Source organism: Cryptomeria japonica, chromosome 10, assembly GCF_030272615.1.
Source record: "Cryptomeria japonica chromosome 10, Sugi_1.0, whole genome shotgun sequence".
Taxonomy (NCBI): Eukaryota; Viridiplantae; Streptophyta; class Pinopsida; order Cupressales; family Cupressaceae; genus Cryptomeria; species Cryptomeria japonica.
The window spans coordinates 159,546,587-159,690,765 of record NC_081414.1 but is presented as its reverse complement, the minus strand read 5'-3'; positions in this window follow the sequence as shown (position 1 = coordinate 159,690,765).

Genomic DNA, 144,179 nt, shown 5'->3' with positions numbered 1-144,179 from the left:
ATAATTAGTCATAGGAGATGATTGGACAGGAGGAACACTACAAGGAGGAATGGAATGATTGAATGAAGTGCCCCCTTGCATCATGTTCATTTGTGGAGATGTAATAGGGACACTCATTGAAGGAATGAATGAAGAAGTCGGATTAAATGAAGGAAGAGGGTTGATTGAAGAGGGAGGATTGCCCCCATGACTAGTGATCACAGGGGGAACATCTTGTATAGAAGCAGTCATTATGTTTGATGTAAAGGTAGGTATGCTAGCAATAGAAGTTGTCAAAGGAATAGAATGATTAACTTGTGTAGGAGGTTGTGTATAACCTAAAGTTTCAGCACAACTCTTCATAGGCATCACATTTGAATTCACAATGTGTGAAATACCATGCAAAATATCAATTCCATTCTTATCACTTTGAAGCATATGTTTTAGACCCTCAATTAAAGGAAGAGCTTGACTATCGGGATACTCATGAGACATCCATTGGTGAAAATCATCAAATTGATTATCCAATTTTGAAAGTTGTTCTACAGAAACCTCATGGAGAGCTTCATCATTAGGAGGATTAAAGGAATTACCCATGTCCTCGTTAAAAAGGCTATTCAAATTAGGTTCCATCTCCTCGGTAATCAAACCTCGGAAAGACTTAATTCTACGGCTTCGTCTAATGGGAATAGTGTAGGTAGGGCTTATTGTTGTAAAACTCATGCACTAGAGAAGGGGAGAAGATTTTGAATTTAGAGGTAGCAATTTTCAGTAGAATCAGCCAATCTTCTAGATTTAAGCTATTAAATGCAATCACGACAGTCTCCCAAAATTTCAGAAAAAATGTCAGGGACCGTGGCGCTCAGAGTGCACACGGTCCTGACAACTTTTTTCGAAATTTGTAGGGATGAAAGGTATGATGATTTTAGAGCTAATCTGAAAAAATTGAGTGATTTTACGATTTGTAGATAGGCCAAATTAAAGTTGCAATCTCAAAATTTAACCCTACCCAGATTGTCGAAAAAATGCAAAATTTGAATTTTGAAAAAGAGAGGGAAACTGAGATTTTGAATTTTATGATTTTAGAGGGAATACCAAAAGCAATGCAAGTTTTAAAATTCAAAAGTTGACTCAATTTCACGCAAAATTCAATTTTGAAAGCGGAAATCAAAGTTGTTGTAATTAAGCACTTAATTTCAAAAGTCACAAATTGCAAGAATTTGAATGAAGCACTGAAATTTCGAATGAATGCAAACACACTTTTCAGATTTAGGACAGTAAGAACACAATTTTGACAAAAAATTTCAATTTCGATTATTTTTGAATGATTAGGAGCCTTAAACCAAGCAATCACAAGACCAACTTTGACTGTAATTTTGAAAGTGTTATAATTGATAAAATCAGCCAAAATTCTGGATTTTAGCAGGAAAATACAGTAAGATCTCGCTCCCGAAATTTCAAAAAAAATGTCGGGGACGATGGCGCTCGGAGTGCACACGGTCCTCGCAACTTTTTTCCAAATTTTCAGGGATGAAAGATATTGTGATTTTATTGCGGAATCCAAAGTTACAGCTGATTTGGAGATGTTTTGATCAGTGAAATTGTCGGACAAAGGTTGAATCAAGAGGGTTTCAAAAATTAGGGTTTTGACACTTAACCACTTAATTTTCAAAATTAAAGCACAAATATGAATTGATAATTTGTAATAGAAGGGCAAATCTGAAACAAGCATTAACAATTAAATATTTCACAAGTTCAATTTTCAAAAAGAAAATTTAGGGTTTTTATGCAATCAACCTCTAAAATTTGCAAAAGATCAAACATGGAAATGTAATCAAGGAATCCAATTTTCAGATCTAACCATGAATAATCAGAAAGGATGTTCACGTCAGGCTCACCAAAATGTAAAGCGAAAAATCGCAATCGAACCCTAGTTGCTCTCCCCTCTTCCAACTCCGAGGAGAGAGAAGGGAGGTTACTAGGGTTGATGGTTTTCACTTAGGGGAGAGACTTTACATTCAATAGAGGGGTTGAAACCCACAAGATCCAATCCCACACAATGCAAGATTAGATGCTAAATGTGTTTCAAGGGTTAAGAAAGCAAGGCTACCCTCTTTTGTAAAGAATGTTGATAGAGGAATTAAGCTAGGAATGCATAGAAAGTGACAAAGATTCGCTTATAAACTGAGTTAGGGATATAGGATGAAGCTGCGGACTTGGAATTAGCAGTAAAATGTCGATACGGCGCTGTCCTGCAAATTTGAGCAAAAGTTGTCAGGACGATGGCGCCCGGCGCCACGGTCCTCCGAAAAATCTGCGAAACGAAGGGGGATCTGTTCGTCTCTGCACAAGGATTCCAGATCTTCAATTTCAGCCGCGTACCTGCAACCTACACACAGAAAAGCGAAGACGATTGGGGGGTTAGGGATTAGGGGTTTGCCTTTAGGTCAAACCCCGGTTTTGGAATTAACCAAGAAATGAGAAATTGTTGTAATTGTAAATGTATGTAATGTAAAACAAGTACTAATACCTTGTTCTAAGGATGTTTGTATCCTTATGTGCAAAGGTATAGATGTTGTTGTTTGTTGTATGTAGTATGTTGTATGTAGCATGTAGTAAGTGATCTCCTCTTCAATGGTTGAATCCTTGTCTTGAATGCAACACTTAGCCTTGAATGGAGACTTAGAAGGAATGCTTGAATGCTTGAATGCTTGAATGTTTGAATCTTGCTTTCGCCTTTTTTCCATCTACCCAAATGAGAGAGGAAAATGTAGTTTATATACTTGCCAATTAGGGTTGATAGACTAATTTTCCCGACCTTAGGCCGACCAAGAAAGTTAATTTCCAAATTGCAAACAAAAAGACCCGAGACCCCATAGGAGACCGGGCCCAAAATAGGCCCAGGGACTAGGGCACTAGGCACCATGGTCCTGGGGGACCAGGGCGCTGGTCCTGAAGGACCAGGTCGCTGGGCGCTCTGGTCCCACCTCCCGGGACAGCAGGGTGCAAGGAGGTTCAGGCCAGGGTGCTTGAAAAATGCAGTTTTTAGTGTCGTGAGCAAGTTTCGGGGCCTCCATTCAGGTTGCGTGTTGCGTCGCCATCATGAAGACCAAAATGTAGTCGAAATTGCAAGTGTCACAATTTTAGGACGCTACAGGGACAAATGCCCACTTCTCCTAGAACACATGGTAAACCACAGCAGTTACTCCAGCAACCACTAATCATGCCTGCATATGCCTTAACGCCTTTCATCCTTGGAAAGAGTCAAGAGGAAGAGACACAAGATGAGGACCTAGCGGAATGGATCTATAAAGATCGCATCACCACTGATAAACTGCAAGTTACACTTCCTACGAAACAGTATGGCAAAGGCCTCCTCATTATGCAAAGAATGGGATATGATGGTCAAAGTGCTTTGGGATACTGCAAACAAGGACGACATGAACCTCTGCTACCAGAATTCAAGCCCAAAGGTAATACAGGCCTAGGCTTTGAAAAAGAGATCCTTCCTAAACTCAGATTCAAAGGAAAACCCAGCAAACCATTTTGCCCACCTACTGCAAAGAGGACACCTTTCATAATCAAAGCACCATCAAGCACTATCCCCACTGCCCCATTGAGGCTCACAAACCCACCGCAACCGTCATCAATGTCATTCATCCCACCAAATGAACCAGTAATCCCATTAGCAACACCATTTGTAGCAACAACTGTATCAGAACCCGCAGCAGCATCTATGGCACCAGCCGTTCCAACAGAAGCCACTAAGTCAACACTGCCAATACTTCCAGTAACAAATCCTTTAATCCCCATCATAGTTCTTGCAACACCAATTACTACAAAGATACATAAACCAATCACACCTGCCGTGTTTAACTCCAAAGACATCCTAGTATGGTATAGCAATTGAATGCTGGAAAGTGATTCAGAGACCGACTCACATGAGTGGGAATATGATTCTGTACAGCTTAACACTTCAGATGAGGAAGACACATCACCACCTCCACCACGCAAAGACATCCCTATTTACGGAGAAGCACAGATAAAGACCACTTGGGTACCTGAGCTGGAAACATCTTCCACAGACCCTACGTCTCATCCTACGTCTGATTCTGACAAGGAGAGTACCATCAACAACCTTCACCATAATGTCTTAACCCTCACTGATACATCTAACGCACTTAACCTAATCGATGAAGTAATGCCCATTATCCACCCTAAACTCATCGAATGGAACCAATCAAATCCTCCATGTCTTGACCTCTTCCAAAACGATGAGGCTATCATTGACTTTTTGGAATTACGGGATAATCTACCAAGCGGGGATCACAAAGCTAGATTCGCCATTGCACTTAATAGCGCGGCATACTTCGGGGTGGATGCCAAACCCTTTAGCTGCAAAAACATAACAATAAAACATGGATCTTCCAGTGAAAACCACACTGTGGCACTGTTTGATCCGACAAAAGTAAAAAGAAAGAGCGTATCCAATGGTGAAAACCTCTCTGAGGTGCCTGACGATGAAGGGTTTGACATTCTCCCTGCTAGTACACAACAGGAATGATCAACGATTCTCATTGAGGAGACCAAAGAATACAATGTGGGGACTCCTAAAAATCCTCATATCATACATCTGGCATCTCTTCTCACTCCAGAGGAACAGCCTAAATTTATAGAGTTCTTCCAGCAGCATCAGATCAACTTTGCATGGTCATATGCAGACATGCCTGGGCTTGATCCTGATTTAGTTATGCATCATCTCATAGCAGCAGAAGGAGCCAAACCTGTCAAGCAAAAGCTTCGTAAGATGCATCCTCAAATTGCAGTGCTAGTCAAAACAGAACTCAAGAAACTCCTGGATGTTGGTTTCAGTAGACCAATTGATTATGCAGAATGGATCTCCAATATTGTGCCAGTTGGCAAACCAAAAGGGGGCATCCATATTTGTACTAACTTCAGAGATCTAAATAAGGCATGTCCTAAGGGTGATTTTCCCCTACCAAATATTGACATCATAGTGGATTTGACAGCAGGACATGCCATGCTTTCACTCATGGATGGCTTTTCAGGATACAATCAAATAAAGATCGCACCAGAAGATCAACATAAGACAGCCTTCACATGTCCATGGGGCACATACTACTGGAATGTAATGCCTTTGGGTCTAAAGAATGCAAGAGCGACCTATCAAAGAGCAATGACCACCATCTTCCATGACATGATGCATACTATGATGGAAGATTATGTGGATGACTTACTAGCAAAATCACTCACCAGAGAAGGACATCTCCACATCTTAGATAAAATCTTTGATAGACTGGAACAATACCATGTTCGACTCAACCCAAAGAAATGTGTCTTCGGAGTGACCTCCGGGAAGCTTCTAGGATACATTGTCTCAAGCAAAGGCATTGAGGTCAATCCAGCAAAGGTTAAAGCAATCATGGACATGCCACCTCCAAGGAATATCAGTCAGCTAAGAACACTACAAGGACGGCTTCAATCCATCCGCAGATTCATTGCACAATTGGCTGATAAGTGTCACCCATTCACATACCTGCTACACAAGAACATCCGCTTTTAGTGGGATGCCCGATGCCAACAAGCATTTCAGGTGCTTAAAGACTATCTCATGAATCCACCATTGCTGATGCCACCAGATCCAAGTAGACCGTTGTTACTTTATATCTCAGTGACAAGTACAGCATTGGGTGTACCACTGGCACAACATAATACAAAAGGAAAAGAGTGTGTTGTATACTACATCTCTCGCACACTGGTTGGCTATGAACTCAATTACACACATATTGAGCGAGCTTGCCTAGCAGTGATCTTAGCAGCCACTAAACTGCGGCACTATCTGTTGACGCACAAGGTACAACTCATCGCAAAGATTGATCCACTCAAGTACTTACTCAGCAAAGTAGCATTGACAGGTCACTTGGCCAAATGGGTAATGATTCTAAGTGAATTTGACATTGAGTATGTAGATTATAAAGCTATCAAAGGTCAAGTTATTGCAGATCAGTTGGCCGATGCACCACTCATAGGCGATCATCCTCTCATTTCCAATTTTCCAGATGAAGAGATATTCATGATCACAAAAGCACAGCCATGGAAACTATATTTTGATGGTTCATACACTAGGCATGGCTCGGGGGCAGGCATTCTGTTTATCACACCTCAAGGTGACAACATCCCGAAGTCTTACAGGCTCACATTTCCATGCACCAACAACATAGCAGAGTATGAGGCCTTGATCACAGAACTCAGGCTAGCTGTACAATGGAAATTACAAGAACTACAAGTATATGGTGACTCCCAACTGGTCATTCGACAAGCAACAGATGAGTATCAGACCAAAGATGATAAACTCATGCCATACAAGCAAATGGTGGACACTCTAAAGACATCATTTACTACTATCACTTTTGAGCAGATACCAAGAGATCAGAATTGAGCTGCTGACGCTATGGCTACCATCGCATCTCTACTAGATCTTCCACAGAATTCAACACGCTACGAGTTCTTGGTAGAACAGCTTTGGATCCTTGCTTATGATATCCCCAAATCCGAAATGATATGTCACCTTGTTGGTTCCGAATCCCCATGGTACGGTGAGTTCTACACCTATCTCCACGATCACACCCTTCCTCCCAACCAATTGAATAACCAACGTAAAACCTTCATTCACCAAACTGCCCGATATACCATTATTGCCGAAACCCTATACCGATGCGGTCTTGATGGTACTCTCCTTCGATGTCTGCAACAGGATGAGATAACAAAGGTTTTGGAAGAGGTACATGAAGGAATTTATGGGACTCACTCAAGTGGTCCATCACTAGCCAAGAAGATCATGCGAGCAGGATACTATTGGCCATCTATGGAAAAGGATTCCTACTACTTTGTCAGGAAATGCAAGAAATATCAAATTCACGGTGACCTGATACATGCACCAACACAGGAACTACAACCAATCACAACACCATAGCCTTTTTCTCAATGGAGCCTTGACCTTGTGGGTAAGATTCATCCATCTTCATCCAACGGCCATAAATTTATAATTACCGCCACCGAATATTTCACAAAGTGGATCGAAGCTATTCCACTTACCCAAGTCACTGGCAAGCAGATCGCCTCATTCATTCTCAACTACATCATCTACCGGTATGGTGTACCCATGTCCATCATCACAGATAACGGTCTTCCTTTCAAAAATCAGGATGTCCGTGAACTTTGTGAGAAATTTCATATCCAACATCGCTTTTCCACCCCCTATTACCCACAAGGCAATGGTCAGGCCGAAGCATCCAATAAAAACATATTGAGGATCCTAAAGAAGACAGTCAATGATGTTGGCCATGATTGGCATGTTCAATTAAATCCAGCACTATGGGCATATCGAACTAGCATTCGAACCCCTACAGGTGCAACTCCTTATTCATTGGTCTATGGTGCAGAAGCTATCTTACCTATTGAGGTTGAGATACCATCACTACAGGTTTCCTTGCATAATCTCATCAATGATGAAGCCTATAGAGTATCTCGTCTTCAGGACTTAGAGCTACTTGATGAGAAGCGACAAGCTGCATACAATCACCTCAAAGCCTATCAGCAGCGCATGAGTAGAAGCTACAATCACCGAGTTAGATCTCATACATTTGAGATAGGTGATCTTGTTCTTCGAGAGAATCCTCACAACCAACCAAACAGAGAACATCAAGGCAAGTTTGAATCAAATTGGCTCTGCCCATATGTTGTCACTACTGTATTCGGGTCCAGGGCATATCAGTTGGCTACATCAGAAGGAGAACCGCTCGCAGATCCAATCAATAGCATGCACCTCAAACGATTTTATACTTAAGGTGTATAGAGCATCAGGCTCCCCTGCATATCAGAAAATCCCAAAAACATTCAGAAAATGTCCTGAAGAAAATACAAAACATTCAAAAAGTAAAGAAAAATCATACATCCAAACGGTGAACAACCACTCCGGTGGCACCTTGGGTAAGTGCGATGGTGAAAACCTGGCAAACAGGCGCCACTCGTAAAGGCAATGGCTCCAGTATCTTTCAGGCTCGTTGCGATCCCATTCATACATACACACATCCATCCATCTAACCATGGCTTGTTATTTGATCTGTAATCCAAGAAAAGTACTTCATGCATCTGGCATCCCGCTTTTTCATAAATCATGTCCAACTTGGGGGCAATGCCCTTACAATCTAGATGATGGAAGTGGATTCTACATTACTGGTGATTCATTGGCAAAAACATTCAAAAATGTCTCACAAAATCCAAAAACATTCAAAAAAAAATGTCTCACAAAATCCAAAAACATTCAAAAAAAAAATGTCTCACAAAATCCAAAAACATTCAAAATTGTTTCATGAAATCCAAAAACATCGAAAAACCATCAAAAATCACACAAAAACATGGCAACACCTTGTACATACTCATCCATACCGATACAAAACAAATATTGACATAATACTCACACGATGACCACTTATCAAATCAACCAAAACAATCAACATCAACAATCCAAAATTGTCTTCAACAAGGATGCATCCTTCCTTATCAAAACAAAGACAAAGTGACGTTTTCTTTGACAAGAAAATTATGTTAAGCTATCAAATGCTTGGTTGATTTGTGAGTACAATCATTTGTTTATCTATATCGGAATCCTTCAGCATTGTTTTGTATCGTTTGCGCATTATTTCCGATGAAGTTCTGGGGCATGTACTAATGGTGTCTACGTGGGAAGTTCACTAAGCTACGTGATCTTATGCAAAATGCAGTCATAGATCACTACGGCTTGCTGACTATAGCGTATACCTCAACCATATGGACATGAACCATTACCAAGGATCCATATTCTTTATTCTTTATGTATATACTGTTTGTTTGCAGGTACAATGCTCATTCTTTGGTTCCTCCTCATCCAATTTGGATAAAGGTTTTATTTCTTAGTACGGTATGCACTTGTCTCAGGATCTGATCAGCCTAAGATCAAGGAGGACGATCCAAGTCATGCATGAACGAAGATGATCCTTGTCTGTTCTGCAAGCAATACTCTGGTCGACTTGACCCTTATATCAAGTCGTTTGTATTAACTTGCTATATTAAAATCCATGAAAGAAATACTCAGGTCATCTTGAATCATTGTGTCAAGATGCTTGTATTCTCTTCCAACATTTTAAAGCTCAATGATGAAAATAGAGCACTATGGATCATCATTTTGCCTCATCTATTTATATCTTGCATTCCGTTGCATATCACCCATCCATTCATTCATTCATATGTAGGATTTACATGCAACAATGACCAATAAAAGCTGGTCTTGGATACAATCACGACCAAGTACTCTGATACATCATCAATGCATCACGCAAAGTCTTACAAACCTTGCATTCCTCATGATCATATCATCTTCACATTTAGTTGCATCTTGCATTACATATTTAGTTGCATCTTGCATTAAACATTTAGTTATATCTTGCATTAAACATTCATGTCATTTTTAACTATAGTTCATTTTCTTGACATTTAGTTTTCATCAAAATATTTGCATCATTGCATTAATCATAAATAATTAGATTCATTCATAGGATCAAATTGCCTTTGATTGTTTTAAATCATTTACTAAGCATTCATATAGTGTTGATTATCCATCATCATTTCATTATCCTTTATCATTTATCATTGCATACATTCAAACATTGCACTCATTCATCTAGTTATTAAAGTATTTTATTATGCTCATTTTAGGATTCATTTCACATCGCATTCATTATCCTCTTTTTAATTGCATTAAGGTGCAGTTATTAAAAATATTAGTTATAGTATCATCACACTCTCATATTTAAGTATTTAGACTCATCAAATTCATTTGTTTCAAAACATTGGTTCATACCATTTCATATATCCATTTTACATACGCATTCATTTAGGCATTATCATATAAGCATTTGTACTTTACATTTTGTTTATCCATCTTACATTCATCTACACACATCTAGATACATATCCATACATAAAATCATTCATCTAACCATTGCATTAACATCATCACATAAATCATCTCATCATTATATTACAAAATAGGAAACACCAAAAATCCTGTTCATAAATCATAAACATATATCATAATCATGGCATTACATACATAAAGCATTGCATCAAAAATCAAGTACATCATACATATATGAACCTGCATTCATATGTCAGTATCCCACATCATAAATCATCATAAAAACATGCATATAGGAAACATCTCATCAAATGCATACATGTACACACATCCATCTAAGCAATAAATCATCATCATGCATAAACATCCATACATAATCAAATGCATATCATCACAATATGGGATCTCCTCATATATATCATCTCATATATCAGAGTACAAAGAAGTCTACAAAATCAGCTACCAAGAGCCATCCAAGATATAGTCCATGAATAAACAATGATACAATATATGTATGCAAAAATGCTCTCTCAAATGCCACTCTGGCCCGATGCTGTCCCACCACCTCTACCTACTCCACCACTGGTGCCTGCACCACCTGATCCATCTCTCCGTGGAGGCCTCATCGAACCCCCACTCCCTTCTGCATCCCCTGATCTCTCCTACTGTAGAGGACCCATCACACCCCCACTGCTCTGCATCCTCTGTGATCGCTCAGATCTGGCCTGTCGCATCTATGAATAGCTGAGAGCTCATTGGCTAACTGGTACAACCTGCTCATATAAGCCCCACTAGTACTCTATCTCTGCCTGCGCTCGTCGCATCTCCCTCATCACCTCCCCTATAGGACCCTGTGCTCCTACTCCAATCCAAACCCTCTCCTGCAGCTCGGCCAATCTCTCCACTGCAGTATCTCTCTCCCGCAGCACCATCGTCAACTCTGACTCTCGTGTAAATAGCTGCACATCCCTAGCTGCTACCTCCTCCTCTAACCTCTCTATCCGGGTCTGCAAGTAAACTATCATATGATCCCGCAGATCTCCAGTAGCTCCCTCTCCCGTGTCCATCGCTGCCTCACCTGTATCACCCTCTCCAGTAGGTCCCTCCCCTGCACCACCCTCTCCAGTAATCTCCTCTCCTCTATCCATCGGGATCTCTCTCTCCATCCCCCTCCCACTCAGCTACACTCCTCCCTGCATCAAAGGTCCCTGTGATATTTGCAGAGGTAGTCCACCTCTCCCTCTCCGTTGCCTCGGCATCCCCAACCCACCTCCTCCTCCTCCACCTCCTCCTCTGCCACCTCCATCTCCTCCTCCTCCTCCATCTCCTCCTCCTCCTCCTCCTCCTCCTTGACCTCCTCCTCTCCGTCCTCGTCCCCGTCCCCTCTCATCCTCAAACGCTGGGATAGGCTCAGCTAGGTCCGATGTACGTAGGATTGGGTGCGCCGCTTGATACTGTGTGTACTCTGCTGTCACCCTTGCATCAACGACCCTCGGTCGTAGATCCCATAGCCTCGCTTGCAGTGTTCGAAACTCTGCCAGTGCCTGATCATACGGTAGCACTGGCCCCCATGCATACCGCTCCCGAATAACCCGTGCATACTCTCCAGATCCACTAGGCAATCCCTGCTGCCGTCCGAACTGCCTCATCACTCGTCTCGGCACCTGTCTCTCCACATGATATGAAGTCCTCCCAATGAGGAATCGGGTCATGAACACATACGGTAGTGCCTCTACATCATCATCCCATGGCTCACACTCCAAGTATGGCCACCATATCACTGCATCTAAGTCATCCAATGCCCACCGCCACCACTCTAACTTCCCCAAGTGGGGCTGACTCATCATGCCACTGTACATAAACATGTATGGCTGGTCCATGGCTCAGAATCTGAGACTCACTGGTCGAGTCACTGGTAGGTGCTCCCATGCCCAAACATGTAGCAGCGTCATGCCCACTGCTAGAGAACCCCTCCCTTGGTACACTACCTCGTGGAGCTCCTGATATATGTGCGCCAGCATGCACGGCCCCCATGCAAATCGAGTCCCCTCGGTCATCATCATCTCTATCACCTGTCCCCATCCCACTGCCAATCCATGTGACCGCCTGTCTGGACACAGAAGTCCTCCCACAATCCCTGACAACACTGTTGGAAGGGGCTCATATAGTGCCGCTATATCCTCCCATGCGATCGACCCATCATCAATGACCACATCCTCATCAAAAATCCTCTGACATGACAGAGTCCCCCAAGATCTATCATATGTAACCAGCTCCCCTCGAATCGGAATCCACAGGATGCGCCACACGTCCTCCAAAGTCACAATCATCTCCCCCTGTGCCAAATGAAAAGTGCACGTCTCGCTGTGCCACCGCTCTGCTAGTGCTGTAATCAAACCGTGATTCATACGAATCACGGGCATGTGCATCACCTCGTACAAACCAGTCGCAGCAATGCAGTCTATCTCAGTTTGAGTCAATTGGTCCCACAACCCCTGTGTCGCAGGATGACACTCGCGTAACTGCAACACGCATAGCTCCTCCTGCACATCGACATTCATCAATCACCATCAGTTGTTTTGTTTTCAAACTTTCTTAAATTTAAACGTAGACTATCATCAGATACTTTGATCAAGTATCTTCGGGTCTCAACAGGTAAGCAATCATGGCCACCTAGACTTCAACAGGCATTTATCCTAACAAATGACCTAAGTCTCATCAGGCTGCTATGGTTCAAAACAACTCCCACTTCACCTCGCCATTCATCAATCATTGGCATCAGGAGATTTGTTTTGTCCAACACTGGGGCATCTTTTTATCCTAAGGCAAAAGCATTATTTTACCCACAAAAGCACTAGTTTTACACAATAGCGCTACTACACTCACAAAAGCGCTCAAAAAGCTATACAAAAGCGCTACAACTCCAAATGCACTAAAACAGTTATACAATAACGCTCTTTAACATCAATAGCACTCAATTCACCCCACAATAGCGCTACTTAGTCAATAGCGCTAAAACTTGCATACAGTAGCGCTAATTAAACACAAAAGCGCTCAAACAAGAGCATAATAGTGCTATTGCGGCACAATAGCGCTAGTTTATGGAGCAAAAGCGCCAAAACCAAAGTTCCAGTGCTCTTGCTCTGACCTGACTTGGACTCAGCTAAAAACCTATCAAAAATGCATGAAAATTAAGTTTTCGAATTTGCGTACCGCTGGTCTGTAATCCTCTGGGCGTTGGAACCGTCGGACTCGCTCAAATCTGTGCTCGGTGATCGGAATCGACATCGTAGCTACTTCTTGCTCCTCCAAATGTCACTATCAGAGTTCTCATTTTCAACTGGTCACGGTCACAAATAATCCTATTTTCACCCCTTTCACCCCATTTATACCCCTAGCCGTCACCATAACTTTGCCCTGCTCATCGCCGTGGTCCCTGTGAACTTCCCGAGCCCCCCATTTCTCCATGTTTCCCCCAATTTCTTCTATTTTTCACCAGTATACCTAACTTCTTCTCTTCTACCACCCTGCCAATTTTCACTCTTTTTCGAGAGATCGCCCGATTTTTCAAAAAAATTTGGCCCATCTCTCGAGGGGGCATACCACCCATTAAATTTACATTTTATGGGGCATTTCTTCACACCAGTTTTTCGTTCTTTGAAACGATGCGATAAACCGCACCGTCTCAAAGAGGGGCAAATGTAGTCACACAAATCTATCCATTTTAATTAAATGAATATTTTGTATTTATTTGATTAAAAATCTACTAGCCATCAGTTAATTAAATTAATATTTAATTAATCCCCAAACATTCTTCTATTAATTAAATAAATTATTCAATTTATTGTAATTAATTCATTAAATCAAATTCCAATCAATTAAATAAATAAAATCAATTTATTTAATTAAAATCCTCTTTTCCTCTTTTAAATAAAACATTTATTTAAATCATTATCCCCCCACTTGCATTTTCTTACAAATGTAACTTGCACACATTTATTGAAATAAATGAATTTTTATTTTTACTAAAATCCTATTTTCCCTCACCCACCAAATCCACTTGCAAAAATCTAATCCCCTTCTAGATTCTTCTAACCCCTTCCTAATTAGCCTAATCCATCCCCTAATTATTGTCACATTCCTAAGCAAAATGGAGTCACTTCTCAAACCTCAAAAGTCTTGGATAACCATTAAAGGTTTTCAACCTTCAACCACTTAAATCTTCAAAGTCTTTGATAGCCATTAAAGGCTTCCAACTTTCAACCACTTAATTCCACAAAGTCTCCAATAACCATTAATGGTTAACCCAAACCCTCCTACATGGTTAAAACATTTGTTTTGACTCAACCTCTACCCAACCCAAGGGTCTCATCAAGCCTTTAATGCTTTGACCATGATTATTTCTTAATCATTTGCACAAAGGTTTATCCTTGGATTAACTCTTAATCTAGTGGGTAATCTTAACTTAGACTTGACCCTTACCTTCTAGATAACCATGAGGTCTTCTCAGGCATTCAATGCCTCCAACCCCTTTCTTTCAACCCAACCCTATGTTGACACTTGTCACCATTTCATTGGTACAAATTGTGCACATGGATCCCCAACTTTCAAGCTTGACCCTTGATTAAACCCTTCAATCCTGACCATCCATTGCTCCATTTTTCCTATAAATAGAGCCCATTCCTTCATAATCCAAATCCTAAAAACTTGTATGCATTTAGGCTATAGACATTTTTAAAGAGCATTTAGCATAGCATAACTAAAATCTTGTCTTTTTGGTAAAATCAATCATTTTAGCATCACTAGCATAGTATTTGGCTTTTCATTTCATATTTGAAGCTTAATATTAAAATCTCAATCCTCCATAAGCATCCATAGTGCAAAAAGCTGCTGAGAGCTACACTATTTTGGAACTTGGAGAGGAGAGGAACAAGGGAGAAGGAGCTAAGGCCATGCTAAGAGGCAGTTGGAGATGCCTCATAATTTTTGTTTCGTTTATTAGATACATTAGCATGCTTTTAGTATCTCTCTTGGTATGCCTTCATAGATTAGTTTTTGATTGACTAACACTAACGGTTTTTGTGTCTTTGGTGTTGTTTATCATTTGCTAACCTTGTGCCATTTAGGAGGGCATCATTTGGTGAACCCGACGTGAATCGAACACGCAAGGGTTTTTGTGTCTTTGGTGTTATTTTATCATTTGCTAACCTTGTGCCATTTAGGAGGGCATCAAGAGGTAAAAAAGCAGTGTTTCTTACTTGCAAAATTGTTTTGTTTTGCATTCTGTTTCTACTTTTTGGTTTTTTGGCACTAATTCTCTGTGCAGCACCTTGGCATTATGCATGACAAAGACAACAAATGAAACTACAAACGCATTTTATGCAGGTTCGCTAGTCAAAGATCAAACATATCAAACTTCTAACTTGGTGGTTTTGCAGGTTGCCTTGTACTCCAACTAAACTCTTGTGTTTGAATTTCATAATTAGGCACCTAGTATGATTGCTAAATAGGATGGAATGAACGTGTGTTTGCTTTGATTGTTGAGTTTGACATTGGAGTAGGAGAGTATGCTCTCATCCTTCTTAGGGTGATCAGAAATCCAGCTCTTCGATACCATTCTCTTGTTTCAGATTGTTTGTCACCTTTAGAGGGCCTGCCTTCTCGACCATTTGCTTTCTTTTGCAAGCAAGTGATAATCATGAGAAGGGAACGACCCAAAGTGAGTACGGCTAGAATACCTTGGCATTCTAACTCACTATAAACAAATACCTAATGGGTGAAAGCTTTGAAGGAAGGGTTATGTGGGAATTAAAGTTACTTGGGAAGTGATGACCCTTGGACTCTTTCTCATATCAAAATCTAAGTAGGGCCTCAAGGTCTAAATCATGCTTGCGCGACTACATTTGTTTGGTATCTTGGTAGGCTTAATGTCTCAATCACGCTTGCATGACACCAAGGAGTAACACTTAACAGAAATCCTTACTAAACACCTTGTATTTAGAGGCCAAAAATCCTTCTAGTTGCTTGAGAAGGACAAGTTCGGATACTTGGAAGAGATACTAAGTTCGCCATGGAGAGATTTCCATGGGGACTGATGCTTGGCTACCCTAAGAAGTGAGTGCCATGGAGGGGAGCCTGTGGGGTCAAGCATCTATGTATTCTCCTTGAATCTAATAACGAGTCTACCTCTCAAGTACCTACTACCCTTGCCATCCATAAGAAATGTGTGAATGAGCATGATTGCCTTAAGTCTAAGTTAAAATATCTTGTCTTCTTTGCTTGTCAAAAGTTGAGTTGTGTCTCATTTCAAAAACAAGACAAATTGACTCAAAACAAGGTTAAACACAAGAACATTTCATCCAACAAAGTTCAAAACATCTTCAAACATGGTTGTCAAACATTTTTCAAAATATTGTCTCAACATTCATGTCACTTAGATTTAGGTTCACCCTAGGTTTTCATTTTGCAAGTTCATTGTCAAGTACCAAGGTTAGATTTCACCTAGGTCATACTCCTTTGCATATCAATAAGGGTCATCCATTTGCATGTGTCCTCTTGCATTAGAGTAATACCATTTCATAATTCAAACTTAGGTTGACATTATCATACATTTGCATTTGCATACCCTAGGTCTCTTCATTAAGCTTAGGTCATTATCATATCATATTAGGGTCATTTGCATAGTAATTGTCCCTTTGCATATAGTGTCAAAGCTAGGTTTTGTCATGCTTGAGTAATGCAAATGTTTGATAAACCCTATGTTATTGTTAGGAAGTCTAGACCTTATCAAACTTTTGTCTTTTTGTCATCAATGTCATTTGGTCAAACCTAGCTTAGTATCCAAGCATATAGGGGAGACATTGTCATTTTGTCCTTTTATCCTTTGAGGTCTAGACATCATTTTGATTTCCTAAGGGTCTCTTTTTAGATTTGCATTCCAAAACGTTTGTCAAAATCTTGGAAAACAACCAAAAACATAGGTTGCATTCTTGCCATAGATTGCATTTTCATCTATTTTGCATATCATACATCATCCTTTTAAAATCAAAAAATTCCAAAAAATATTGCATTTGCATGGTGACATGACTATTGAAACAAGGTTCCAAGCACCAATGATGCAACAAAGTTTGACGTATCAATCGACGATGCAATCAAATTTTAATCCAAGGCAATCACAATTCTATCCAACCCAACAAAAAAGCAACATTGGTCAAACCTATCATGATGAAACAAGTCTCCAAATACAAAAATTAGAGGAGAAACTAGCTCAAGAAAATGAGATTTTGGAACAAAGAGTGAAAAACATTGAGAAGAATAGATCACAAATGTCCAAAATGTTTCGAAAATTTCTAGGTCGAAATCCAAAGATTGAGCCAATTGATGTAAGATCTCTTCTTGAACGATCAGACATACCAGCTCTCCTCTCCCAAATAGAGATGATGAAACAATTTCAAGAAAAGAGACAACATCAATTTCAACATTACGTGCCTCCACAACAAGAACAAGAAGGTGTTTACTATCAATAAGATTTTTCAACCAATACAACCAGTGCTTCAACCAATACAACCAGTGCTTCAACCAATTGTGCAACATATACAACCAATACAACCAATGGTCCAATTTCAACAATATGTCCGACCAACTATACAATGTCAACAAATAGTTCAACCAATGGTGGAATATCAACAAGTTCAATCAACATATCAATGTCAACAACCACAACCAAACATTCAAAAACAAAGGTTGCAGCACACACCAACCCAAGTTTCAAACATGTCAGAACAATTGAACCAAGTCCAATATCAAAACATGACATCAAACCAAAAACAAGTTCAAATTCCAGATACAACTATGTCAAAACCCCGAAAGAAAGGTGGCTTTATTGCAAGGATCTTAAGGAACCTACCAAGTGAGTTCTTTGAGGAAGATCAAGATAATACAATTATGTCTAGCAATGCCTCATCTCCCCACAAACAAATTGACTCTCCAGTGGCATCTATCCCTACACCTTTAGAAGTTTCACAAGAACCTTCCATATTGTCCTCATCAAACAATACACCCAAGGATGAAATTATCCAAGGGCTATCCATAATTAATTGCCAAAATAATCCAATTCATGATGCACATCCTTGTCATGTTTTAGAAATACAAGACCCAATGCCACCATGCACTTTATTGCCATTACCTGTTTTAGAGGACCCCATTTGAAGTCCCTCTTCCTCATGTTCAAGCATTGATTCCTTGCCAGAATCCATCACAAGTGTTCAAAGTGCATTTCCTTCATGCCAAAACATTAATCCCTTTCCCAAATCCTCCATGCATATCCAAAGTCCAACCCCATGTCAAGAGGATAATTTAGAGCACGAAGAAATGAGTCCTTAAGAAAATCAAGATCAAGATCTGGAAACCTTATCATCCCATCCAATTGTTGACCAGGACTCCATGTTCCCAGACACTCGCAATGATTCCCCTATTCTTGTCCATCCTATCCAAAGTCCTATTGACACTCCATTCCCCAAGCAAGATCAAGATATCCCAGTCCATCCAATCTCAAACGATCCCCTTCCATTTCATGAAAAAAATTTCCTTTCAAATCCCATTGGCATTCCACTTCCTAAGAAAGATCAAGATATCCCTTCCATCCTTTCTGATGATCCCATTAAAAGTCAAGAGAAAAGCACCTTTAAAGAGAATTCCAATGATCTTCCTCCTTGTCAAGATCAAACTATTCCTTTAAATCCTCTACGAGATCCTTTTGTTCCTCCATCTCCTTGTCTTAATGCTCCATATACACTCCAAGATCGCATTTCTTTTGATGATCCCATTATTTCTCCCATTTCATCTCTTGAAGAGCCTGTCATTGAACCATGTCCACTACACAATCCTAGTCCCCCTCATGATCCTAATCCCCCTCATGATTCTAACATGTCAGTGCAAGATGTTCATGAACCCTCGACATGCATAATGGGTTCTTCCACTTTGGTGCAATCTGATCCACTTCAAGATCTCATTATTTCTCTCATATCATATCCACCTCATATTGGAATTGCATCTTCTTCCCAAAGAAAAGAGTCTCCTACAAGTCAAAATATTCATAAAGGCAAAGGAGTGGGTCTCCATAAGCAAGAATCCCTTCATGTTAAAGAAAATATTAAGGTTCATGGCCTCAGTGAAATTCCTCAAGATGTGGGTACCCCTACTAAATCCAACATCCCTTCACAATCCAAACATATCCCTTCCCCATCATCCCTTCCATCCATCTTAGGTCCTTATATCCCTTCGTCCTCTATGCAAGGTCAACAAAGGCACACATCCTTGAGTAAATTTCATCAATCCAAAAGAAGTCCATTTCATTCATATCCATCCATGCATTCCTTTCCCCCTCCAAGCAATTTGGATGCCAAGTATAAAAGTCATAAGTCTAAAAATCCACATGTATTCAAGGATCAGCATGTCCAATATAATTGACATGTCAAAGCAAAGAAAAATATGATCCAAAAAGAAACGGAAAAATCCAAAAGGTCACAAAGGCCCATTGCTTAAAAACAAAAGTCAAAATATATATGGGTTCCTAAATCCCTTGTGCAAGCAATGCACTCCAAGGAACCACAAAAGCATGAAAAATCAAAAACCATGTGGATCCCTAAGCAGCTTCTTGAAGCACAAAAAGAAAAATCCAACTTGGCATCCAAAGTTGCTATTCCTCCATCCAACCCTCTCAAATTTGTTCCTCCGTCACCTTCTTCATCTATTTTGGGCCCTTATGTCCCAAAATCCCAAGCTATTCCTTCGTCAAAATCTCAATATCCAAAATACATCTTTCTTCCATCAGTCCATCACCCCTCAAGGTGTGTGCCAATGTCAATCTTGCCAACATTTCCATCCACTCAAGCCCAATTCTTCCAATACCCTATCCATTATCCAATGCATATTTTCCATCCTTCGATCCCTTTGGTCCAATCCTTTGCATAATTCCTTGCCTTAGTTTCATCTTATTTTCCATGTCCTTACCCTACCAACGTCTTTGGGCATACTTTTAAAAGTCATGGTCCATTTTTTTTCAAGGCTACTATCCAAACAAAAAGATGTTTGAGTCCTTCTCCCATCCCCTATCATGTGTCCATCTTCTCTTGAAAAAGTCAAAAAAAGTGAAAAAAAATAAAATAAAAAATTGTCCACTGGTGAAAACCTGGCAAACAGGCGCCTTGGGCAAGTACCGTGATGAAAACCTGGCAAACAGGCATCATGCATAATCTATGAACTTCTTGCACACCACACTTGGGGGCAAGTTTCCTCCTTCATATCCTATTGCCCTTCATTATCCTATCATACCATGTCATTACCCTTCATATCCTATCATCACTCATGTCCAGTTTCCCTTTCCACCTTTGATCTTGACAAGGCTGAGGATCATCATGAGCATCATGCATCTTGTTTGTAGCTTTTAGTCCATCATAGCTTTTGGTATTTATCCATTTGCTTATTATAACCTTTCATCCATATTCCCTGGCTTATTGCAACTTTCTGCCACTATCCCTTAGCCTACCCCGACCTTCAGTCCATGTCCCTTATCCATTCTTGGTCTTGCTTATCCTATCCATATCTTATCACTATCCATACACTCTTTCTGTCCCTTGATCTTGATCTGACATAAGGACGCAAAATTTAAACATGGCTCAAAAACCTCTTGACATGTCCCTCATGCCATGTTCTTGCTTTACATTGTCATATCCAGTCTATTGTCCCATCACGCAATAGCCCTTGAAAATTGCATCCATATTGTCTCCATAATAAAAGGCCTTTGTCTTCCCTCTATCCACCAACATTTCAGAAAGCCTATTTATTCACCTGTCATATTCCTTGCCTTGCTAGACACTGGGGGCAAAATCATAAAAATTGAAAAATGTCCTGAAAAATCATAAAAATTGAAAAATGTCCTAAAAAATCATAAAAATTGAAAAATGTCCTGAAAAATCATAAAAATTGAAAAATGTCCTAAAATAATAAAAAAAATTGAAAAATGTCCTGAAATAATCAAAAAATTTGAAAAATGTCCTAAAATAATCCAAAAAAATTGAATAATGTCCTGAAAAAATCATAAAAAATTGAAAAATGTCTTGAAAAAATCCCCTAAAAATCACATAATGTCCTGAAAAAAAAAAACTCCCTAAAAAGTCAAATAAAGTCCTGAAAAAAATGAACACAAGAAAAAAAAATTTGTAAACACTCGAAAAGCAAAACAAAAAAATATCCCCTTTGTGCATAAGACAGATCACTGAGCATCCCTCCAACGACACACAATCACACACTGCGCTTTACTACAAATCACGCATTCACAGATGAACTTTTTCAGTCAAACCAGACATTCAAACTGATCACAATTGTCATATCAATTGAACGTCAGCATCAATATCATTTGTCTTTGTCACTACTATCATGGGTCTTATCCAGGGTGTGGTATACTCGAAACCAGACTGTGTCCTGTCTTAGATGGGGTACTGCATTCCCTGCAATTAGATAGCATGATCGTCCTATCAACACTTTCAACTTTTGACAATGAAGATCATGATGTTTGTTTGACTTGTTGAAATTAGCGAGTCTTATCATTTATTGATTTATCTTCGATCATGTTCCTATGTTGCACGATGATGTCACTGAGTGATTTAGAGTGACTGGGATGGTTCATGGTCCCTTTCTTTTTTGTTGTGATTGCTGTTTGTGGAATGTTTGTTGCAAATTGGGGCAACTATATCATTGGGTGTCTGTGATAATTGCGTTCGCTCTGTGAATGTCGCACATACCTCGACCCTTGATGTATGCACCCTAGGATGCTTCACTCATTCCTTGTGTGCGATGTGTCTGTCTTTTGCAAAAAGGGGTTGCATTTCAGCTCTGGCCTTCAATGCCATGATGCTACGCATCCATTTTGCTATATTAAATAAAGGTTCTCACCTACAAAGTGCATTAGTGAAAGCAAGTTTTTCTTCACCTCTAACTGTCCTCTGTCTCATTTCTTCTTACTAACATTTATTCTATCAGTTTGGGCAGTCAGTTCAGTCTAGTTCTCTGATCTCCACACAAAAACACACATGTTGCATCCTGCATCCATTTGATTAGTACATTTGCATTACATCAAGCATCATGTCAAGCATTTTATCCATTTCATATTATAAATGCATCAAAAAACACATCAAAATGTATCCATGCATGTTCCACAATAAACAGTGCATACGTCATCCATACATGGAAAATAACATAAGTCATAACACGTTGCACCCCATCATATCGATGCATATCATATCATATATCAAAATAATATCGAAGTACAAAATTGGACTGTCTGTCCTCAGTATGGCCCGCAGGCTGACTACAAAATATCAAACTACATTTGTCTCTGTCATAAGGAGCACGTGCCTCTGTCATTGGGTGCTCCCTCTGTCCTCCTCATCCCTGCCATGTCTCAAGGATGATGTCCCTCCTGGTCCTGGCTGTGGTGGTCTCATAGGTCCACTCACTCCCATGCTGCTCATTGACCTTCGAGAGCGTGCCCTGCTCTTTGTCCTCGATTGTGCCCGATATGATGCTGCTCTCTGCTCTGGTGGAACTACACTCTCATATAGTGTCCTCCAATGGCATATCTTCTCTCCGATCTCTACCAACATCTATGTCATCTCCCATGCATTGGTGTCTCTAATCGACCCAATATACTCAATGACTCTCTGTTCTTCTCGTTGTGCCTGAGCTATTGTTGTATCTCGAGCCGCTGTAAGTTTGGCTATCTTCGCTTTGAACTGATCCTACTCTGTCCTCAAGATAGCATTCTGTCTCTCTAATGTCACAATGTGATCATGCTGACTCGCTATGGTAGCCCTGCACATCTCCATCTCCTCTATGCTAGTTGTCTCTGACTCTATGGGTATATCCTGCAATGATTCCTGATTGGCTGAGTCTGGCTCATAATCATCATCCCCCTCATCATCATCTTTGTCCTTGTCATCCCCCTCATCCTCATCACCACCCTCATCCTCCTCATCCTCATCATTTCCCTCCTCCTCTCCAGCAAGTGGGAAGTCCTCCCATCTCCTAGGTACTGGAATATCTGGATCTGTCAATGGCATTGGCCGTCGTCGTGCAAACCATCGCTCATACTCCTCTGTCATCCCGAAATCCACCACATCTGATCTCCAATCCCACTGTCTTTGCTGTAGTTGTGTAAATTCAGTATATGCTATGTGTGGTTGAATCATCCTCCCCCACTGACTCGTCTCTCTGTGAGATCGGGCAAAGTGTGCAGTCCCTCTAGGTACATCCTGCCTCTCTCCAAACTGTCATCTGACTCTCTCCGGTAGGTACATCTCAATCACTCTCTGGTGATTCACTGGTCATCCAATCAGGTATCTCTCCTGTCTGCAATACAGTAACTCATCACTATCATCTGACCATCTAAGACAATCAGGATATGGCCTCCATGTGAACTCTCTCAATATGTCTAGCTCATGTCGCCAATACAATATGTATCCGAAAGGACCCTGTCTCAGTGCTCCTCCATAGTAGTATACATATGGTCAGTATGGTAATACCTATCTCTCTACAATTGGTCGACATATGGCTATGTGCTCAAATGCCCATACCTGTAACAGTGTAACTCCATAGCTCAAAGTCTGAACTCCCTAATATGCTATCTGATGCAACTGAAAATACAACATAGCCAATACACATGGTCCCCATGCATACACTGTCCCCTCTGTCGCCATCCGCTCTAGCACTCTTCCCCATCCAATAGGGAATCCATGTCCTCATCTGTCCCCTGCTAATAGGCATGCTATAACCACGGCTATCACCACATATCGCCGATCTCCCTCTCTATGATATCAAAATCATCTGTGTCACACTCAAATAATCTACACAAAGCATCTCTCCCTGTCACTGGGTCATACACTATCATCTCCCCATGAATCGAAATGCGGAGGATACACCATACATCCTCTAGTGTCACAGTCGCCCCTCCAGTTGCCAGATGGAATGAGGAGGTCTCCAAATGCCATCGCTCTGCCAATGCGGTAAGCAGTCCTGTGTTTGCCCTAATCTCAGGCATGAATGTGATATAGTATATCTCAAGTCCTGCTAATGTATCTTTGTCCGTACTCCTGAGTCTATGTTGTAACATGAAGCAGTTTGGACGGTTCTCTCGCGTGATCAATGGATACTGTCGACTCTACATCACAATTGGGGCACATTTTGTCAGTTTTAGGGTTTGCTCCTACGGGCTGCATTTCCTTGTTTCATGTCCAAATCAGGGTGTTTCTAATCTATCTTGACCTATCCTATTCTTATCCCCCTTTTCGGGATCGTTCGCATGCTATTTTTGATCAAATTGGGGATCTCAGTGCACAATTGCGCCTGTGTGATATGTCCTGCGCTTGTGTAGCAACAACTTGCACCTATGTACCCTACACAAGCGCAGGATGAGCTCACACAAGCGCAGAAGTAAGTTTCTGCATTCCCTGTGGGCCCTGCAATGTCTCGAAAGCATGTCAAATTCATAAAATTGACAATATGGGTTTTTGAGACACATACCGTTGCTCCCATGTCATCTGGTCATCTGTACGTGCGTACACATTCCCCGAGGTGATCTGCCATGGGAATGTTTGCCATCTCTCTGCAAGTGTCCTTTTCTAGAGCAACAAATTCTCCTCTTTGGCTAGTGCAAATGAGCAATTTTCACTCTCTTTGTCTCATATATAGATCTTTGTCAGTGCATAGATGGACGTGCACTCTCCCCATCTTATGCTGGTCGCGGTCTTTTGCACCATCATTTGCTTGTCCGTCATGCATCCGATCTCCAATTGTCAGTCTGTTTGATCCTATCATCTTCTGTCATTCTTATCGATCAATTGGCCTCTTTTATGGATGTTTCCGGCCAATTCCTCGAGGGGGCATCCATATGTCCTTGTCAGTGTCTGGAGCATTTTCATTATTGTTCTTTGAAACAACGCTTAAAATCGCATTGTCTCAAAGAGGGGCAAAATGTAGACGTCTAAAAATGGTCAACGCTTGCAGAGTCATACTTTAACATTTGTGCATTGCCTTATCTTAGGGTTTTTGCATCGCATTAACATTTCTCCTATGTCACGCACTTGGTTTTTATCATTTGTGAGCATCGAGTCCTTCTTTTGCATTCTTCATTCGTCTCGCTTTCGAATTTGGTCTTGTCAATAACACATCTTCAGTCATGATTTTGGTCGATCTTATCTTGTCGCATCAATGTGCGTATTCATTTGTCATCATTTTGGACATCGTCAATCCTAATTAGGGTTTTGTCCTCTTATCAATCTTATCATCATGCGATCGATTTGTCATCAATCGTTGTCGTTTTCAAATCTTATCATCAGGCGATCGATTTGTCATCGATCGTGGTCATCTTCAATCTTGTCGTTTTGCAATCTATTTTGTCATCGATCGTTGTCATTTTCAATTTTGTCATTTTGCGATCGATTTGTCATCGATCGTCGTCTTTCTCAATCAATCATGTCAATTTGGATCAATTAGTCATTGTTCCTCGTCAATTGGTGCATTTATCAATCAAATCATTTGTCAGCATTGGTATTTTATCAAGTCAGAATCATGATCAAATCAAATCGACATCAATTATCTTTTGTCAAGACCTAATTGTCATTCTTGCATTTCTAATTCATCTTCTAGGGTTTCATGATTTAATCATTTAACCTTGTTTGTCATTTCTCCCTCTAGGTTAAATAGTTGATTTATCCTAAGTCTTCGTGTCGCAATTAAATGTTTATTTAATTGGCTAACTAATTCCTCCCTCTTTGTGAATTGATTAATAAATGAAAAATTGTTAATTAATTCACTTAATTCCTAATTTCCCCATTTTCTATTTTTCCTAATTCCTTAATTCCTAATTTTCATCAATTTCTAATTCCTAATTTCCTAATTTCTAATTCATCTATTTTCTCCTATTTTTCTCCTAATTTCATGGGAATGACATTCCAAGTTGTCATAATTTGTCATAATTGACAATCAATCAATTTTGACATAGAAATTTGTCATAATTTTGTCAAATTTGTCAATCAATCAATCTTGCATAGAAAGTGCAAATTTGTCATAATTTGTCATGTTTGTCATTTTTGATTTGAAATTGCCATTCGAATCAAATTCATGCTAATCTTGTCTTTTCTCCAATTTGTCTATAAATTGGATGAATTTCTTCAATCCCAACTAATCACTTTTTCGAATCGATCCCCGATTCAATCACACTTCGAGTATTCTTGCACTATCATCTTGTCTACTTGTTTTCATATCATGCTTATGCACTAGTAGGTGAGATCCACAAACAAAGCTATTTGAAGGAGAAAGAAGGACAATGGAGCCACATGAAGGAGACATTCAAGTTTGCAATGGTTTGCGTTTGAATTGATGTCTTGTTTTCATGTCTTTATTGTATGTAATTAGGATTGTTATCACTGCAATTGAGTTTTCGTGATTGAACTAGACTAATGTTAACATTGCTTTGATGATTTCCAGATTCTTAGCTACACTATGATTTGCTTCCTTGCTTCTCCTTGTAACAGGTTTTTTAGCTTGCAGAGATCATTTGGGCTCCTGCGGTGTTGTATTTTCTCAACTCCAACACAACAAAGAGAAACCATTTAACAATGTACCCATAAAATGAAATGATAAATAATGAAGGGGTTTTGAATAATTATGATCAATAATCATTGTTTTTTGCATTCTCTATAATTGTATTGGCATGATAAATTTAACAGCGCACCCATAAAATGAAATCATAAATAATGAAAGGATTTCGAATAAATATGAACAATAATCAACTTTTTTTGCATTCTCTCTAATTATTTTGGCATTATCAACAGAGAGAAACCATTTAACAGCACACCCATAAAAGGAAATGATAAATAATGAAGGGGTTTCAAATATTTATGAGAAATAATCATTTTTTTTGCATTCTCTATAATTATATTGCCATTATAAACAGAGAGGCACAATTTAATAGCACACCCATAAAATGAAATCATAAATAATGAAAGGGTTTCGAATAAATATGAACAATAATCAACTTTTTTTGCATTCTTTGTAATTATTTTGGCATTATCAAGAGAGAGAAACCATTTAAAGTGCACCCATAAAAGAAAATGATAAATAATGAAGGGTTGTCGAAAAAAAGGAAGAGAATCTTTTTTTTGCCACTTTGTGATGATTATGACATTATTAAACTGTAATAGAGCATTGAATGAAACCCTAACCCGCATACAAAGAAATCATCAATAGACAAAGCATAATGCAATTACAAAGGAGGTAAACCACTATTGGACATCCAAAAAGCATGCTGGAAGAGTTGCGACGGTTACGTCAAGCCGAAGCAAGCCGTTGTAGAGCTGAAGCAGTCACAGAGCGTCGACGACAAAGAAAGAAAGCACAACGGGAGAAAGGAAAATATGTGAAATTCCACATTAACCCTTATCTTTTAGGGCAACGTAGTTAGCAGTAACTAGTGCCACGTGGGACCATTTTTGGTCCGCAAGAAGGTGGAAATGGGTGGTCAATGATTTATTCGACCACCCATTTAAAACATTATTATATGCGAACTTGGTTTTTAAAAATTCATAACTTGCTATAAAAAGGTTTTTTTAGTCTTAAAAATGTGATAATTATATTGTGTATTAGGCATTTAAATAAGAGGTATTGGTCTTTTAGTGTGCGGGTATTGGCGCAAAAGAGGTCAAGTATCGATCATCACTTCAAAATGGCCACTTTTTGACCTTTCGACGCATAACGACCTGTAGAGATCGGATCATTACTACCCAAAACCCAGATCAATAGCTTTAAGAAGTTAAGTCGCATACGAAGATGCCCATAAAATAAAATTTGAAATCCGATGTACCGTTTAAGATCTGTAGGTGCACAAAGTTAGCTATGACAGCTACTAGTGCTCTTCTCCTAATAGACAGAACAATCAATTTGATAGTGTCTTTGGTGGTAACTTCGTCTCTTTGACAACGTGTTTTAGGGGTTAGTGCTCATTGTGATGTCACCTGTCAAGAAATTTGAGCATTACAAATTGAAGTGGGAAACGGGTTGTCTAAAACTTGACGCCTAGATCGTAAATTTCCAAGAGATGCAAACATGAGTAAATGTCTAGTACTATTGAAGTGGGAAACAGGCTGTCTAAAACGTGACCTATCATAAATTTCCAAGAGATGCAGACATGAGTAAATGTCTAGTACTTTCACAGCATGTTTCAAGCGTTAGTACTCATTGTCAATTTTGGAAGGCTTTGAGTACTACTGTATGGATTAAAAACTCGTGACTCATAGGGATGTAAATTGCTAGGTGATTAAAAATAATTGATTGCGTGTTCCAGGGGTTTGATAGAAACTTTGTCTCATATCACAGCATGTCTCCATTGTTAGTACCCATTGTCAGGATTGCTTTTGACCATGAGTATTGTGAACTCATAATAATCCCACAGGCTCACGCGCATCCACTCTCACGCAAAGTACCTATGAAACCCTGGAAAACAATGCGTGTTCCGGGGGTTTGATGACTTTGTCTCATTTTACAGCGTGTTTCAGGGGTAGTAGTCATTGTCAATATTGATTGACTGTGATTACTACAATTGATGTACTAAGGTACTTGCACGTTGTCTAAAACGTGGTTCAGCGAAATTGTTGTATGATCTAGACTAAGACGCAACAGGGCATTGGCTATGCGGAAATGGCTACGTAACCACCAGATTATACCGGCTCCCTTTCCAGAAATCATCTACGCAACACCAAAACTTGCTTGACAAGACAATTTTCTTTATTTAATAATTAATTTAAAAACTACAAAGTTGTTTGCTCTTGCCGACATCAGACACAATCGTGAGCTAAAATCTGCCTTGACCGACAACTCCACGTCCACCAAGCATCAGATCTGTTTAGAAGATGCGTGTATCTTGTTCAAAAAAGATAACCATTTTAAGAAAAAACTTAAGAAAGCCATCAAAATACATAACCACCAGTCTAATCTTAATAGAAATGAGGGGTGGAACCTAAGTCTTTGTTAGCTTCCTTTGTTAAATAACCTTAATGCCCATAACCGTCTCCGCTCCTAGCCTGCTCTCTCTTCCTTGTCTATCCCCCCTTCTTCCTGCTTCCTCCTCCTTTCTCTTTTATTTGCACCTCGTCCCTTCCCTCCCCTTCCCGCCCCCCGTGCTCCCCTATGCCCTTGCTTGCTGGGCACTTTCCCCCTACGTCTTAGGACTTTTCCTTTTCTTTCTGGTTTCCTTTCTTTGTTTTTTTTAACTGTGCTTCAGTGTATTTGTCTTGTGTATATTTCTCGTGTTATTTGCATGTTGTGACAACAACCCTTGTTATTGATCTTGGTATTTTTATGTTTTTGTTCTTTCTTTTGGTGTCATGTGTGTATTAATTCGCACTCACACACAAATACATTTCATTATTATTATTATTATTATTTTTATTTTTTAATATTTATACACATGCATTTATTTATATATATGTGTATGTATATAAATACATATATAGATACAAATATATGTATATACATACACATACATACATGCATGCATGTATGCATGCATACGTATATATGTATGAATATGTATATATACACAATAAATACGTACATATTCTCTCTCTCTCTCTCTCCATATATATATATATATATAGACACACGTGTATATCATTATTAAAGTGTTCATTTAGTTTTTCTTAATTTCTTTAATGTTGTTTTTATTTTAATTTTAAATTTTGGTTTTTTTGTTTCTTAGCTTAGATTTTTGAGTCATGGTGGTTTTATTTCTCTTCTTGTTTCTTGTTTTCTTTGTGTTGTCTCTTTGCTTGTTCTTCTCCTATAGCCTTTTTCTTTTTATTTTTTCCTATTCTTATTTTTTGGATCTTCTTAAGTCTTTTTTAGTCTTGTCATTCCTTGCTCCTTGATTTGTGTGAACCCTTCTCACCTCCCCTCTCCTTTGGCCTTTTTATTTAGCCTTAGTCTGCAATCTATTATTTATTTCTCTCAACTATGCATCTCACCCTCATGATGGTTCATGGAGTGTGACCCGAAATGTTGATGCAAAAGTTCTTACACAATATTAACATGGACTGTGGAAATATAATAATTTGAATTACAATACAATTATATTTAAATTTTTAAATTAATCATCAAATGAAGAAAACTGTCTTGTCAGGTTCCTTTTGGTTCCTGCATAGACAGGTCCCCTTTTCCATCCACATCCCATGTCCATGCTATGGTGGGTATCGTCCTTATCTGTAGCTTATTTGTCACAAGCGGTCAGAATGGTGGGTAAAACAAATTGATAGACTAACATCGCTCAATGGTATGAGATGTCTGTCTATACAGGGATTGATTCACATTTGAGAAGACAATTATTTTGTATTTATTAATTAAATAAAAAATCACAATATAATTATATTATGATTTTTAATTTGATTAATATATGTGAAATAATTTTTTTAATTAAAAAAATGCATATATTAATCAAAAAGAAAAAATACAATTTAGAGAGTATGCCTCTTCATGATAGGAATCTTGAAGGCAAAAAATAAATATTTAGAATAGTTGCAACTAGGTGTTGCAAAGCGGAGCAAAACAATAAAACATAATAAACATAAACTATGCAACTATAGAATGAGAATTGCAAAAAGATCATTTTCCTCCAAGGGTAGCAAGAACAAGCTCCTCCATAATAATGTTCACTGATGAGAGAAGAAATCCATTGTGATCTTTGGCAATAGCTATCAGTTGGGATTGAATTCGAGTTAATTGATTCTTGAGTTATTTGGATCTCACCCTACAAAATGCAATTGTGTTGCAAGAAAGTTGATAACAAAGATGAGAAAAATAAAGTGAATTTGACAACATAAGGATACTCAAAATGTGGTTGAAAATCATTGAGAAAGGACCTCAATTTATACAGAAAAAGTCTCAAAAATGATGTGAGAAAACCAAGGCAAATGGAAGAGGCAACTTGATAAAAAAAAAGGCATGATTAAGGGACAAATTATGACAATTGCTATGCCAAATTCATGACAATTTGCTATGCCAAGATATGACAAATTGAGGAGAAAATTAGGAGAGAAAAAGGTGGGAGAAATTAATAATTTCTCTTGCAAAAGGAATTTATCCAATTAAAGAAATAATATTTAATTGTGACACAAGAAATGGGGTAAATGAGTAAAATCCATTTAACCTAAGGAGGATGTTAGAAGGATTAAATGATAAAAGAATCACAAAACTCTAGGATAGAGAGAAGAGATGAATTAGGTCACAATAATGCCATTATGCAATTAATGCGCTAAATAAATAATGATGATCATGATCAAGGAGATATTTGATGAGGACTCGTCCTTGATTTAATTGATAATGACAAAGATCGATGGAAAATTGATCAAATATGACAAAAGAAGCTTGATTTGATAATGATAATTGATAAAGGATAGATGGCAAATCAATCAAGATTGACAAGGATTGATGATTGATTGAGATCGATGATAAATCGATCAAGATTGACAAGAATTGATTTGATTGATAGTTGACAAGGATCGATGATGAATCAATCAAGATTGATAGAAATTGATCCAAATTGATTGATAATTGATTTGATATTGCAAATGAAAAGGTTTTAGGACAAAACCCTAATTGACACTGATTAGAGTTAAAATGATGTCCAATTGATATGATAAGTCAATCATGATCACTAATTTGAGAATCAAAATTGATATTGACAAGGCCTAACTCAAATTTGAGAAAATGGAATTGAATAGGAAAATAATACAGAAGAATGACACAATGTCAACAAATGATAAAGATCAAATGCGAGACATACAGTAAGTGTTACTAAGTGTGAAACACCCTAAAAGAAGGTAATACAAACATGTTAAAGTATGACACACATGTTAAAGTATGACATTGCAAGCGTTGACCATTTTTAGATGCCTACAATTTCTATCTCAATTCTTGTCACATGGCCCGGTAACTCCAACTTGTGAACATGACCCCACTATCAATGAAAAGTTATGAAAATCAATTGAAAGATATTATCAATGTATAGTAAGTGACTAAATTTTGTTATATGATGAATTCTATAATTTATTTTATGTATATTAATATGTATATTCTTTTTAGTTGGAACTCTAGAAAAGTTTAGAGAGGAGGTCAAGTCAGTGGGTTCCAAAGGAATCATTACTGTATGCATATCCCTCCACTTGACATTCAAAGGTGACTCATGATCTATTTCCCTTTCAAGGGGAGTGACTACATTATGGTATTGATGCAGAAGCATCCCTGGTTCTTGGGAATCTTGCATCAACGCAAAACATTTTCATTTCAATTTGTTTTCTATTTTGCGGTTTCAACGTTTCTTTCTACATTTCACTACATTTTCTCACTGGAGCTTGTGGAGATAAATTTTGTTTGTAGACATGTTCATCTACCTTATACTAAGACCACAGGACATTTGGATCTTTTTCCGACAAGTTATTGCTTCCAAAATGTAAGATAGTTTTTTGACTTAAACACATGAGCCACTTGGACCTATTTGTTAATGGAGAATTTTGCAGATCATTTCTATAACTTGCGGAGCCTAATTTACATTTTTACATAATAATCACCAATATTTTTCACGGCTTGTTTTGAGCATTCTTTTTGGTTACCAAGGAATTTTCGGTGGCTTATTAGAGGTGCTTCCAATTATTTTGATATCAAAAGTTCTCTCGGCCACCTTTGCTATTTTGTTAGTCTCTATTATATACAGAGAGAAGAGAAGATATTTTATTAGTCTTTGTTATAGATAGAAGAAAAGAGAACAGAAAAAGACGCTAATGGTTTAGACTATACTACTTACAACCCAAATTTTGTTTACCCTCCCACTAAGGACTTATCAACCTCATTTAGCTGATGCATGATTTCTAAAAGAGTCACCCTATCTTAACAGTAATAGGCGAAATCATAGGAGTAACTAGACTACCAAAAACCCTTATAATTGTATGATCCTTAAAGTAGAACCATGATCCCTAGTTATGAGTGATACCTAACTTAGGCTTAAGGTCTTTAGGTCTGAGAAACTCCTTAGCCATTGGGCTTAGACCCCACCTAAATTTCTTTTGCAAAAGACTCAAAAACTTTCTTATGAAGACATTTTTAAAATCCAAAGAGTTTGACTGATTCATATGTGAGTCCCTAATATAGGTCCATTTCTTAACTGGAAGCTGCTCTTTGAATTAGCCATGGTTACAATTTGCAAACTAGGATACCATACCTTAAGACCTTTGTATAGAAATATATGCATCGGGAGAAAATAATACCTGAATATTATTGATTTGCCCATTTTGTAATCACACTGGCCATTATGCAAACCTTGAGCTACCATAGATGCATGGTCAAAAGGCCTATTGATATCCCTGCTTTGGATATTCATACAAACCATCAACATCTAGTTTGAAAGATTTCTTTGCATCTGCAACACAGACTTGACATAAAGCATAGTATGTGTCCAAAAAGTAGTTGACAAATAAGTCTATGTTGTAAGAGGAAATCTTCTTCGATGTCAGGTTTCTATCATCCCCCTTTATGTGTGGAGGCCTAAATGATGCCAACTTTCTTCTATACAAGAGATCATTCTTCTTATACTCCATATCTAGCTCTTGTGGATAAATAACCCAATTTGTGTTAGGGTTGAGCATGAACACTTCGTTGATGACATCTATGGAGATCTTTGTCATTCTGCCACCTTAATTGGACATAATCTCCCTAATATTAGGCTTGTAATTTACATCGATTGCAGCAACCAATTCAATATTCACATAGACATTTGGCACCACAAGTCTTACCAAATTGTAATTTCTTATATTAGACACTGGAACTCTCTCATTCTTATTCTACCCTTTCCTCCAAAGGTTGAAACTTAAGGGTGGAATCAATGCATATGTGATTCCAGCAGAGTGATCAATAATGAATTCGTTTGGTCAAGACTCGGTCTTAGATCTCTTCTATGTCTCTGATGATCCAAGGAGTTATGAAATTATTTCATCAAAGAATTTTATCTTCCCCAAATTAGAACTCTTTCATTTCTAGGGTTAGGGTTGCATGGATAGATAGAAATGAGAAGCTCTTATAATTTGGCTCAAGTTAAACCCTACTGCACTCAGACAACAATGAGAAATTTGGAACTATGTAGAGAAGGTGAAAAGCTAATAAGAATGCAATGAAAGTGCAAACAATAATTGCTTCTCAGAAACCCTAACTATGATAGAGAAGAAGCACAAAAGAATTTACAAAATATGCAAAGCACTGTAACTATGAATTAGAACAAGATCGGTGTTAATATAGCTAAAAAATTTAGATCATAATGAGCAAATGGATTCATTAACTAGGGGCACGTATGTAGGTGTCATGGCGAGATATAACTGTTGTAATTTGTATTTGAACGTTGGTGCCCCAATAGAAAATTCCCAATCAATCGACGATGAATCAGAAGCAGGAATGTAGGAGATTTTATATTTTTAATTTCACCATTATCCCTTAAGTCTCTACAACATTGTGGATTTATCTTGGTCGTTCATCTTTTCCCAATCATGCAATTGTGCAACAATCTTAACCCTCGATCTCCCATGAGAGTATCTCCATTTATCATACTTAAAAAAATGGGGGCATAGGTCCCACATTCTTATTGCATGGACTAGTTGTCTATATGTCCTTGTCTTATTGGTCAAACCATTTACCATTAGCCCTCATGGATCCCACATGCCACGTCTACAGTGGTGTTGCGAAATTGGACTCTTGATGCATCTTTGACTAGTTGTGCAATCACGCAATCACTTTTGGTCATTGATCTTTGTCAAGATATTCACTTGGTAAGTTGTAGAGGTTGTAGCCATATCGAGCCCACCTTTCTGCCATGTCAGCCTATCCTCCATGTGATATGTTGATTGGCCCACATATGTGCACAACGAGATTGAGTAGGTCCCACCTACCATGTAAGTCATGGGGTTGTGTGGTTAAGACAAACTATCCCATTGTTCTAGAATCACACAACTGCATGCAAATACTAGTCATAGATCTAATCGAAGATAAAGGATAGTTAAACAATAAAGAAAAAGGGGTGAACCAGATGGCTAACACAAGTGGATAGTCCTTAGGACAACATAATGGGCCTCAAAAGATGATTTAAAACATTGGAAACTGGTTGCCAGGGGTCACCGTTGAAATAGATCAAAAAAAGAACACAACATGGGTAGGACTTAGGGTTTAGGGTTTTAGGCTTAAGCCTTTTAAACCTTATGGCCGAAATTTTTTCAAAAAAGCATCCCAACACCTCACTACCTATTACTAGATCCCTCTCTCCTCGCTCACTACCTATCACTAGATCCCTCTTTTCTCCCTCACTACCTATCACTAGATCCCTCTCTCCTCCCTCTCTCCCTCACATATTGAAAGATTGTTGTTAAGTGAGAAGACAGATATATACCAGTATGAAGTAAAGACACATGAGGTAATAGTTGAGATAAAAAAATTTGATAGTACCATGTTGTTATATTGGAAGCGATTCCATGCTCCGACATTGATCGAGTGACCACTAGTAATGGGGGACACTCTTTCAAATGCTATGAAAAAATTCCAACAATGACTAGATAACTCAGGTTAATGTTTTCAGGATTACCATTTACCCGACACTTAAAACCAGAGCCGTTAGACTGAAGTTTTGTCTCATGGTCGAGGATAATTCGTACTTTTAGGTGAATTATGTAGCAATTAGTCTATATTTTAATGCTTATCTTGGAGGAGATCGGATGTGTAGTAGACTTACATATCAAAATGGTAGTATTCTCATGTTTCATGTTTAAGTTTAAATTTAAATTTGCAGGTGTATTGTATTGGTGCAAAATTCCAATAAATGAAATTCTGGACCAATGCTTTAACACATTTTCAACATCGAGTTTGGTGTTCACTTCCAATCTATATAAGAATTGTTAGTTCCGGTTAAGGTAGTATATTACTACATTCATTCAATTCTAACTTTTAATTAATTCAATCAATCATTATAAAGAATTAAAAAAAATTGGACAAAAACTCTATAATCTATCTCTTATTTTTATTTTAAATGATTTAAAAATTCTATTTTCTTATATTCTGATTGGTGATAGTAAGTAAAATTTTTTTATTATTTTTTAAATTACAAACTTTATGCATTAATAAATACTGATGTTGACTACAAATTTTATACACTTAATTAAACAACACAACTATACAACTCTACAGTGACATCATAAACTGTAAGCCTTTCCTGCAAGGCGGACCAAGTACCTTAATCATTATAGCCACGTGGCCATAAGCCATATGGAGGCAAAGTTTGTAAGGAGTACTTAAAATGACAGTAATTTGTAGCCCATTTACCTTGCGTCAAGAATTCTGACACACTTTTCCCAAAAAAACCTAAAATAACATAGAAGGAGAAAAATATTATTAATCTAAAAATAGGTTTGTCTTATTTTTGTGTTTTTTTGTCTGTTTGGATGCTCATAAGCTGAGCATTAAATTTTCTTTTTATTAGTTTTACTTTCATAGTCCTCTTTCGATAGATTAAATAAATAATATAGTGCTATGTAGCTAATAATAATACTTAAATCATTAATATTATTACTCACTAAAATTATATCATTTTTACTTTATATTGTAAAACTCACTTTTTGCAACGTGGCTTCATAATTTGACAATAAGTTATCTACTTGCTCTAACTTAAATTTAAAATAAGTTTAATTAATAATAGGTTTTTTAGATTTCTTATGATTTTTTAAAGATTTTGGATGAAAAATTTATATCATGAGAGGTCTCTATTATTTATGGTTTATTAAGTTCACTATTTAAACATTTAGATATCTTATACATAAGATAAGTTTTAATAATATTATAATATAATTATTAAAATTAGTTAATTTTAATAGTGATAATGATGAAACTTTATATTAAATAATGAATATATAAAAATGTTGAATACTGAAAAAATAAAAAATATCATAAGATTTTTCTAATATAAATATCAAATTTTGAAATTTGGCTTGGGAATGCTTTAGGATTTAGCTTGGAAATGACAAGCCTAGAAATTCAACAGAAAAATGTGTTTATGAGTATTTTTTGATTTTCCAAACTTCGCACTGGTGGCTGATGACTTTTTTTTTAGCCAAAATTGATAAAACAAAAAAAGTTTTTTAAAGGCATTCTCAACTTTCCAACAATATAAGCTTTGTCTTATTTTGACTTTAATAAATAATAATTATTTATTTTCTAATTGAATTCTAACTAAAGTCCTGATTGATAGGTTGATTGAAAAACACCCATAACTTTCCAATGGTATCACATTTTTTGAATCCAAAATATGCGTCACATTCTATGCTTCGTCTACTATAGGAAAAGAAAATTTTTAAAAATGAATTTCATAAAGCTTAGACCAAGTTAAGGTGATCAGACATAGGATTTTTTGAATTTTTGAAAAATTGTAAAAAATTCATAATTAATTATTTACTTTATAAACAATTACAAAAAAATATGTGTCACATCTGGATATGAGTCTACTACTTATATTATAAATATTGTTAACAAAATATTATGATTTGATTATGATTAGGGTGGTCAGACATACACCTACTTCTTATCTTTTTCCTTGAAATTTTAGTACCACAACATTGAAATTTTAAATTTTTATCAAATAGTTTTTTTATTTTCAAAAAACAAATAGTAGCTTAGAAACTACATTCAATTTTCTATAGATTCTCTTCTTACAAATTTTTAAAATAATGTTAATAATTTATTCAAATTTTCATATCAAGTTGCATAACTCTGATTTTCTGAAATGTCATTGTCACTTAAGGGCCCATTTTGGCCCACCATGATCTTACACATACCCTATCATCATCCATACCATCTAGATAGAACTAGTCTAAATCGCTTAACATATTTGCCCTCTTAGACTATTATACTTGTGATCATGTCTCTCTAATCCAAACTTTGTTTTCTTACTATATGTTAATTGTTTTTACAAAGACTCAATTTTTTTTTCTTTGTGAGACTTATTGAAATAGCTTATTTAATTGAAAATATTTATATTAACACAATTGAGATTACTTTTCTCTCTTATTTAAACTTCTTTTTTTATGACATGCAATAGTATAATCCTCCTCTTTTCATCATGATTAGTACCAACTCTATGAGCATTAAATTTACATTGATTACTAAAGACTCCAATTTTAAATTTTGTAGTCTTTACTAAGTTTAGTTTCTTCTAATCTCACTTTTTTTTCTTTTCCGTAAAGAAATTTTTGTGGTCTTGGCTTTCTTCTTCTACTCTCACTTTCTATACTTTAGACAAAATAATTTATTAAAAATCTCATTAAAATTAGATAACATCATTTAAATACTATTACTTTACCCATGTCATGAGTCCATCATGTTATTCCTACATTTCTCTATTTTATTATAGGTAGAAAATCTTTCTTATAATCCTCTTTTAGAAGACCATGATACCTAAAATGAGACCTATTCTCCTTGTGGAAGTAAGACTTTTGTGATCAAAGAAAGATTGATACGGAAATTAGTATAATGAACCAAGATTTGACACTAGAAACAAAAAATATCTCCATTCGAATTTCTAAGAGATGTATTTAAACTGAAAGTGTCTTTACCATTTCGTGAATCTGAGTATTACAAATCGACATCTTGACTTAGTGTCACCATGACTTAATGTCAAGCTACATGTTCTGGGGGTTTGATGGTAACTGCTTCTCATGTTAATGTCAAGCTGGGTGTTCTGGGGGTTTAATGATCAGTAATTTGACAATCAAAATTGATATTGACAAGGCCGAACTCAAATTTGAGAAAATGGAATTTAATAGGAAAATAATATAGAAGAATGACACAATGTCAACAAATGATAAAGATCAAATGCGAGACATAGAGGAAGTGTTAGTAAGTATGAAATATCCTAAAAGAAGGTAATGCAGACACATTATAGTATGACACTGCAAGAGTCAACCATTTTTAGATGCCTACAATTTCTATCTCAATTCTTGTCACATGGCCCCATAACTCCAACTTGTGAACATGCCCCCACTATCGATGAAGAGTTACAAAAATCAATTGAGAGATATTATCAACATGTAGTAAGTGACTAAATTTTGTTATATGATGAATTCTATAATTTATTTTATGTATATTAATGTGTATTTTTTTTTTGTTGGAACTCTAGAAAAGTTTAGAGAGGAGGTCAAGTCAGTGGGTTCCAAAGGAACCATTACTGTATGCATCTCCCTCCACTTGACATTCAAAGGTGACTCATGATATCTTTCCCTTTAAAGGGGAGTGACTACATTATAGTATTGATGCAGAAGCATCCTTGGTTCTTGGGAATCTTGCATCAACCAAAAACATTTTCATTTAAGTTTGTTTTCTATTTTGCAGTTTCAATGTTTCTTTCTACATTTCACTGCATTTGCTCATCGGATCTTGTGGAGATATATTTTGTTTGTGGACATGTTCATCTACCTTATACTAAGACCGTGGGACATTTGGTTCTTTTTTCAACAAGTTATTTCTTCCATAATGTAAGATAGTTTTCTGACTTAAACACAGGAGCCACTTGGACCTATCTGTTAATGGAGAATTTTGCAGATCATTTCTATAGCTTGCAAAGCCTAATTTACATTTTTACATAATAATCACCAATATTTTTCATGGCTTGTTTTGAGCATTATTTTTCGTTACCAAAAATTTTTTGGTAGCTTATTAGAGGTACTTCCAATTAGTCTGATATCAAAAGTTCTCTCGACCACCTTTTCTATTTTGTTAGTCTCTATTATAGACAGAGAGAAGAGAAGATATTTTGTTAGTCTTTGTTATAGACAGAATAAAAGAGAACAAAAAAAGACATTAATGGTTGGGACTGTACTACGTACAACCCAAATTTTGCTGACCCTCCCACTAAGGATTTAACAACCTCATTTAGCTGATGCATGATTTCTAAAAGAGTCACCCTCTCTTAACAGTAATAGGCAAAACCATAGGAGTAACTAGATTGCCAAAAACCCTTATAATTGTGTGATCCTTAAAGTAGAACAATGATCCCTAGTTATGAGTGATACCTAACTCAGGCTTAAGGTCTTTAGGTCTGAGAAAATCCTTAGCCATTAGGCTTAGACCCCACCTAACATTCTTTTGCAAAAGACTCAAAAACTTTCTTACAAAGACATTTTTAAAATCCAAAGAATTTGACTCATTCATATGTGAGTCCCAAATATAGGTCCATTTTTGAACTGGAAGCTGCTCTCTGTTAGCCATGGTTACAATTTGCAAACTAGGATACCATACCTTAAGACCTTTGTATAGAAATATATGCATCAAGAGAAAATAATCCCTGAATATTGTTGATTTGTCCATTTTGTAATCACATTGGCCGTTATGCAAACCTTGAGCTACCACATATGCATAGTCAAAAGGCCTATTGATATCCCTACTTGGATATTCATACAAACCATCAACATCTAGTTTGAAAGAAATTTCTTTGCATCTGCAACATGGACTTGACATAAAGCATAGTATGTGTCCAAAAAGTAGTTAACAAATAAGTCTATGTTGTAAGAGGTAGTCTTCTTTGATGTTATCTTTCTATCATCCCCCTTTATTTGTGGAGGCCTACATGATGCCAACTTTCTTCTCAAGAAATCATTCTTCTTATACTCCATATGTAGCTCTTGTGGATCAATAGCCCAATTTGTGTTATGGTTGAGCATGAACACTTCATTGATGACATCTTTGGAGATCTTTGTTATTCTACCAGGTCTTAATTGGACATAATCTCCCTAGGATTAGGCTTGTAATTTACAGCGATTGCAACAACCAATTCAGTATTCACATAGACATTTGGCACCACAAGTCTTGCCAAATTGCAATTCCTTATATTGGACACTGGAACTCTCTCCTTCTTATTCTACCCTTTCCTACAAAGGTTGAAACTTAAGGGTGGAATCAATGTATCTCTAATTCCAGCAGAGTGATCAATAATAAATTCATTTGGTCAAGACTTGGGCTTAGATCTCTTCTATGTCTCTGATGACCCAGGGATTTATGAAATTATTTCATCAAAGAATTTTCTCTTCCCCAAATTAGAGTTCTGTCATTTCTAGGGTTAGGGTTTCATGGATAGACAGAAATGAGAAGCTCTTATAATTTGGCTCAAGTTAAATCTTATTGCACTCAGACAACAATGAGCAATCTGGAACTATGTAGAGAAGGTGAAAAGCTAATAAGAATGCAATGAAAGTGCAAACAACAATCGCTTCTTAGAAACCCTAATAATGATAGTGAAGAAACACACAATAATTTACAAAATATGAAGAACATTGTAACTATGAATTAGAACAAGATCGATGTTAATATAGCTAAAAAATTTAGATCATAATGGGCAAAATGGATTCATTAACTAGGGTCACGTATGTAGGTGTCATGGTGGAAGATAACTATTGTAATTTGTGTTTGAATGTTGGGGCCCCAATAGAAAATTCTTGATCAGTCGACGATGAATCAGAAGCACGCACGAAAGAGATTTTATATTTTTAATTTCACCATTAGCCCTTAAGTCTCTACAGCATTGTGGATTTATCTTGGTCGTTCACCTTTTTCCAATCACGCAATCGCACAACAACCTTAACCCTCGATCTCCCATGAGAGTATCTCCCTTTATCATAGTTAAAAAAATGGGGGCATAGGTGCCACATTCTTATTGCATGGACTAGTTGTCTATATGTCCTTGTCTTATTGGTCAGACCATTTACTATTAGCCCTCATGGATCCTGCATGCCATGTCTACATCGGTGTTGTGGAATTGGACTCTTGATGCACCTTTGACTAGTTGTGCAATCGTGCAATCACTTCTTGTCATTGATCTTTGTCAAGATATTCACTTGGTAAGCTATAGAGGTTGTAGCCATATCGATCCCACCTTTCTTCCATGTCAACATATCCTCCATGTGATACGTTGATTGGCCCACATATGTGCACAACATGCTTGAGTGGGTCCCACCTACCATGTAAGTGATGGGGTTGTGTGGTTAACACAAACTATCCCATTGCTCTAGAATCACAAAACTGCATGCAAATACTAGTCATAGATCTAATCAAAGATAAAGGATAGTTAAACAATAAAGGAAAAGGGGCAAACTAGATGGCTAACACAAGGGACTAGTCATTAGGACAACATAATAGGCCTCAAAAGATAATTTAAAACACTGGAAACCAGCTGTCAGGGGTCACCGTTGAAATAAATAAAAAAGAGAACACAACATGGGTAGGACTTATGGTTTAGGGTTTTAGGCTTAAGCCTTTTAAAACACAAAAGATGAACCCTAAACCTTATGGCAGATTTTTTTTCAAAAAAGCATCCCAACACCTCACTACCTATTACTAGATCCCTCTCTCCTCCCTCACTACCTATCACTAGATCCCTCTCTACCCCCTCTCTCCGTCATATATTGAAAGCTTGTTGTTAAGTGAAAAGATAGATATACACCAGTATGAAGAAAAGACACATGAGGTAATGGTTGAGGTAACAAATTTTGATAATACCATGTTGTTATATTGGAAGCGATTCCACGCTCTGACATTGATCGAGCGGCTGAGTTGGTTATGGGGGACACTCTTTCAAATGCTATGAAAAATTTCCAACAATGACTAGATAACTCTGGTTAATGTTTTTCAGAATTACCATTTACCCAACACTCAAAACCAGAGCTGTTAGACTGAAGTTTCATCTCATGGTCAAGGATAATTCGTACTTTTAGATGAATTATGTAACAATTAGTCTATATTTTAATGCTTATCTTGAAGGAGATCATATGTATAGTAGACTCACATATCAAAATGGTATTATTCTCGTGTTTCGTGTTTATGTTTAAATTTAAATTTGCATGTGTATTGTATTGGTGCAAAATTCCAGTAAATGAAATTCTAGACCAATGCTTTAACACACTTTCAACATCGAGTTTAGTGTTCACTTCCAATCTATATAAGAATTGTTAGTTCTAGTTAAGGTAGGATATTACTGCATTCATTCAATTATAACTTTTAATTAATTCAATCAATCATTATAAAGAATTAAAAAAGTTTGGACAAAAACTCTATAATCTATCTCTTATTTTATTTAAAATGATTTAAAATTCTATTTTCTTATATTCTGATTGGTGATAGTAAGTAGAATTTTATTTATTTTTTAAAATTACAAACTTTATGCATTAATAAATACTAATGCTGGCTGCAAATTTTATACACTTAATCAAATAACACAACTGTACAACTGTACAGTGACATCATAAACCGTAAGCCTTTCTTGCAAGGTGGACCAAGAACCTTATGTTAGGTCCCAGAGACAACTGAGAGGGGGGGGGGGGTGGGGGAGGAATCAGTTGTCAACCAATTTCAAACCAAAAAACAACTTAACCAACTTAATGCTTAATACCGGTAAACCAGTTAAGTATGCCGATAGACAGTGTTAACTATTAATAGTTATACCAGTAAAGACTAATGCATGAAACATAAACACAAAGTTATCCACAACACATGACACCAATATTTGTACGTGGAAACCCTGTAAGGGAAAAACCACGGTGGGAAAACTTACCCACAATCAGATGATACTACTGCAGATAGTAAGTGTACATAAATGGGGCCTGCACATGCAAAAAGGCCAATAGCCTAGAGCTCACTGCTCAATCACAAAATGGGAGTCACACTGACTACAGTTGAATGATTAAATCCAATAAGAATGTACTGCACAAAATAGCATCTTCATATGCTGGATTCAACACCAGTGTAATGTTGATATGCTTTCACAAAAACCTAACTTCACCTTCAAATGATGTCTTCATGTATAGCTCTGCTTAATCTCGCATATACCTTCACACAATTTTTTTTTTGCATTCCACATTCGATCTTACAAATAAGATCTTACATTTATACCATAACCTAAGACCAATTTTAGTAGGTTGGCTCTACAAGATATTACAATAAAAATATTTTACAAACAATATAATATTCGATACAATAACTGATTGAACATGTCAGCTTAATGCATTTAGAACAATAATTAATCATTTCCTTAGCGTGCCATGCTGATCTGGAAAAGATAAACCTGTCGGTGTAACCCTAGGTAACCCTTGACCTATTTGCAGGTAAAAGAAAATATGCAAATATGAATAAACCAATTAACAAAACTCCAGGACAAGATGTCCAAACAATGTCTTCAACATTATCAAGTGTCTTCCACATAATTCTGAGTGCCGGTGAACCATATACCAGTAATTGTGCAATAGTTACTTGCTTGCTGGTGAATGTTGTTGGATCTCCAAAGTGCTAGTGTTTTAGTAGGTGTTGACATCAATGACAAAACCATACCAAAATACCAACAATCTCCCCCTTTGGCATTGATGGCAACACAAGATGGAAAAACCATCAAAGTGCCAAAACAGAAATGCCAAATACCAATAACCAACAATCTCTAAAAAGGTCATAACCAGAATACAGAGAGTAATAGTCTCTCCCAAATAACAATCTCTCCCCTTGGGAGCAACATGCGTTATCCAAAGTTTCCATACCAATCTCTCCAAAAGATAATATGTTTTTCCATAGATATCTCTCCCCCTTTGACATCAAATGCCAAAGTTACAATAATACCAAGTTCATATACAAAATACCAACTGAAGAGGGGAAAACAGATTAGAAGCTAAAATGATCAAAACATAACAAAATAAACCTGCAAAATGCTAAAATAGCATGAAAAGACCATTTTACCTTGCTATTTTACCTTCTCCTTCAGATTGAGCTTGATGAAGTGAAGGTGCCCCTTGATAATGCTCCACTTGATGTGCTCCTTTGATTGCTGGATGTGGATGGCTCTCCAATGATGTGCACAACATGAAATTGATTTCATGAGGATGATAAGGATGAAAATGATGAAGCTATCAAGATGATTTCTTGGGCTCAAAAGGGCAGCATAAGCTTACTGGATTTTGAGATATTCAAATGAAGGGATGGAGCCCTTTTATTTATAGGAAGAGGAGAGAAAAATGGATGGCTAAGATGGATTTGAGATGAAGGGCTAAGATTTACTTGTGAGCTCACACAAGCTCCAAGAGAGGGTGTGGAGACCAAGAAATATGCCTTAAAGGCATTTCGTATCTCCACATTCCACATGGTGCATTGGATGAATTAAAAAATTCTCCCAAAAAGGATATTATGGGGATTGGAGGAATAAAAAAGAATTAAAAATTCCTTGAGAGAGGAGATACCTAGAGGAATGTGAGATTTCGAAAATCTTACATTCACCTAGGAAAAGATTATTTAAAAGCAAGGAGTTGACTTTGTGGCTAATCATGACGATTAGCCATTAATGATTCATTAGGAGGGGGATTGGAGGAAATGTTAGGTGGGATTAAGATTAGACTAGGAGAGAGAATGAGTGGAGGAAATAAAAAATTAGAAGAATAATGTTAAGTGAGTTTAGGGAGTTTCAAGAAGAATTTATTATGTTAATGATGAATTAAGCAGATGATTTGTAGGAATCATGTAGGTTAACTAATTAATTGAAATTAATTAGCTAAGAGGAAGATTTGTGAGGATTTGACTTTTTAGAAGAATAAAGAAAGGGATTGATTTATTAAATAAATCAATCACGTGCTATAGTGACAATATTAATTATATTTAATTAATATTGAGGAGAATTTGAATTAACATAATTAATTAATTAATTATGTGAGGCATTAAAAATAATTAAAATAATTATTTTTAAGTGTCTACACCAACTACTCCCCCTGAGAAGTAGCTTCCTCATCAAAGATCGGAGTAAAAGTTTTGTCTTTTAATTCTGCCGGTTGATGACAATCATCAACTATCTAAGTCTCTATCGGTGGTGGTATGACTCCAAGCTAATCTCTGAGATATTCAAAAGTCTCTTTAGGCAAAGGTTTTGTGAAAATATCTGCAAGCTATTCTTTAGTGTTCACATAAACCAGTTTTATCTCCTTTTCTTCAACTTTTTCCCTTAGAAAATTCAGTTTGATAGAAACATGTTTTATTTTAGAATGTAGTACTAGATTCTTAGATATATCAATTGTTGTAGTGTTATCACAATATATGGTAATAGGTTCCTTGCATTTTACCTTTATGTCTTTCAATATTTGCTTAAGCCATAGTACCTGTGTACACTTAGTTGCTACAGCAACATATTCTGATTTTGCTGTTGATAAAGATGTACAACTCTGTTTCTTACTCAACCAAGAAACTAATCTCTTTCCAAGAAAGAATGCTCCGTCGGTGGTGCTTTTTCTATCATCCACATCTCCTGCCCAATTTGCATATGTGTATGCACATAATTCAAAGTTTTCATCTCTAGGATACCATAATCCAAGATTTATAGTGCCTTGTAAGTACCAGAAAATCCTTTTTACTGCTGATTCATGATTTTCTCTAGGATTACTTTGAAATCTTGAAATAATACATACTGCATTCATAATATTAGGTCTGGTTTGTGTTAAATATAGTAAACCTCCTATCGTAGATTTGTATCTAGTTGGATTAACAGGTGTAGATTCATCCCTTTGAGATAATTTGTCATTTGTAGTCATAGGTGTGCTTACCGGTTTAGAGTTCTCCATCCCAAATTTATTTAGTAACTCTTTTAAGTATTTGGATTGACTCAAGAATATACCTTTGTTAGTTTGTGCAATCTGCAATCCTAAAAAGAATTTTATTTCTCCAATCATAGACATTTCAAATTCTTGCTGCATTTTAGTAGAAAATTCCTTACATAAACCATTTTCTCCTCCAAAGATTATATCATCAACAAATACTTCTATAATCAAGATGTCATCATTAGTTATTTTGTAATATAAATTGATGTCTGCATTTCCTTTAGTAAAACCAATCTTTAAAAGATACTTATCCAATCTTGCATACCAATCTCTTGGGGCTTGTTTCAGTTCATACAGAGCTTTCCTTAACCTGCAAACCATATCATTGTCATCTATCAAAGAAAATCCATCAAGTTGTTCAATTTATACTTCCTCTTCAAGATCTCCATTCAAAAATGCACATTTAATATCCATTTGATAAACTTTGTAGTTCTTGTGTGCTGCAAAAGCCAAGAATAATCTGACTGCCTCAATTCTAGCTACCAGTGCAAAGGTTTCATTGTAATCAACTCCTTCTTTTTGAGAATATCCCTTACATACTAGTCTCACTTTATTTCTGACAACCTTACCATCTTCATTAAGTTTATTTCTGAATACCCATCTGGTTCCAATTACATTTTTATCTTTAGGCCAGGGAACTAATGTCCAAGTGTTATTTTTCTCAATTTGTTCTAATTCTTCTTCCATTGCTTTAATCCAAAATTTATCTTCACATGCCTCATTAACAAATGATGGTTCTATTTGAGAAATAAGACATACCTCTTCATTTGCCAATCTTCCTCTTGTCATAACTCCTTTAAATTTATTTCCAATTATCTGATCTTCAGAATGATTCAATCTTACATACTGGGGTGTCTTTGTTTGTTGTTGTTCTTCAATTATTGTGGAATCCTTAGATGGTACCGGGGTAACTGGATCTTCATTTTGTACCGGTGGATTTGGTGTAGGTTCATTTGTCACAATTTCTGTTGCCGATTCAGAGTCTATATACCTTGAAGTTCCTCTGAATTGTTCATCAATTTTTACATTTGTACTCTCAACGATTTTCTGCAATCTCTTGTTAAAACATCTATATTCCTTGCTCTTAGATGAATAACCAAGAAATATTCCTTTATCACTTCTAGGATAAAATTTGCCAATATACTTATCTCTTCTAATATAACATTTACTTCCAAAAATTTTGAAATATTTAAGAGTAGGATTATTACCAAACCATAGTTCATGAGGGGTCTTATCAGTTTCACCTTTGATGTGAACTTTGTTGAATGTATAGACCGTTGTGCTGACTGCTTCTCTCTAGTACACGTGGTAAATTTGCTTCTGATAACATACTTCTTACTACATCCAAGATAGTTTTGTTTTTCCTTTCAACAACTCCATTCTGTTGTGGTGTCCGAGGTGCTGATAGCTATCTTCTAATTCTATTCACTTCATAGAATGTATTAAAGTCCTTATATGTGAATTCTCCTCCTTGATCTAATCTTCAACATTTGATTTTCTTACCGGTTTCATTTTCAACCATTGCTTTGAATAGTTTGAATTTCCCAAGTGCTTCTGATTTTTCTCTGAGAAAAGTAACTCAACACATTCTGGAATAGTCATCAATGATTAGCATGAAATATCTATCACCTTGTAAGCTTTTAGTTCTAGCTGGACCACATAAGTCAATGTGAATCAAATCAAGAGTATTATTGGATTTTTCTGGAATACTTTTGAAAGTAGCTCTAACTTGTTTTCCAAATTGACATTCCTTACATATTGTATTCTGAGGTTTGACAATTTTAGGTAGATCTCTAATTGCCTTAGAAGTACTGATCTTTACCATGCAATCAAAGTTTACATGACAGAGTCTCTTATGCCATAACCAACTTTCATCTATATGTGCAATCAAGCATGTTTTTTCACTGTTATTCAAATGAAATATATTACCTCTAGTTTGATTACCGATTGCAATTTCCAAACCAGTTCTATTCATGATATTGCATTTTCCATTTTTAAATTGTAACTAAAATCCTTTCTCAACTAATTGACTAACACTTAAAAGATTATGCTTCAATCCTTCAACATAGTAGATATTGTAAGTGTCATGCTTACCATCAAGAGATATTGTACCCTTACCTTTGATTAAACAGGCTTTGTCATCACCAAATCTTACTAAACCTCCATTATATTCTTGAAACTTCAAGAATTTATCTTTGTCTCCTGTCATATGATGTGAGCATCCTGAGTCAATGATCCATTCATCCTTTACTTCAACTTTAACTGCTAGGGCTTGTTCTACCGGTTGAATAATAGGTGTTGGTTGATCTTCTATTATAGCAACAAAAACCCATCCATTGTCTGCTGGATCCTCATCAGAATCATCAGTCACGCCTTCATCAGCAATGTAACAAGATTTGTCTTTGTTCTTCTTGAATCTGTATCTCTGATATTCAAGATTAGGCTTTTATGTCCTTCTAGCTTCTTCTCTTAGTCTAGCATGTCTATTAGGGCATCTCGAAGCCATATGACCAATTTTATTGCAATTAAAACATTTAAAGGGTGCTTTACCTTCATACTTACTTCCAATTGGACGTTTAGGCATTTTCCTTGCAAATAGTGCTTCAAGTTCTTGAAGTTCTTCATTTTCTTTCCTACTTTCTTCAAGTTCTCTTGCATAAAAGGCTTTCCAATCAGATTTGTCAAATGATGGAGCAGATGATGTTGATGCTTTAAAGGCTAAATTTGTCTTTATAGTAGCAACAGGACCAAATTCTTCAATTTCAAAAACTGAAAGTTTCCCAATCAATGTATCCCTAGTTATTGATGTATTAGGCATTGTTCTTAACTCATTTATAGCAGTAACCTTCATTATATATGCCGATGGCAATCCTCTTAAGATTTTTGAAACAATTTCATCCTCACTTAAGGTTCCTCCACAACATTTAATACCCAAAACAATTTCATTTACTCTTTCGATAAAAGCAGAAATCGTTTCATCTTCTTCCATTTTTAGATGTTCATACCTGACCTAGAAGCTTTCAATTTTTGCAATTTTGACTATGGAATCTCCTTCATTCAGTGTTTCCAAATGATCCCAAATAGCTTTAGTAGTAGACCTATCTGATAATCCCATGATTTGTTGATCTGATAATGCGCTCAAAAGTGCTTCTCTTGCTTTGCAATCATTTTCCTCATCTTTAGCCAAGGTAGTTGGATTGGGCTGACCAGGTACAACAGCGGTGCAACCTTTCTTTGTAACTTCCCAGACGTCTTTGCCAATGCAATTTAGATGTGTCTCCATTTTGATCTTCCATATGCCATAGTTGGTTCCATCAAGTTTAGGACCGTCCTTCCTGAAATAATTAGTAGACATTGGATCTCCTAAGTTGTTAAACTTCTGTAAAAGAGGACTAGGCTCTGATACCAATTGTTAGGTCCCGGAGACAACTAAGAGGGGGGGGGGTTGTGAATCAGTTGTCAACTAATTTCAAACAAAAAAACAACTTAACCAACTTAATGCTTAATACTGGTAAACTAGTTAAGTATGCCGGTAGACAGTGTTAACAGTTAATAGCTATACCGGTAAAGACTAATGCATGAAACATAAACACAAAGTTATCCACAACACATGACACCAATATTTGTATGTGGAAACCCTGTAAGGGGAAAAACCATGGTGGGAAACCTTACCCACAATCAGATGATACTACTATAGATAGTAAGTGTACATAAATTTGGTCTACACATGCAGAAAGGCCAACAGCCTAGAGCTCACTGCTCAATCACAAAATGGGAGTCACACTGACTACAGTTGGATGGTTAAATCCAATAAGAATGTACTACACAAAATAGCATCTTCATATGTTGGATTCAGTACCGGTGTAATGCTGATATGATTTCACAAAAACCTAACTTCACTTTCAAATGATGTCTTCGTGTATAGCTCTACTTAATCTCGCATATACCTTCACACAATTCTTTTTTGCATTCCACATTCGATCTTACAAATAAGATCTTACATTTATACCATAACCTAAGACCAATTTTAGTAGGTCGGCTCTACAAGATATTACAATAAAAACATCTTACAAACAATATAATATCCGATGCAATAACTGATTGAACATGTCGGCTTAATGCATTTACAACAATAATTAATCATTTCCTTAGCATGCCAGGCTGATCTGAAAAAGATAAACCTGTCGATAAAAGCAAATATGCGAATATGGATATGCTAATGAAGAAAACTCCAGGACAAGATGTCCAAACAATGTCTTTGACATTACCAAGTGTCTTCCACATAATTCTGAGTGTCAGTGGTCATTATATCCTGTCGGTGAACCATATACTAGTAACTGTGCAATAGTTGCTTGCCGATGAATGTTGCTAGATCTCCAAAGTGCTAGTGTTTTAGTAGGTGTTGACATCAATGACAAAACCATACCAAAATACCAACACCTTAATCATTATAGCCACACGGCCATAAGCCATATGGAGGGAACGTTTGTAAGGACTACCTGAAATGATGGTAATTTGTAGCCCTTTTATCTTGCGTCAAGAATTCTAACACACTTTTCCCAAAAAAACCTAGAATAACATTGAAGGAGAAAAATATAGTTGTATGCGGGAAAAACGGGTCGATAGAACTCAAAATGTGGAAAATGGAGCTGTATGGAGCCTTACTCACACACCCACAGGACTTCTTGGTGCAAGCTACGGAGTCATGAAGTATGGCTCAGCTTCCTAAGGATGGTTCCATGGTTCTCTATCTTGCACGGTCCCTCAAACCAATGTTTTTGCTCTCAGATCACTAAGCAAAATGGTTTAGGGATGGCAAATGCAAGAACGAGGGATGTTTTTTGTTGATTTAATATGAGATGCATCCTAAGCTATGCATGATTCTATAAATGCAATAAACTAGCTATAAGATGACAAGGTTAGTAGCAACACTATCCTAACATGATATACTAGTTAATGATTTAAGCTAATGACAATAGAAATACTCTAAAATTGCATATTAGATTGATTCCTAGTTAAAAGAGAGGCTAAATGATGATCATAAATGGTATATGAAAGCTTGAATGGATTTGAGCATAAGTATGATACTAAAAACTTGGATGATATGAAAATGGAGGGATGAGAGCTCTATTTATAGCAAAAACAGGGCAATGGATGGTCAAGATTGAAAGAGGCAATCAAGGGTTGAGTTTGAAAGTTGGGAATCCATGTTTGCAATTGGCACCAATGAAATAGTGACAATTGTCAACATAAGATTGGGTTGAAAGGAGAGGTAGGAAGCATTAAATTCTTGAGAAGACCTTATGGTTACCCTAGGGGTTAAGGGTTAAGGTTAAGTTAAGATTATCCATTGGATAAAGCTTTTACCCAAAGGATAAACTCTTGTGCAAAGGTTTAAGGATAACCATGGTCAAAGTAATAAATGCTTGATGAGACCCTTGGGTTACATGGAGGTTGAGTTTATGGAAATTCTTTAAACATGTAAGAAGGTTGAGTTAACCATTAATGGTTATGAAGACTTTGGGGATAAATTTGTAAGAGTCCTTCCAAATTTGGGAGCTTGTTGAATGGATAAAGGCTTTAATGCCTTTTGAAGACTTTACTCCAAATTTGAGAAGTGACCTTCTCAAATTTAGGGGAAAGAGATAATGGATGGGTTTGGGTTAATTAATTAGGATTAGATGGATTCTAGAAGAAATTTAGGAAGAGGGTTAGGATGCAAGTGGGAGATGTAGGATTTTGCAAGTGGATGGAGAGATAATAGGATTTAATTGAAATAAAGTTGATTTAATTCAATTTGGTTGCAATTGAATAAATTAGATTTACTGAATTTAGGGTAAACTTATTTAATTAAATTTGAATTTAATTAAAAGTGGATAGAAGGGATTTAATTGAATAAAATGATTTATTCATTAAATGGTATAGTGAATTTAATTGAGTAATTTACTTAATTAAATAGAGGAATGCGGGTAATTTAATTAAATTGGATTTAATTAAATAGAGAAATGAACATAAAATATTTATTTAGGAATATGGTCATTTTTATATGTCTACATTTTGCCCCTCTTTGAAGTGACATGTGTGCACATGTTATTTCAAAGAAAATGATGTGTTATCGTGATTTACGATCAAATAAAAATTTTATGTCGCTTTTATGATTTTCAAGTCGTGCCCTAGATTTGATTTGATGTGTGATACCCCAGATTCGATATTTGATGGTGATGCCCCCTCGAGAGATGAATCAATATTTTGAAAATTTTGATTTGATTTGGTGATTCGTGTTTGGTGTGTATGATTTTGTCTATGTGAAATGTTTAAATTGATTCATCTCCCGATAATTTACACGTTTTAGGGTATAAGGGAGACCGCGAGCAAATTACATGCCCATTTCCCTAACCCTAATTTCATTTTTCTCCTATAAAAGGGGAAAAGTGCTTTGATTTGATTCATTTGTGCATTGTTGACTTTTGAGAAAGAGATTTTGGAGAGAAGTCAAAATGCCCATTTCGTATTCCAGGCATCGTTTTGAGCACGTTCGGAGGTACCAGAGACCTGCCGCATATGGACCACCAGTAAGTCAACCTTTTTGACCCTTTCTTGATTTTTTATTTTGTCATTTTGGTCAGGTTTTTGGAATTTTTCACGCGGGGTTCACGGTTTAGCGCATAGGGGTCTTATTTTAGCGCATACAAAAACTATTGTAGCGCATTAGGTTTTGAATTTTGGGTGCGTCCAAATTTTTAGGGTAGCGCATCTGTTTTCTAGATTAGCACCTGAAGTGTTTAGGTTAGTGCATGGCATTGGATTAGCGCATGAGTGGCACAGGGTAGCACAGAGAGTGAAAAGGTTAGCGCATCAATTTAACCTAGTGCATAGGCTTCTTAGAGGTTCGCATGTGCAGGGGGAAGTAGTGCATAGATTAGATCTAGCACACTAGGTTAAATAAGTAGCGTAGGCATAGGATAAATTAGCGCATGCAAAAAATAGTTTAGCACGTAGATGGAGTTTAGTGTGTAGGCAAGCTGTTTTAGCACATTGAGAAAAATTTTGTGAGATAGGGTGATTTTTTGTGAATGAGAAAAAGTGATAGGTTAAGGCCATTTTTGCCAGGATGGGTGTAATTTGTGTGTTGTTGTGTCCGCGGTCATGGTGTTTGCTAGTTTGTCCAATATAACTTGTTTTGATTTGCGATATTTCAAGTTATGTATTAGATATTGATGTGTTTTTTTTAATCAAAGCATGATTTGTTTTTGCACTTTGTTTCAAGTTCAATGTGTGAAACCTGATTTGTGTTACAAGCTGATATGGGTTGGAAACTTGATTTGTTTTACAAGTTGATATGGGTGGCAAACTTGAGTTGTATTACAAGTTAATGTGATGTGGAGACTTGAGTTGTTTTACAAGTCTTGATATGGTTTTTGATAGCTTGAGTTGTTCTACAAGCTGACATGAAATGATAGGATGTTGAACTTGATGTAGATGAGCAAATTGTTTCATGTTTTTTATGTGATTTTGATTTTGATATCTTTGTTTTGATTTGGGAACTGATATTGGACTTGTTTTGCTGGTTGATAGGAGCGATTGGGCGTGGTTCAGTCATGCGAGTGATTTCCTAGGCCTTGGACTTTGATACCACGGTTGGCACAGGCCAACCTTGACATTATTGAGAGATGCGGTCTTACTTCCTTGTTGGATATGCCTCGGTTCACTATGAACCGGGGTTTACTTACAACGCTCACAGAGAGGTGGCACAGCGACACGAACACCTTCCACTTTGCCACGGGTGAGATGACAGTCACACCAGAGGACTGTTACAGAATTCTGTGCATACCAGTAGTAGGTTCACTACTACCTTATGAGCAGTCAGAGGAGGGAGGTACAGAGGCACTTCACTGCATATTCTAGGATGAGACAGTTTGTGGATATGAGATCCCTTGGCAGGAGTTCCTGGACTTGGATTATGCACCTCTTCCATCAGTACTGGCAGGGTTTATAGGTGGCTTTCTATGTCCCGACTATAGGTGAAAGGGACTATCTATGGGATGGGGGCTGGTTTTAGAGGATATGGTGACACAAGGTCGTAGGTTCACGTGGGGATCGGCTATGCTAGCCCATCTGTATATTGATTTGCACGAGGTGGTATACCTAGGTTACGACAGTTTGTCAGCTGGCGTGATGCTTCTACAGGTATGGTGCTGGGAGCACATTCTAGCAGCTAGGCCATTAGTAGACAAAGATAGGTTCGTTGGGCATGCCTATGCCTATGGTTACAGGGGTCTAGTTGTCCAGCGAAAGCTAGGCAAACTGGAGCATTGGAGGAGAGTGCTGGATGACATTGATATGGTCACTTGATGATCGTATACAAGGTGCGAGGTATGGGTGGAGGACGGGCTGGAGATACCCTATGTTTTCATGATGCGATACCTGATCGGGAGGACCCCATTCGTGATCGAGAGATTCATGGTCACCAGAGTTTTGTGACAGTTTGGTCGACATCAGGGTATACCTCAGGGGGCCTACTTGTATGCGCGTCGGAGGTAGGATGTACCAAATTGGGGTCCGACTATTGACAGTGCGATAGCTGTAGAGGAGTTTGTCAACTTAGTGGGCTAGATATGGGATTATGCCCCAGAGATTTTGGATGCAGGCATGACAGATGAGTTCACCAGATTGTTTGCCGTTTGGGCAGTGGCGAGGATATCAGATCTAGAGGAGATGCGGCCTTCATTTGATGATGATGATGACGATGGAGGTGGAGATGATGAGGATGATGGAGATGGTGGAGGAGGACGATGAGGGAGAGGAGATCGGGGGAGGAGAGGAGATGGAGGGAGGAGAGGAGATAGAGGTTTGGAGAGAGTAGTTAGACGGGTGGTGATAGATAGAGGGAGAGGCGGGTTGACCCTTGGAGCAGGTGGAGAGGGGATAGTGAGAGAGGTTTTAGCTGCAGTGGGGGGGACTGACGATGCTACACGGCTAGTTCAGAGGAGGAGGATGGATGTGCTACCGCCTCCTGCACCGAGGACAGGTAGAGGGAGAGGGGATATCCCTGCATAAGTACCCCTACGGGTCTAGATCCCTACTCATGTGGAGAATGCATAGGTTAGGACCCTATAGATGACGGTATAGCAGCTGCAGGAACAACTATTGACACATCAGCGGTAGATTGCGCAGTTGACCATTGAGCGAGACATGGAGATAGAACAGCGGGGTTGAGTAGAGGAGCTTGCAGTGAGTGTGCAGAGAGCAGCAGCGAGTGGTCTGATGAGAGACACCCTGAGAGAGATTTCTTGGAGAGCTTAGGAGGCAGAGTACTACCGTCATCACTATGAGGCTACGATACCTAGGGATCGCCGAGTACAGAGCTTCACACAGTCGAGATCCAGTCGATCTCGAGAGACTAGGTCGTGGTTAGAGAGTCGAGGTGTAACAGGGCCATCGAGACATGATCCCCCTAGAGATCCAGGAGTGGGGACTTTTGGAGCTAGACCATCTCCATCAGGGGATAGTCATACTTGAGAGACGTTGTCTCTGTTGTATCTTTGATCATTGTATTTGTTTGTATTGGGCATAGATACGATATATTTTGTACATTTTGATCATTTTTGAGATATATATATAAATATGGCATCATTTTCTTTGATCATGTGGTGTGTTATATGGATGCATGTGCTATGCATTCTTTCTTTACTTTATGATGATGCAATGCTTAAATATATGATATAATGTATGATGCAGGATGTATGCTTTGATATGTTGTGAGATGTATCTTGAAAATGAGATGTATGATAATGATATGCTGTGAGATGTATCTTTGAAAATGAGATGTATGATAATGATATGCTATGAGATGTATCTTGAAAATGAGATGTATGATAATAATATGCTGTGAGATGTATCTTGAAAATGAGATGTATGATAATGATACGCAAAGATTTTTAAAATGATATGCAACTATTTTTTAAAATGATATGCAAAGATTTATAAAATGATATGCAACTATTTTTTTGGAGCATCCTCATTTTGCATTTGCCATCCTAATATAACCATATGTTATTTGCTTTCGAGATAAGTGTCATCATTGAGCATTGATTTGATTTTTGGGATATGTTGAAAATTTATACAAGCATAATGGTATAATTGAACCATAATGACCTGAGAAAAATTTACATGATATTTGATTTCGCAAGATAGCACAAGCGTCAAGGTATAATTGAACCAGGACGTCCTAAGTGCGGATTGCATATAAACAGACAAGATTAAACCATTCGTATACACAAAGCGGATTCATGTCTTCAGTGATATGCTTTGAATCACGTCTCGAGACAAGTATTTACACAGTACAAAGGATCGCTTCCCAGACAGAAGACTAAGAAAATATTGGAGTTGCCTCATGATCTCTAGCTTTGAAGCTTTTAGTGAGAAAATGCAGAGAATCCAATAATTTAAAAAGTTCAGAATGCAAAAATAGTCAAGATTTTATGCTATAATGCAACATTTATTACTTCAGATAATCATCCATCTTTGGTATTTCTTGTGATGCTTAGTTGTTGCTTTTGCAATGAAGTTTAGCTTTGTTCATTGGATGCTTTGGTTTTGAGTTTTTGCCAATAGTTTTGATGTCTTGAATGTGTTGCAAATTTTGACAATTTATTGCCCCTAGCTGAGTTTGCCTCTTGACGTGAATATGTATAGCGATTTCCAAACCATGGTGGAAGGTGGTAAAAAGGATATATGGATGGACCAGGATAGTGACTACACTAAGTATATCCTGAATGGATATTTGCTAAGTGTCGATCAATGGCCGATAGTGTTTTATGGTGAAGAGAAGAATGTGGATATAGATAGAGGAGCCATCCTCTCACAATAGTGCCTGTTACCAGGTTTTCACCAGTTGCTTTTATTGTACCTTGTTATTTGCTTTTTTTTTTTTTTTTTTGCTTTTTCCATGCATGAGACTACTCAAGTGTAGTATTTATTCAGATGAATGTTTTTAGTTGGTTCTTCGAGCACATCTCCTTCTGAAGTTGTCAGCTAATAGGCACCTAATCCATAGACTGATATGATGACATAGGGACCCCACCAATTAGGTTCAAACTTTCCTTTCTTTTCTTGATCTTGCTGATTTCTTGGATTTTCTTTGAGGACTAGATCACCAACTTTGAAGTTGCGAGCGATGACCTTGTGATTGTAGCTCCTGCACATGCATTGTTGATATGCTTTGAGATGATTGTAAGCATGCTGACATCTTTCATCTAATAGTTCTAATTCTTGCAATCGGTTGACCCGATATTCTTCATGTGGGATTAAGCCTTTGAGAGACACTCTGAGAGATGGAAATTCTACCTCTAGTGGTAAAATAGCTTTAGATCCATAGACCAATGAGAAAGGTGTTGCTCCTGTAGGTGTATGGATGCTGGTTCTGTATGCCCAAAGTGCTGGATTGAGTTGGATATGCCAATCTTTGCCTACATCATTTACTGTTTTCTTGAGAATCTTCAGTATTGTTTTGTTGGATGCTTCTGCTTGACCATTTCCTTGTGGGTAGTATGGTGTAGAGAACCAATGTTGTATTTTGAATTGTTCACATAGTTCTTAGACATCTTGGTTTTTGAATGGGTGTCCATTATCGGTGATGATAGAACTTGGAATACCGTATTTGCAGATCAGATAGTTCAGGATAAAGACGCAATTTGTTTTCCAATTACTGTGGTCATGGGGACTGCTTCTATCCACTTTGTAAAGTATTCTATTGCAGTTATAATGAACTTGTGTCCATTTGAAGATGAAGGATGAATTTTGCCGACCAAATCTAGTCCCCACTGACAAAAGGGCCTGGATGTTGTAAATGGTTGCAGTTCCTATGCTGGTGCATGTATCAGATTGCCATGGATCTGGCATTTTGGACATTTCTTGGCGAAGTGGTAAGAATCTTTCTCCATTGTAGGCCAGTAGTATCCCATCCTTAGAAGCTTTTTAGCAAGAGTAGTCCCACTTGAATGTGTTCCACAAATACCTTTGTGAAGCTCGTGTAAAGCGGAATTAGAATCATTACGATCAAGGAAACGAAGAAGAGTACCATCTAGACCTCGATGATACAAAGTATCAGCGGTAAGGGTATAATGGGCAGCTTGCCGGATAAAATTACGTTTCTGGTTATGGGATTGGTCAATGGGTAAGATGTTGTTCTTGAGATAATCATATATCGGTCCATACAAAGGGGAATCCAAACCAGTTAGGGCATAGACAACATGGGATTCAGAGTGGTCATAGGCTGGGGAGAACAGTTGCTCTACTAGGAACTCGTAACAACTCTGTTGCTCTAGAATTTGTAGTAATGAAGTGATAGTAGCCATGGCATCGGCTGCTTTGTTGTTCAACCTTGGTATCTGCTCAAAGGTGATGTGTACAAAATATTGTTTAAAGTCATCCACCATTCATTTGTAGGGTAGTAGCTTGTCATCCTTTGTTTGATAGTTGTTATTGATCTGATTGACGATTAGTTGTGAATCTCCGTAGACCTTTAACTCCGTGATTTTCCATTCTACGGCAATTTTGATGCCTATAACCAATGCCTCATATTCAGCCACATTATTCATGCATGGGAACATAAGCCTATATGATCTTGGTATAGTGTGTCCTTCTGGAGTGATGAAAAGAATACCAACACCTAAACCGTGTTGGGTGTAGGATCCATCGAAGTATAGAGTCCATTGTTTGGTAGAAAGAGTAAGAACATCCCTATCTGGAAATTCAATCTCCATAGTTTGTTTTCCTGGTAGCGGTGCTTCAGCTAGTTGATCTGCAATTGCTTGTCCTTTGATGGCTCATCTTTCTGTGTATTGGATGTCAAATTCACTGAGAATCATGACCCATTTAGCCAATCATCCAGTAAGAGCTGCCTTGCTGAGTAGATATTTGAGAGGATCAATTTTTGCCACTAGCTTAATTGTGTGTGCTAGCATATAATGTTGGAATTTTTGAGAAGCGAAGACTGCTGTTAGACAAGCCTTCTCAATGAATGTATAGTTGAGTTCATAGCCATTCAAAGTCCTGCTAATGTAGTATATAGCTCATTATTTTCCTTGTTGATCTTCTTGTACCAATAGTGCCCCCAGTGATATATCTATTGTTGAAATGTATAAAATGAGTGGCTTTCTTGCTATTGGTGGTACTAGAAATGGTGGATTCATCAGGTACTGTTTGATTTGATAAAAAGATTTTGCACACTTGGTCTCCCATCTGAATGGTATATTTTTATGTAGCAAATGATTGAATGGTAGACTTTTATCTGCTAGTTGAGTGATGAATTGCCTAATTGATTGGAGTCATCCTTGTAGAGATCTAAGTTGACTGATTTTCTTTGGTGGTGGCATCTCCATAATGGCTTGTACCTTTGCTGGATCTACTTCAATACCCTTAGCTGAGATGATGTAGCCTAGTAACTTGCCTAATGTAACCCCAAAGACACACTTATTAGGGTTGAGCCTGACTTGGAATTTCTCCAATCAATCAAAGATCTTTGTTAGGATGCTGAGATGTTCTGCTCTAGTGAAGGATTTAGCTAGTAAATCATCCATGTAATCTTCCATAAATGTGTTCATCATTTCATGAAAGATTTTTGTCATTGCTCTTTGATAAGTAGCCCCTACATTCTTTAAGCCAAAAGGCATAACATTCCAATAGTACGTTCCCCAAGGATAGGTGAACGCGGTTTTATCTTGATCTTCCGGGGCTATTTTGATTTGATTATAGCCTGAGAAACTGTCCGTTAGTGAGAGCATTGCATGGCCCGCTATGAGGTCTACAATTATGTCGATACTGGGCAGAGGAAAGTCGTCTTTTGGACAGGCTTTGTTGACATCTCAAAAATCAGTGCAGATTTTGATACTACCGTCTGGTTTTGATACTGGTACTATATGGGAAATCCATTCCGCATAGTCAATGGGTTGGATGAATCTGACATCTAATAATTTATTTAGTTCAGCTTTGACCATGAGTGCCACCTGTGGATTCATCTTTCGTAGCTTTTGTTTGACTGGTTTAACTCCTGGAGAGATGGACAAGTGATGCATGATTAAGTGTGGATCAACTCTGAGCATATTGGCATATGACCAAGCAAAGTTAATTTGTTGTTCTTTAAAGAAAATGATAAATGATGATCTTTCCTCCTCTGTCAGAGATTCTGCAAGGTGTATGTTTTTTACTGCTTCTGTGGTACCAATCTTGATTGATTGAGTGGGCTCAATCAATATGGGTGATCGCTCATGAAAGTGCTTAGGAAGAGTGTCAAGTCTCCCATATTTAGGTGCCTTAAAAAGGTTTTCACCCTCAGATGCGTCCTTTATTTTTACTTTTTTGTGATCTAGAGCTACCATTGACTGGTTTTCAGCATCAAATCTTTTATTTGGCTCTTTTTTGTGACTAAGAGACTTGGCACTCCCAAGATTGTAGACGTCGTTACTTTGTTTACCGGTAGAGTCTGCTTCCAGGTTAATGATACATAGATAGTGGATAATAGACTCATCATCTAGAAAAATTGGTATATCATGTATTTCGGGTTCATCTTAGTTAATGAGGTCAAGAAAGACAAGTGGTAAGGAATCATTCGGTGGATCAAGTCCTGCTACTGTAAGTGTCAAGACAGAGGTTTCATCGTGATTGTTCTTGATTTTTTTAAAGAAGTCTAGGATTTCATCGAGGTCTTCGATGGTATTATCTTCCATATAGACTTGTTCATAATGCTTCTGTTCGCTTTCCTTGGTGTCATAGATGTTCTGTGGTCCAAATTCAAGAGGTCTATCTTCTGCATTATGCTCTTCTTGAGAAAGGGGTATGGTGCCAGTGTTATTAGGGATATCTATAGTAGCATTTGAGCAGGTACCCCATTCATATTCATTGGAATCAGTCTCTAAGGCATCATCCCAGATTCTATCAATGCTATGAGTCAGTATGTTGTACGGTGAAAACAAATCTTTGATGATGGATACCATTTTGATAGTTTTCGTTGATTCGGTGTCAGATCCTGCTTCTACTTTTTGTATTTGTTCATAGACTGTGCCTCCTCGGGGAGAAATAATGGTATCCTGAGATGATTTTATTTGTTCTTGAAATAGTGGAGTTTGAATATGAGCTACTGCTGTAGATATGTCCTTCTTGTGGCTTAGAAGCTTTTCCTGATGTAACTTCTGTTCTTGACGTTCCCGTGCCTTGCGGATTGTTTCTGCTGACTCAAATAGTGATTCCTGCCAGGATTCTTCTTTGTACTTCTTCTTTACTTTCCATTGAGGTTTTGCAGTTATGCATGGTGGCTTTCTTAATAGGAAAGTGAGCTTACAACCCAATCCTGTTTTGTCTCTACAGGGCTGTGAAGGAAGATCTATGGGTTCAGTGACTCCTTCTTTGCATTTCCCAATAGGTCCTTTACCGTCATATCCCATTTGCTGCATGATTAAGTATCCTTTTCCATATAGGTGTGTTGGTAGGACAATGTCCAAAGTAGCTACTCTGTTATCTTCTTCCTCATCTTTGTATAACCAGCTAAGAATGTCCTTATCTTCTGATTCATGTGCTAGAGTGCCCAATTGGATGAAGGTACCATCAAATTTGGTGATGGGCTGAGTTACCAGATGCATTGATGTAGTAGGCAATCCATGAGATCTAGGTGATGTTGGTAATTTGGCCAAACATAGGGGTTCCAAAGAGTATTCTCCCATACCTTGCTCTTTGATTTGCATTTGCTGCTTGAAATCTCCAGATAATGAGTTGGGCTTTGTTGTTTGTAGATCTGATGTTGAGGATCTCTACTTTTCTCTATTATGAGGAACTAGACTATCCTGGGCTGCCCCCATTGCATTGCAATGTTGAAAGGGGTTGTGATCAGCAGATATGGAGATCTCTTGTCCGTCATAAGGAAATTTGACACACTGATGATACGTAGAAGGCACTCCTTGCATTTCATGTATCCAGGGTTGCCCTAACAAAATATTGTAGGTGAGATCTATGTCTAAGACCTGACACATAGTATCCTTTTGCATTGGTCCCACTTGAATGGGTAATATCACGGTTCCTTTAGATGACCTTTCCTCATCATCATATACCTTTATGGTAATCTTCTTACAAGGATCAATAGACTCTTCTAAGAAGCCTAATGCATGGATAAGCTTTAAAGTACATATATTAAGTCCAGCTCCTCCATCTATTAAGACTTTTTTTACTTAGTGTTTGCAAACGATGACTTCAATATGGAGAGGAGTGTTATGCGGATGACTCAAGGAAGTATTGTCATGCTCTAAGAAGGTGAGATTATGAGGTCCTGTCATATGGGCGACCATGGCTTGAAATCTGTCTGCATCCAGATCTTGAGGTACATTGGTTTTCGATAGCGCTTGTTCCAATATGTTTTTGTGTTTGGGCAATAGTTTCAACATTTCTAGTATGGATATCTGAGCTGGAGTTTTGCGTAGTTGGCTAACCAAATCATATTGGATCTTTGGTGTAGTAGTTGTAGGTGCAGTATGTCCTTTTAAGACATATTTATGAGTTCGGGTTGTCACATTGACAGATTCATGATCACGCTAATCTCGGATGGTGATGACATTTACTTGATGATCTTCAGCTGATATGTGATTGATGGTGTTGTTGTAGATATGGTTGAGGTTGAAGCTTCATCTTTGTTGTAATTCAGAAGAGGATTTTTAAAGGCTCCGTGGTCACCATTTGTTTTGAGACCATCAACCATTAAGTCACCTCGGTCAATCATGTTTTGCACAATGTTTTTCAATCTCATGCAATCATTCATCCGATGACCCTTGTTACGATGGAAATCACAATAGTGTGAATCATTCCACCAAGGTGGTTTGATTTGGGGTTCATAGTTACTGATCGTAGGCAAGGAGAGAATCTTGTTTGCCAGAAGTTCTCTGAATGCTGATTCTAGTGATTGTCCCAGTGGTGTGAAGACATGCTTTTGGAAATAGTTGGTGTTGTTGCACAAATTGTTGTTAGGTCTTGGATTCGTGGTTTTGCTTTGAGTATCGTTGGTGTTGTTTGTGTTGAGTTGTCCTTGATTGGTGTTTGGTGTACAGGTGTTAGCGTTTGAATGAGCACCTTTAGTATTTTTTGTAGTCTGAGGATTTCCAGATAATGCAAGCACTAGTTGCTTAGATTTTGGATCATGCGATTCATTGTTGCCTTCATTTTTGTTTCGAGTCTAGAATCGAGACTTGTCCAAGTTGTTGTTGTTCTGGTTATTGTAGTTTGATGAGTTTGTTCCTTCCTTGAAGAATTTGAGTGTTCCCTTTTTGACACACGCTTCCTCTACTTGAATGCCATTTTCAATCAATTTAGCGAAAGACGGTATGCATTGGAGTTTTAGCCTGTAACTCATTTCACCATTCAAATTATTGATGAAGATTTCTATTTTCTCCTTTTCGGGAATATCTCAAGGATATCGTGATACCATACGTTGCCAGTGTTGAAGGAATACCATGAATGTTTCGTTGTTCTTTTGTTTAGTGTTGCAGACATCTAGCATGGTTATAGCGTGTTGAATGTTATAGGAGTATTGGGTTATGAACTTGTTAACCAATTCATCAAACGATCTGATAGGTGGTGTGATTTTGGATAACCATTCCATTGTTTGTCCTCCCAAGCTTCTTGGGAATAACCTCATCAGATAGGTGTCATCATGAGCAAACTCAAGACTCATGGTACAAAATTCTCTGACATGATTATGGGGATCACTTTTTCCATCGTACTTGTCAAATTTAGGCACGTCTAAGTTTGGAGGAAAAGGGATCATGTGTAATCTCCTATCAAAAGGATAAGGACAAATTTCGTTTAAAGAGTACCATACTATTGTCCCTTGTTGTATGTCCTGCATTTGCCTTTGTAACATTTGCATTTGTTGAGTAAGGGCAGCCAAAGGTACATTGTTTTTCTGAGGGAATAGTTCTTCCCTTGTATTGATCCTAGGTTGAAATGGTGTTTGGAACGATATGTTTTGCTCGGGAAGGTATTGTTTTGGTGTATGTTGCTCTGGTATGTTTTGATCCGGGATGTTTTGCATTGGTGTATGTTGTTCCAGTATGTTTTGATCCGGGATGTTTTGTTCAGGGTCACGTGCTTCCCTTTCCCGTTGTTGTTCTTGATATTCGTAATGCTGAGGGTGTGTCCTAAATACATCTGTGTCAAGGTTTTTAGGGAGTCTTACTCCTTTACTTGTGAGCATGAGCAAATATTTTTCTTTGTCATTTTCCATGAGCCTTTCTACAAGTTTTTGGAATGAAGTGCTTTCCTAACATTCCTGAAGAAGCTCCTCAGAAATTTCAGTATCCTCTAAGTGTGGACCTTCAAAAGGATTTGACAACCTTCGATTCATACTAGACTCTGCGTGTGTCTCGCTTTGTTGGTTTTGTTGAGAGAAAGTAACAGGCATTTTAGTAGAAACTTTTAGTGACGAAGGGGACAAAATCCTCGTTGATATGTTCCTCGGGGGTTGGTGGTTCTAGTCGGGGTATGTTATAAGTGATACACTCATTGGGCAAGAATGCCAGATTGATCCTTCCTCCATGGTTTATGATTTGATTAAAAGCGGACTTTTGACAATATGCCCTAGTTTTTAAAGGCTCTTTGTCAAATTCATTGGATTTTTTTTGGATATAACGTTTGATGTGATGAAGGAATACTCGATGAGATTTGAAGAGTTGACGATTGATGTATAAAAACTTATTTCTCTTGATAAATTTGGAAAAACTAGGTTGTTGTTTCTTCAACGTGATGTTACGATAAAGATTCCTTCTTCTCAGAATATGGGGATTAGTCATGCATGAATGATCAATGGTTTCCTTTGATTTGTTTGGATTCAGTTGATCTTGTTTTGAAAATTTGAAGTCTTACTCTATCAAAATGAAGGTTTAGATTCCCCTTCATGACAAAGTGTGTCAAATGATATGGATAAAAGCCTCCCGATATGGAGACTTGATTTGACAACTTGAAAACTTTAAACAAGTGTTTTTGAGATGAAATCTGCGAGATGGTAAAGGATTCTATTGATACTTGTGATGAGATTTCTAGATTATGATAAGATAGACATGTTTTATCGTGCGATCGGTTTCGGATTTTTACAACGTTTGTTTTGACACAAACTTGTCTTAAGAAATAGCTTTTAAAGTTTCGTTTTCACTACTCCATTTTGATGGAAAATGATGCCAATGGAAAGAGGCTTCTGAAAATGTTTTCAAAAATTTTAAAATTCCTCACTGTTTTGCCCCCTGTCTTTATGTTTCTGGTCACACGCTAAAATATGGATGAAATGTGCTACCAAAATTACTCTACATGCTAAAAGAATGACCACACGCGCTAGGCTGCCCCTAGACACGCGCTAAAAGTTTTGACTGTTCAAAATTTGTTTTCTCTATTTTGAAAGGTTATACGCTAGTATGGGTCTGCTACGCACTAACTGCTAAACCTGATGTGCTAATTTTGGGTTTCTACGTGCTGAGCTGATGCTTCAACACGCTAGATAGTTTTTCTGATGCGCTAAATGTTTAACACTGTTTTAGACTTGGGATAAAACACTACTGTTTGGAACAGATGCGCTAACTTGATGGCTTGATGCGCTAACTGAAATACCCTACGCACTAAGGAGTTGTCCCCATGCGCTAATCTGCCCTGATTTTTCCTTCGGTTGGTTTTTCTGCAATTTTTGGGGTTTGATTGTGAGTTTTTTAGCTTTGATGGATGATTTTCTGAAGTAATAAATGTAAGCACAACACAAAGAAGACAACCATTTCTGCTTAATCTAACAAAAAGTGTATATTATGTGAGGATGTGTTCAAATCCTCAATGTTTTAATAGGTTTGGATACAAAAAAAATACACTTCGAAAAGACTCTTTATTCAAAGGTCATAAATAACATCATAGCCCACTAGTCTCGATACTCCGTCAACTCAAACAACAGTGTCACCCCTTAGAGGGCACCCATTTTTTTGCCTTTTTCCAAAAATTAATCCAAAGTGAATTGCTTCACAATTGAGTAGTTATCTTGGGAGATATATGGTGAGTAATCTTGGGGGCGGATTCTTCCCCACCCTTGCACTATGATGTTACAGATGTCTGGTTACTGACTCGGTTCAAATTTTCTATTTCTATAGCTCATAATCAAGCTTCCTATTCGGCCGTCAATGATAAACTCCCTCAGGAGGCTTCCCAACCTTTAGAACAAAGGTTTTACGTATCTCAAGGATACTGGGGGAAGGCTAATCGCCACACGTAACTATTGAAAGGGACTTTTCATCTCTTTCCACTTTTGATTATAGTGGGTTGGAACACTTGGCGTCAAAGCCGTTTCCCACTTAGGTGGTTCCCTTCACATCAGCCATAAACAACTTTAAGAGTTGATTTCAACTCCTCGGGAAGGCAGGCCTGCTAAAGGATGAAATGCTTGAAGGAAAGAAAGCTTTTTAAGAGAGGTCTAGTTTTTTGATCACCCAGTTAAGGGGAGAGCATATACCTTCCACTTTCGATACAAGGCAATCAAAGTTCTTTTTAAGCCTTCAATTCAGTGATTTACTAACCTCTACTTGGAGATGTTGCTCCAAAAAAGCATGGTGTTCCTTTTAGTTCCTCAAGGCAATGATTATTTAATCTAGTGAAAGAACCTGGTCAACAAAGCAAAATTTTTGACATGGTCAACAAAAGAAAATCGAAAAAGGGGAATAACTTCCCTCTTTTGATTGTGAATAAAACTTCGTAAGTGAGGTTCTTTAACTTTGCAAAAATTAAAATGAATCCTTTTATACACCAAAGGATGGTGAGGTTCTTTTTATAGCTAATTTTGCAAAAAGGAAGGTTTGTATTTTTTCTTTCTAAAGCCCAAAATATAAGTTTTCTCCTATGAAAGTAAGAAATGTTCTGATTTGTGGTTCTTTTTATAGCCCAAAAGAAATAAGTGAGTTCAATTTGAGAATAAAAGACATTCAAAAATTTAAACTAACTTAACTAAGTTAGTGAAAATCCTAACTATCTAAATATTCTAAAATTAAGCTCCTATCTGCAACAAATTTGTTAGAATCCTGCAAGAAAACAAGAGGAAAAATGTTAAATGATTTGATGGACTTCCACAAGTCTAATTTTTAACTTTCAGTTACAATTTTAATTTTTTTTGTTTCGGCCTATGATGTGCTACAGAACAAACTGTACGCGCTACAAAATCACAGTGATGCGCTAAAAGAAACCAGTGATGCGCTATACTGTCTTTGGGATGCGCTGCTCTGTTTTTCTCCCGTGTCGAGACTTACAGGAAAAATTTAGTATTTTGATGCGCTAATAAACAGACTTTATGCACTAGATGATGGACCCAATGCGCTAAACAGTGAACCGGATGCGCTAGGCTGTTAACCGGGTGCGCTAAACAGTTAACCCAACACGCTAATTCATTTTTCCCGCATACCTATAAAAGGGGTTAAATAAAAATAATAATTTGATATATGGGGTAATGCCCCACGATGGGCGCCAGAAATGTATGCGGGAAAAGCGGGTCGATAGAACTCAAAATGTGGAAAATGGAGCTCTATGGAGCCTTACTCACACACCCATAGCACTTCTTGGTGCAAGCTACGAAGTCATGAAGTATGGCTCAGCTTCCCAAGGATGGTTCCATGGTTCTCTATCTTGCACGGTCCCTCAAACCAATTTTTTTGCTCTCAGATCACTAAGCAAAATGATTTAGGGATGGCAAATGCAAGAACGAGGGATGCTTTTTGTTGATTTAATATGAGATGCATCCTAAGCTATGCATGATTCTATAAATGCAATAAACTAGCTATAAGATGACAAGGTTAGTAGCAACACTATCCTAACATGATATACTAGTTAATGATTTAAGCTAATGAAAATAGAAATACTCTAAAATTGCATATTAGATTGATTCCTAGTTAAAAGAGAGGCTAAATGATGAGCATAAATGGTATATGAAAGCTTGAATGGATTTGAGCATAAGTATGATACTAAAAACTTGGATGATATGAAAATGGAGGGATGAGAGCTCTATTTATAGCAAAAACAGGGCAATGGATGGTCAAGATTGAAAGAGGCAATCAAGGGTTGAGTTTGAAAGTTGGGAATCCATGTTTGCAATTGGCACCAATGAAATGGTGACAATTGTCAACATAAGACTGGGTTGAAAGGTGAGGTAGGAAGCATTAAATGCTTGAGAAGACCTTATGGTTACCCTAGGGGTTAAGGGTTAAGGTTAAGTTAAGATTATCCATTGGATAAAGCTTTTACCCAAAGGATAAACTCTTGTGCAAAGGTTTAAGGATAACCATGGTCAAAGCAATAAATGCTTGATGAGACCCTTGGGTTACATGGAGGTTGAGTTTATGGAAATTCTTTAACCATGTAAGAAGGTTGAGTTAACCATTAATGGTTATGAAGACTTTGGGGACAAATTTGTAAGAGTCCTTCCAAATTTGGGGGCATTCAACAAGTTAGCTTGTTGAATGGATAAAGGCTTTAATGCCTTTTGAAGACTTTACTCCAACTTTGAGAAGTGACCTCCTCAAATTTAGGGGAAAGAGATAATGGATGGGTTTTGGTTAATTAATTAGGATTAGATGGATTCTAGAAGAAATTTAGGAAGAGGGTTAGGATGCAAGTGGGAGATGTAGGATTTTGCAAGTGGATGGAGAGATAATAGGATTTAATTGAAATAAAGTTAATTTAATTCAATTTGGTTGCAATTGAATAAATTAGATTTATTCAATTTAGGGTAAACTTATTTAATTAAATTTGAATTTAATTAAAAGTGGATAGAAGGGATTTAATTGAATAAAATGATTTATTCATTAAATGGTATAGTGAATTTAATTGAGTAATTTACTTAATTAAATAGAGGAATGCGGGTAATTTAATTAAATTGGATTTAATTAAATAGAGAAATGAACATAAAATATTCATTTAGGAATATGGTCATTTTTATACGTCTACAATAATTAATCAAAAAATAGGTTTGTCTTATTTTTGTGCTTTTTCGTCTGTTTGGATGCTCATAAGCTGAGCATTAAATTTTATTTTAATTAGTTTTACTTTCATAGTCCTCTGTCAATAGATTAAATAAATAATATAGTGCTATGTAGCCAATAATAAATACTTAAATCATTTAATATTATTACTCACTAAAATTATATCATTTTTACTTTATATTGTAAATCTCACTTTTTGCAACGTGGCTTCATAATTTGACAATAAGTTATCTACTCTTTTTTTTTTTGGATAAAATTGGGCAAGTCACTAAACTATATTTTATTAATATTTAATTTTGATACAAATGGGTTCAAAGGACATACTGGCATGAAAGAACGCGCAAGAAAACCTCCAGTTGTGGCCCAAAAAGAAAAAAAAATTAAAACCCCATATACCCAATTACATATCTGATTTTGATCACCCTCCCATTACATAGATTTCAAAGATGTACATATCATTATCCATATGACCCAAAAATCATGATATGTGATCTGTAGAGGAGGTTCGTAGCCTCAAGGCTTCCCAGGCTTGCCAAAAAACATATCAACTGATTAGAACCCTACATCAAAAAGACATCAACATATCTGCACACATAGTTAATTCTGAAACCAAGAAACTTGAGCTCTCAACAAGGGGCTCTCTATCCATGCTCAAAGGAGGAATGGTTTGCAAGGGATATTCCAGTCGTGGAGGGGCTAAGGCCAAAAAACCAAAAGATAGCAGAGAATGTAAACCCATAAGAACCACCAATTCTTTATCCACAAACTGTGAGGGAACCGATTCAAGAAAGGTTTCAAAAGCATACAAAGTGTCCCCCAATCTATCACATAATAACCCCATTCTTATCTCAAACAATAAAACTCCACACCTCCCATTATCCAACAGATCAGAACGAGGAAGAATGTCCCCATAATAAAAAGAGCCCAACTCAAAATGATAATTATTCAATGTAGACCTAACAAGCTCGCAGGAGAAAATCGAGGGAGGGATAAACATATGAACCAAGAGTTGGAGTAAATCCTTATCAAGCAAAATGTCATAGAAAATATTAAGAAATCGAGACAAAATCTTAGAGCCAAAAAAGGAAGGACCAGACTGCAACCAGAGAGTTCCCAACAACCTACGAACCTCAAAATCCACTTGAGGAGTAAGCAAACAAAACACTTGCCCAAGCATTTCAGAATTATTACTCGAAACCTCATTATCCCTCTCAATCTGGCATTCGACAATGACCCTATAGCTTGAAAGAGCAATAGCACTCGACATATGAACAAAGCCCAAACAAGATCAATTCAAATGTTTATTGCTGTATTGAGAAAGATATCAGATTTTAAAGACCAATCGCCCACTAAAAATGTGAGCCAATCAAATCATGCTACTTCATGATTACATGTAAAGCCAATTAAAGCAAGATTAAAGGTCATACAAGATAACACATAAATGAAGGACTTCGCATGATGGTGGCGGCTGGAAAAATAGTACTTCATATCCCAGCCAATGCCGCATAACAAGCTACTTACTCCTATCATAATGGCAACATAAAAAACTATGACTGATTACAACCGAAGCACATTCCCTTCATACTTCATATAGCAATAAAATTTTAAAACACATGAGCGAGGAAAAAGCAGATAAAACATGTTGAATCATAACTGCTGACAGGGCACCACCTTAATATCATAACAAGTACCCACCCTTGCTGCCTATGACAGATCATAAGAATACTTAATAGCCAACTAGGAGTTGCCTACTAAGAATACTTACCACTTACACATATACACCAAACATGCTTACCTCTCAAGGCATAAGCACTAAATATTTTTTTGAAATCATACTTACGAAAAACTGAGAAGACTTATTGCAAATATTTCAGAAGGGAAGGCGAAATCTCTTTCATATTTATATCTTGCAAATTTGCATTAATGTCAATGATTAAATTTTCCAAGAAATCCGCTATTATATTAATTTCTCTGAAGCAATGAGTGATCAAGAAAGAATCAAAGAAAGCCAACTATTGTAAAACTAACTCCAGAACATATTGTAATTTCCAATAGGTAGATTTATTCTTTATAACACATTAGATGGTTACCATCGAATCCCCTTCAATTGCAAGATCCTTAATGCCCAAGGATATAACCATGTCCAAGACCAGAGACAAGGCATTAAATTCTGCAAAGTTATTGGACTTATGCCCAATAGCGTGACATCTAGCCTGGACAATATTAGCATGATGGTCAAAAATCACCATACCTACTCCTGCCAAACTGGAGTTTCCATGAGAAGCACCATCAAAATTCAATTTAAAATGCCCATTAGGAGGAGGCTTCCAAATAGCTGTATTTCTTTTGGTTAAAGCATCACTATTTTTCAAAATGGATCCATGAGTGGCAAGGTAGATAATAGCTTCCAGACCCTAGTCACACAATAAGTTATCTACTTACTCTAACTTAAATTTAAAATAAAAGTTTAATTAATAATAGGTTTTTTAGATTTTTATGATTTTTTAAAGATTTTGGATGAAAAATTTAGAACATGAGAGGTCTCTATTATTTATGGTTTATTAAGTTCACTATTTAAACATTTAGATATCTTATACATAAGATAAGTTTTAATAATATTATAATGTAATTATTAAAATTAGTTAATTTTAATAGTGATAATGATGAAACTTTATATTAAATAATGAATATATAAAAATGTTGAATAGTGAAAAAATAAAAAATATCATAAGATTTTTTTTGACATAAATATTAAATTTTGAAATTTGGCTTGGGAATGCTTTGGGATTTAGCTTGGAAATGACAAGCCTATAAATTCAATAGAAAAATGTGTTTTTGAGTATTCTTTGATTTTCCAAACTTCACACTGGTGGCTGACGACTTTTTTTTAGCCAAAATTGATAAAATAAAAAAGGTTTTTTAAGGCATTCTCAACTTTCCAATAATATAAGGTTTGTCTTATTTTTAATAAAGGGGTAAAAACTTTATTGAACATCAGAAACAAGAAATACAAAGAGAACTAGAGCCCCAAAGCCCCAGAAAAGAATCACAAGCCCAACCAAGGATCAACTAGCTTCATAACTATACATGTCCTCAACAAAGATCTTCTGCAAGTCCTGACAGTAATCCGAGGAGAGAATCTCCCACCCTTCAACTTTCCAATCATTACCATGTTCCAAGGCCCACTTAGCCAAACAATCAGCTACTCTATTCCATTCACGAGGAATATGGATGAAAGAAACTCGCTCCATCATAGTACTAATTTGAAGAATATGGTGAACAATCCCTGACGGCTGCCAATGAATCCCACTCACCTTCTGCTCAATCAACATGTTAACACTAATTGGGTAAATGCACAAAGTTGGGTCCCAATCCCGCAGAAGTTCGCGGGTTGGGAAAAGAGCCCGCTAGAAACGAGTGCCCGATTTTTACAAATTGGGCACCCGTTTAGCTTCGGGTGCCCGAGCCATTAAGAAATGAGTGCCCGTTTAGCAATGGGTGTCTGAAGCTAAACGGGCGCCTATTTTTGAAATGTATTTATTTATTTTTTAAGCCATTTTCCATCATTTTCACTGTTTCAAAAATGGGTAGACGTTTTAGAGGAGCACGAGTACCCGTTTTTTTCACCCCAGCTGACCCCCCAAACCATTTTTACCTCCTTCTAGGTATTTAGTTTTATTTTTTATATTCTATTTTATTTATTTTTATTATTTTTCATAAAAAAATGTTAATTTGTTGTTATTTTTAATTTTAATGTTTTAAAGTTTGAAAATCATCTTTTATTTTATTTACTTCATGTTTAAAATAGTTTTTAGTTTTTAAATATTGCAAAAAACATGAATAGTAAAAACCATAGGAAAAAAACAAAAAACATGAATAATATTTAAACCATAGGAAAAAAACAAAAACCAAAAACGTAAATGAACAATAAACATTAGACACAAAAAATAGACAATAAACCCTAAACAGAAAAATGAACACTAAACCCTAAATAGAGAAAAACGAACGATAAACCATAGAAAATAAACAAACAACAAACCCTAAAAATTTAACAAACAATAAACCCTAGATGAAAATCAACAATAACCCCCCTTCTCTCTCACACACACATGTACACGTTACCATCTCTGTCATTATGCTCTCTCTCTCTCTCTCAATCTCTCATTATCCCTTCTCTTTCTCATACACACACATTACCCCTCTCTCTCTCTCTCTCACACACACACACACATTACCCCCCTCTCTTTCTTTCACATGTTACACTCTCTCTATCATTACCTACTCTCTATCTCTCAAATTATCTATTCTCTCTCTAACTCGTTCTATCTCAAATTACGTACTTTCCCCCTCTCTCTCTCTCTGTTTTAATCATGTGTAAAAGTCTGAATGTTTAAATTTATAGGATTCTTTTGTAAAAGTTAGATGTTTAATTTATGTTTAAATTGAACTTTAAAATGATAATGAATAAGAATGTGTTTTTTTGTGTGTGTGAAAAATAGGGTTCTTAAATTTGATAATACTCTAGTTATCACTATTAATCCTCACTACTTCCTAACTTAGCCCAATCATGAAAGAGGATATCAATATCTTGAAAATAATATTTAACATATGTAATTCTAAACTTCTCAAACAAGGATAATATATTCAAAAGATATGAATCCCAAGTGGTCATGTTTAGAAGGTGATTAATTCCATGTAGACTAAATCAATTGGGCTTATGGAATTGGTGATAATAATCTAAAATAATAAAAAACATTTAAGATGGATATTAGGTCTTGATAGGATGAGTACTTGAAGAATGAGAAAAGCCTCTAAATTGTCAAAACATGCAAGACCTATGATATAATAAATTTCCTCTTAAGTATCACCAACAAAGGCTATGTGATCTTCATCTACAAAGGGAGTGAAACAATCTACAATAGGATCCTCTAGGAATGGAGAGATATGAGGGTCTCCCTGGATCTCCTAAAGTCTATTCCAAAGTGTGTGGGGGAAATCAATATCCAATGCAATACACATATAATCATGATCTTGATACTAGATCAAATCACTCCTACATGGTCAATGATGTTACACCAAGATTATATAATTTCTAGTGTTTCTAGTTTAGGTATGATTCCATACATAAAAGGAAAATGATTACACCACCTAAAACTTATCAAGATATCATTTTACAAAAGAATCATAGTTATCCCTTTCTAATTTTACCACAAAAGGATGAATAGAGAAACCTATGATACCTCCTCAAATAAAAACTTAAAAGATCAATAAAATCAATACATATCAAACATATCAAACAAATTCATCTCATGTAAGACAGTCATTTTCAAGTGCCGAGATGTCCAAGTAAATGACTAGAATGTGAAATCACAAAAAATAAAATATAAAATATGAGGGAATATTCTAGAAAATAATTGTGTGATCTATGAAGATTTATGAACAACCTTTTCAATGCCACATGAAGCATGAGAAAAAATTCTCTCTATCAAAAGTTACGAGGCTTTAAATTTACATAGCTTGATTTAAGTTAAGAGGACAATAAATCACAGTAGTGGCAGATTTAATAAAAATAAGAATCAAATACAGATCATTATTGGAATCACATTTTGTGGGTTGCGACTTTGAACAAGAAAATACCAATATAAAATTGAATATAAAAAAAATAGAGTTTTTTTTTGTTTTAACTCCTCCAAGAGTAGAGAACCTACTATTTATTCAAGCTTCAACTTAGCGTAGTACTACTAGTTGCGATCACTAAATCATCCAATGATTCTAGCAAAGAACACAACAAAGTAGTACATGTATTGACAAGTTCATAGATATAACTTATGACTTTAATGAATTTAGTTAATTTAACCAAAAGAGAGTAGTTGAATCGAATCCTATCAAGTTGAAAATATAAAGTGGTAGCCTAATTGATGATAATGGTTAAATATTGCAAGGGTACTAAATTGTAATTCCATGGAAGTTACCTTCATTATCTAAATCAATGGAGTCATTTATTCATTATCTATTCTCTCTCTGTGTCTCTCATGATTATTTTTATGTTTTTGGTGGAACTTATACTAATTCATCTTTATATGTTAAAAAGTATTGTTTGAGTTGCATGGGCATTATGATGTTTTATTTTGTAGAATATTTCTTATACTTTGATTTAAGTGGATAATATTTCTTAAATGATGCTTATTATTACCCACCTATTAATAATATTATAGAGCTATGTGAGTTTCCTTTTTTTATATTTAAGTTGCTAAATTGTATTTAATTATAAGCTTTTTTGGAAGGTGAAATGTAAATTAAATAGTTTGTAATTGTAAATTTTCATGTTTGTAATTGTAATTGTAAATTTTCATGTTTGTATATATATGCAGATTATTTTCACATAATGGATGAGATTGACATAGATGAGCTATTAGGTCTAGCACCACCTCCACCTCCACCTCCACCCGATTAGTTGAGGCAGACAATTAGGACGAATATTGATTCTTTGATTACAGATATCCATACTATTAGACGTGAGCCTCATCCACCTCCGTAGTTGTTACGCCTTTTAGATAGTATGCAAGGCATTGTACAGTCTATGCAGGCTTTAGATAGTGAGCTAGATAGCTATCATAGTTGGCGGGAGGGATTGCATGCATTTTACGCTTATGGCCTCACATACAAACAAGTCAATGAATTAAAAATAACAAAAATGGATTTGAAACAATATTTTGTGAACCCTAAGATGGGTGAAGAGATAGATCCAAAGAAGCCACAGATCTTTATTCGATGGTGTAGGCACCCAGACATTGCTAGACACTTTTGGGAGCAGTGATGGATGGTCTTGACCATACACCACACTCCAATCATGAGGTCTTGATGTATTTTTTGAAGAAATTATGGGCCGAATTTGAATTGGACAAAAATCCCAATTACTTTGATATTAGATTATTTCAGGGGGTTGGGAGAGGCATGCCCCACGATAGGCCAGGAGCAAAATTGAGCAATAGGGTTAGAAACCATGTGCACGATGATCCATTGGTTCCTCTTCCATCAATAGTTGTTCCAGCACTTGCCCATCATCGAGCAGTGGATTCTGCTCTAGGTTCATCGAGTGCCTTGTTGGGCAATTTGGTACAGCAGTTGCATGAGGTGAGGGTTGTCCCTAGCTTAGCACATGTTTGCATGAGCTATGGGGAAGTATGTACGGGTCCATAGAGTGAGGTTGCCCCTGGAGGAGATTGTGATTTTGATGATGTTGATGCTACCTATGGTGGTTATGATGATGTCAAGGAGGCTACACATGTTGATGTCATCTCTTCATATGTTGATCTCTTGTGGGCAGACGATGATTAGCCTACAGAGGTACAAATTTATTTATATAATTTACAGTGCAATATTAAATTCCTTATATATACACATATGAACCATAACATGAGTCATTTTTTTTCTAAACAGAGGATGGATCATACCACATCTTTGAGGAACTGACATCATGTTACCTCAATGCCTAGAGATGTTGGTGCGCCATTTACGGTATGCACTTTCATCTAGATACATTGTATTGATATGTACATTTAAAATAAACAATATCTTTTTTAATGTAATGATGTGTATGATATGTTTTTTCAATTTTGTAGGGTGCTTCTTGTAGCACCGAGGTGGATAGTTCTTCACGAGACCCGCGGACCACTGAGGCTCAGCCTCATATACCACTAGTGTGTTTTTCATCCATTAATTTGAAATGTTTATATGCTTACTAATTTATGTACAACTTTGATTCATGTTCATTATTTTTTGCAATTGTAGGCTTCTAGATTGTTTGATGGTGCATCACATGTAGGCCCTCGCCCATCAGTTACTTTGCCTGCATCACATGTATGCTTTTCTGCGATAATCTTGTACTCTATATATATACTTTATAATTAATGTATATATACAAGTTTGATTCAAGCTTTATATATGTTGTTTAGGTCGATACCACTACCAGTATTGGTATGGCTATGGGATTGAGCCAGATTACGATAAAATAAATATATAATAAAAAAATAGAATTCAATTGTAACACAATTACAATGTGCACAAAATAACATTAAGAAGAAGATAACTAATACAATGTTGTTTATGAAACCAAAATTGTATCAAATGTAGACAAATACAATGTTAAAGGGACAAAGAAAAACAATTATCATGATTAAATATAAAAGAGTTTACACAAGTAACACAAACTTACATGCATATAAATTTGATTCAACCTAATGTACCATCTGCATCCTCTCTCTTCTGCAATGCGTCTATGATTGCCTCATGCTCTTCTGCTGAAAGTGTCCACAATACCTTATTAGTAGGTCTACCTTTGTATATTTCTAATTTGATGTTTGTTGCCACCACCAAATGAGAATAGTGTATAATCTTCTTTTCTAATTGGTAGTCTTCATAAGCTGGTAAGCCATTCCTTCTTGTTCATTATTTGCATAGCCATGTGCCAACTACCACAACAGACCCAACTGGATACTGAAAACCATCATCATCTACTTGATCACATATCAACTTTTCCTTAGGTTCTACACATCTAGCTAGCCAATACTCAACCTGCTCATCATTATCCTCAGGTGCAACAACAACATACACATGTCCTAGAAAACCAATTTAAGTACATGTAGAAATAAAACTTGTTAGAATTTATAATTCAAATATGTAATCATAAATTATATGACAATACATAAAAATATAATAATTTAAAGTTATAAACAAGAAATTGAATTAAATTACCAGGTTGTATGAGGTCTGAAATACAATCATAATCTTCTGACACAAATGCATGATTTGGATCTTCATTTCTTCTAACATCTTCATATTATGTCTCACTAGGTTTAAGGATTTGTGTTGCCATTCTTTGACCCATTCCGTATTCTCGCATTCTTCCCATTCACCTGCAACACAAAATTGACAAAAACATGCAAGCTCTCTAGTCCATATAGTCCAAGGGTTATAATTAGAACTCTTAAATGAATGCCATCTAGCTGACCCATTGATTGTATCACAATCATATCTTGGAAGGATATTCTCCTCTTTAACTAGCTAGAAGAAACATCTAATTGTAGAGTTTTGACTTGATCCTGTGGATAAATTTTCACTACACCAATCCACAATTGCACTTGCATTTTGAAATTTAGCCTTTTCCTCAAATTTGAGTTGCTCTCTGCAAAGGGCTCTCTTAACACATGCACCAACACCATCATGTTCTCCTTTCTCATGTCCAGCCTCAAAAAAACTCCACATGTGTTTGATATTAGTTTTCTTATGAATCCTACTCAACCAATAAAACATTCTAGCATTCTTGAATTTCCCTGTGCAATTATTAGACCATATTAGATGTTGTGTCATCTAAATTTTCTCTCTCCCTCAAATTTTGAAAAAAGGTCTTGAAGCAAAACTGGACAAACTCATATGAGTGTAATTTATTATCACTCATATAAAAATGGTACTCTCTCAAAATTTTGCGATCCTTTTCTGTACTATCTGGTGCATGCCTATAGACAATATGGACAAAAATTGATACTTGCACTGAATTGTATTATTGTGATTGGACCTCATCTTGTGGTGCAAGCATGTAGTTCTCTGCAAATTCAACAACCGAAACTATACTACCAACAGAAAATGTATCCTTACATATTCGAAATTGACCATCAAGCCATCTAGCATTTTGAGTGTGTTTAACATATTTAGGTACGATGAACTACTCTTGAATTCATTCATAAATGCATGAACTCTAACTTTTTCAATGATTAGATCTCATCGTTTTCCAACCTTTCCATCCTTTAGTGGATACTCAACAATTTTAAATCTTTTAACATCAACTAATTGTTGTCCAAAATCATTTGAAAGATTTTCATGCAAACATTCATCCAACAATGCAAGATTGCCACATATATCACATACACCAGAAACACATGCATTGAAAAGAAAATTTGGTTCATTTAGTGGGTTGCACAAAAAACTTGAAATAAACTCCTTTATAGTTTTAGGTGGTATATTTATATCACATTCTTGGAACATTCCATTACTATGCATGGTAACACGTATATATCAAAATACATCATAGTGGTAGCGAAATTGAACATGAGTTTTGCAACAACATGTGACTCTTTCCTTGTTAATTTTAACATACCAAGGTGTACACTTTTCAAAAGACCTTTGACAAATGCTAATAGTCAACACCTTATCATCCAAATTTTTTTTATACAATTCAGTTTGAGTCATGTCCAATAGGTGTTTTGGATGTAGATCATGAATTTTTGACCCAACTCTTAATTTAAGAACATCTCTAACATTAGGTGATACTCTCGTATTATCGTGCCAGAATTTTTCGATCAAATTTTTGACTTCACTAATAAGTTTTATATCAGACCTTGGTAGTCTACCACTAAAAGTCCACAATTTGTTTGTCGGATCACTTTCAAAATTAACTCTTCTTTTTACAGCTCTTGACAAAGTTTTGCGATGAATATTAAGATATCCACTTATGTTACTCATCATTCTTTTATTAGAAGTTGTTTGGCTTACTAAAGTTGTTGTTATTGCCCGTTGTGCTGCATTTTTATCTTTAGAACGACTTTTCTTTCCAGTTGTATCAAATGTTCTAGCAATAGTTGATACAAATTGTTTTAAAGACTCGTCCTTCTTCTTGGGTTTGACATAAAAGCCTAACTTCTTCATCACTTTTTGCATTTTAGTCGTTTTAATTACTTGTACCATTAATTGACATTGAAACCCAAATTTCTTATTATAAAAAAAAATGTCTAAACAATCTATTTGCATGTGTCCTAATCTGTCTCCATGAAACCAAGCCAGGAAGGTTGTCTAGTACATCACTTTTAATTTCAAAATTTTCATTCATTTGATTATCATTCAAACATGTTTCATTTTCAATTGGTGTTTCCATGTCTACATACACATTATTGGTTTTAGTTGCAGGTGGATTTTTAATTTCATTTGGAGTTTCAAATTCAGTTTCAGTTTCAGTTTCAAGTTGAGATCTAGTTTCATTTGTGGTTTCAATTTGGATTTCAATTTCAGCTTCAACTTGAGTTCTAATTTCATTTGGGGTTTGATTTTCAATTAGAATTTCATTTAATAAGTAACCTGCTTCTACTAAATCACCAATTTCTTAATGAGAAAAAAACATAGGGCTGTGAAGACATACATGTATCCAATAATGGATTAGAAGATGCACCTATATTAAATAGTTCTATTGTGTTTCCTTCGTCAGCATTTATAGTCTCATTGATGTTCTCCTCTTCTAAAATGATTGTGGAACTTGAAGCTCCTTCTCTCATTCTTGATCTTCTCTCTCATTGATGCATTGCCTCCTTCTCCCTATTTGCTACAATCTCCTTAGTTGTCAGAACCTTCCTTTGCCTCTTCATGCATTGATTTGATCCCATGGCTACACCAAAATTTTAATTCAAATCGATCTCCTTACCTAATTGACGATAAGACAAACAATCTAAGAACTCGCGTGCATCTTATTTGTAGTCCTCTTCACTCTACATGAAGGTGGTTGAGATGAATCATCCTACTACACGTGGTCTTGAGATGCACCATCCTGTGTCTGTGCAGTATCAGTGTCTCCACCCTTCTGTGTAGTATCAGTGACTCCACCCTCCTGTGCAGTATTAGTGTCTGCACCCTCCTGTACATTATTAAAAGATTTTACATGAGAAGAAGATTTAACATGAGAAGAAGTTACTTGCATAATTCACTTATAAAGTAATTAAATACTAAAAAAAGAAAATTACCATACGATCGTGCTCTACAATGCCCTCACTGGTACGTGGAGGTCCACTATCATGAACAAGAAAAGTGGTCGTAATCAAGTCTTGCAAAAAAAAACATTGTACATCAATTTTGATAATCCCTATAAAAGCCAGGTACACAGTATAAACAAATTAGAAATTATTTTTCTAATCATCACCTCAAATGATAATGTCGATGGTTGCATCTGGCTCAATCCCATAGCCATACCAATACTGGTAGTGGTATCGACCTGAACAACATATATAAAGCATGAATCAAACTTGTATATATACATAAATTATAAAGTATATATATAAACTACAAGATTATCACAGAAAAGCATAAATGTGATGCAGGCAAAGTAACTAATGGTCAAAGGTATACATGTGATGCATCATCAAACAATCCAGAAGCCTACAATTGCAAAAAATAACGAACATGAATCAAATTTGTACATAAATTAGTAAGCATGTAAACACTTCAAATTAATGGCTGAAAAACATACTAGTGGTATATGAGGCTGAGCCTCAGTGGTCCACGGGTCACGTGAAAAACTACCCACCTCAGCGCTACATGAAGCACCCTACAAAATTGAAAAAACATATCATACATGTACATCATTACATTAAAAAATTTATTGTTTATTTTAAATGTACATATCAATACAATGTATCTAGATGAAAGTGCATACCGTAAATGGGGCACCAACATCTCTAGGTATTGAGGTAACATGTTGTTGGTTCCACAATGATGTGGTATGATCCATCCTCTGTTTAGAAAAAATTGACTCATGTTATGGTTCATATGTGTATATATAAGGAATTTAATATTGCACTGTAAATTATACAAATAAATTTGTACCTCTGTAGGCTGATCATCATTTGCCCACAGGAGATCAACATATGAAGAGATGGCATCAGCATGTGCAGCCTCCTCCTCATCATCATAACCACCATGGGCAACATTAGCATCATCAAAATCACCATCTCCTCTAGGTGCATCCTCACTCTGTGGATCCCTACATACATCCCCACAGCTCGTGCAAACATGTGCTAAGCTGGGGGCAACCCTCACCTCCCACAACTGCTGTATCAAATTGCCTGACAAGGCACTTAATGAACCTAGAGCAGAATCCACTACTCGATGATGGGCAGGTGCTGGAACAACTGGTGATGGAAGAGGAACCAATGGATCATTGTGTACATGGTTTCTAACCCTGTCGCTCAATTTTGCTCCTAGCCTATCCCAGGGCATGCCTCTCCCAACCCCCTGAAATGATCTAATATCAAAGTAATTGGGATTTTTGCCCAATTCAAATTGGACCCATAATTTCTTCAAAAAATACATCGGGACCTCATGATTGGAGTGTGGTGGATGGTCAAAGACCATCCACCACTACTCCCAAAAGTGGCTAGCAATGCCCAGGTTCCTACACCATCGAATAGAGATCCGTGGCTTCTTCAGATCTATCTCTTCACCCGTCTTAGGGTTCACAAAATATTTTTTCAAATCCATTTTTTGTTATTTTTGATTCATTAACTTGTTTTGATGTGAGGCTATCAGCGTAAAATGCACGCAATCCCTCACGCCAACTACAATAGCTATCTAGCTCGCTATCTAATGCCTACACAGACTGTATAATGCCTTGCATACTATCTGTAAGGCGTAACAGCTGAGGAGGTGGATGAGGCTCACGCCTAATAGTATGAATATCTCTAATCAAAGCATCAATATTCATCCTAATTGTTTGTCTCAACTGATCAGGTGGAGGTGGAGGTGGAGGTGGAGGGGGTGAGGTGGAGGTGGAGGTGGTACTAGACCTAATAGCTCATCTATCTTAAACTCATCAATCATGTGAAAATAATTTGCATATATATACAAACATGAAAATTTACAATTACAAACTATTTAATTTACATTTCACCTTCCAAAAAAACTTATAATTAAATACAATTTAGCAACTTAAATATAAAAAAAGGAAACTCACATAGATCTATAATATTATTAATAGGTGGGTAATAATAAGCATCATTTAAGAAATATTATAAACTTAAATCAAAGTATAAGAAAAATTCTACAAAATAAAACATCATAATGCCCATGCAACTCAAACAATACTTTTTAACATCTAAAGATGAATTAGTATAAGTTACATCAAAATCATAAAAGTAATCATAAGTTAAAGTCATAAGTTATATCTATGAACTTGTTAATACATGTACTACTTTGTTGTGTTCTTTTCTAGAATCATTGGATGATTTAGTGATCACAACTAGTAGTACTACACTAAGTTGAAGCTTGAATAAATAGTAGGTTCTCTACTCTTGGAGGAGTTAAAACAAAAAAATATTGTATTTTTTTTTATATTCAATTTTATATTGGTATTTTTTTGTTCCAAGTCGCAACCCACAAAATGTGATTCCAATATTGATCTATATTTGATTCTTATTTTTATTAAATCTGCCACTACTGTGATTTATTGTCCTCTTAACTTAAATCAAGCTATGTAAATTTAAAGCCTCGTAACTTTTGATAGAGAGCATATTTTTTCATGCTTCATGTGGCATTGAAAAGGTGGTTCATAAATCTTCATAGATCACACAATTATTTTCTAGATTATTCCCTCGTATTTTATATTTTATATTTTGTGATTTCACTTTCTAGTCATTTACTTGGAAACCTTGGCACTTGAAAAATGACCGTCTTACATGAGATGAATTTGTTTGATATGTTTTATATATATTGATTTTATTGATCTTTTAAGTTTTTATTTGAGGAGGTATCATAGGTTTCTCTATTCATCCTTTTGTGGTAAAATTAGAAAGGGATAACTATGATTCTTTTGTAAAATGGTATCTTGATAAGTTTTAGGTGGTGTAATCATTTTCCTTTTATGTATGAAGTCATACCTAAACTAGAAACACTAGAAATTATATAATCTTGGTGTAACATCATTGACCATGTAGGAGTGATTTGATCTAGTATCAAGATCATGATTCTATGTGTATTGCATTGGATATTGATTTCCCCCACACACTTTGGAATAGACTTTAGGAGATCCATGGAGACCCTCATATCTCTCCATTCCTAGAGGATCCTCTTGTAGATTGTTTCATTCCCTTTGTAGATGAAGATCACATACCCTTCGATGGTGATACACTAAAATCACTAAACACACAAACTCAGCAAACCTCAAGCAAATACTCATAAAAGATCAAACAACAAAATACGAAGGCCGAACAAACTGATAGGATGACCAACTCACGACACTCACATGAGTGTGACTGAATAAAATAGGGTCAACTACTATCTCCTCCACTTCCATCAGAAAATATAAGGCACACTCAGACCTGTGAAGCCAAGTGGAGACGACACCCCATACCTACCCGGTACTTCTACTTGCAATATCCTGCATCACCAAACGACACATGCATATATACAATATAGAAAACATGGCATACACATCGACAAAGGAGAATTGCGACGTTCCCTATCTCACAGAAATGAGTGAAGGAAAATCGTCCCCTTGCATCCAATACACTTGCAGACACACAACATATAATTCCACATTGCATAGATCAGGTAAAGTGTTAGTACATAGCAATAATCCATAAAATGCCATAAGTCATAAGTACTGAAATACTGTAAATAAATTACGCATCTCATATCCAGATAAAGCATGAAGTAATGTCATATAAGTCTAAATAACAAATCATGGTAATGTACCCACTGAAAGTAAACAATAATAAAATATGAGTCTAATGAGTTCAAACGAGTAGGGGTACTACAAAAGCCCCCTTCTTGAGAGTACTCCAAATCATTGAGCCTTTTCCCTCAAGCAGGTATCTTGGGATTTCCTCCTTCGGGATCCTCTGCATATATTTGTAGGCCAAAATCCTAGCCTAGCCTCGATCCTGTTCAACAGAGGACCTCCAGTACAATTTAGCTACCAAAGCCTCCCCAAATAAAATAGACTGCCTTAAACCAAGCCCACCCGACTGTTTTAGGCTACACACCAAGTCCCAATTGATGAGACACCATTTGTGTGAGGACAGATTACCTACCCATAAGAATTGCCTTGCCAGAGAGTCCAATCCCTTCAAGAACCACTTAGGGGCCACTTGTAGCATACATCGATAAATCGAAAGAGCCTGAACCACCGACTGGATTAGTTGAACCCTTCCAGCAAAGGATAACCATCTGTGTGTTCAATGTTCAACCTTCATGCAAAATTTATCCAAGATACCTTGCCATGAATCCCTGGGAGGGTTAGCAAGAGAAATAGGAATACCCAGATAAGTCAAGGGCAGAGAAGCAACTTGGAATCTCAAGATATGAGCAATCCTCCTCTGAATAGATCCAGGTGTGTTGAAAAGGAGGATAGAAGATTTATCCTTATTGATCAACTTGCCCGACACTGCAAGATAAACATCCAAAAATTTACGCAGATTATTAGCTTCTCTGATCCAAGCTAATCCCATCAGGGTCGTGTTATCAACAAACTGCAAATGAGACTACGGCTGCAAGTTATTACCCCAATTCCAACCCTAAATAATACCCAGATCAACATTATGCTTAATCAGCCTCGCCAGACCCTCAGCCAAAAGAATGAATAAGGGGAGAGGGGGTCCCCCTAGTGAAGACCCCTAGAAGCATCATGGTGAAGACCCCTAGAAGCACCAAACAACTTGGTATGATCTCCATTAATAAGCACAGAGAAAGAGGTAGACATAACACAACTCATAACCCATTGGGTCCATTCATCAACAAAGCCAAAAGCCCTAAGGATCTTCTAGAGGAAGGACCAACGAACTCTATCATAAGCCTTAGCCATATCCAGTTTAATAAACATATCTTTTTCCTTGGAGGCTGCCATAGAATGAATGGTCTCCATAGCAATGACCACACCATCCAAGATTTCGCAACCTTCCACAAACCCGCTTTGCTCCTCAGAGATGACATCCCCAGGATAATTCTTCAACCTATCTACTATCAACTTAGAGATGATCTTATAGATCAAATTACAGAGAGAGATAGGGCAGAACTGGCCTATCCAGTCAACCCCAACACACTTGGGGATTAGTGCAATGAAAGTCGCATTCAAAGCTCGAAGCATCTGCTTATTCCTCTAGGACTCTTGGACCACTTCCGATAAGTCCAGTTTGATAATATCCCAGAAATCTTGAAAGAATTCAACCGAAAACCCATTTGGTCTAGGAGTTTTTCCCTTCCTCATGTGAAAAACAATCCTCTTGAGTTCTTCTAGAAAAATAGGACCCATAAGCTCCTCATTCATCTCCCTAGTAACTAGAAAAGGAATGCAATCAAGAACTTGATTCTCCTTTTTTGACTCCCCCTGAGGATCCTCATTGAAGAGGAACCAAAAATACTGTAAAGACTCCCTAGAAATCTCCTGCAAGGATAAAAATTGCTCACCTCTATCATTGACAAGAACATGAATGGAATTGCCATGTCTTCTTGCTTTCACTGAATTAAAGAAGAAAGTAGTGTTCTTGTCCCCCGCTTGAAGCTAGTCAATACGAGCTCTTTGTTTCCAATATATTTCCTCCCTAAGATCCCATTCCTCTAAATCCTTGACAACCCTGTCTTCCTCCCTAAGCAAGGCTTCAGACAAACCATGCTCTCTAATTTCACTGGTGATGCCATTCAACACTATTTGAGCAGCTTTCTTAGCATGAAAAATATTCCCGAAACACTGGCGGTTCCACCGTTTAAAATGAAACTTAACAAATTGCATCTACTTGGAAAAAGTGTACATAGCAGAGCCAAAGGCTGGCCTCCCTTTCCTCCACCACTCCGCTACATGATTCTGCAGAGAAGGATCCCATAACCACATAAGATGGAATTTGAATGAAGGAGTGCGAGTGACCTCAGTAGAAGGAGATACCAGCTTAATGGGCCAGTGATCTGACCCTCTCTAGTCAAGAATATCAAAACATGGACCACCCCCACCAACCCAAAAACTAGAAACCAGAAAGCGATCCAGCCTCTCTGCAATCCAATACTCCCCAACCCTCCTATTTTTCCAAGTGAACAAACCATTACTAGGCTTAATATCAACAAGATGCAAAGATGATATACTATCCCAAAAAAGGAAAGAAGAAGGTTCCAATCTCATAACACCACCCTTCTTCTCACTCAACTCTAGGATGGCATTGAAATTGCCCGCCATAATCCAAGGATGAAAAGGGAACAACCTTTGCATAAAAGAAATATGAGACCATAAGTTTTGCTTACCCTGAAGATTAGTGGGGGCATAAATGTTAGTAAACAAGATATATTCCCCAATCTTGAGACTAGACGCAACCCCAGATAAGGAAGATCTGGAGGCAACCCACCAAATAGGACGAATCCTCAATGGGTTCCAAAGATAGGCCTGTTGGCAATATAACAAGGATATTGAGAACGTTGTTGATGTATATGGACATAACTGAGTAAAGATGTTTTACTGTCTTGATATTATTATTTTGTCATTGATGTCAAGAAATTGATTTTCTAATTCAGTATGATGTTTCCATATCTTTAGAAATATGATATGAGATTATAAAGAAGTCGGTAAAGACACAAGAAAGAATATGATGAATAAAGGGATAAGTTATTCAATGGGCAACTCTACCGAGTCAGACAATGATGAGAACTTGATGTTTTAGATTGTTTTAACATCATAAATATGTTGTAAAATGTAAAGGTTAATACTACACTATGTTATCAGGCAAAGAAACTAGTCGGTAAACCCTAAGTAACCTAGTTGGTAAACCCTAAGGTTATCACAGTCGGTTAATGAAGACAGAATATCTACCAAGTAAATCTTAGTATTCACCGAGTTGTAACCGAGCTATAACAGAATGCATTAAATGTTTACATGTGATATTTAATGAAAGAAGCTGATGAGCTGGAGCTGATCAATGATTGGCAAGCCATGGAAGAAGTTTGTTAGCAAATCTAAGGCAATGAAAAGTTGGCAAGAAGATCTACAGCTCAGATTGAACCGCATTACCCTAACACAAGTTCCAAGATGATTGTGCTAGTTCCGAGGTAGGGTAAAATATTTTTCAGATCGTAAGATACAATGAATCTGGACAAGATTGAAGATTTGATGGCTATGATTGATCATGGGAAATGTGATCAAGGAGATTAAGCGGTTAGATGATTGTTTATAAATAAGGAACTGTTGATAAACAGTGGATGCGAGCAAGTGTATGCACAGGGATGCTACATAGTGATCACCGAGCACAGAAGCTTGAAGACCTGTTGGAATAACAGAGTGTTGATGCCCAACAGATAGACAAGATTAGTTCTATGTCTAGATTGTGTTGAACAAATAAGAATCTGCTTTAGCATTTTAGATGTAAAGTTGCAAATAGATTGTATTACTGTTAGCTTGTGAAAGTAAAAGGAAATCTCTTAACCGAGTGGTCTTAACAGTCTTATAAGTAAATCCTCTAACAAGGTGACATTCTAGAATATTCCCTCGTATTTTATATTTTATATTTTATATTTTGTGATTTGACTTTCTAGTCATTTACTTAGACATCTTGGCACTTGAAAATGACCGTCTTACATGAGATGAATTTGTTTGATATGTTTTATATATATTGATTTTATTGATCTTTTAAGTTTTTATTTGAAGAGGTATCATAGGTTTCTCTATTCATCCTTTTGTGGTAAAATTAGAAAGGGATAACTATGATTCTTTTGTAAAATGGTATCTTGATAAGTTTTAGGTGGTGTAATCATTCTCCTTTTATGTATGAAGTCATACCTAAACTAGAAACACTAGAAATTATATAATCTTGGTGTAACATCATTGACCATGTAGGAGTGATTTGATCTAGTATCAAGATCGTGATTCTATGTGTATTGCATTGGATATTGATTTCCCCCACACACTTTGGAATAGACTTTAGGAGATCCATGGAGACCCTCATATCTCTCCATTCCTAGAGGATCCTTTTGTAGATTGTTTCATTCCCTTTGTAGATGAAGATGACATACCCTTCGATGGTGATACTTAAGAGGAAATTTATTATATTATATTAAAAATAATTTATTTACTTAAGATCAACTTTTATTTACATATTAAATAATTTTCAAAATATATTTTAATTATGTACATCAATTATATCAATTAGAATAAACATTTGGTAATGAAATACAAGCAATTATCATAAAAAATTTAGAATCAATTCATTCTAAATGCAAAATGATACATACACATATAAATATATAATGAGTTTTTTAATTTAATATATACTTGGCAAAATGAATTTATATAGACGTGTAAATTTTTAAGTAATTTAGTGGGGTTTATAATGAACCCTATCCAAGAAAATTTGTCATATATTAGAATAAGATATTTTATCTTACCATATAAATTAAGGATCATGACTCAGAAGATTGCTATATATCTATGTGTTGTAAACAAAATATGTAAAATACGTACTAATAAAAAACATGTTTCTTTATAAAAGAAAAGATATGGACAATTTCCTATAAGATACAAATGCAAAAAAAATACATAACTCATCTACCCTATATAGACACCACCCTCAACTCTCCCTTCTTTTTGGTTCTTATTTTACTATTTCAATTAATGCTTTCACATAATATAATACATTCACTTCCAACATACACTCTACTATTTTCATGTGCATTTTGCAAACCAACCAACACTTTACTAGTATTGCTACAATAAGATTGCAATACCTCAAACTCTTGATGTACATCTTCTATTTATACATTCTTGCTTTCCATTTGAGGAAAGTAGGTCACTGAGTCCAATCCTTTTGAGAAATCAACAAACATTTCTTAGACAACCCTCCCTTGATTCTCCCTTAACAATTTTCATGTCCATAATTAAAAGGAGTCTTAAGATCCATTTTAATAAGCCTACATTAATAATGAACATAATTAGGTTGAAGAAAAACCCCGCTTAGATAAAAAAAAATTGTGATGTTACCTACCTCCATACTTGTCTCTTCTAGTGTAACTTTCACAAATCCAAGAGTTTATTTTGATTTGTAAATAAAGATTTGGTTAAACCTTTTGTAAAATAAATTATTACAAGGTTTTTTATCGTTTCGTTTCTCCATGTTTATTATACTTATCATCCAATCCAATGGAAAAATATACTCTCCTATAACCAAAAAAAACTAAATTTAACTCTAAAAGCTCCAATTAAAAACTAAATATATGTTCCATTTGATACAACACTGCTAGGAAAAACACTGATCACTAAGCACCAATAACACTCCTTCAAATGTTATTGCACCACCTTTATTACTAATCCATTAAATTAGCATTCTACAAAATGAACACTAATGTAATGAAATTAAAACCATTTATTTAAAACTTATAATTCTCCTTAATAGAATCCTTATCAAACCTCAATAATAGTTAAGGAACATTAATCCATGGTGTCCAACTCAATTGCTTAGGACATGAAAACGTTAAAATTTCTGACACTAAATATAGCCACCATTACGAATGCTTAAGGTGGTTGATAACATACATGTTACTCTAAATGTTTTCTTGAGCTAGGAATCATGGTATATTGCCACTATTGAATCTTAATCTAATATTGTATTGACCAGGTAATCAACCAAGATAGTCAAATTTCTCCTGGGACATGTTCATTTTTTTCTATTTAGGGTTTAGTGTTCGTTTTTTTGTTCAGGGTTTATTGTCTGTTTTTTGTGTCTAATGTTTATTGTTCATTTACATTTTTTTTTTTTTTTTTTTTCCTACGGTTTAAATACTATTCATGTTTTTTGTTTTTTTCCTACGGTTTTTACTATTCATGTTTTTTGCAATATTTGAAAACTAAAAACTATTTTAAACATGAAATAAAATAAAATAAACGACGATTTTCAAACTTTAAAACATAAAAATTAAAAAATAACAAAATATTAACATTTTTTATGAAAAACAATAAAAATAAATAAAATAGAATATAAAAAATAAAACTAAATAGCTGGAAGGAGGTAAAAATGGTCTAGGGGGTTAGCTGGGGTGAAAAAAATGGGTACCCGTGCTCCTCAGAAATGTCTACCCGTTTTCCAAATAGTCAAAATGATGGAAAATGGTTTGAAAAAATAAATAAATACATTTAAAAAAAGGGTGCCCATTTTTTTCAAATCAGGCACTCGATTTGAAAGAAACGGGCACCCATTTAGCTTTAGGCACCCATTTCTTTATGGCTTGGGCAATTGAAGCTAAACGAGTGCCCAATTTGTAAAAATCGGGCACCCATTTCTAGCAGGCTCGTTTTCCAACCTGCGGAATTCCGTGGGATTGGGACCCACCTTTGTGCATTTACCGATGGATAATCAAAACATTCTCTTATTAGATCATACTTGTCAGGCAATGATTGAAAAATCATTCAATCATTGGGATTTGTGCTTGTGGGCCAGATTCTGGCCCAACGGATCTTTTCAGAAATGGGTGCCCATTATTTAATGAAATGGGTGCCCATTTTTATAATCGGGCGCCCATTTCGCTTTCAACGGTACAAAGCGAAATGGGTACCCGTTTTTTGAATTTAAAAAATAGGCACCTCTTTTTTAAAATTAGGGGCGAGAAACAACCCTTAGCATTGTTTTTTGCTTCGGGATAGGCTTGGTCCCACCAAGCCTATGTTTGGACCTCCAAAAAAATGACTAAGGTAAATCGACATCAGATTTCTACCTTGGCCTAATTTTTTGAGGGCCTTTCTGATTGGATTTTTTGACGAAATGAAAACCCATTAGATTTTTCAGCGTCCTGATTTCAGAAATGTAAATTTCATAGTGATAAGATTATTTTTACTATTTTTGTATTATTTAATAATCAAAAGTGGAACCTAAACCTAAAATACCAAGGTTCACTAAAACTTTAATAACTTTTTTGTTTTTAGGATTTTAGAAAAATAAATTATATTACATCAATCTAAATACAATTCTTTTGAATATTAAAAAAAAAAATTGAAAAATATGAAATTTTCATCAAATTATGGTGGTCGTACACCCAATGTTTTGAAAATATACTTTATTGTCAATTAAAAATTAATAAAAAAAAAATATTCAATAAAAAAATAATAAAAAATATTCTCATCAATATTTGGTGTCTTAGGTATCATTTCCCAAAAGGATTTGCAAAAATTCATTTATTTGCATAAAAAAAGTGTGATCGTACACGTGTGGTATGGTCCCGAAATAGGCATTTTAAAAAACTAGTTTTTAAACAAGCCTACTAAAAAGGGATTTCTAGCATGTGGGTATTAAAATAAATTACATATTTGAAAAGTAGACTCTAAGCACTACATTTTCTATTACTGAAGTTTTTTGAGATTCAATCTCTAAGTGCATCAAATTTTGACATCAATCGACATAAAATTTGAAAAATAGAGAAAACACTTCCACTTTTTGCCCAAAAGTGGGACTCAACTTCTTGTAGCCACCCAATTTGTGAATCCAATTCACAGATAACCTTCCACCATCCCAACTCCAAAGCATGCTCTAGGGCATATAAAATTGCTAATCCCTCCATAAATTTATTAAACTATCGCCCTTTATGCACTGATAAAAAGAAAACCACCTCCCCCATACGACTCCTACCAACACCACCAACCCCAGCAGGGCCCAGATTACCCCTAGAGGAGCCATTGGTGTTAATATTCATAAACTCATCCTGAGGGGGCATCCACCTTCCCACCCTTTGAACCTTCTTCATAGCATGTCTACCTCTCCTGACACAAGCTGAAGCGGGAGACAACTGTTGTAAACCCAACCTACTCAGAATATCTGCCTCATCTCTATCCAGAGGAAAATTCACCTCACATTTATCTTCCACCGTCTCCCAAATCATAACAATGATTTTATTCCACACTTACTGAACCAACAATCTAGCCTCCCTAAAGATCCTCCTATTCCTCTCCAGCCAAATCTACCACAGTATGAAAATGGGCCCAATATGTCAGACAGACTGGAGAAACGAGGACAAGATAGGAGGTCTGCCCAAACTACTCCAAAACTCCACCAGAGAATCTGCGTGAACACAATGATGCTTCCACACCCCTCACCAGTAATGCCAAATAAGCAATGAGAAAGGGCCTCTGAAGAATAGGTGTCAGTAATCTTCCTCCCCATTACCACACAAAGCATATATGGAAGGCCCCAAGAATCCCCACTTGCGAATATTGTCCCAAGTTAGGCATCTATTTAAAGCCAAAGTCCAAGCAAAATAGTTACACTTCGGCCAAGAAAAATTATTCCACACATGTTTCCACCAGTGTACCTCCCTCCCCTCCAATCTAGGAGACAAGAGCTCCTGGTATCCACTAGCCACAGTAAAGACGCCCTTAGAATTCAGAGACCAAGCAAGTCCATCCCTACCCTTAAGGGAACTACAGTGTCTACTCACCAAAATGCCATGCAACTCAACACACTCTTCATCCATCCCAACAACCGGCCTCTCATTAGGAGCCTTCCACCGCTCCAACTCTAACTGCCCACACCTATAAACAACCTTGAAGTCGCTCACCCTAGACCACCCTACCTCCAGAAACCTCTAGCAAAGATTCCCAAGGTTAGGAAACTGATCAAGGATTGGGAGGTATCCATTCCAAGAGTCAGACTAGAAAAGGACCTCTTCCCCCCTCCTACATATTCAAAAGAGGACTTAGGAGGCATTCCTTAATAAGAGAAGTTGTAATGCCCCGCCAGAAACCCTAAAGCAAAATAACACAATCTAGGCAACTAAAGGGTGAAATAATTTTTTAATTTTTTTTTTTTAAAGAACAAGTGCATTAATTATAACCATTGCACATCTAATAACACAACGAAAGACTAACACATGACTCCCTAAGGGTTACCAACGAAGATTACTTCGTAGATTATATTAACACCATGGAAAATCCTATTGTTCAGCTAATTAGGAAAATTAAAAGTTTAAGATAAAATCTACACATACATCTAAATTCCATAATGAAAGAATCAAAGTACTTCAATGCATTCATTTCCCATAGATCATATATACAAAAGATTAAAGCAACTGAATTAACATACATTCCAATGACTCCCTTTTACAATATCCATAAATACATGGTTACCAAAAATACCACAGATTACAAAGTTACAATATCAAGGTTACATAAAAGTTTGATACAATGACCTCAAGGTCTCAACTGAACAATGATCACGAACATGAGCTGGTACATGAACCACAAACCAAGAAATACACCAACGAAGCCCTTCCTCACTTGAAGGTACATTCCAAAACATTTGATGGGAAGTGGCACTACCACCCGACCATGTGATCCCGAAATGGAACCACCCCACTGTGCTAGGAGATAGTAAAAAACCCTCAAGCAAGCAAACTAAGACAAGTACGAAAGAACTACAAGACTCTGCAAACATCCATGTGACTCAACTCACAACACTAGTGACTCTAAGGAGAGAGTGTCATCGCATAGCTTGATGGTTACCATGGTAGGCCTCCTAGGTCCCGACCCTCTATCTTGGTAACCTCCCCCGACTATCGGCTCCAACTAAGTCTCATGCAGACCCTACCAATCCTTTCGTGAAGACAAGGTGGTAAGTTTGCCATTCCAGGCCTTCTCGTAACATTATGAGCCCTGTACAAGCACTACACCTATGCACAAGGTACATTATCTTAATTAATATTTATTCTATTTAATAAGAATTACAACTATATTAATACGCTATTTAATAAGTCATAAACCTAATGTTTCATCTTTTTCGTAGTTTAATTTCAGAGTTTCTCTCTCTATCCTTTGACTCTATTTCTAAAGGATTGGGTGATCTAAATTTCTAAGAGTTTCACTAAGTTTAATCTACCAACTTTCATGAAATATATCATTAATGCATCTATACTTCCATGATCGTAATAAATTGATTGATATTGTGACTCTAACTATTTCATAAATATAAATGTAGATCATTCTTAATCTCTTAAATCCTTTCAACAAAACATACTAGATTTGAGCCTACCTCAAGAAACACGATCCATGGTTATTATGATCCTTGATAACTTCAAATTGTCGGCAATACGTCTAGATTCCAATGCTTTCCTTCTTGACGCTCTTCTATCTCACGAGCTCTCTATTCCTAGTCCTTATCCTTTCTATATTCTGAAAATGTCTCTAATAATAGTAAAGCAACTAAAACTTATCCAAGAGCCTAACCTCTAAGTTTGACACTAAATCAGAAATGACTACATCGATCTTTTATGACTCGGTCGTAAACACATCAAAATCTCCATTATTCTATTCTCTCTAATCTCTTTGTCGCTCTTCTACATTCTTGCTTTCCTCTATCTTCCTCCCTTCCTTTCTTCTCTCTTCTAGCTTGCTTTCCTCTAACTTCCTATCTTCCTCTCTATATCTTTTTTCTGCTTCCTCTCTATCGAGCCTATGTTGCTATTTATACTAATATTGTGCTAGGTTTTCTGCTATCATTTTGGTTTAGACATTGCCATGGGTTCGACACCTTAGCTACATTATTGACAAGTCTCTCACTCCTCTTCCTCACATCTACTCCTTCCTAGGAGACTCCCTAGTCTATCTACCTCTTATTAAACTATCTTTTCGACACGTTAAGGGTGCTTGGATTCTAACTGTTGTTTTCTGCAGCTGAGTCGAGCTCCTCTTGCCTTGGATAGTGAAGGAGATTGTTTGATTTGTCAGTTATCTCCGTGGGAACTGCAGTCTTTCCTACTGTCACTGTGAAATGGGGAGAAGTCTACAGTTTTCAAATTGCCATGGCACTGCGTGCCAAGTCTCTTCCCTCCCCCAACGGTTGCGAGCCACCATGTGGAGGGGTGAACTATAGTTTTGCCAAGTCCACTATCAACTTCTACATGCAAATGGTTAGTTACATGAATAGTGATCCCCCAAGTCTTAATGGTTGCTACGTGGTAGATTGATTTGAACAATATTTCCCATCATGGTGTATGCTTTAATAGCTTGGTCAATATTTATTGCAACATGGTGTAGGTTTTATAAAAAAGGAGGAGGGGTGATCGGTGGTAATACTGACCCCTCCCTTTAAATAAGGAGGGTGGTCGATATTACTATTGACCTCCCTCACATTCACTTTGCATTGATAAACCACCCTTCTCATTCGTTAGCTTTTAATAGTATTTGCATTTCCTAAGTCTTGGTGGCTTCCAATACGTCGCTAAACTTATTGACTTCTGCTACACCGAGGATAGGGGAGTAGGGCCAAGTCGACTACCGTGGGTCGAACCGTTTAGTTGGTTCGACAACGGTTGCTAATAGTCGACTTACTTATTCAACCCGCCACCTTTTCATTATTTCAAATTTTTAGTTTTTAATTTATTTATATTTATATATATAATAAGTGACTGCAATAATAAGTTGCAAAGTAAATCTAAACTTAAACGGTTTTGGAAATAATATACATGACTTTATAATATATGATATATTTAAGAAAAACCTAATAAAATAGGATATATATATATATATATATATATATATAATTCCAAATTATATACATGCGTATTAAAAAACATAATATCTTGAATTAACAAGATTATCTAATGATAAAGTAATCATTTAAGCATAATTTTAAAATAAATACACATAATTAAAAGTCACCTTTGTGCCTATAATATATAATCCTAATTTACGTATATGCCAATATTCATAAACATGTTTTATGAATAATTATGTTTGTATCGTAAAACAATGATTGTATAAATTTAATCTATATATTCACCTCAATATATATATATATATGTGTGTGTGTGTGTGTGTGTGTGTGTGTGTGTGTGTGTGTGTGTGTGTGTGTGTGTGTGTGTGTGTGTGTGTGTGTGTGTGTGTGTGTGTGTGTTCGATAAAATCAAAGTTATTAACTACCAAATATATTTAACTTGCATCAATATAAAAATGATCATTAATAAAGATGCATTTCTTTTTGTACAAAAGACAATAAATCTTTCTATATAAGGTACGTTAAGTCGTTAAATCCAATTTATTCAATTTATAAATAATCATATTAAGAATAATCAATATAATTAAACATGAATCATAATTACCTACACGTATATATATATGTATATGCTCAAGTCCGAATTTACATATAAAATACGTATAACTATAGTATTATTTTGAAAACCAAACATAGAATATAGTTTCGATAATTCACATACTTCTACACGAAGGACATCAAATCATAGAGTCACAATTTAATTCACATTATTAACAATTTTTCACCCTTCAAAGACAAATAAAATGTAACATGCAATAATTAAAATCACTAAACACACAAACTTAGCAAACCTCAAGCAAATACTTATAAAAGATCAAACAACAAAATACGAAGGCCGAACAAACTGACAGGACGACCAATTGACGACACTCACACGAGTGTGACTGAATAAAATAGGGTCAACTACTATCTCCTCCACTTCCATCGAAAAATATAAGGCACGCTCAGACCTGTGAAGCCAGGTGGAGACGATACCCCATACCTACCCGGTACTTGTACCTGCAATATCCTGCATCACCAAACCACACATGCATATATATAATATAGAAAACATGGCATACACACCAATGAAGGAGAGTCGTGACGTTCCCTGTCTCACTGAAATGAGTTAAGAAAAATCGTCCCCTTGCATCCAATACACTTGTAGACACACAACATATAATTCCACATTGCATAGATCAAGTAAAGTGTCAGTACATAGCAGTAATCCATAAAATGCCATAAGTCACAAGTACTAAAATAGTGTAAATAAATTACGCATCTCATATCCAGATAAAACATGAAGTAATGTCATATAAGTCTGAATAACAAATCATGGTAATGTACCCACTGAAAGTAAACAATAATAAAATATGAGTCTAATGAGTTCAAACGAGTAGGGGTACTACAAAAGCCCCCTTCTTGAGAGTACTCCAAATCGTTGAGCCTTTTCCCTCAAGCGGGTATCTTGGGATTTCCTCCTTCGTGATCCTCTGCATATATTTGTAGGCCAAAATCCTAGCCTAGCCTCGATCCTATTCAAGAGACCACCTCTAGTACAATTTAGCTACCAAAGCCTCCCCAAATAAAATAGACGTCCTTAAACCAAGCCCACCCGACTATTTCAGGCTACACACCAAGTCCAAATTGATGAGACATCATTTGTGTGAGGACAGATTACCTACCCACAAGAATTGCCTTGCCAGAGAGTCCAATCCCTTCAAGAACCACTTAGGGGCCACTTGTAGCATACATTGATAAATCGGAAGAGCCTGAACCACTGACTAGATTAGTTGAACCCTTCCAGCAAAGGATAACCATCTGTGTGTTCAATGTTCAACCTTCATGAAAAATTTATCCAAGATACCTTGGCATGAATCCCTGGGAGGGTTACCAAGAGAAATAGGAATACCCAGATAAGTCAAGGGCAGAGAGCCAACTTGGAATCTCAAGATATGAGCAATCCTCCTCTGAATAGATCCAGGTGTGTTGAAAAAGAGGATAGAAAATTTATCCTTATTGATCAACTCGCCCGACGCTACAAGATAAACATCCAAAAGTTTACGCAGATTATTAGCTTCTCTAATCCAAGCTAATCCCATCAGGGTCGTGTCATCAAAAAACTACAAATGAGACTACGGCTGCAAGTTATTACCCTAATTCCAACCCTAAATAATACCCAGATCAACATTATGCTTAATCGGCCTCGCCAGACCCTCAGCCAAAAGAATGAATAAGGGGAGAGGGGGTCCCCCTGGCGAAGACCCCTAGAAGCATTATGGTGAAGACCCCTAGAAGCACCAAACAACTCGGTATGATCTCCATTAATAAGCATAGAGAAAGAGGTAGATGTAACACAACTCATAACCCATTGGGTCCATTCATCAACAAAGCCAAAAGCCCTAAGGATCTTCTGGAGGAAGGACCAACGAACTCTATCATAAGCCTTAGGCATATCCAGTTTAATAAACATATCTTTTTCCTTGGAGGTTGCCATAGAATGAATGGTCTCCATAGCAATTACCACACCATCCAAGATTTCGCAACCTTCCACAATCCCGCTTTGCTCCTCAGAGATGACATCCCCAAGATAATTCTTCAACCTATCCGCTATCAACTTAGAGATGATCTTATAGATCACATTACAGAGAGAGATAGGGCAGAACTGGCCTAACCAGTCAGCCCCAACACGCTTGGGGATTAGTGCAATGAAAATTGCATTCAAAGCTCGAAGCATTTGCTTATTCCTCTGGGACTCTTGGACCACTTCCGATAAGTCCAATTTGATAATATCCTAGAAATCTTGAAAGAATTCAACCAAAAACCCATATGGTCTAGGAGCTTTTCCCTTCCTCATGTGAAAAACAATCCTCTTGAGTTCTTCTAGCAAAATAGGACCCATAAGCTGCTCATTCATCTCCCTAGTAACAAGAAAAGGAATGCAATCAAGAACTTGATTCTCCTCTTCCGACTCCCCCTGAGGATCCTCATTGAAGAGTGACCAAAAATACTATAAAGACTCCCTAGAAGTCTCCTGCAAGGATAAAAACTGCTCACCTCTATCATTGACCAGAACATGAATGGAATTGCCATATCTTCTTGCTTTCACTGAATTGAAGAAGAAAGTAGTGTTCTTGTCCCCCGCTTGAAGCTAGTCAATACGAGCTCTTTGTTTCCAATATATTTCCTCCCTAAGCTCCCATTCCTCTAAATCCTTGACAACTCTGTCTTCCTCCCTAAGCAAGGCTTCAAACAAACCATGCTCTCTAATTTCACCGGTGATGCTATTCAACACTATTTGAGTAGCTTTCTTAGCATGAAAAATATTCTCTAATTGCATCTACTTGGAAAAAGTGTACATAGCAGAGCCAAAGGCTGGCCTCCCTTTCCTCCACCACTTCGCTACATGATTCTGCAGAGAAGGATCCCATAACCACATAAGATGGAATTTGAATGAAGGAGTGAGAGCGACCCGAGTAGAAGGAGATACCAGCTTAATGGGCTAGTGATCTGACCCTCTCCAGTCAAGAATATCAAAACATGGACCACCCCCACCAACCCAAAAACTAGAAACCAGAAAGCGATCCAACCTCTCCGCAATCCAATACTCCCCAACCCTCCTATTGTTCCAAGTGAACAAACCATTACTAGGCTTAATATCAACAAGATGCAAAGATGATATACTATCCCAAAAAAGGAAAGAAGAAGGTTCCAATCTCATAACACCACCCTTCTTCTCACTCAACTCTAGGATGGCATTGAAATCACCCGCCATAATCCAGGGATGAAAAGGGAACAACCTTTGCATAAAAGAAATATGAGACCATAAGTTTTGCTTACCCTGAAGATTAGTGGGGGCATAAATGTTAGTAAACAAGATATATTCCCCAATCTTGAGACTAGAGGCAACCCCGGATAAGGAAGATCTAGAGGCAACCCACCAAATAGGACGAATCCTCAAGGGGTTCCAAATACAGGCCTATTGGCAATATAACAAGGATATTGAGAACGTTGTTGATGATTATGGACATAACTGATTAAAGATGTTTTACTATCTTGATATTAATTTTTTGTTCATTGACGTCAAGAAATTGATTTTCTAATTCAGTATGATGTTGCCATATCTTAAGAAATATGATATATAGATTATAAAGAAGTTGGTAAAGACACAAGAAAGAATATGATGAATAAAGGGATAAGTTATTCAATGGGCAAATCTACCGAGTTAGACAATGATGAGATCTTGATGTTTCAGATTGTTTTAACATCATACATATGTTGTAAAATGTAAAGGTTAATACTACACTATGTTATCAGGCAAAGAAACTAGTCGGTAAACCCTAAGGAACCTAGTCGGTAAACCCTAAGGTTATCGCAGTCGGTTAATGAAGACAAAATGTCTACTGAGGAAAGTTTAGTATTCACCGAGTTGTAACTGAGCTATAACCGAATGCATTAAATGTTTACATGTGATATTTAATGAAAGAAGCTGATGAGCTGGAGCTGATCAATGATTGGCAAGCCATGGAAGAAGTTTGTTAACAAATCTAAGGCAATGAAAAGTCGGCAAGAAGATCTATAGCTCAGATTGAACTGCATTACCCTAACACAAGTTCCAAGATAATTGTGCATGTTCCAAGGTAGGGTAAAATATTTTTCAGATTGTAAGATACAATGAATCTGGACAAGATAGAAGATCTGATGGCTATGATTGATCATGGGAAATGTGATCAAGGAGATTAAGCGATTAGATGATTGATTATAAATAAGGAACTGTTGATAAACAGTGGATACGGGCAAGTGTATGCACAGGGATGCTACATAGTGATCACCGAGCACAGAAGCTTGCAGACCTGTTGGAATAACAGAGTGTTGATGCCCAGAAGATAGACAAGATTAGTTCTATGTCTAGATTGTGTTGAACAAATAAGAATCTGCTTTAGCATTTTAGATGTAAAGTTGCAAATAGATTGTATTACTGTTAGCTTGTGAAAGTAACAGGAAATCTCTTAACCGAGTGGTCTTAATAGTCTTATAAGTAAATCCTCTAACAAGGTGACATTCTAGAATATTCCCTCGTATTTTATATTTTATATTTTATATTTTGTGATTTGACTTTCTAGTCATTTACTTAGACATCTTGGCACTTGAAAATGACCGTCTTACATGAGATGAATTTGTTTGATATGATTTATATATATTGATTTTATTGATCTTTTAAGTTTTTATTTGAGGAGGTATCATAGGTTTCTCTATTCATCCTTTTGTGGTAAAATTAGAAAGGGATAACTATGATTCTTTTGTAAAATGGTATCTTGATAAGTTTTAGGTGGTGTAATCATTTTCCTTTTATGTATGAAGTCATACCTAAACTAGAAACACTAGAAATTATATAATCTTGGTGTAACATCATTGACCATGTAGGAGTGATTTGATCTAGTATCAAGATCATGATTCTATGTGTATTGTATTGGATATTGATTTCCCCCACACACTTTGGAATAGACTTTAGGAGATCCATGGAGACCCTCATATCTCTCCATTCCTAGAGGATCCTCTTGTAGATTGTTTCATTCCCTTTGTAGATGAAGATCACATACCCTTCAATGGTGATACTTAAGAGGAAATTTATTATATTATATTAAAAATAATTTATTTACTTAAGATCAACTTTTATTTACATATTAAATAATTTTCAAAATATATTTTAATTATGTACATCAATTATATCAATTAGAATAAACATTTGGTAATGAAATACAAGCAATTATCATAAAAAATTTAGAATCAATTCATTCTAAATGTAAAATGATACATACACATATAAATATATAATGAGTTTTTTAATTTAATATATACTTGGCAAAATAAATTTATATAGAAGTGTAAATTTTTAAGTAATTTAGTGGGGTTTATAATGAACCCTATCCAAGAAAATTTGTCAAATATTAAAATAAGATATTTTATCTTACCATATAAATTAAGGATCATGTCTCAGAAGATTGCTATATATCTATGTGTTGTAAAAAAAATATGTAAAATACGAACTAATAAAAAACATGTTTCTTTATAAAAGAAAAGATATGGACAATTTCCTATAAGATACAAATGGAAAAAAAATACATAACTCATCTACCCTATATAGACACCACCCTCAACTCTCCCTTCTTGTTGGTTCTTATTTTACTATTTCCATTAATGCTTTCACATAATATAATACATTCACTTCCAACATACACTCTACTATTTTCATGTGCATTTTGTAAACCAACCAACACTTTACTAGTATTGCTACAATAAGATTGCAATACCTCAAACTCTTGATGTACACCTTCTATTTATACATTCTTGCTTTCCATTTGAGGCAAGTAGGTCACTAAGTCCAATCCTTTCGAGAAATCAACAAACATTTCTTAGACAACCCTACCTTGATTCTCCCTTAACAATTTTCATGTCCATAATTAAAAGGAGTCTTAAGATCCATTTTAATAAGCCTACATTAATAATGAACATAATTAGGTTGAAGAACAACCCCTCTTAGATAAAATTTTTTTGTGATGTTACCTACCTCCATACTTGTCTCTTCTAGTGTAACTTTCACGAATCCTAGAGTTTATTTTGATTTGTAAATAAAGATTTGGTTAAACCTTTTGTAAAATAAATTATTACAAGGTTTTTGATTCTTTCCTTTCTCTATGTTTATTATACTTATCATGCAATCCAATGGAAAAATACACTCTCCTATAACCAAAAAAAACTAAATTTAACTCTAAAAGCTCCAATTAAAAACTAAATATATGTTCCATTTGATACAACACTGCTAGGAAAAACACTGATCACTAAGCACCAATAACACTCCTTCAAATGTTATTGCACCACCTTTATTACTAATCCATTAAATTAGCATTCTACAAAATGAACACTAATGTAATGAAATTAAAACCATTTATTTAAAACTTATAATTCTCCTTAATAGAATCCTTATCAAACCTCAATAATAGTTAAGGAACATTAATCCATGGTGTCCAACTCAATTGCTTAGGACATGAAAACGTTAAAATTTCTGACACTAAATATAGCCACCATTACGAATGCTTAAGGTGGTTGATAACATACATGTTACTCTAAATGTTTTCTTGAGCTAGGAATCATGGTATATTGCCACTATTGAATCTTAATCTAATGTTGTATTGACCAAGTAATCAACCAAGATGGTATCATGGTTTAGTGTTCATTTTTTTGTTCAGGGTTTAGTGTTCATTTTTTTGTTCAGGGTTTATTGTTTATTTTTTGTGTCTAATGTTTTTTGTTCATTTACATTTTTGTTTTTTGTTTTTTTCCTACGGTTTAAATACTATTCATGTTTTTTGTTTTTTTCCTACGGTTTTTACTATTCATGTTTTTTGCAATATTTGAAAACTAAAAACTATTTTAAACGTGAAATAAAATAAAATAAAAGACGATTTTCAAACTTTAAAACATAAAAATTAAAAAATAACAATACATTAACATTTTTTATGAAAAACAATAAAAATAAATAAAATAGAATATAAAAAATAAAACTAAATAGCTGGAAGGAGGTAAAAATGGTCTAGGGGGTTAGTTGGGGTGAAAAAAATGGGTACCCGTGCTCCTCAGAAATGTCTACCCGTTTTCCAAACAGTCAAAATGATGGAAAATGGTTTGAAAAAATAAATAAATACATATAAAAAAAGGGTGCCCATTTTTTTCAAATCGGGCACCCGATTTGAAAGAAACGGGCGCTCGTTTAGCTTTAGGCACCCGTTTCTTTATGGCTCGGGCACTCGAAGCTAAACGGGTGCCCAATTTGTAAAAATCGAGCACCCATTTCTAGCAGGCTCGTTTTCCAACTCGTGGACTTCTGTGGGATTGGGACCCAACTTTGTGCATTTACCCATGAATAATCAAAACATTCTCTTTGTAGATCATACTTGCTAGGCAATGATTGAAAAATCATTCAATCATTGGGATTTGTGCTTGTGGGCCAGATTCTGGCCCAATGGATCTTTTCAGAAATGGGCACTCATTATTTAATGAAACGGGTGCCCGTTTTTATAATCGTGCACCCATTTCGCTTTCAACGGTACAAAGCGAAATGGGTACCCGTTTTTTGAATTTAAAAAATGGGCACCTCTTTGTTAAAATTAAGGGCGGGAAACAACCCTTAGCATTGTTTTTTGCTTCGGGATAGGCTTGGTTCCACCAAGCCTATGTTTGGACCTCCAAAAAAATGACTAAGGTAAATCGACATCAGATTTCTACCTTGGCCTAATTTTTTGAGGGCCTTTCTGATTGAATTTTTTGATGAAACGAAAACCCATTAGAGTTTTTAGCGTCCTGATTTCAAAAATGTAAATTTCATAGTGATAAGATTATTTTTACTATTTTTGTATTATTTATTAATCAAAAGTGGAACCTAAACCTAAAATACCAAGGTTCACTAAAACTTTAATAACTTTTTTGTTTTTAGGATTTTAGAAAAATAAATTATATGACATCAATCTAAATACAATTCTTGTGAATATTAAAAAAAAAATTGAAAAATATGAAATTTTCATTAAATTATGGTGGTCGTACACCCAATGTTTTGAAAATATACTTTATTGTCAGTTAAAAATTAATTAAAAAAAAATATTCAATAAAAAAATAATAAAAAATATTCTCATCAATATTTGGTGTCTTAGGTATCATTTCCCAAAAGGATTTGCAAAAATTCATTTATTTGCATCAAAAAAGTGTGATCGTACACATGTGTGGTATGGTCCCGAAATAGGCATTTTAAAAAACTAATTTTTAAACATGCCTACTAAAAAGGGATTTCTAGCATGTGGGTATTAAAATAAATTACATATTTGGAAAGTAGACTCTAAGCACTACCTTTTCTATTACTGAAGTTTTTTGAGATTCAATCTCTAAGTGCATCAAATTTTGACATCAATCGATAGAAAATTTGAAAAATAGAGAAAACACTTCCACTTTTTGCCCAAAAGTGGGATTCAACTTCTTGCAGCCACCCAATTTGTGAATTTAATTCGCAGATAACCTTCCACCATCCCAACTCCAAAGCATGCTCTAGGGCATATAAAACTGCTAATCCCTCCATAAATTTATTAAACTGTCGCCCTTTATGCACCGATAAAAAGGAAAACCACCTCCCCCATACGACTCCTACCAACACCACCAACCCCAGCAGGGCCCAGATTACCCCTAGAGGAGCCATTAGTGTTAATATTCATAAACTCATCCTGAGGGGGCATCCACCTTCCCACCCTTTGAACCTTCTTCATAGCATGTCTACCTCTCTTGACACAAGCTGAAGCGGGAGACAACTGCTGTAAACCCAACCTACTCAGAATATCTGCCTCATCTCTATCCAGAGGAAAATTCACCTCACATTTATCTTCCACCGTCTCCCAAATCATAACAATGATTTTATTCCACACTTACTGAACCAACAATCTAGCCTCCCTAAAGATCCTCCTATTCCTCTCCAGCCAAATCTACCACAGTATGAAAATGGGCCCAATATGTCAGACAGACTGGAGAAACGAGGACAAGATAGGAGGTCTGCCCAAACTACTCCAAAACTCCACCAGAGAATCTGCGTGAACACAATGATGCTTCCACACCCCTCACCAGTAATGCCAAATAAGCAATGAGAAAGGGCCTCTGAAGAATAGGTGTCAGTAATCTTCCTCCCCATTACCACACAAAGCATATATGGAAGGCCCCAAGAATCCCCACTTGCGAATATTGTCCCAAGTTAGGCATCTATTTAAAGCCAAAGTCCAAGCAAAATAGTTACACTTCAGCAAAGAAAAATTATTCCACACATGTTTCCACCAGTGTACCTCCCTCCCCTCCAATCTAGGAGACAATAGCTCCTGGTATCCACTAGCCACAGTAAAGATGCCCTTAGAATTCAGAGACCAAGCAAGTCCATCCCTACCCTTAAGGGAACTACAGTGTCTACTCACCAAAATGCGATGCAACTCAACACACTCTTCATCCATCCCAACAACCGGCCTCTCATTAGGAGCCTTCCACCGCTCCAACTCTAACTGCCCACACCTATAAACAACCTTGAAGTCGCTCACCCTAGACCACCCTACCTCTAGAAACCTCTAGCAAAGATTCCCAAGGTTAGGAAACTGATCAAAGATGGGGAGGTATCCATCCCAAGAGTCGGACTAGAAAAGGACCTCTTCCCCCCTCCTACATATTCAAAAGAGGGCTTAAGAGGCATTCCTTAATAAGAGAAGTTGTAATGCCCCGCTAGAAACCCTAAAGGAAAATAACACAATCTAGGCAACTAAAGGGTGGAATAATTTTTTAATTATCTTTTTTTAAAGAACAAGTGCATTAATTATAACCATTTCACGTCTAATAACACAGCGAAAGACTAACACATGATTCCCTAAGGGTTACCAACGAAGATTACTTCGTAGATTATATTAACACCACGAAAAATCCTATTGTTCAGCTAATTAGGAAAATTAAATGTTTAAGATAAAATCTACACATACATCTAAATTCCATAATGAAAGAATCAAATTACTCCAATGCATTCATTTCCCATAGATCATATATACAAAAGATTAAAGCAACTGAATTAACATACATTCCAATGACTCCCTTTTACAATATCCATAAATACATGGTTACCAAAAATACCACGGATTACAAAGTTACAATATCAAGGTTACATAAAAGATTGATACAATGACCTCAAGGTCTCAACTGAACAATGATCACGAACATGAGCTGGTACATGAACCACGAACCAAGAAATACACCAACGAAGCCCTTCCTCACTTGAAGGTACATTCCAAAACATTTGATGGGAAGTGGCACTACCACCCGACCATGTGATCCCGAAATGGAACCACCCCACTGTGCTAGGAGATAGTAAAAAACCCTCAAGCAAGCAAACTAAGACAAGTACGAAAGAACTACAAGACTCTGCAAACATCCATGTGACTCAACTCACAACACTAGTGACTCTAAGGAGAGAGTGTCATCGCATAGCTTGATGGTTACCATGGTAGGCCTCCTAGGTCCCGACCCTCTATCTTGGTAACCTCCCCCGACTATCGGCTCCAACTAAGTCTCATGCAGACCCTACCAATCCTTTCGTGAAGACAAGGTGGTAAGTTTGCCATTCCAGGCCTTCTCGTAACATTATGAGCCCTGTACAAGCACTACACCTATGCACAAGGTACATTATCTTAATTAATATTTATTCTATTTAATAAGAATTACAACTATATTAATACGCTATTTAATAAGTCATAAACCTAATGTTTCATCTTTTTCGTAGTTTAATTTCAGAGTTTCTCTCTCTATCCTTTGACTCTATTTCTAAAGGATTGGGTGATCTAAATTTCTAAGAGTTTCACTAAGTTTAATCTACCAACTTTCATGAAATATATCATTAATGCATCTATACTTCCATGATCGTAATAAATTGATTGATATTGTGACTCTAACTATTTCATAAATATAAATGTAGATCATTTTTAATCTCTTCAATCCTTTCAACAAAACATATTAGATTTGAGCCTACCTCAAGAAACACGATCCATGGTTATTATGATCCTTGATAACTTCAAATTGTCGGCAATACGTCTAGATTCCAATGCTTTCCTTCTTGACGCTCTTCTATCTCATGAGCTCTCTATTCCTAGTCCTTATCCTTTCTATATTCTGAAAATGTCTCTAATAATAGTAAAGCAACTAAAACTTATCCAAGAGCCTAACCTCTAAGTTTGACACTAAATCAGAAATGACTACATCGATCTTTTATGACTCGGTCGTAAACACATCAAAATCTCCATTATTCTATTCTCTCTAATCTCTTTGTCGCTCTTCTACATTCTTGCTTTCCTCTATCTTCCTCCCTTCCTTTCTTCTCTCTTCTAGCTTGCTTTCCTCTAACTTCCTATCTTCCTCTCTATATCTTTTTTCTGCTTCCTCTCTATCGAGCCTATGTTGCTATTTATACTAATATTGTGCTAGGTTTTCTGCTATCATTTTGGTTTAGACATTGCCATGGGTTCGACACCTTAGCTACATTATTGACAGGTCTCTCACTCCTCTTCCTCACGTCTACTCCTTCCTAGGAGACTCCCCAGTCTATCTACCTCTTATTAAACTATCTTTTCAACACGTTAAGGGTGCTTGGATTCTAACTGTTGTTTTCTGCAGCTGAGTAGAGCTCCTCTTGCCTTGGATAGTGAAGGAGATTGTTTGATTTCTCAGTTATCTCCGCGGGAACTGTAGTCTTTCCTACTGCCACTGTGAAATGGGGAGAAGTCTACAATTTTCAAATTGCCATGGCACTACGTGCCAAGTCTCTTCCCTCCCCCAACGGTTGCGAGCCACCATGTGGAGGGGTGAACTACAGTTTTGCCAAGTCCACTATCGACTTCTACATGCAAATGGTTAGTTACATGAATAGTGATCCCCCAAGTCTTAATGGTTGCTACGTGGTAGATTGATTTGAACAATATTTCCCATCGTGGTGTATGCTTTAATAGCTTGGTCAATATTTATTGCAACGTGGTGTAGGTTTTATAAAAAAGGAGGAGGGGTGATCGGTGGTAATACTGACCCCTCCCTTTAAATAAGGAGAGTGGTCGATATTACTATCGACCTCCCTCACATTCACTTTGTATTGATAAACCACCCTTCTCATTTGTTAGCTTTTAATAGTATCTGCATTTCCTAAGTCTCGGTGGCTTCCAATACGTCGCTAAACTTATTGACTTCTGCTACACTGAGGATAGGGGAGTAGGGCCAAGTCGACTACCGTGGGTCGAACCGTTTAGTTGGTTCGACAACGGTTGCTATAATAGTCGACTTACTTATTCAACCTGCCACCTTTTCATTATTTCAAATTTTTAGTTTTTAATTTATTTATATTTATATATATAATAAGCGACTGCAATAATAAGTTGCAAAGTAAATCTAAACTTAAACGGTTTTGGAAATAATATACATGACTTTATAATATATGATATATTTAAGAAAAACCTAATAAAATAGGATATATATATATATATATATATATATATATATATATATAATTCCAAATTATATACATGCGTATTAAAAAACATAATATCTTGAATTAACAAGATTATCTAATGATAAAGTAATCATTTAAGCATAATTTTAAAATAAATACACATAATTAAAAGTCACCTTTGTGCTTATAATATATAATCCTAATTTACATATATGCCAATATTCATAAACATGTTTTACGAATAATTATGTTTGTATCGGAAAACAATGATCGTATAAATTTAATCTATATATTCACCTCATATATATATATATATATATATATATATACATATATATATATGTGTGTGTGTGTTCGATAAAATCAAAGTTATTAACTACCAAATATATTTAACTTGCATCAATATAAAAACGATCATTAATAAAGATGCATTTCTTTTTGTACAAAAGACAATAAATCTTTCTATATAAGTTACGTTAAGTCGTTAAATCCAATTTATTCAACTTATAAATAATCATATTAAGAATAATCAATATAATTCACATACTTCTACACGAAGGATGTTAAATCATAGAGTCACAATTTAATTCACATTATTAACAATTTTTCACCCTTCAAAGACAAATAAAATGTAACATGCAATAATTAAAATCACTAAACACACAAACTCAGCAACTCAAGCAAATACTCATAAAAGATCAAACAACAAAATACGAAGGCCGAACAAACTGACAGGACGACCAACTGACAACACTCACATGAGTGTGACTGAATAAAATAGGGTCAACTACTATCTCCTCCACTTCAATCGGAAAATATAAGGCACGCTCAGACCTATGAAGCCAGGTGGAGATGATACCCCATACCTACCTGGTACTTGTACCTACAATATCCTGCATCACCAAACCACACATGCATATAGACAATATAGAAAACATGGCATACACACCGATGAAGGAGAATCGCGACGTTCCCTGTCTAACCAAAATGAGTGAAGAAAAATCGTCCCCTTGCATCCAATACACTCACAGACACACAACATATAATTCCACATTGCATAGATCAAGTAAAGTGTCAGTACATAGCAATAATTCATAAAATGCCATAAGTCACAAGTACTGAAATACTGTAAATAAATTATACATCTCATATCTAGATAAAGCATGAAGTAATGTCATATAAGTCTGAATAACAAATCATGGTAATGTACCCACTGAAAGTAAACAATAATAAAATATGAGTCTAATGAGTTCAAACGAGTAGGGGTACTACAAAAGCCCCCTTCTTGAGAGTACTCCAAATCGTTGAGCCTTTTCCCTCAAGCGGGTATCTTGGGATTTCCTCCTTCGGGATCCTCTGCATATATTTGTAGGCCAAAATCCTAGCCTAGCCTCGATCCTGTTCAATAGACCACCTCCAGTACAATTTAGCTACCAAAGCCTCCCCAAATAAAATAGACTGCCTTAAACCAAGCCCACCTGACTGTTTCAGGCTACACACCAAGTCCCAATTGATGAGACACCATTTGTGTGAGGACAGATTACCTACCCATAAGAATTGCCTTGCCAGAGAGTCCAATGCCTTCAAGAACCACTTAGGGGCCACTTGTAGCATAGATCGATAAATCGGAAGAGCCTGAACCACTGACTGGATTAGTTGAACCCTTCCAGCAAAGGATAACCATCTGTGTGTTCAATGTTCAACCTTCGTGAAAAATTTATCCAAGATACCTTGCCATGAATCCCTAGGAGGGCTAGCAAGAGAAATAGGAATACCCAGATAAGTCAAGGGCAGAGAGCCAACTTGGAATCTCAAGATATGAGCAATCCTCCTCTAAATAGATCCAGGTGTGTTGAAAAAGAGGATAGAAAATTTATCCTTATTGATCAACTCACCCGACGCTGTAAGATAAACATCCAAAAGTTTACGCAAATTATTAGCTTCTCTGATCCAAGCTAATCCCATCAGGGTCGTGTCATCAACAAACTGCAAATGAGACTACGGCTGCAAGTTATTACCCTAATTCCAACCCTAAATAATACCCAGATCAACATTATGCTTAATCGGCCTCGCCAGACCCTTAGCCAAAAGAATGAATAAGGGGAGAGGGGGTCCCGCTAGCGAAGACCCCTAGAAGCATCATGGTTAAGACCCCTAGAAGCACCAAACAACTTGGTATGATCTCCATTAATAAGCACAGAGAAAGAGGTAGACGTAACACAACTCATAACCCATTGGGTCCATTCATCAACAAAGCCAAAAGCCCTAAGGATCTTCTAGAGGAAGGACCAACGAACTCTATCGTAAGCCTTAGGCATATCCAGTTTAATAAACATATCTTTTTCCTTGGAGGTTGCCATAGAATGAATGGTCTCCATAGCAATGACCACACCATCCAAGATTTCGCAACCTTCCACAAACCCGCTTTGCTCCTCAGAGATGACATCCCCAAGATAATTCTTCAACCTATCCGCTATCAACTTAGAGATGATCTTATAGATCGCATGACAGAGAGAGATAGGGCAGAACTGGCCTAACCAGTCAGCTCCAACACACTCGGGGATTAGTGCAATGAAAGTTGCATTCAATGCTCGAAGCATCTACTTATTCCTCTAGGACTCTTGGACCACTTCTAATAAGTCCAATTCGATAATATCCCAGAAATCTTGAAAGAATTCAACCAAAAACCCATCTAGTCTAGGAGCTTTTCCCTTCCTCATGTGAAAAACAATCCTCTTGAGTTCTTCCAGTAAAATAGGACCCATAAGCTGCTCATTCATCTCCCTAGTAACAAGAAAAGGAATGCAATCAAGAACTTGATTCTCCTCTTCCGACTCCCCCTAAGGATCCTCATTGAAGAGGGACCAAAAACACTATAAAGACTCCCTAGAAATCTCCTGCAAGGATAAAAACTGCTCACCTCTATCATTGACCAGAACATGAATGGAATTGCCATGTCTTCTTGCTTTCACTGAATTGAAAAAGAAAGTAGTGTTCTTGTCCCCCTCTTGAAGCTAGTCAATACAAGCTCTTTGTTTCCAATAATTTCCTCCCTAAGCTCCCATTCCTCTAAATCCTTGACAACCCTGTCTTCCTCCCTAAGCAAGGCTTCAGACAAACCATGCTCTCTAATTTCACTAGTGATGCCATTCAATACTATTTGAGCAGCTTTTTTAGCATGAAAAATATTCCTGAAACACTGGCGGTTCCACCATTTAAGATGAAACTTAACAAATTGCATCTAATTGGAAAAAGTGTACATAGCAGAGCCAAAGGCTAGCCTCCCTTTCCTCCACCACTCTGCTACATGATTCTACAGAGAAGGATCCCGTAACCACATAAGATGGAATTTGAATGGAGTGCGAGTGACCCAAGTAGAAGGAGATACCAACTTAATGAGCCAATGATATGACCCTCTCCAGTCAAGAATATCAAAACATGGACCACCCGCACCGACCCAAAAACTAGAAACCAGAAAGCGATCCAGCCTCTCCGCAATCCAATACTCCCCAACCCTCCTATTGTTCCAAGTGAACAAACCATTCCTAGGATTAATATCAACAAGATGCAAAGATGATATACTATCTCGAAAAAGGAAACAAGAAGGTTCCAATCTCATAACACCACCCTTCTTCTCACTCAACTCTAGGATGGCATTGAAATCGCCCACCATAATCCAGGGATGAAAAGGGAACAACCTTTGCATAAAAGAAATATGAGACCATAAGTTTTGCTTACCCTGAAGATTAGTGGGGGTATAAATGTTAGTAAACAAGATATATTCCCCAATCTTGAGACTAGAGGCAACCCTAGATAAGGAAGATCTGGAGGCAACCCACCAAATAGGACGAATCCTCAAGGGGTTCCAAAGACAGGCCTGTTGCCAATATAACAAGGATATTGAGAATGTTGTTGATGATTATGGACATAACTGATTAAAGATGTTTTACTATCTTGATATTATTATTTTGTCATTGATGTCAAGAAATTGATTTTCTAATTCAGTATGATGTTGCCATATCTTAAGAAATATGATATGAAGATTATAAAGAAGTCGGTAAAGACACAAGAAAGAATATGATGAATAAAGGGATAAGTTATTCAATGGGCAACTCTACCGAGTCAGACAATGATGAGATCTAGATGTTTCAGATTGTTTTAACATCATACATATGTTGTAAAATGTAAAGGTTAATACTACACTATGTTATCAGGCAAAGAACCTAGTCAGTAAACCCTAAGGTTATCGCAATCGGTTAATGAAGACAAAATGTCTACCAAGTAAAGTTTAGTATTCACCGAGTTGTAACTGAGCTATAACAGAATGCATTAAATGTTTACATGTGATATTTAATGAAAGAAGCTGATGAGCTGGAGCTGATCAATGATTGGCAAGCCATGGAAGAAGTTTGTTAACAAATCTAAGGCAATGAAAAGTCGGCAAGAAGATCTACAGCTCAGATTGAACCGCATTACCCTAACACAAGTTCCAAGATAATTGTGCAAGTTCGAAGGTAGGGTAAAATATTTTTCAGATCATAAGATATAATGAATTTGGACAAGATTGAAGATCTGATGGCTATGATTGATCATGGGAAATCTGATCAAGGAGATTAAGCGATTAGATGATTGTTTATAAATAAGGAACTATTGATTAACAGTGGATGCGAGCAAGTGTATGCACAGGGATGCTACATAGTGATCACTAAGCACAGAAGCTTGAAGACCTATTGGAATAACAGAGTGTTGATGCCTAGCAGATAGACAAGATTAGTTCTATGTCTAGATTGTGTTGAACAAATAAGAATCTACTTTAGCATTTTAGATGTAAAGTTGCAGATAGATTGTATTACTGTTAGCTTGTGAAAGTAACAGGAAATCTCTTAACCGAGTGGTCTTAATAGTCTTATAAGTAAATCCTCTAACAAGGTGACATTCTAAATGAATGTTTGAAATCCTTTGACAAGGTTACTTCTAACAAAGTGAAGATCCTAATAGATCTAGGGGAAATCCCTTAACCGGGTCACATCTAGCAATGTGTTTTGTAATCTTTAATAGGATTGATTTTAACCAAGCATTCTCTAGAAGAGTATATTTCTTAGTGGGTCTAAAATCTCACAATGGTTTTTCCCTATTTGGGTTTCCACGTTAAATGTAGTGTTATGAGGTTAATATTGTTCATATGCTTTTTGAGTTTGCATGTTTGACAGTTTTTATTCTATGACTGATATATGTTACCGAGGTTGAATCTGATGATTTCTTTGATGATTAAGTTTGTATGATTCACCCCCCCCCCCCCCTCTCATCTTGTTGGCTATTGGATCTGTACTTATATTAAGTATCATAACTATCAATTGGTATCAGAGCTTTGGACTCCGAAAGGAAAGTTTAAAGGCACTTGAGTTAAAGAGCCAAAGATGTATAAGAGGGATGCACCTAAGCTGAATAAGTCAAGTTTCTCTACATGGCAGAAAAGGATGAAGCTACATCTATCAGGAGTTGGAGAATATGCTATATACTATCTAGAGAATGATTTTGTTACACCGAGCACCTATCCATTGACTATGGAAGAGATAAAGGAAAAGAAAGAACACATTCAAGCAATGATTGAAATAACATCTACGTTGACCGATTTTGAGTTTAATGATCTAGAAGGCTGCAATGATGCGAAGGCTATGTGGACTAAGCTCATATCTGTATATGGAGGAGATGAACATGTTCAAAGAGCAAAAGTTGATAGTCTAAGAGGACAACTTGAATCTATGAGGATAAATGAAGGTGAGAACATAACCCAATACAGTACAAGACTAAAGGAGATTGTAAATCAAATCAAGGGAGCAGGAGGAATTGTTTAAGAAAAGGATGTGACAAGTAAGTTGTTAAGAACCCTTCTACCTACTTATGCAATCCGAGTCTCTGCAATCAATGAATTGAGGTCTATACCTAATATGCCATTTTTTTTGGATGCTACTATTGGTAAGCTACATGCATTTGAGTTAAGTAATTTTGATAACAGTGGGTCATCGGTAAATAAAGTTGAATCTGCATTTAGTTCTTTTCATCTAAATTAATCTAATGATTACAATGAAAGAAAGTATAAGTACTCTAGAGGAGATCATAGTGGAGCAAGTGAAAGATTTTGGAAGAACATGAAGGAGGTACACAAACTGTATGAAGAAATCAGAAAGCAAGAAGAGTTTGAAGCACTATTGGCCAAAAGGTTACCAAGAGGCAAAGGTAAGTATAAGGGAAAACTACCCTTGAAATGTTTCAATTGTGATAAGATTGGACATGTGGCTTCTAACTGTCCTGACAAAGATTTCAATGAAAAGAGAGATTACTGAGATGACAGACAGAAAGATAATCATTACAGAGGTCACCGAGACTTCAGAAGAAGAGATAGAAAGACCTGCTTAATTGCTGATGAGGAATCTGAAGATGATAAATCAGATGAGACTGATACAGAGGAAGTTGTTTATGTGGCTATCATGGATGGATCAGATGAAGAAAGGTATGAAGAAAAAGCCCTAATATCTCACATAAACACTAATGATTCTTGGATAATAAATAGTGGATGCTCACATCATATGACAGGAGATAAACACAAGTTTGTTATGTTAGAATATTATGATGGAGGCTATGTTAGATTTGGTAATGATGCACCTAAGAGGTAAAGGATCCATAACACTTCTTGATAAAGCAAGATGCAATGATGTTTATTGGGTTGAAGGTTTGAAATATAATTTGTTGAGTGTAGCATAGCTAAACAACACAGGTTACTGAATAGAATTTCAGAAAGGAATTGTCAAAGTTCATGACAAAAATGGAAAGTTAGCTGCTACCAGGACACAAAAAAAAGGTAATACATTTCACCTTGACTCTACTCACAACAAGTGCTTGCATGCAAAGATTGATAACACCTGGTTATGGCATAAAAGGTTTTGTCATGTTAATTTTGATAATATGATCAAGATAAGTAAGAAGCACAGAGTAAGAGGTCTACCGAGTCTTGAAAAACCTCAGAATGCTATGTGCCGAGGATGCCAAATGGGCAAGATGACAAGATCCAACTTTACAAGTAAGTCTTACACTTCTAAGGGAATTTTAGATCTTGTGCAGACTGATCTTTGTGGTTCTATGAAAGTTCAAAGTTATTATGGTGATAAGTATTTCATATTATTTGTGGATGATTATTCAAGGATGATGTCAGTAATGTTTTTAAAAGAAAAATCAAAATCTTTTCAAATGTTTAAGTGGTACAAGGCTAGAGTTGAAAATGAAACAGGAAGACAACTGAAATGTATTAGATCAGATAGAGGAGGAGAGTTCACATCTGATGAGTTCAACCTATTTTGCAATGATCATGGTATTAAAAGACAAGTCTCTGCACCGAGGACTCCACAGCAGAATGGAATAGCTGAAATGAGAAATAGACCTATTGTGGATTGTGCTAGAACACTGATGATCGAGAAGAAGGTTCCACAAAATTTTTGGAGAGAAGCAATAAGCACAGCTGTTTACACCTTGAACCAAGTTCAATTGAAGAAAGGTACATTGAAGACACCTTATGAAATCTGGTATGGCAAGAAACCTAATGTAAGTTATTTTAAGATCTTTGGAAGCAAATGCTATGTTCATAAAGATGATAGAAATGGCAAGTTTGATCAGAAAAGTGAAGAAGGAACATTTCTAGGATATTCCTCTAGAAGCAAAGCATTTAAATGTCTGATCAAATCATCTAACAAAATAGTAGAAAGTGCAAATGTGAAAATTGATGAATTTGCAAAAAGAACTGATGACAGGAATTCCAAAGAACCAAAAGACTATGATGAATTTGTCTATGTGCAACCAAAAAGTCCTACCGAGATAACTGTTGAAGGAAATGAGGAAGATATCCAGTTACCGAGTGATGAAGAGGATCATACAGAGCCTACCAAGCCTGTATTAGCCAAATATGTCAGAAGACATCATGCACCAAGTCAGATTATAGGAGAAAAGGATGATCCAGTTGTTGCCCCCTTTTTATTTTTCCGCTTATAGCCCATCAAAAATAAGGGTCATTATTTTCGTAGAACTTAAGTCTTCATCAAATGAGTTTCGTACTCATTTGTTGAACCTTTTATAAAGATCAAAATTCGAGTTCAAAGGAAATGCAATCCATTAAGTTCTAAGTCTTCATTAGCATAGTCATTGAACTTGAACTTTGAACCTTTCCGATTCAAGGATCAAGGTTCAATCGGTCTTTTGTCTTGTGTTTTGCGGCTGTCTCTTTAGTACTAGTCTTGTGGTCATTTTGAACTTGAACCATTGAACCTTTTTTTTAAAACGGTTCAAGGTTCAAGGTTCATTCCTGTGCCATTGAATGTTCCTTTTGTCTCTTTCTGCCTATTCGCAAATGTTGATCTTTTGTCATTTGAACTTTGTGTAGCGTCGTAAATTGTATGCACTTGCTAGGGTGGTACAATTTCACACCTAGTTTAGCACCCGCCTTGGTGCATTTTACATTTTGCATTGAATTTCTCCTTTAGCACTTAATTAATCAAATTAATTAGGTCTAAGGCCCTATTTCATCATCCTCTACATCATAAAGTTGGGCCCTTTCATCATAGTGTGCCCTTTTCATTTTATTCCTCCAATGAATCATTCAATCAAAAACCCTAATTAAGTCCTATTTTGAACTTGGGGGCTTGGTTTCGGGGGTCAAAATATCTCAAAATCACTTGTAACTTTGGGATTCTCTCTAAAATCATCATATCCGACGGCCCTGAAAATTTGGTGAAAAATTGTCGGGACCGTGGCGCCCGGAGTGCACGTGGTCCTGGACATTTTTCCCAAAATTTTGGGAGCACAATCCAATCATAAAATAAAGCTTAACCCCAAGAAATTGGTGGGATATTCGATCTCTAGGTCGGCCAAAAGACGAAATTACGACCTAGGGTTCCCTACATAAGAGCTCTCTTTCTTCATTTGAAAGGATCCAATTTTTGTTTTCAGGAACCTCATATGCAGCGAAAGAGCAGATCTTTGAAGACTTCAACAACATTCAACATCCCTCTATCAAGCACTTATCAAATTCATTCATCCACTTAGGGCTTGGAAGGCATTGAAGAACAATAGGAGATTACCGACTGAAGATTGGTTTGTACCCCTCCCTTGAGGGTTGGGTATGATTTCATGTTCTTTTCATGTCTTTGCATAAGCTTCAATATATCCTTTATTCATGCTTTAGATCACTTTGCATCTTGATTTAGAGCATTTACATTGTCATTTACAAGCAATTAGGGTTTACTTTCTAGGTTGCTCTAGTTTGCTTACTTGCATTTTAGGATCTTGCACACACACAAGATCTGCACACACAATACATTTTACAATACAACTTGGCTATTCATGGAGGTGGAAATCACCGAAGCGGGGGTTTGACTAAGGCAAAACCCTATATAACCGCCCACCATACCCTTTTCAGATATAAGTGCAGGTTTTGGGACTCGGCCGACGCCGCAGGTTACAGATCCAGGGAAAGCAAGTCGAGACAGCACTCCACACCAAATTGCAGAGCAGAAGACCTGGACAGGGGTGTGGGGTGCCCTGGTCCTGCCAGGACAGGGGCGTTGGGCGCCCTGGTCCCTAGGACAGAGGCACTGGGCGCCCTGGTCCTCCGGACAGACAACATTTTTTGACATTTCCGATAGTTTTCCAGAGTGCAAAATAGCAGTTTCAGGTGCAGTTTCCGGCACTGTATCAGGACAGTGGCGCCCGCGCCCCCGTCCCGAACATTTTCAATCCGATTTTGACTTCGGGTACGCATCTGCATTCTTATTTCATCCTTGTATTTACAGTTGTTCATTGTTTAATCTCAATTCTGCAATCTTGTTATACGTTTGTACATGCATTTTGGGATTAGGACTTGAACTTGCATCATTTTATCTTTCAATTTTGACGAAGGAATAGAAATCCTAATAGGTAGCCCGTGGCTCTCTCTTTCACAAAAAGAAGTAGCCAATTGTGTGATACCTCTAGGCTCTTTCATATTCTGTAATGTGTGTCAAAAGGTAGGATTATGGCATGTTAACCTAGTCTCGCTTTTTCCCCTACACATTTTGGTGAACCCGATGTGAAACTATCATTGCTTCCTCTTGGATTGCATTTGTTAGATCTAGATCTAGATTTAGTGTGTTTTCATTTCATTAAAAAGAAAAGAAAAAAAAAAGTGTGTTTCTTTGCATTGTGTGTTTAAATTTTATGCAATCTTTTCAAAATGTCAGATTTTTATTTGCAAAATGTTCATGCTTTTGATGATTATTATGAGTATAGCCAAGATGAATTAGATGAAGCTTTAGATGAGTTTTTGAACCCTAAAGATGCCAAACCTTCATTTTACCAAAAACTCATAAACCTTGTTACTATGCCATTTAGATGTGATGAGAAAGATAAGTCGAATGGTTCCTCTCAAGGGTACATTCCTATCAAATCTTCCACTGAATCTAGTAACATGGTTGTGTTCAATAATCCCCTCTATGAGGAGATGTCTCCTTTTGAATCAAAAGATAAACCTTTTAATCGATATGATCATGCTTTGTTGGATGATGCTCTTGACGACTTTGTGGCTTTATCAAAATCTTTAAACAAGAACAAGACTTCTAAATTGGTTAACATGATAAACCTGAATGAACATAATAAGCCTCTCTTTGAAGTCCAAGGTGCTTATCCTTCTCCCACCTTTCAAGTTCCTAAATCACCTCTCCTTACTGTCCAAGGAGGGTATGATCATGATTCCTTTCGTACTCCGAATAAACCAATCATCACCGTGCAAGGAAGAAAACCTATAAGTCCTTATAGTTATGCCAAGCAAATAACTAGAGAGAGTTATCATGCGGTTGCCCATACTTATCATACCAGAAATAATAGGTAGCCTAATCCTCCTCCTGTTATTCCAGTTTCTCTTCCTAATCCTCAACCAATTCTTCGACAAGCTCCCTCTATTTCGCAAGTTATGGGTAAGGAATATGATCTCATAGAACAACTTAAAGCTACCCCTGCTAAGATACCCCCCTGGGATTTGATCCAAACTTCTTCCACTCATCATGGAATGTTACAAGATGCCTTAAAAGATTTGAATGTTCCTCCACCGAATACATCTAGTAATATAGCATCTTTGGTTAACTCTGTGATGAATCCTAAAGCTCAAATTGTGTTTTCCCAAGACGAGTTGCCTACTAGTGAAATTCAACAACAATATGATCCCTTGATGATTGTGGTTATCATGAAAGACACTGCTATAAGACGAACACTAGTAGATAATGGTTCTGGCCTCAATGTGTGTAGCATTAATCTATTGCATAAAATGAATGTGGATACATCTCTCATTGAGCCTGACTCTCGTCCCATTCGAGGCTTTGACAATGTGGCTAAGACTTCATTAGGTATTATCACCTTACCCCTCACAGTAGGACCTGTTACTTTGCCTACTCCTATCCATGTTATGTCAGGAAATTTAACATATAACTTGTTATTAGGGAGGCCTTGGATTCACAGTATGCAAGCTGTCCCCTCTACATTGCATAGACAAGTTAAATTCATCTATAACAATAAGACATATACCTTGATAGGTGATACTAATTTCCAAGGTTGTCTACAAACATCTACTTCCAAAGGGGGTTCTTCTAAGCCATCCTCGTCTAGTGATGACTCTTTAAACAAGATACCTATCAATGAATCCTCGCTCTCCGATGATCAAAATTCTTTGGATGAGTCTGGAGCTCCTGAAGAAGATTCTTCTCGACTTGAAACTACACATAAGAAGGATTTTGATCCTGAGAAGATCCTCGCAGAAGACAATTGGGGATCTCTTGATTTTAATCCTACTTTTGTAGGTGAATATAAGGTTCCTTCTAGAGAGCTTAAAGTCGAAAAGAAGGAAGAAGCTAAAAATCAATCAATCTTACCTGAACCTATGAGTAATAATTTTGTGGCCGCTTCTCAAACTTCTTCTCCTCACACCTCTAACTATGAAGAGTTTGATTCTTTGTCTTATGAAAAACCACCTTCTCTTCCTGAAATGGCTGATCATTATGGTCGTGGTTTTTGCATTTTTGCTAAGCATGGGTATCATGGAAATGGTTGTGGTGCTCATGAACAAGGGATAAAAGTTCCTCTAGAGACTACTTTTCACAATTATGCCTTTGGACTTGGCTATAATCCCTGCAAATGCACTAAAGCTTCTAAAAGACCATGCATTAGTGTTAATGCTATCTCTACATCTCTATCAATGCAACACCCTAAGTATATTGATGGGGATCCTTCATGTGACTTTGCTTTGGATATCTTCCCTACTGATGATGCTTTAGCTGAGTTCTTGGGAGCCTATGATACTCTTCCTCGTTATCATCACAATAGGGGATTCCCTTATTGTTTGAACACTGAAGCCTATTTTGGAAAAGAGATTGATAATGATGAGATTGTGAAAGAATTCCCTCAGTTAAAGGATACTCCTCAACAAATTAATCTTCTCATAAGTGACACCACTGATGTTAAGATGGATCCTTGCAATAAAGAGAAAGTTATTAAAATTGAAAAATGTTTGGATGAAGAGGAACAAAAACAATATGAAAATTTATTGCATGAATTCCCCAAAATCTTTGCTTGGACATACTCTAACATGCCTGGTATAGATCCTAAGATTGTTACTCATAACATTGTCTTAGTTCCTGATGCTAAGCCCATGAAACAAAAGATTCGAAAAATGAATCCTAAGGTAGCTCTGCTTGTTAAAGCTGAGATTGAAAAATTATTGGAGGCTAGATTTATTCGCCCTATTGATTATTCCCCATGGATTTCAAATATTGTCGTTGTGGCTAAACCAGATAATAAAATAAGAATGTGTACTGATTTTTGAGATTTAAATAAGGCTTCTTTAAAAGATGATTTCCCTCTTCCAAACATTGACATGATAGTGGATGCTACGACAGGACATGCCTTGTTATCCTTCATGGATGGTTTTTTAGGATACAATCAAATTTTCATAAACCCTCAAGATCAATTCAAAACCACTTTCACCACTCCTTGGGGTACGTTTTGTTGGATAATGATGCCTTTTGGACTTAAAAATGCCGGTGCAACTTATAAACGAGCGATGACCCTGATCTTTCATGATTACATTTTAGAGGACTATGTTGATGATATTTTAGCCAAATCCATTCTTCGAGTAGATCATATTAAAATCCTTCATCAAATCTTTGAAAGAATTCGTAAATATCACATGCGCTTGAATCCCTGAAAATGTGTTTTGGTGTGGATAGTGGAAAACTATTAGGATTCATAGTTTCACATCGTGGGATTGAGGTGGACACTAAGAAAATAGATGCTATTCTCAACATGCCACCTCCTAGAAATGTGTCTCAACTTAAAAGCTTACAAGGAAAGATTCAAGCTATTCGTAGGTTCGTATCTCAACTTGCGGATCGTACCTTTCCTTTTAGTCAACTTCTCAAAAAGAATATCACTTTTCAATGGAACGAAGATTGTCAGCAAGCATTTGAAGATTTAAAAGTGTATTTGGCTAGTCCTCCTATTCTTCAACCTACCGAACCTTCTAAACCCTTCCTCCTGTATACAGCTGCTTCTTCTCATGCTCTCGCTGCATTGTTGGCACAACATGATAAAGATGGTAAGGAATGTCCAGTTTATTACATAAGTCCTACCTTACTCGATTATGAGACCCGATATTCTGCAATAGAAAGACAATGCTTGGCCTTGGTGTTTGCGACTCAGAAATTGAGACATTATCTTTTAAATTCAGAAGTCCACATCATGGTAAAGTTTGATCCTTTGAAGCATCTTTTCTCTAAAACTGATTTATCAGGATGCCTAGCTAAGTGGGTTATGATGTTAATTGAATTTGACCTTAAATTTATTTCACAAAGAGCAATTAAAGGGCAAGCGTTGACCGATCACTTAGTTGAGGCCCCTTCACCCTTCTCCTTCCCTAATTCCGAGTCTTTCCCTGATGACTTCATTTTTTCTATAGAGAAAGATGAAACTTGGGAGTTATACTTTGATGGCTCTAAGTGTCGTACAGGATCGGGGGCAGGTGTGGTTCTGATTTCTCCTACAAGGAAATCCATTACCTTATCCTATCGTCTAAATTTCTTGTGTACCAATAACATTGCTAAGTATGAGGCTCTTATAGCGGGAATAAAAGCAGCCTTAGCTCTGAATATAAAACACATATATATCTATGGAGATTCGCAATTGATTATAAGACAAGTAACAGGACTATATCAAGCAAAACAAGACAAATTATCACAATATAAAGACCTTGCCATCTCTTTATTACAAAAATTCGATTCTTATACCATGGAACTTGTTCCTCGAAAAGATAATTGACATGCAGATGCAATGGCATGTGTGGCTTCTCTTGTATCTTTAGAGGACCCTGTGGTTGATCTTAAATTTGTTATTCACAACCTTATTTCTCCAGCTATTGTAGACGATTCTAGCTTGGTAACATGTTGTGACTTTATAGACTCAGATGAATGGTACTCGCATATCGTAAGATATTTGACCGATGGTACCTTTCCTGATTCTGCTAATAGGAACACTAGGGCTAGAATCCGCAAGCTGTCTGCTAGGTATATCATTCTTTCTAATGTTCTTTACCGAAGGGGTTATGATGGTCTTCTCCTTCGCTATCTTAACAAATCGGAAATCCCTGTTGCTCTTGAAGAGGCACACTTAGGTGCCTGTGGGGGGCATTTTGGAGGCAAATCCTTGGTTCATAGATTGCTTCGTATGGGATACTACTGGCAAACTATGCAGAAGGATTCTTTTTCATTTGTTAAGAAATGTCATCAATGTCAACAACACAATAATCTAATTCATGCTCCTACCCAAGAACTTTGTTCTCAAGTAGCTTCTTGGTCTTTCTCCACATGGGGTTTGGATCTTATTGGTAAAATCTCTCCTCCTTCATCTCAAGGACACACCTTCATTATAACCGCAACAAATTACTTTACGAAGTGGGTAGAAGCTATTCCCTTTCGCTCTACTACTGCTGAAGTGATTTGTCAATTTCTTCTAGAAAACATCATTTCTCGATTCGGGATACCTTCCACTATAATCTCAGATAATGGGACATCATTTAAGAACAAGGACGTGAAGAAATTCCTTGAGAAGTATCATATCAAGCATCGATTTTATACACCATACTATCCTCAATCAAATGGTCAAGCCGAATCATCCAATAAAATAATTGAACAAATTCTTTGCAAAACCGTGAATAAGCATGGTAAGGATTGGAGTAATCAGCTAATCTATGCTCTTTGGGCCTACTGAATGAGTGTACGAATTGCTATGAGAACTACTCCTTATAATCTTGTTTATGGTGCTGACGCTATTATGCCCTTAGAGTTAGAGATTCCATCACTTAGGGTTTCTCTCAAAGGTATAGTAGATGATGACTCTTATAGAGAACAACGACTTCAACAGCTTGAGATGCTTGATGAACAGCGTATAAACGCTCTTGAGCATATTCAAGCGTATCATAAAACTCTACAACGAAGCTATAATGATAAGGTTATTCAACGTTCCTTCTTGGTAGGTGACTTAGTCCTCTATGAGAATCAACGCAATGTGAATGCCTTACCTACAGAAAAGGGAAAATTTAGTCCTAATTGGCTTGGACCATACATCATTATTGAAGATTATGGATCGGGTGCTTACAAAATAGCGGATGTAGACGGTATGCCTCTTAAAGAACCTATAAATGCTATGCACTTGCGTAGATATTATGCTTAATTCTTCATTCCTTATTTATCTTCTTTTCAGTTCTTCAACATTGGATAATATGTTAGTATCTCCTAATTAGAGCAAAATAGAATTAAATGTTATGGTGTTTAATCTATATTGCTTCGTTTTTGACAAGCGTGTCTCTTTACTTTATAGTTTGTCTTGAATTCATTTATGTAAATTGTGAAAGATTTACATTCCATTATGCTAGCATATTATACAGTGTCTTTATGTGTTAAGTAGAATCGTATCATGTTGTGTTTAAGTTCAAAATTAAATCACATTAGTTATATGATTCTTAGACTTAATGCATATTTCTTCCCTATCATCAATTTAGTACTTGATTAAATATTTTAATTAAGTCACACATGCATCAATTTAATCATGGAGCATTGAGAAATCAATCACATGGAAATTAAATCCTGAACATACATGTACATCTACCAAACATATTAGATTTAATCAAAGCAAAATATACATTGTTTTAAGCATTAAAGATAACACATTTGAGACAAAAGAGAAGCATGTATATATATATATATATGTGGATCGTATACAAATATAGGTCACTGTACATCCAAAATGTGACCTATCCTACATCATAAAATCATCTCCTATCCCTAGGGCTGGTGGCTGGAGAGTGTCGACTAGATGCTCCCTCCTGATCTGGTCGTGCAAGTGGACCCATAGGTGTGTAGCGCGATATAGACCGCGAGTGACTTCGAGAGGAACTCCTACGATCCCTATCCATAAGGATCGCGTGATAGGAGGAAGCCTCGGCCTGAGCAGCTGCTAGATCTCACCGCGCCCGTTGAAGGTCCTCTGATAGGACTCTCTCTCTCTCCCTCCATATGTCTACCTGTACTTGGAATGGGGAAAACAAGTCCTCATGCTGACCCGCGTTCCCCTGAGGCCTATAAGCAATCTGTGAGGAACTCGGGATCTGTGCCATCGTGGAAATGTCTGTCACTGCCTGCTAAATCAGGGAATCCCACTCCTGCACATTAGCTGTAGCAGTAGAATAGATTCTTGTATTATTACCATTCTATGTCATTAAAACATTAATCAATCAATATAAACCTACTATACCTGGATCTCCCTCACGCCCGTAGGGATCATGATATGGTAGCATCTGTGACTGGGAACTACTAGGCTCCCCTCGCTCGAATAATCTGTGCACGATGGGTGTAGGCTAGACGGTACTAGGAATAGGTCTCCGTATCGCCTCATGTTCCCCCTTTTGGGGAATAAGACCAGGATCTAGAGCTATGGTATCGTCTCCTAAATGGTGGGGAGCTGCATCCGACTCCTCCTCATCATCTCTATCCTCCTCCTCCTCCTCGTCATCCTCGTCCTCATCCTCATCCTCATCCTCGTCCGCATCCTCACCTACATCCTCGTTCTCCTCATCTCTATCTGTGTCCTCCTCCTCCTCCTCCTCGGCACTAGGCTGATCTCCTGTAGGTGGATCAGGATCTCCTGCCTCCTCATGACCCTCTCCCTCCTCTGGCTCCTCTGACCTGGATCCCTGGTCCTCATCTTGGTCTCCATGTCTCCATGGGCCTGGATGGCCTGTCGGGTGATCTGGTGGAAAGATAGGCCCTGGGTATGATCTCATAAACCATGAGACGTACCTACGTTGTGCTCCAGGCTCTGCAGAGTAATCAGTAACCACATCCTGATCGGATCCCTCTATATCTGTAGTCTCGATGTCATCTATCGTCGGTCTCGCTACTGCTCTAGGTCTGGGAAGGACTCGTGAGTGTCGAGTATAGATGGGCACATCGGCTGGAACACACTACTCTAGCCCGAACTACCTCCATACTCGATCGAAGTAGAATGGGACTATGATGTGTGAATATCGTCCCCGTAGTAGACGGTTCCTCTGTAAGCATGCTAACTGTCTCTCCATCCCATCCCATCTATGCATCCGCAGGTAGGGTCTCCACACTGTCACCTCGGCTATCAATCTATCAAGTATCACTCTCCAATATAACAGATCTCCAAATCTCCACTCACTGGTAAGTGGATAAGCAAACACCCTAGGTCGCTCACTAGCTGTACTTAGCGGAAAGCCGATAGGCCTGGTGCATGTGAAGTGCTCCAATATCCACACCTGTAGAAGTGTGCATGTCATCAAACTGAAACCCTGTCCAAATACATACTCCTCAAGGTCGTGATAGAGATGTGCAAGCATACTCCGACCCCAAGCATACACTCTCCTGTGTCTCTCCATAGCTCTGATACACCATGTGAGACCCCCATGCATGTGCATACCTCACCCATTAGGGCAGACGGCTAGTGCGATGATGGCGATCATAAGACGTCTCAGAAGGGGTACCTCCCTTGTAGGATGTAAGAGCCAGCTGACCATGATGCGACCTCTCGTCTCGCTCGGCATGACTCTCCCTATGCAATATACCTACTCCCTCTGATGGTCCTCCGCTGACTGATCAGTCACGTATGTCACAGTAGCTCCTCTGATAGGAAGATGAAGTATGCGGTACACATCCTCAAGTGTAACCGTCAGCTCCCCTACTGGAAGACGAAATGTGCATGTGTCAGGATCCCATCGCTCCATCAATGCCATCAGCATCATAGGATGGAACTGAATGGCTGGCATGAGGATCGCATACCATAATCCCATGATCAACAATGTGTCTCTCTCGGCCTGAGTCAGCTGCGGAATCTGATCTCGCAAACTGCGAAGAATATGTCCCGCCGTATGCTCTCTCATGTATGGGAGACCCTGCAACACAAAAACATAACCGTAATCAGTACTCAATCATCAAAATCGCTCATGCAAACTGTCGAACATCGTATGCCAACCCTGAAATCCCTCACCAAGCCCTGATTGGGACCATGGCGCCCTGATTGGGACCATGGTGCCCTGTCAGGGACCAGGGCGCCCTGTCTGGGACCATGGCGCCCTAAGGGGACCAGGGCGCCCCACAGGGACCATGGTGCCCTGGGTGGGGCCCGGGTTAGACTTCAGGGCCTGTAAAATGATCACAGAAAGTCAAATGCGGAAAATCAAAAGTCAACGTCCAGTCAACTCACCTCATCCAGTGGCTCGTCGTCGATCACGGCCTAGCGCAGGATCTCAATCCTCGTGGGACGCTCCAGTCATCGTGAAGGCATGATGATGGCTATGTGGGCTCTGCTGCAATGAACAGTATTCTAAAATCAATAAAGTGACAAATGCAAGTGTCACTTTCAAGGTATATACTTTCATTCTTTTCCCTTTACTTTCGAAACCCTCATTTTCCTCTATCACTCATTTCATCATAACTTGAGTTTGGGAGATGCAATTTTTGAGCTGTTTGTTGCATAGGAATCGTATTTTCATTACCCTACTCTCAGGATGTTCCAAAAAGTGCTTTGATGAAGCCTATTCAGTGAACATCCCTCATCAATACTCTCTTACACAATTTGTCGTAAGTAAACATGCTACCCTGTTTCACCTCCCTAATAAGCAAGTCGAAACAGGGGGGGGCATATAGCTACTCACAAATTTCATCACTTTCCTTAGTAAGCATTAGGTGATTTTATGATCTAACGTGTGTTTTGTAGGGTGTGGTTCCTAACTGTGTACTGCAGATACCGTTGGGGGCTTCGTCCGACAACTTATGGATATATCATTTTTCAAATGATGTTTACTTTTCTGTACTTTAGCTTGCATATGCACGTAGTACTCATATGACCGCTAAAGTGGAGGCTAAATGTAGCGTCGTAAATTGTACGCACTTGCTAGGGTGGTACAATTTCACACCTAGTTTAGCACCCGCCTTGGTGCATTTTACATTTTGCATTGCATTTCTCCTTTAGCACTTAATTAATCAAATTAATTAGGTCTAAGGCCCTATTTCATCATCCTCTACATCATAAAGTTGGGCCCTTTCATCATAGTGTGCCCTTTTCATTTTATTCCTCCAATGAATCATTCGATCAAAAACCCTAATTAAGTCCTATTTTGAACTTGGGGGCTTGGTTTCGGGGGTCAAAATATCTCAAAATCACTTGTAACTTTGGGATTCTCTCTAAAATCATCATATCCGACGGCCCTGAAAATTTGGTGAAAAGTTGTCAGGACCGTGGCGCCCGGAGTGCACATGGTCCCGGACATTTTTCCCGAAATTTTGGGAGCACAATCCAATCATAAAATAAAGCTTAACCCCAAGAAATTGGCGAGATATTCGATCTCTAGGTCGGCCAAAAGACAAAATTACGACCTAGGGTTCCCTATATAAGAGCTCTCTTTCTTCATTTGAAAGGATCCGATTTTTGTTTTCAGGAACCTCATATGCAGCAAAAGAGCAGATCTTTGAAGACTTCAACAACATTCAACATCCCTCTATCAAGCACTTATCAAATTCATTCATCCACTTAGGGCTTGGAAGGCATTGAAGAACAATAGGAGATTACCGACTGAAGATTGGCTTGTACCCCTCCCTTGAGGGTTGGGTATGATTTCATGTTCTTTTCATGTCTTTGCATAAGCTTCAATATATCCTTTATTCATGCTTTAGATCACTTTGCATCTTGATTTAGAGCATTTACATTGTCATTTACAAGCAATTAGGGTTTACTTTCTAGGTTGCTCTAGTTTGCTTACTTGCATTTTAGGATCTTGCACACACACAAGATCTGCACACACAATACATTTTACAATACAACTTGGCTATTCGTGGAGGTGGAAATCACCGAAGCGGGGGTTTGACTAAGGCAAAACCCTATATAGCCACCCACCATACCCTTTTCAGATATAAGTGCAGGTTTCAGGACTCGGACGACGCCGCAGGTTACAGATCCAAAGAAAGCAAGTCGAGACAACACTCCACACCAAATTGCAGAGCAGAAGACCTAGACAGGGGTGTGGGGTACCCTGGTCTTGCCAGGACAGGGGCGCTGGGCGCCCTGGTCCCTGGGATAGAGGCGCTGGGCGCCCTGGTCCTCCGGACAGACAACATTTTTTGACATTTCTGACAGTTTTCCAGAGTGCAAAATAGCAGTTTTAGGTGCAGTTTCCGGCACTGTATCAGGACAGTGGAGCCCGCGCCCCCGTCCCAAACATTTTCAATCCAATTTTGACTCTGGGTACGCATCTGCATTCTTATTTCATCCTTGTATTTACAGCTGTTCATTGTTTAATCTCAATTCTGCAATCTTGTTATACGTTTGTACATGCATTTTGGGATTAGGACTTGAACTTGCATCATTTTATCTTTCAATTTCGATGAAGGAATAGAAATCCTAATAGGTAGCCCGTGGCTCTCTCTTTCACAAAAAGAAGTAGCCAATTCTGTGATTCCTCTAGGCTCTTTCGTATTCTGTAATGTGTGTCAAAAGGTAGGATTAGGGCATGTTAACCTAGTCTCGCTTTTTCCCCTACACACTTTGAACCAATGAACTTCTTTTAAAATAGTTCAAGGTTCAAAGCGTTGTTTTCAAATCAGCCCGATGGTGTCTAGGAAGAAAAGGCGGCACAATCAAAATGGAATTTTCCTTGGTTTTCGTGTTTTCAAATTGCAATTATGGAAACAATCATGAGAAGGCATGTCAACTGTGTGGAGTTGATTTTTAATTAATAAGCATGTCAGAATTATATCAAATCACAAGTGGTTTTACACGGACGAATGAGCTAGGACGAAGCGTGTGTTGGTTCTTTTCAGTCTTTTCCATCCTTAAATATGGGGTGTCTCAGGTAAGACAATTATTGTTGCCGTTGGCAAAGAGTTGAGACGCAGAAGGTAATTTAGCTCAGTTCTTCTGAGGGTTTCACAGTTTGATGTTGAAGATAGGTGAGTTCAATTGCTTATTTTCCCCTGCTCTATTTTAGTTCTGAAATTGGAAAAGTGTAATTCTTTGCCTTGGAGTTGAATGTTTTCTGATTGACGCAATTTAAAGCAAAAAAATGAGACCGACTCTTCCAAAATTGGGTCGAACATCATGCTTGGTTAGTACCCTCCCAGAGTTAGATGATATAGCTTTCATTCAAGATGAGTTAGATAATTTTCTAGAGAGGGCTAAGAACCCAACAACCAATTCCATGATGGAAAAGATAGTTCACAGTGGTCTTGTTGAGGCCGCTGCATTCCCAATTGCTGCTCCTTGCCCAGAATTAGTATATGCATGCATGAACAGATATGATGCTAGTAATAGGTGTATTAGAGCCAATAATGGAGACATGCTAGTGCGGATTGACAGAGAAATAGTAATGGTTGCAATTGGAATTCCTCACAAAGAGTCGTATGAAGATAGGTCCATAGGAACCTCATACGCATTTTTCTCTGAGAAGAAAAGTGTTTATCAAAGCGTCATTGCCAGAAACTGGCTCCTTAAAATATAGAAGGGGGGTTCTAGGTTGCCTAAACCCTTGACAAGAGAGCATTTCATCACAAAAGTTAGGGATATCATGATTCTTTTGAATAGGCTTAAGGGGAATTCACATGCCTTCTATTGAGAGGACTGGATGTATTTTTACATTCAGGTATTATTAGACGGTGAAAAATACCTTGACTGGGTGCAAGTAATTGCTGAGAGATTGCATGAAGGTTTGAGTAATTTTGTTGGAACAGCTAATTTTCATATGACTTCATACCTGTTTTATATTTTAGTCTGTATCAGAGAATGGCTAGGATTATATCAAGAACCTTGGGTTAATGGAATGAAGGTCTATGAGTGCTATCCACATTTCCAGATACAGAGGTACATAGAAAACTTCTTGAGATGGAATGATGTCTTTGTGGGAAGATTAACTTTTGAACTGCAGGGAAATTTGAATAATAGAATGTCACCTAAGGCATTAAAGTTGGTCAGCACATATGGGAGTTGTTTTATTCAATTTCCTAGATTTACTTATATTAGAATTGGTGGCTTTGAAGATGAACCTTTCAAATTACCCAGATATGCTCTCGATAGTTATGTACTTTTAGAAGTTTGCAGATAGTTAGCTCATGTTGATAAGAGATTAGGGATGAAAAATGAGTCTGAAGCAATTTTCCCAGTTGAACTCGGATATTATAGTTGCCAAATTGTTTCTAATGCATTGAACTTAGAATTGGAGCTCAAGAAGATGAATTTGCCACCATATGTTGCTCGGCAGGGGTTTGACAGCAAAGAATATGCAGTGAAGCACCTGAATGTTGATGTGAACTTTTCACATATACCCTAGTTAGAAGACTACTGGGAAGATTATGGTCAAGGTTCACTTTACGACAAATCATTACTTTGAAATTGCCAATGAACATTGCAGAAATACAAGAAGAGGAAGGTGAAGATGTATTGGACCCGGAGTTCAATGAAAGAGTTCATGAGCAACCTATTCCTGAAATTGACTAGGATAGGAGAAAAGAAGAAAATATTCAATCTAAAACATTTAATATTATAAGGAGAACAAAGAAATGGTTAAGAGATCATAGGTTTGGAATAAGAATGACCGCTATCTCAGCCGAGAAATCAGTTGAGCAATCTCATGCTGTTGTACCAATTTCTTCTTCTAACATTATTGTTGATATTGCATGTGTCACTGGTACTCAAGGTGAGAAGGTTCAAACTAGAAGATTTAAAGAACCACTATTTGGTCCCTCAATGGTTCGAGTCACCCATTCCAGAAGTAAAAAGAAAGGTGCATAAATTTCACGAAAAGAAACTATCATAGTTCTTGACAGTGAAGAGGCGCAAGTGATTATGGGTGAACCGAAGGAAAAGGAGAAACCTGAGGAAAGCCCCAATCAAGTGACTACTTTGGCTACCATGGATTCATCTGAATATCAAACGCCACTAGCAAAGGTATCCCCAAATGTTTCAAGGTGGTTGGGAGCGTCAATTAGTAAGAAACATAATGTAGTCCCTATCAGTGTACCCATGGAGGATATGGTGAGTAAATGCCTTGGGAAAACACCTAAGTCTAAAAAGATAAAAGCAGAAGCTATGTTGGAAGTGGATGAGAATACAGGACACTGGGTAGCTGAAGTGGCTAGGCCAATTTCAGACAAAGATCCAGAGAATGCAACTGAGCAAGATTTTGTTGTTGAAAAGGTTGATTTAGGAACTGCTTCAAGGGTTGCTGATGCAAAACACCTAGAGTCCTCTGCTAAATGAATGTTGTCGAGAGCATGGAAGGATGAGAAGGATAAACGAGAGTTGAAACAGACTGTTAAGCAAATGGCAGAGTACATTAATGCCATACATCATCCTAGTCCACAACCCCTATCACAGGTTTCTTAGAGTTTTGATCCTAAATCACCCATAAACCAAAATTTGTTGGATAAGGTTCAGAGAAATCATGTGTTGGCAGAAACCTTCGAGGAGTGGCTTGAATTAATAATTTAGCAAGGAACAGAGTATATTGCTAATCTGGTCAAGGTGTACGAAGATGTTGTAACTGTAACTCGGGAGCTTAAAACAGAGGTGTTGGCATGGGAAAAGTAAAGGAAAAAATGGGCTGTAGTACTGATTTAGATGAAAGATGTGCAGAAATATGGTGTCATGAACTTCCTCACAGAAAAGGTTGTAAATGATTTGAATGACAAGGTACTGCATATGGCCAAGGAAAACATTGAATGGAGAAATTCAATCATAAAGCAAGGTCACGAAGAGTCCATTAAGCTGTTGAAAGAATTGAAAGAACTCATTGTCGTGATGCAGAAAGACTTAAAGTGCATTGATGTACAACTTCTCAAGGAGGATGGACAAACTATCGAGCAAGTAGTAGATATGGTGCAGAGTTTCAAAGGGAAAATAAAATCTATTAAATAATCAAAATCTTTTACCAAAGATGACTTCACCAGGGTAGCTCGAATTGAATCTATGTTGCTTGTCTATTTAGATCACTTAGGAGTGCACAAAATTAAAGTTACGCAAGTGGGTATGGACAAAGAAGTTTGGAAGCAACGCATCCTGTACATTGGGCTCCCACATTACCAGGTTGTTCATAACTTCTCCGCGGCTCATATGGAGTGGCGAAACATACGTGGCACCACGCACACCCTAGAGACAATTTAAGTCATTTTTTGTTCTTATTGTTATGGCTCTATTTATGGCTTGTGGCCATTTAGTTAATTTCAGTTACGGGCAGTTGTTTCTTGAATTTCATAGTTTCATTTGTAAAAAAAAGACAATTTAGCCTAGCGGCTATATATATTAGTAATGATGTTTTAGCGCAATATATAGAAATTTTGGTAAAAAAAATTGGGAGGAATAGACTGATCTCACTTGTAATTTCAGTGAAATACCCATCTTTGAATGGAATGAAATATATGATACAGCTTTAGAAACCTGTGTGTTTTGAATGTGTAAAAATTTTTGTTGGAATGATTATGTGTTCATGTATCTGATTCCTTTCTCTAATTTTTCATTTGAAGTCTGTGAATCAATTTGATAAATGAAATTAGCTGAAAGCATTTGAATTTTCTGATTCCCCTTGTCCTGTGAGTCATGAGTGAGTATCAATCATAATTCAAATATTTTTGATCATCCCGTGAGTTAATTTCCATTCGAGACCAAATGTCTTATTATGAATTTCATTATCTATCATTAAGCATTCACGTTGTGTTGACTAGTGAATGTTGAAGCCTTTTGTTTGCTTTCTGGTTAAAAGTGAATTACATAATAAAATTTACTCAAAATTCATTGAATATCATATAGGGAGCTGTACCTTAATACAGAGGGTAAAAATAATTATTATTTACCCAACTATTGGTTCTCATTGGTTTTCTATTTGGGCAACAGAAGTATTTATTTATAAATTTTGAGAAATCCAATTCGTTAACCAACAGATTTTTGGCGACTCTGCTGGGGAGTCAAATAATAAGATTAGTTTTACAGCCATAAGTTATTTTGAATTGGATGTGAGCACAATGGAGACCAGAAGATATACTAGATCCCAAAGGTGAGAAGGGTTAGTTGATTCAGTTTTTGAAGATTTGCAAAATCTAAATTCCTTCCCTTCCTTTACACCTCAAAGAAGGGCAAGAAGTAGGCCCCCAAGATCTCCTTATGTTCCTTCCCAATCTTCTATTTGCCATTCCTTGAATTTACATGGTGTTGTCTTTCTCTTTGTGATTAATCCTACCCCTTTGAATATTATCCTTCCTATGGCTGCAAATAATCCCTGGGGTCCAGCAGTAGGACCACTTGCCCTTGGAGCAAATTTGAATTCTTTACCTAAAGGGGCTAGAGAACATTTACCTAAGTTTAATGGTGATGGGAAATTTACAGTTGATGAGCATTTTAATGCTTTTAATGACGCATGCATTGTGTTGGCGCTTCAACATGAAGATGTAGCAATAAGGTTGTTTATTCAAACATTGACTGGAATAGCAGTTGACTAGTTTTACCATTTGCCAAATGGTGTAATAACAAATTGGTAGGACTTGAAAACTAGGTTTGAGGATAGGTTTAAAGTGGCAGAAGATGACCATTCTCTCTTAGCCCAATTAGCTCAATTGAAGAAGGAAATACCTGAATCCATGAGGGACTTTGTGGCAAGGTTTGACAAGATTGTTCATAAGATTCTGGTTAATCGGAGAACTTCTGATGATAATTTGAAATGTTTCTTCATTAATGCAATGCCTGCAGAAATAAGTTTCTTTATTCGTAAGCAAAGGGTCCAGGATTTAGCCACTGCCAAAACCACTGCAGTAGAATTAGAAGATGACCTGATCAATGCAGGCAAATGGAGAAGAGAGGTTCAAGCTGCTAACTCACAGCCATCAACTTCTACAACTTCCTCTGATCCTGTAATCCAAAGATTGGTTAATGATGTGATCACTCTCAAGAGACAACTCCCCAAGGCTAATACATCATACCCTCAACCTTATCAAGACATTCCAAGATGGCCTAATAATCAACCTGCCGGAATAGGAAATAAAGCTTTACAATTGCCCCCAACTCAACAAAGACTAGCCATTGAAGCACCCCCTCCCAAGAGAAATATGTGTGTGTTTCACTTAACAGATGACCATGATGGTAACTCCTGTCCAGAAATGGTGAGACATGCACAGATGCTTAGCACAGGAGAAGTTCTAAATGAACTTGGCTCAATAGAGGAAATTCATGGACAACCTGGCAACTCTGGAATACATTTCCTTGAATATGAATATGAAACAGATAGAGGAGGAGATATATTGTTAACCCTTGAAGATCCCTCTTGTGTTGTTTTCACTAGAAACCAGCATCAATTAAAAAATACAAGCACTCCATCACCCTATGAAAATTCAACCAAGGGTAAGGAACCTATGAACCGAAATTCAGAGGCAGGTTCAAAGGTTCAAGAGGTTCAAATATTGAAGTGACCTGGGTTTGATATCCCTTTTGATATTGTTGAGTTTTGTAAAACATCAAAAATTCAAATCTCTCCTGCTGAATACCTTAGGCTGAATCCCAAAGAGCTGGAAAAGTTGATTAAATATGTGCAGAGGGAAAACTCTTAGTTGTAGCCCTCTGATTTGTTGATAAACCTTGAGTCTTTACCATTCAATACTGAAGCCTAGTTAACAGAACAAACCAACGCTTTTACATCAAAAGTGTCAGTTAATGAATCTATAGGACCATCACATATGCTTGACCAAAAACCTGAGCCTTTCTATGTCTCCTTATTTATCAATGGTTATAAACTTAATAACTGTACTATTGATTCGGGAGCTTCAAATAATATAATGCCTTCCACAGTGGCCAAAGCATTAGGTCTCACACTTACTAAAACCTTTGGCAAATGCTTCTCAATGGATTCTAAACAAATTCCTTTACTCGGTCAAATTAAAGATGCTTAAGTTGCTTTAGCAGTTCATCCCAATAAAAGAGTAAAGCTCACAATATTGGTTGCTAATATTCCAGCAAGTTATGGAATGTTGTTGAGTAGGACTTTTTGTAAAGACCTAGGTGGTGAGATTAAAATGGATTGGTCTAAGGCAATGATTCCTATAGGAAGGTAGAAGATTACTCTCATACCAAAACCAAAATCCAGATTTACAGTGTTTCCTTTAGAGGATCCAAAATCACAAATATTGTACCAGGAATGTGAATTTGGTAACTATTTGCTTTTCTCTGATGACATTAAAAATATGTCGGAAGATGTGGTTGATCACACTGCAGGGTTGTGGACAATGGAATTTGACAGAAGTTGTGCATCTACTGGATCTGGTGCTGGAGTGGTACTTATTTCTCCACAGGGTGAGAATTTTCCTTTTTCATTTAAGCTAGAGTTTAAAAATACAAATAATACTGCAGAATATGAGGCATTATTGCTAGGAATTGAACAAGCCAAGAAGAGAGGGATTAAACTATTGTGTGCTAAAGGTGATGCAGAATTGATTGTTAATCAGGTACGCAATCGTTATTCTGTGAAAAATGAGAGGCTCAAACATTATAGAAATAGAAATTGGGATGAAATTGAGTATTTTGATGTGTTTTCAATAGAAGCTATTCCCAGAAGTCAAAATTCTCACGCAGATTCCCTAGCGGTATCAGCATCATTACTACTTCCACATCTAGATTTTGGTATAGATATTTACAGAATTGAAGTAGTTTATCGCCCAAATGTCCCTGATAATTCAGATTTCTGGCAAGTGTTTGAAGATGATAAGCATATTGATAAGTTCTTACAAAATGCTGCTATGTTTGCTTCTTCTTATTTTGAAGGTTTAGAAAACCAATGTAATGAATTTTGTCCAGATGAGAAGGGAAGCTTTAGAGAGGGAGTAGTTCAGCTTAAGGGAAATCAAATTCCCAAAGGATTGGTGACTTTAGAGAGCCTGTTCGATCACAATGACAAGTTTGTAAGAAGAACCGATTCCCACAATGCTTATACATCAGGTGAATATGAGAAGATTAATATTTGTGATGAAAATAATCCAAAAATGGTTAATTTGGGTAAATGTTGCACTCCGAAAGAAAGGCATTTGTTCATTGAACTATTGAGAAGGTTTCTTGATGTTTTTGCCTGGTCCTATGAAGATTTAAAAGATTTCATAGATGGTCAATTTCAACATCATATTCCCCTTAAACCAGAAGCGACTCCTTTCAGGCAGAAATTAAGGAATTATAAGCCAAAAGTTGCAGACGCAATTTTTTGAGAAATAGATAAAATGCTTCAAGCAAGGATAATCTATCCAATTCATCATTTTACATGGGTGGCTAACATTGTTCCGGTTCGCAAGAAAAACGGAGAGATAAGAATTTGTGTTGATTTCCGGAATCTGAATCAGGCTAGCTTAAAAGATGATTATCCTTTACCAACAATGGATCACATTCTCCAAACTATTGTCAGATCTGAAATGATGTCGATGCTTGATGGTTTCTCTAGATATAATCAGATAAGTGTGGTAAAAGAAGATCAACACAAAACTGCCTTTACAACACCATGGGGAACTTTTGCCTATAATCACATGCCTTTCAGTCTAATAAACGCCGGAGCTACTTTCCAAAGAGCAATGAACTTTTCATTTGGTCATCTGATTGGTAAGACCATTGTTGTGTATCTAGATGATTTGACAGTTTTTTCCAAGAAAAGGGAAGATCATTCCAAGGATTTAGAAGCTGTGTTACAAAGGTGCCGAGATCATGGTATTTCTCTTAACCCAAAGAAATTAGTTTTTAGTGTCACTGAAGGGAAGCTTTTAGGACATATAGTTTCACAAGATGGTATCAAGATTGATCCTGATTGTGTTAAAGCTATTCAACAGTTAAATTTGCCATCAGATAGGAGTGGTTTCAAATCATTCTTTGGTCAGGTAAGCTTTCTTAGGAGATTTGTGCCAGATTTTGCTGAAATCACTAAGCATATTGTAGGAATGATGAGTGAGAAACAGATCTTTAAATGGAAAGAGGATGCAAAGAAAGCTTTTGAAGAGGTTAAAAAGGCCATCACTCATGCTCCAACATTAATTAATCTTGATTTCAAGAAAAGTTTTATTATTTACTGTAATGCTTCAGAACACACGATGTCCAGTATTCTCCTGCAGAAGAATGAACTTGGTGAAGAGTTCCCCATTGTGTTTATGAGCATTCCGTTTAAAAAGCATGAATTAAACTATTCATTGAACGAGAAGCAGGCTTTCACAGTTGTAAAAGTTGTTAAGCATTTCAGGTATTACATATTACATTCTCATTCAATTGTTTTTGTGCCAAATTCCGTTGTTAAAAGTATCTTGACTCAGCAAGAGGTGGGAATGAATAATAGAGCAACTTGGGTTTCAAAGGTTCAAGAATTTGACTTGGATATCAGGCCAACGAAATTAGTTCATGGACAAGGATTATGTCACCTAATGGCAGAAAATAAAGAAGAAGAAGAAAGTTTGCTTTTAGCTCTTTTTGTTAGCCTACAGGATGAATGGTTCACCGATGTAGCCTTCTTCTTGACATATGGAGAATGTCCTACACATTTGTCTCCCGGAGAAAAGAAAAACCTGAAATTAAAAGTAGCTAAATATGTTATTTTTGGTAACATATTATATAAGAAAGGTCTAGATGGAACCTTCCTGAGGTGTGTGGATAAAGCACAACATGAGTCCTTGATGAAGTCATTTCATGATGATGCTTGTGGCGGTCATTTCTCTTCTACAGTCACCGTATACAAAATATTAAGAAATTGCTATTATTGGCCCGGTATGTTTAAAGATGCTTATGTTTGGGTTGCAAAGTGTGATAAATGTAAATTCTTTACAAGGAAACCACAACTAGTCGCTTTACCTCTTAGGCCAGTGGTTGTGGAAGAACCTTTCAAGCAATGGGGACTAGATTTCATTGGTCCACTGACACCACCTTCCAGCGCTGGACATACACATATTCTCATGGCTACAGATTATTTTACTAAGTGGGTAGAAGCAGTGCCTGTTAGGAGAACAACCTCAAAAATAATATGTGAGTTCTTAAAGGAAAATATTCTGGTTCATTTTGGGGTACCATTGAAGATAGTGACTGACAATGCTACAAGTTTTTCTTCTATAAAAATATCCATGTTTTGTTATGATCACGGTATTTCCTTAGCGCATTCCTCTGACTATTATCCACAAGGTAATGGTTAGGCAGAATCTAGTAACAAAAATCTGATAAATATCATGAAGAAATTGGTCAGTGAAAATGCTAAGGATTGGCATAAAAGGTTATATGAGGCCCTGTGGGTAGACAGGACATCACCAAAATGAGCAATTGGTATGTCACCTTTTGAACTAGTGTATGGTGTTGGGGCTCAGCTCTCACTTCCTCTTGAATTGGTAGCTTCCAAATTACAGACAGTTATTGAAGATTCACATTTTCAAAATGCATTGGAAAGGAGAATTATGCATCTGGCTAGAATAGAAGAAGAAAGGAAAAAATTGGTTGACCACATTACAGAACATCAACAACGGTTTAAACAGATTTTTGACTGTAAAGCTAAGTCGAGGAAATTTATGCAGGGAGATCAAGTCCTACTCTGGGACAAAAGAAGGGAGCCAAGGGGAGCACATGGAAAATTTGAGTCCTTGTGGAAAGGTCCGTTTCTGATTCATGATGGATGGTACTATTCTTCCCCTGTCTTATAATGGATGGGATCTCAAGCTCTACAAATTGTAAGCAAGTATTCCTTGCATTCTCTATACATAGCTATGTTTTGTTTTCTCAATTTTGTTGTGTCAGTTTTGTTGTGTCAAGCTATACCTGTTTTGCATCCTCATCTTTGTTTTAGTACAAAACCAGAGATTCTAAGTTCCTTCCTAGTCCTTCGCAGTCCCGTTTCCCAATCAAAGCCAATTGTTGCCCCCTTTTTATTTTTCCACTTATAGCCCATCAAAAATAAGGGTCATTATTTTCGTAGAACTTAAGTCTTCATCAAACGAGTTTCGTACTCATTTGTTGAACCTTTTATAAAGCTCAAAATTCAAGTTCAAAGGAAATGCGATCCATTAAGTTCTAAGTCTTCATTAGCATAGTTGTTGAACTTGAACTTTGAACCTTTCCGGTTCAAGGTTCAAGGATGAATCGATCTTTTGTCTTGTGTTTTGCGGCTGTCTCTTTAGTACTAGTCTTGTGGTCACTTTGAACTTGAACCATTGAATCTTTTTTTAAAAATGGTTCAAGGTTCAAGGTTCATTCCCGTGTCATTGAATGTTCCTTTTGTCTCTTTCTGCCTATTTGCAAATGTTGATCTTTTGTCATTTGAACTTTGAACCAATGAACTTCTTTTAAAATAGTTCAAGGTTCAAAATGGTGTTTTCAAATCAGCCCGATGGTGTCTAGGAAGAAAAGGCGACGCAATCAAAACAGAATTTTCCTTGGTTTTCATGTTTTCAAATTGCAATTATGGAAACAATCATGAGAAGGTATGTCGACTGTGTGGAGTTGATTTCTAATTAATAAGCATGTAAGAATTATATCAAATCACAAGTGGTTTTACATGGATGAATGAGCTGGGACGAAGTGTGTGTTGGTTCTTTTCAGTCTTTTCCATCCTTAAATATGGGGCATCTCAGGTAAGACAATTATTGTTGCCGTTGGCGAAGAGTGGAGACGCAGAAGGTAATTTAGCTCAGTTCTTCTGAGGGTTTCATAGTTTGATGTTGAAGACAGGTGAGTTCAATTGCTTATTTTTCCCTGCTCTATTTTAGTTCTGAAATTGGAAAAGTGTAATTCTTTGCCTCGGAGTTGAATGTTGTCTGATTGACGCAATTTAAAGAAAAAAAAAGAGACTGACTCTCCCAAATTTGGGTCGAACATCATGCTTGGTTAGTACCCTCCCAGAGTTAGATGATACAACTTTCATTCAAGATGAGTTAGATAATTTTCTAGAGAGGCCTAAGAACCCAACAGCCATTTCCATGATGGAAAAGATAGTTCACAGTGGTCTTGTTGAGGCCGCTGCATTCCCAATTGCTGCTCCTTGCCCAGAATTAGTATATGCATGCATGAACAGATATGATGCTAGTAATAGGTGTATCAGAGCCAATAATGGAGACATGCTAGTGCGGATTGACAAAGAAAAAGTAATGGCTACAATTGGAATTACTCACAAAGAGTTGTATGAAGATTGGTCCATAGGAACCTTGTACGCATTTTTCTCTGAGAAGAAAAGTGTTTATCGAAGCGTCATTGCTAGAAACTAGCTCCTTAAAATACAGAAGGGGGGTTCTAGGTTGCCTAAACCCTTGACAAGAGAGCATTTCATCACAGAAGTTAGGGATATCGTGATTCTTTTGAATAGGCTTAAGGGGAATTCACATGCCTTCTATTGAGAGGACTGGATGCATTTTACATTCAGGTATTATTAGCTGGTGAAAAATACCTTGACTGGGTGCAAGTAATTGCTGAGAGATTGCACGAAGGTTTGAGTAATTTTGTTGGAACAGCTAATTTTCATATGACATCATACTTGTTTTATATTTTAGCCTGTATCAGAGAATGGCCAGGATTATATCAAGAACCTTGGGTTAATGGAATGAAGGTCTATGAGTGCTATCCACATTTGCAGATACAAAGGTACACAGAAAACTTCTTTAGATGGAATGATGTCTTTGTGGGAAGATTAACTTTTGAACTGCAGGGAAATTTGAATAATAGAATGTCACCTGAGGCATTAAAGTTGGTCAGCACATATGGGAGTTGTTTTATTCATTTTCCTAGATTTACTTATATTAGAATTCGTGGCTTTGAAGATGAACCTTTTAAATTGCCCAGATATGCTCTCGATAGTTATGTACTTTTAGAAGTTTGCAGACAGTTAGCTCATGTTGATAAGAGATTAGGGATGAAAAGTGAGTCTGAAGCAATTTTCCCAGTTGAACTCGGATATTATAGTTGCCAAACTATTTCTGATGCATTGAACTTAGAATTGGAGCTCAAGAAGATGAATTTTCCGCCATATGTTGCTCGGCAGGGGTTTGACAGCAAAGAATATGCAATGAAGCACCTAAATGTTGATGTGAACTTTTCACATATACCCCAGTTAGAAGACTACTGGGAAGATTGTTGTGATGAATTTGAAGTGCGAAGAAGATTATGGTCAAGGTTCACTTTACGGCAAATCATTACTTTGTAATTGTCAATGAACATTGCAGAAATACAAGAAGAGGAAGGTAAAGATGTATTGGACCCGGAGTTCAATGAAAGAGTTCATGAGCAACCTATTCCTGAAATTGACTGGGATAGGAGAGAAGAAGAAAATATTAAATCTAAAACCTTTAATGTTATAAGGAGAATAGAGAAATGGTTAAGAGATCGTAGGTCTGGAATAAGACTGATCGCTATCTCAACCGAGAAATCAGTTGAGCAATCTAATGCTGTTGTACCAATTTCTTCTTCTAACATTAT